The sequence below is a fragment of the Archocentrus centrarchus genome, chromosome 22 (genome assembly GCF_007364275.1).
Source record: "Archocentrus centrarchus isolate MPI-CPG fArcCen1 chromosome 22, fArcCen1, whole genome shotgun sequence".
Lineage (NCBI taxonomy): Eukaryota > Metazoa > Chordata > Actinopteri > Cichliformes > Cichlidae > Archocentrus > Archocentrus centrarchus.
This window is the reverse complement of record NC_044367.1, coordinates 5,987,949-6,132,127: the sequence shown is the minus strand read 5'-3', so window position 1 is coordinate 6,132,127 and position 144,179 is coordinate 5,987,949. Positions and strand designations below refer to the sequence as shown.

General features: G+C 40.0%; 1 protein-coding gene across 1 annotated transcript; it reads right to left on the bottom strand.

Moving 5' to 3' along the window:
• Nucleotides 1-78,274: 78,274 nt before the first annotated feature.
• prkd1 (protein kinase D1) lies at nt 78,275-140,171 on the bottom strand. The gene is made up of 21 exons (XM_030718949.1): nt 140,071-140,171; nt 122,367-122,505; nt 113,649-113,780; nt 113,366-113,535; nt 113,248-113,271; nt 112,610-112,820; nt 109,586-109,663; nt 105,859-106,060; nt 105,650-105,773; nt 104,431-104,508; nt 103,479-103,646; nt 99,175-99,286; nt 98,246-98,298; nt 93,607-93,679; nt 92,166-92,272; nt 88,838-88,999; nt 87,297-87,395; nt 84,435-84,595; nt 84,076-84,182; nt 79,943-80,028; nt 78,275-78,505 (listed from the first exon to the last, which is right to left on the bottom strand). Exons 2-21 carry the CDS (start codon nt 122,479-122,481, stop codon nt 78,275-78,277), a joined length of 2,493 nt encoding a protein of 830 aa, XP_030574809.1. The 5' UTR covers nt 122,482-122,505; nt 140,071-140,171.
• Between the last annotated feature and the right edge of the window lie 4,008 nt (nt 140,172-144,179).

The window sequence follows — 144,179 nt, the reverse complement described above, 5'->3', positions numbered from 1 at the left end:
TTTTAACGTTATTGTCAGTGAGAAATTTTTCATATTGCTCCAAGAAGGAAGGAGAATTTTTAATGAATACACTGATAATTGACAATATAGATCTTCCTCCATATTTCCATTTCAAATCTATTTATAAAGCACATTTACAGGAAAAAACAAACAAAATATCAGACATATGTTAAAAAAATAGAAAGCTATAATAACACAACTATGAAGACAGAATAAAGACCCATGATACAGAAGATTAATTATTTATAATAAAATAAACCTGGAATACTAAAATGGCAAGACATTTAAGAACAAGAAAAAGGATTTTTCTTAAACTTGTTGAGGGGGGAGGATTTATTGTAAGTGGGGGCTCCTGCTCAGATGTTCATGAAAAGACTCGAAATAACAGTGACGCATAAAGTGTCTCTGTGCTGGATCTGAACACCATTTTAAGGGCTTTTACCATGCAGCTACTACTTTTCCCTTGAAGTCCAAGAGAGAATAATTAAGTCTTTTTTTAATGGTTTAGGTGTTGAATTTTAGAATGCTTCATGTAAAAAAAAAAATAAATAAAAAATTTAAAAATCAGGCATGCTGGGAAGCTGATACAGCCTGGTTTTGTGTGACTCCTTGTTTCCCCAAATCTCCACAAAGGGATTTTTTTGGAGTTCCTGGCTCTGTTTCTGCACCACACATTTCAACACGAAGGCTCCGAACAGCTACAATAAAAGGAAACAGTTGACGTGATTATTCTGGTTCTCAGTGTTACACCTCAGCAGCAGCGAGCCGCCTGCGAGTTTGGATGCTGTTTGGAGCAGAAAGGCTCAGAGTGCGCCTACAGACGGGGGTGTAGGGCACAAATTCACACAAACACGTCTTCAATGAAACTCCACAGAGAACACAGATATTAACACAGTTGGCACAAGCTGCATTTTCCAATACAGCTGTCTCTGTGTGAGCCAAGTTTTTAGTGGGAGCCGTGTGTCCAACTGGCTGCTCAACAATAAACTCGTTGCCGTCAATCAGCCGATCTCTAACAAATGTCACCTTGTTTTCAGCTGCACACTCATACTATTTCTCTTCTGGGGGCTCTCACTGTCATTTTGCAGTTCTGAATTGCCACACTGCAGCAATAGCGAGCTTTGTTCTTTAAAGGACCATCTCGGTGTTTATTTTTGCACCATTATCCAAAGCCTTTTAGACTGACAAACTATTTTTTTCTGTTACCTTCCAGCCTGCTAGTGGAGTCCATTTATTTCAGTACGGTGTGACAATCAACATGCTGAAAGCTGAAACTCGTTTGTTATTTCTTTGCAAAACTTACGTGTGAATTAAATTGTGTCAAAGTCGAGATGCTCATTAAAGTTTTACAGCGGGGTGGGGTGGGGGGTGGGGGGTGGAAAGATTGCTAAACAGGTGTACTGGCCAAATGCAATGGCAGCAGTCACGTGGCTGCAAAACAACCACAGAGACACAAAAACGATGTCAAAAGAGTCAAAACAGCCTCAGAAGGCAAAGAACTGTGTAGTCACACAAAGTATAAGGGATATAAAATTACCAAAAAATAGACACAAAGTGACCAGAAAGAGATGCAAATAGAGCACAAAAGGTGTAAAATGTTCACGAAAGCACACAACATGACCAAAAGGAGACGACAAAAAGACTACAAAATGTCCGTGATGCAACCAAAATTACCAAAAAATTGAAAGTAAGATATCCACAAAAGGTGCAAAACGACCATGAAGAAACAAAAACTGACCAGGAAGATCTACAAAATGAGCACAAAAGGTGCAAAATGACCATGAATGAACACAAAATTACCAGACAAAAGGCTGAAACTAACTTCTAAAGGCTGTAACTAATGGGGATGACGTGGTTTTGCCCATAGAGCACTTTTAACCACTGAGCCATGGCCCCGTGATACGTGCAACATTTTTACATCGCTTGCCCAGAAAAGACACTTTCTATGCAGTTTATGTTACTCAATATTTTAAACTGTACAGTAATATTTTGTGTTTTTCAATTGTGTACTTCAGTTCATATTTTTACATCTCGTAGCACTGCATATGCACTTATAAAGCATAAAGATGATGTTGCACTGCAATCACTGCAAGACTGCAACTACAAGGTTATTCTGACATGAAGTAGTTTTATGTTGTTTATCATGGCACAATGTTTCATTGCAACACTTTGTGTTATAGTGCAGCGGCAGGTGCAGGAGCTTGTAGTCTCTTTGTTCTTCACTGAAACCAGTCAGAGGTCACCACAAAGACTTGTGTGTGTCAGAGGTGTGTGATTATACCCAGTCAGGGTCACACTGTCGCAGTTCCAAAGCTGGTTTGCCTAAAAACACAGAATCAAGATATTGTTTGCATTAGCTATGTTGGCAGCCTGTGACCATGTAACAGTTAGTTAAATGTGTTATGATTATAACTTACCAATATGACAATAGCGAGATCACACAAACATATTTTATGAAGGTGATGTCTTTACTTCTTCTAACTGCGACCCGAGCCATGTGTTGTTAGCTCTGCGATCCTCAGCTCTTTGTGATTTTTGCACTTTTCAGACTCGAAAGTGCAAAATTCTGGTCACGTGTTACTGTGCACATGTACACGTGACAGCTGACCATTCTGGTCACATGTACAGCCGTGTCATTTTACAACACAGCACCTCATCATTCTGATAAGCCAAAAAGACAAAAACAGCATCCTTCTCTTTATATTCCATTATCAAATTTGACTAGCATGAAAAACAGTCCCATAATGCATTGTGTTGGTGATGTCACAATCCTGAGCACTATGTCTTCATCCATAGAAAAGTGAGGAAGTTAGACATTCAGAAGAAGCTGCAGTCAGAAGATAGGAACCAATGAAAATCCCTCAGTATTTGGCAAAACTTGACATTGATCACAGTTAAAAAAAAAAAAAAAAAAAAAAAAAGAGAGAAATCTGCATCAGTTTTTGTACTAAACCCAGATCCCAGTCTTCTCTGGCTACTGTCACTTTTTGCCCACTTCCTTGTTAAATTCAAGCAGAAACTTTTCTTTATAAAATTCCCTCCTTCTACAATTTTCTTGCATGATATTTTCTTCCCCTCTCTTAACTTGTAGTGCAGTTCTGAGAATTTAACTGGCAGTTGTTGAACTCTCAGCCAAAATGATTGAAGTGTAAAGTGTGATGAGTGCTGGTGCAGTGCGCCTCTCTACATTTTGAAGGAAAAAAAAAATGTTGAGTCTTCCAACATCAAAAACTCCTTGAAAACTCATCAGTCTTTTCAAATCACTCGGCTTCTGCTGCATGAAATCAGTTTAATGAACTCTGAAGTCTGCTGACATCTTCTCTGCTAACGTTTGCTGCTTTTCCCTGCAAGAGAATCCCATAAGAGATGGGTTAGGAAAAAAAGGCTGAAGGTAGACGTGGGTTGGTACTCATGGTTAACAACTGTAGCGGGAATAAAAGAGAGACAGCAGCAGTTTTGAACTTTAAAGTTTTTTATTTTTTATGCCAATAACTGAAAACTCATCTCAGTTCAACAGGGCTGAGACATCCAAATGCAGATGTTTTATGTTCATACCAACTTTTGAGGTACATTGTCCTAAAGCCTGTTTGCTGTCAGGATACAGTGGTAAAAAAAATTTTTTATTCACATTTGTGTCTAAAATCAATTAAACTAAATTCTCAGCTCCAAATTGTGTGGCCTTCGTCTTTTCCTCCTGCCTGGAAGCTCCATATTTAACGTAATTTATCCAATTTATCCACTATCTCTCCTCTGCACATGTCCAAACCATCTCAGCCTCGCCTCTCTAACTTTGTCTCCAAACTTCTCAGCCTCAGCTGCCCCTGTGATACTCATTTGTAATTGTGTCCATCCTCATCCATCCTAATGACAATCTTAACATCTTCAACTCTGCAAACTCCAGCTCAGCCTCCTGTCTCTTTCTTAGTGCTACTGTCTTCAAACCATACAGTACCATACAGTACATCTCACTACTGTCTTGTAAATTTTCCTTTTCACTCTTGCTGCGATCCTTCTGTAACAAATCAGCCGGCCCACTCCACCCTGCCTGCACCCGCTTGCACTATTCGTTGCTTTGGATGGTTGAGACCAGGTATTTAAACTCATCTACCTTCACAATCTGTATTCCTTGCAAATTCACCTTTCCACCTGTCTCCCTCTCATTCACACACATGTATTCTCTCTTGCTTCTACTGACTTTCATTCCTCTTCTCTCCAGTGCATACCTCCACCTATCCGGGCTCTCTTCACCTGTTCCCTACTCGCTCTACAGATCACAGTGTCGTCTGCAAACATCAGTCCACAGAGAATCCTGCCTGACCTCATCTTTCAGCTTGTCCATCACCATGGCAAACAAGAAGGGGCGCCCTTTCCTGATGTAATCCCACCCCCACATTGAACCACCTGTGACTCCTACCGCACACTTAACCACCGTCTCACTGTCCTCATAAATGTCCAACTCCAACCTAAGAAACTTCTTGTCACTCTTGACTTCCCCATGCAGTACCACAGTTACTCTCTTGGCGCCCTGTCATGTCTTCTGTCGATTTTTTAAAGAGGTTTTTCCTGTATTAGGCCCAGCTCTTCTTGCCCTTATTAACAGCAGCCTGTCCGCTGGTGCGGTTCCTGATACTTTTAAGCATGCGACAGTGTTACCACTGATTAAAAAACCTGGACTGGATTCCACTGTGCTGACTAATTTTAGGCCAATTTCGAGGCTTCCATTTCTTTCTAAAATTCTGGAAAAGGTCGTGTATATCCAGGTGAAAGCCTTTTTAGGCATAAATGATATCCTTGAGGTCTTTCAGTCTGGCTTCAAGCCTCTTCATAGCACTGAGTCTGCCTTGCTAATGACATTTTCCTGGCGACAGATGCGGGTGACTGTGTGATTTTACTTCTTTTAGATCTGACAGCTGCTTTTGATACAGTGGACCACAATATTTTAATATCTCGTCTCGAGCAGTGTGTAGGTATTCAGGGCACAGTGCTAGAGTGGTTTAGGTCCTACTTGACCCAGAGAACTTTTACTGTCTGCTTAAATGATTTTAAATCTTCCTGTGCTCCTTTGTCGTGTGGGGTGCCCCAGGGTTCAATTCTTGGACCATTGCTCTATATTTGTTGCCCCTTTGTTCTATTTTCAGAAAGCATAAAATTGCTTTCCACTGTTACGCCGACGATACCCAGATTTACATGCCCCTAAAACACAGAGATGCAAACTCCATACAGACTTTGACAAAGAGTCTCGATGAAGTCAAAGCTTGGTTGGCTTTGAACTTCCTGCATTTTAATGAAAATAAGATGGAGGCGATCGTTTTTGGTTCGGGCGTCACTGGGGTGCCAACTTCTGTTGATCTGGGTCCTCTATCCCAGTATGTAAAACAATCTACACAAATCTACACAAATCTGGGAGTTAAGATAGATGAGAGTCTTAGGTTGGAGGGTCAGATTACTGCTGTGGTGAAATCCAGTTTCTTTCACCTGAGACAGCTCGCCAAGATTAAAACCATCTTGTCGAAAAATCATTTTCAAGCAGTAATCCACGCCTTTGTTACGTCCCGGCTGGATTACTGTAACTCTTTGTATATTGGCGTAAACCAGTCCTCATTGGCTCGTCTTCAGCTGGTCCAGAATGCTGCCGCACGGCTTTTGACTGGAACACGTAAGAGGGAGCACATTACCCCTGTTTTATCTTCATTGCACTGGTTGCCAGTTTATTTTAGAGTTCATTTTAAAATCCTTTTATTTGTTTTTAAGTCTTTAAATGGCCTTGCCCCATCGTACCTCTCTGAGTTACTGCATCTACACTCCACTTCCCGCTCGCTCAGATCAGCTGATAAACTGCTCTTGGACGTGCCTTTGCAGTGGTAGCCCCTAAACTATGGAGCTCGCTCCCATTGCATGTTAGACAGGCCTCTTCTCTGACAACTTTTAAAACCTCTCTTAAGACCCACTTATTTCACCTGGCTTTTGACCAGGTTTGAGATGCTGATCTTAGGTGTTGTGTATTGATTTTTTATTTTATTTCACCTAGTTATTTTATACTGTTTTATTATTTGATTCTTGATAAACTATGTATGTTATTGTTGCTTTTATCCTATGTTATTTTTATTTATTTATTTATTTTTATCTGCACTTCCCTTGTGTATTGTTGTCTTGTTTTCCTTGTTCAGCACTTTGGTCAGTGCTTGCTGTTTTTAAAGTGCTTTATAAATGGCTTGGCAAAGACAGTGCAACTCTTGACCTTCTCTATACTTCTCCATCAGCACCCTCAAAGCAAACATCGCATCTGTAGTGCTGTTTCTTGTTATGGAGCCATACTGCTGCTCATTGATTGTTACCTCTCTTCTTGAAGGAGCTTCTATAACTCTTTCTCATAGCTTCATGGTACTGTATGGCTCATCAGCTTTTTTCACCTGTATGCACTGTATGCACAATTCTGTACATCCTTGTTCTTGAACATCGGTACCAATATACTTCTATATTACTCAGGCATCCTCTCACTCTCTAAAATTGTATTGAACAGTCTGGTCAAAGAGGCTGCCACTTTTTTTTTATTTACACCACCACAATGGATTTTCAATCAAACAATCAAGATGCCAGTGAAGTGTAGACATTCAGATTTAAATCGGGCAGTTTAACAACAGTATTATATTAACTGTTTAAGAATAAGAGTCATTTTATTTTCAGAGGCTTAAAAATCCTTTGTAGTCAATGACTGCCTGAAGTCTAGAATCCATGGACAACACCAAATGTTGCATCTCCTCCCTTTAGATGCTCTGCCAGGCCTTTATTGTATCTGCCTTCAGTTGCTGCTCTTCCTGCAGTTTTGTCTTCAATGAGTGAAAATCATTCTCTCCTTGGTTGAAATCATACACTGACTTGGCCATTTAAAAAATATCTCATTTGTTTGCCTTTAGAAACTTTTAGTTTGCTTTTGCAGTGTCATTATGCCTTTGCAGTGTCATGCACTGTCCGAACAGTTTTATGGCGTTCTCTTTTCTTTTGTCTTCCCATCATTCTGGTACAAGATAATGCCGAAAATTGAACAGGGTCTTTTATATGTTTTCTGGCAAGTCTATTCTGACCATCCTGTCCTTGAGTGTAACCACGGGTATGTACAGTACCAGGCAAAAGTTTGGACACACTCACCCATTCATATGAAAAAGGACTTTCTGCTTGACTACAGAACTTATTGTTGGGGTCAAGGGTTTGGGGGCCATCATAGATGATTACTTAAACCTCTGAGAGTTAAGATAGTTGGATAGACCCCAAACCATGTTTTTACCATCGAAATCAGCGAGATTAAAGCTTCAGTTTTACTTTCCTCTGATCCGCTAGGGTCCGCTTGGATCAGACTGACGTGTTTCATCATCTGTCTGTAAGCAGAAATCGGTGTCCCTGACTGTTTTTCTGACCTGCTGAGAATTTACATTACAATACACCAACGATGAATGCACCCCAAGTGCAGGACTTGGGGACTATAACAGGAATGAGCACTCAGCTGTGGTATCTCCAGGTCTCCATGATTGAAAGGGTCCTGAGTCTGACCTCTAACTAAAATACTTTGCTGGTCTCTTACACACCCTTCCCTCACACAGGAAGTACCTGTAGAGCTGCAGTTTTACAACCAGCAACTCAGTAAGTGCCCAAGGTCCTCATTTAGGTCCTGAACACCTGCCACTCTCTAGAGGCTGATGAACGATGGGGTGACCAGCCAGGTGTCCAACACCTTTTCTTCCTCACTGGTGGGAGTTAACTTACTAAATTTTTTTAACTGGTAGTGTTTCGAAGAAGTGATTAAAAAGAGTTTAAGAACAAACTTTAAAAGAAAATATTGATATTACCCTGAAATTTAAACTCAAACTAAGCATTTTAAAATTGAAAAAAGCGAAGGAGAGGCGAGGTCACAGAAGGATGAGTAGAAGAGCACCTTGATGGAAGGAGTCAAGGAATGAGAGACAGGAGAGTGCTGCAATGAGGACAGGAAGAGGACAAGAAAAAGAAAGAGGAGGTTTCTCCATTTCATAGGAGTCTCAATCTGACACCATTTGGACCTCCTTTCACATCTTCTACCTTTCTCTTTTTGCACATTTCCTCTTCTTTCCCTTTTACCCTCCTTTTTGTGTTTATTGTACCACCTTCCTCCAACCTTCTCCTCTGTTTGCTTCTTTTCCTCTTTTCCTTTCTTTTCTCCTCCTATTTCCTTTACTTCTCTCTCCTCCTTTTACTTCTCCTCTAACGCTTGCCTTGGCTCTTTTTAAGGTTTCTTCCTCACTTCCTTGTAGCCTTATTGGGCCTCCTCTAGTTCTCCATCTCTTTTCTCACTTCCCACCTCTCACCTCCTGCTTCTTCCTCCTTATTTCCTTATTCGCCCTCCCCTACTCTTTGGCCCTCCTTGTTTCCTTCCTACCCTCCTCCTATTCCTCTCTTCTGTTTCCTCCTCTTTTATCCACTTTTCACCAGTTCCATATGTTTGTTGTTTCTCTCCTCATTTATGGTCTCCTGTTTCAGTCATCTCCTGCTTTTCCTCCCTAAATTATGCAGGTCTCCCACTGCCTCCTGTTCTCTCCTGCTCCTGGTTGGGGGTCTGTATTGTCCCCTCTTGGTGCTCTGTGGGAACAGCTCCTCTGTTTGTTGGCCAATAGGTCCAATTCAGCTGCTTTTTTTTTAGAAAGACCAGCACCACAAAAGCCAACGGGAAATGAGCCCCCCCCCCCCCCCCCCCCCCCCCCCAAACCTCACCCAACTGCCCATCAACACCCCCTTCCCCCGCCTCTCCCACTGAGGCCCTCTAAGTTTGTTTAAGAGATTGAGGGTCTAAAGAAAGAGACAGAAAGAGAGAGGGACGGAGAGAAAGCGTCCGCCCATTAAGGTAATTATATAGAGCCTGTGTTCCTGTGAGGGCCCTTAATTGATGTTAATATTTGTCTAATTGGGGGGATTGGGGAGAGGAGGAAGGGTGGTGGGGGTGGGGGTGGCAGAAAGAAGGAGGTGAAGGTCCTCGTCAAAAGGTCCCTCTTCCTCAAAGGACGGGGAGCACTTTTCAGTCTTCCTCACATCTCTCTCTTCTTTCTCTGTAGTTCACACCTTCCTACAATAGCTGTCACCTCCAGCTTTCTCACATTACCTTTTCTTACCCTCCTCCCATCCCGCCACACCACCACCACCCTCTACCCTTCCTCCACCAAGCCCCCCCCGCCCGTGATCGGCCTTGTAGGCTCTCACAGCTCGCACACCGACCTGATTAAACTGTGATGCTGCAGCTAAACAACAGGAAATGAAACAAATCGAACGGCCACATTAAGTTATGACAACTAAAGTTATATTTTCTCATGTGACTCAGAACTTTTGTTTCCGTAACAGTGTGTGATTCTGTCATTTTAAAGCCCTGCATTGACATTATTTTAATAGAAAATCTCATCTTTAGTGTTAGGCTGCAATAATAATTTTTAGCAGTTATTTTTAGCATTCCTATTTTTAATTTAAAAAAATCAAATAATTAAGAATGAAACAAAAAGGAGGCCAAAAATAATACAACAATTAATTTAAGTAATACAGTAAGATAACAAATAGAACAAAACAAAGCAACAAATAAAAATGAAAAAAAAAAAGAAATACACGCAAAAAAACACATGCATTTGTAAAGCAAAAGAGATATAAAGTAGCATATAACTGTAACACTCAAGCAAAACTTCTGTATTATTTATGAAAGTAATTTTTATGGAATGAATCTCCATCCATCCATTTTAATGCATTTATTAAGTTTGCAGACTTGAAGAACATTTCACAATAAAAATAATGATATCCAGTATTAGACATTAGTGTTAGAAATACTCAGCTGTCTCAGATCATGTTTACCTCGCTCACCGATTGGTGGAAGGAGGTTATGTTTTCACCGCGGTTTGGTGGTTTGTCTGTTAGCAAATATAAGTCAAAAAGCTTTGAACGAAAATTGTTGTGTAAATATTCCTCATGGACCCAAGAATATATGATTTGATTTTCAAGGTCAAAGGTCAAGGTCAGCAAAATTTTTTAGATAATTTACAAAATACCAATCTCATCTTTGTAAAAGTTTTAAAATTCATATCTCATAGATTTTTTTCATCTATTGTGAGGAAATTCGGTACTCAGGTAGAAACAATTACGGTTGATAATTCAATGACTTCTGATCCTACAGATCATGACAGAATACCTCGATTGGCTCCTCAGACAAGTACCTGCGGTTCCTCTTGTACTGAGCAGGATTACTATTGCAGCAACACATCATCAGTAGGGTAAAACTAACCTGTCTCACAACTGTCTAAACCCAGCTCATGTTCCCTGTTAGTGGGTGACTAATGCAACACTTGGTAAATTCTGCTTCACAATGATAGGAAGAGCTGACATTGAAGGATCAACAAGCGACATCACTATGAATGTTTGGCTGCTAAGAGCCAGTTATCCCTGCCGAAACTTTTCTGACACTCCCTACTGTGAGGCCTGTATTCATACTGAAAATCCAGATCAAGCAAGCTTTTGCTTCACATGAGGTTTCTGTCCTCCATGAGCTCCTTAGGACACCTACATTACAGTTTGACACTGTACCCAGAGCAGGTCACGCCGAGCGGGTGCCACTTACTTGACACCCACTTGCTTCATTGGGTAAATGAAAAAAACAATAAGAGACAAGAATAAATGATAAGTGCCCAACATGGGAGCCAGTTCAGCAGTGTTTTCAGTTAGTTTTGGATGAATTTTCTAGGTTTTTGGAGATATCTGTTTCTGACATTCACATCACAACATATCAGACAGCAGAGCTGGATGGAGTTTAATTTGTGCTGTTGAGTATTGACAAAAAACACACAAAAAATAAATAAAAAGAACTTGTTTTTACAAACTGAGACTTCATTTACCTGGATAATCCACAAAACACACCAGAGGCCAATTTCACAGGAACTACTTCCTACCAAAAAAAACTGTTGATTTTCAATGACACAGAAAAAACAGCCAAAAAGAAGCAACAGAAATGATTCACAATTGAAGTCCTGTTGGTTTCTAGTAAAACTTTAAAGTGGGCCTATTATTCCTTTTCTTATCTTATATATATATATATATATATATATATATATATATATATATATATATATATATATACTGTTGATGGACACGTGGTCAAAGTTTCATACAGTGTATATGTGGTTAATCCCAGTGAGCAAAAAGTTCAGGCTTCAGTCTGATCTAAATGCCTGGTTTCACACAGTTTTTTCTACTCCTCCATCTTTATGTCATTAGAATGAATATACCTGATATGGGCATCTTAGGGACATGGCCCTGATTGTAAGCAACCCCAACAAACCTTCTGTTTGGGAAGGGCAACCAATCACAAGAAAGTTAGTTTTAAGAGACAGAGATCCTCAGTTTGAGGATGAACTAAGGATCTGCACCAAGGCTCAGTATAATATATATAAGGATTATTTTGAACTGCGGAAAATGGAAATTGCTCAAAGACAGTCCAACAATAAAAATATGTAAATGGAAATTAGCATAACAGGTCTTTAATTTTTCATTTTCATTTTAAGATGAGGGTTTCCAGAAATAAATTTTGGTATATTAAAATCAAATAAAACATCACATTCTGTGCCTGCTGTTTAGTTTATAATGAAAAAAACCCCACACTTTTCTGCAAAAAGTTTCAAAAACAAACAAACAAATGTATAAATTAAACAATTAGCAGAAACTATGTCAGCCGGGCCTGTAAGTGTTTGGACTATTGTAATGGACCAACAAGCTGTTTAATTCCTGGTGAGACATCTTCCACAATAAATTAAGCAGATAAAAATAAGCGGAAGAGAATGGATGGATGGATGGATGGATGGATGGATGGATGGATGGATGGATGGATGGATGGATGGATGGATGGATGGATGAAGATGTGGAGTTGAACTTGGATTTGGTCACAGGAAGTCTCAATTTGAAGCCCAGAGAGATGCCAATGCCAGAGAAGTCATCATTAGGCTGGAAAACCAAAACAAACCTATGAGAGAGAACAAAAACTTCAAGAGTGGCCAAATCAACAATCTGACACATTCTTAAAGAGAAGAAGTGGACTGGCCAGCAGCATCAAAAGCCTGGAAGATCAGAGAAGTGGGTGATCGCACAATCCCTTCACAAACCCACAAGTCAAGAACACTCTTAAAGAGGCAGGCATATTATTGTCAAAGTCCATAACCAACAAATGCCTTCAGTACAGAGGGCTTACAACAATGTGAAAACCACTGATTATACTCAAGAACAGGAAGGCCAGATTAGACTCACCAGAAAACATGTAAAAGAGCGTGCCCAGTTTTCAAAATAAATAAACAATTATTTGGGCGGACAAAACCAAGATGAATTTGCACCAGAATGATGGGAAGGCAGAAGCATGGCGAATGCTGCAAACCTGATCGGACGATGCCCCACAGTGCAAATGCAAACCAAACGCTTTGAAGGGCAAATAAATGGGATGTCTAAGAGAACCTACAGAGTTCTGGCAAAAATATTCTGAAAGATGAAACCACATTTAACTTTTAATTGTTGAATAAGGAAGAGAAAGTATGGAGAAGGAGAGAAACAGCTCATGATCAGCCCATAATCTGTGAAATATACTGGTGAGAAAGTCATGGCATAGATGTGTATGGCTGCCAGTGGCTCCAATTCCTAAGTAATTAATGCAGTACTGTGTTTTAAACCACTTGAGATAAAGCTGAAAAGCTCATGTTTTTTCTTAAACATTTGATATGTTTTCTGTGACTAAATTATGGTTTCTAAGATTTGCAAATCATTACAGTCTGTGCTTTTTTTTATCCAGATCTCTCATGCATCATTGTGATTTTTTTTAAATGAATACTTCAGCAAACAGCTGTATACAACAGTCTGCAGTCAATAGGGTAGACAATAACAGAATATTCATTATACCACATTTAATAAAAATCTATGATATGTTGATAAATCTGCAGAGGTTGAAATCTCCTCATATTTCTCACCATAGTGTAGCCTACAGTTTATGGTTAAATAAAGTATTTTCTTCACCAGTATTTAAACATTTATCATAACTCTGGTATTTAAAAAAGTTCAAAAAAGCAAACTTAGTGGTTTTTCTAAAACTCTCTTTCCTCTCCTCAAACCTCCCCACCCTCAGGGCAAGCTTCATCTTCATCATCCTCTATCACATTTTCTTGCTCACAGTCTGCTGTTTACAGCTTAATCCTTTTTTTTTTTTTTTTAACCTTTTTAGTGATAAGCTACATCATGCTCAAGGCACAAATAATAATGTAACTATCTTGTTTAACTTTGTTAAAGTTTGAATAAATGTCCAATTTTTTTTTTGTGTTTATGAAACTATAACTCTAAAATTGCAGTACCTTGGTTGAGAAGGCCTGACAGCAGTGTGTAAACATGCATTAGATTTAATTAGGTTAGACAATGATATGGCACATAATATCATTTTTTTTTGTTAGTGTTCCTGTGATGTTTTCAAACACAAACGTTACAGATGTCATATACAGGCAGTCTAATGACCTCGCAGATATACTGGGTGATTTAGTAATATGTGAAAATGTATTACTTTACACCGGTATGCTGGTGTGCTGCATCCATCACCATATAAGTGACTACCTACAGTTCATTTTAAATCATTCTGGGATTTTAAATTACAATTTCAACAGCATGAAGTGCACTGGCTTCCTCAAAATGCTTTCCTTACTCCACTGCATGCTGGTTCAGAACCACTGGTCACATACAGTAAAGCTTAATGCTACTTGATGTCATTGTTGCTGAAAGTGCTATTGATACTGTTGTTGATGCTGAGTGCTATTGAAATTATTGCTTGGAATAACTTTTAGTTGCCGTTATATCAGCTCACACTGTGTTACATCATTTGTAGAGGGACCTGCTGCTACTTCACTCTCTCTGGCTGTTTCTGAAAGTAAGGGCCATGCGGCTCATTGTTTTTAAGCTGTGCTCAAACCAATTTAATTTTGATAGATATGCTGTCACATCTGACATTAGCTCACTGTCTTAAACTAAACCTGAGAGCTAAAAGATTTTTAGCCTGTTGTGCTCTGCTCACCTTACTTTTGAAAGAAACTTGTTAACAATTGACTTCCCTCAGTTTGCTTTCTCTCCCTCTCCTTTTACTCTTTTATTTCACGACACCACGATTTTTCTTTCTTGGGGAAAGACAGGATTCAAAGTGCACACGAGGAATCACCTCAAGAGAAGAAATTAGCTGCTGTAAAGGCTTCGAGGAGGCCTGGATTGAATAATTTTCTATCATTTGTAAGGGTGACAGTGCCATCAGAGAGCCTCCATTATTTTTCAAAAATCAAAGTTCAGTCACCCAGCCAAATTATTCAGACAGTTTCATTATGATACTGATTGCTTAGAAATAGAAAATGCAAACAAATACAAACTTTTCATTTCACCCTCAATAGCCAGTCCCATTTTCCCTCACTATGCTGCCCTTGAGCACCAGATTACAAAAAACACAACAAAAACAAACAATCCAGTGCAATTTAGATCAGATTAAAACAGAAACTGGGCTAATCTGACCCAATAGTACCTGTTCAGATATAAAGCAGCCCAAAGCAAGACACCAACTAATTCGAGTTACATCAGCCTGGACAAACCGAGCAAGTCAAGCTCAGAGTAGAGTGGGTGAGTCAAGATCAAATTACCCATCTAAAACAAATCAACCTGGTTTGGACCAAGCAACTCAAACCAGACTGAACAGGCCTAATCTAGACGAGTCCAACCCAAACCAAACCAAAACAACAGCCCGTTCTCCTGATCAGGGCCTCACGTACTGCAGTTTTCTTAGCTCATGGATGTGCTTTGTGTCAGTGACAGGTTAGAATTAATAATAGTCAAATGGGTTTCCCAATTTGTCATATACTCAGTGAGTGAGTGTTGGGTTTCAGTGTGCAGAGTTAACATTTTAACCCAAACCATGATCTTTTCCTAAATGTTTTTCATGTTTAAACCCAATCACTGAAGGTGAAAGTAAAAATAAGTGAAAACAAATTGTTAAATGTGAAAAACAGCATTTTGTTATTGCTCAGATTCAGGTTGCTCAGCAAGCCAGGTGGTACAGCCCCTTAATGAAGTTTGTGCTTAATTGCTGGCTTAGTTTTGGTGAGTGAAATTCTAGTATTTTATTTGTATGATTGATGCTGAAGTAACATCTTTGACCTCTGCCCAACTGTTTGGAACTATTTTTCAACCCTGCTGATGGTTATACTGTGTCAGTAACTTGCCAGGTCAGAAGAAACTAGACCAGTACTGTTCAGATCAAACCTGAACCAGACCAAACAGGTTTAACTCCGGACCAATGCAAACCGACCCACAACAAATCCGACCAATCCAAAGCAGTTCCAGACAGAATAAACTAGTCTAAATGGGACTAGTCTGGTGACAAACCTCAAAAAAAAAAAACTATAACATGAAAAACAACCAAAGTTCTGACAAACTAAACCACATGACAACAAACAAACACATTCATCTTCTTCCAAACAAACAAAGTAAGCTGAGTTGATCCAGATGAACTCGAGCTAACTGACAGCAGCCATTGTGCTGCGACGACATGCCGCTCTGACACAGACTGACAGCGATTGTTGGTTTGTGTAGGCCCTGATGATGATGAAGGTGAAGATGATGATGGTGGAGGGTGAAAGCCACCGCCAGCCTCCGCTGTTACTCTCCTGTCATCTCCACCACTGGCAACCGCCGCCAGGCCCTGCGCTAATTACCACTACATCTGTCTTTCTGTTTTTTCTCTTTCTCCTCTAGTTTCTCTGTTGTGTACTGAACAAATAGTTCACGCCACAGCACCCCTCCTCTGTCTCTCCTCTTTACCCCCTCTGACACCTCCCTGCGTCTCCTCACAGCTGGAGGCAGTGTCAGCACCACTCTATTGTGGATTTTATTTGCATGTTTTTGTGCATTGCATGTGTGTGTTGCGAACGAGTGTAAGAGACTGAGCATTTGGTATTAAACACTGGGGCATTTTTCTCTCTTCCCACATCTTCTCTGTATATATTTGTGTATGCTAATGAGGAATTTCTGTGCTGCCAGCCATAATGGAGCTGCTGGATAATAACCCTGCTAAACAAACCAACAAACCAATTATCTCCGCTCTTGTTTTTCCAAGCCCACTGTAATTACTGTATGCAGAAGAAAGAGGAGTTTGTTTTCACCGGCAAAGAAAGCTGAAGTGACCCAACATAAATCCTGAAAAATAATCAGATTTGATTTTTTTTTTTTCTATAGCCAAACTCATGGAGCAAAATCACCTCCGACCCTCGCGCACACCCTTCTCTCTTCAGTTCAAATTTGCCCATCATTCCCATGGAGGGGGCTGCAAGGATCGACAGACAGACAACGAGCCTGGCGTCAAAAAAAAAAGAAGAAAAAAGAAAAAAAATGACAGCGCGACAAATAACCTTCCTCGCTTTCTGCCCACAAAATCGACCAAAGACATAGAAAAAGACTCTAAACTATGTCCCGCGGCCAAATGAGACACCTGTCCAAACCTCTAAAGACCTTTTGTGTCTTTCACAGATTCTTTGCGCTGCGTTCTAATTGGCTGGCTGGACTATGTGTTAGCGTGCATGGCATGCCCGGCTGCCGAGAAGGTAAAATAGGCAGGCGGGGGAGCTGAATAGAAATCTGATTGTGTTGCTGTCAAGCGCTCCCACATGAACTCCCCTTTTCTTTCTCCACCCGGACAGAGAGGAGAAGTGTGAAGGGTGGGGGGGTGGGGGGTTAGAATGAAGAAGAGGAGGAGGAGGAGGGGGGAGATAGAGAAGAAGAAGAGGAAGGGTGAGAGAGAGAGAGGGAGTGAAAGAGACACACTTCATTTGTCATCCAGCGGCCTGATTGGAGTGGCAAAGCCAATTCACATCTCAAGTGGAGTTCCCATCACACAAACCCCCTATACCAAACCTCCACTGCTCCTCCTCCTCCTCATCCCCTGTATCCTGCCAATCAAGCGCAGCCTGTGCAAGTTGCCGGTGTTTCGAGCTGAGCGGTTCATCATCATGGATGGGAGCAGTAATGACTCTCTCTCTCAGAGGCTGTAATAGCTGCAGCTAATGGGGAAGGGTGGGAGGGAGATGGTGGAAGAGGGCTAGGGGGGTGAGGGTCATGGGGAAGGTTGGATGGATTGGACGGGGTGACTGGTGACTGCTGCTGCCATCACAGTGAGAAGCTCACACAACTTTTTTCTTTTATGCGTGATTTTTACTTAAGGTTTCACATCACTCTGCAAGTTCTCTGAAGCTAAAAGCATCTTGCAGCAGTATCTGATTTTAGGAAAATGCAGTTTTATGTATTTATGGACAAAGTCCCAAAACCATAGCTATTATTTGTCGAGTATCAAACAATATAGAAAGATTTAGATGCACGGCAAGGGAGCAAAGGGGTTAGGGGTTAGAGAAGCCTCAGTGCTCTACAAGTTTAATGTAACTGTTAACGCTTTCTGCTGGAGAGTTAATCAGCTGGCTACAAAAAGGTGTAAGACATTCACAATCAACTACAGAGAAACTCTGGAAATGCTAAATGGCACCCAGCAACAAGAGACATAAAAAAAAGCCACAAAAAACACAAATATAACATAAAGAGATGTAAAATTACCAATTTGAAAAAATAAAAGCATGGATACAAAACTGCACATGCCTGCATGACATTACACACATCATTTTATTTTAATATACAAGCTTTTAGATAGCAAAAATAACAAATGAATTAAATCAAATTCAAAAATGAAGGCTGAAGCTAATATTTTTTTTTTCAGTTACTGTGGAAGAAAATACTAAATAAATATGTTATTTTTAAGTCTCATTAATTTTGTAAAAACTGCTGCCATAGTTTCCAGGACAAATGAGGAAGAAAGGAAGAAAGTCCCTCTAGAAGCAAGCATTACCACTTCACCTTGTAACATATCTGAGCATTTATATGAGTAGTAATTTTGAAATGTCACCTAAAGTAACTTTAATTTCAATGGTTACTGGTTACTGACCCATTTCTCCACCCAGGCAGAGAGGACAAGTGTGCCACCCTGATTCTCCACCAATTGCTTATGTGTGAAAAGGCTTAATGTGAGTCCCGATAAACAGCTTCTTCTCTCACCTAAAGACAAATAAATGAAAAAAGTCTTTGGATACAACTTGAGGGAATTTTTCTTTCCTCCTGGATTTGTTTGTGACCTACCACAAATACATGTCTAAACATAACAGAAAGCAACGAAAGCATCTGTAATAGAAAAAAAAAAGTTTTTCTATATACATAACAGAAAACATTTTAGTTGTTTGGAAACGTAATTTTTAGGAGCCTACACGGTGTTTTTATTGTAATGTAGAAAAAAATGTGGTTCACTGACTATATTTTCAACAGGGCAACAATGGTGACACAAAAGATTAAGATATGCTGAGCTTTCTACACATGATACATGATAGTAGATGCATTCATTGCTGGTTTGAAGATTCGGGGCTATAAAGTGAGTTAAAGTGAGTTAACCTCCAGAGCAGGAGGACAGACAAGATTATTAACGTGTCTCAGAGTGCAAATTAAATTGTCTGAATTTCAGCAGCCTCTTTTGGATTTCTGTTCTCCTGTCTGTGTGGCTTCTCTGGAGATTTCACTTCACTTTTTGGCTTTTCCATCTCCCTCCAAACACTTTTTTGATATATCCTTTTTTTTAATATCATTTTGTCTTCCTCTCTGTCACCTCCTCTCCTCTTCTGTTTTCACTCCTAAATGATGCTGTCAGTCCCATACATGCGGCATCTGTGGATATGGCTGGATGAGTCATGTGCAGGGGTTTTTCTGCAGGTGGCTCACTCTGAACATAATCTGGCAAACAGTTTTTGTTGTTGTTGTTGTTGTTGTGTTTTCTGATGTGCATTTGTGTGGGTGGAAGTGTGAGTCTTTTCAGATGTTAGACACAGTATTTCTCATTTTTGTTGTTTGAGTCCCAGCAAAAAAAAAAACACTAATTTGAAATGATCTTCTCCTATTTTTTCTCTACAATAAGAAAGTGGTGAGGTATTATTTTTTTTTTAATTCATAATTTCTTCTAAACTCACACTAATCTCATAAACAAACTGGCAATATCAAGACATAGTGTCAACTTCTTGTTTTTTTCCCCCCAAAACACAACTTCAGTGCACAAAAAACAACTGAAACAGCGTGTTCCAACACTCACAGCTGCTGAATTATCCACACAATGAAACTAAAAGAAATACTGACTTTAATTCATTATGCAGCTTAAAAAACTTGTCAATTAAAACGATCAACATATTCAGCTTTAATAAGTACTGTGCCTTTATAGGGATTTTTTAAAAACTTTACTTCTGACTAATGTATATAAAATGCTATGAAAAAAGTATTTGTCCCCTTCCTAATTTCTTAGCTATTTACATATCCGACACACTTACAAGTTTCATATCATCAAACAAATTTAAATATTAGACAAAGACAACCTGATTAAATACAAAATGCAGTTTTTAAATGATGATTTCATTTATTAAGGGAAAAAAATATATATCCAAGCCTACCTGGGCTTATGTGAAAAACCCAAACCTAATAACTGGTTGTGCCACCCTTGGCAGCAAGAACTGCAATCAAGTGTTTGTCATAACTGGCAACGAGTCTTCGGAGGAATTTTGGCCCATTCTTCTTTTGTAGAATTGTTTTAATTCAGCCACATTAGAGGGTTTTCAAACTGATGGCCGGACTTTCTCCTTCAGGATTTTCTGGTAAAGAGTAGAATACACACTTCCATTGATTATGGCAAGTTGTTCAGGTCCTGAAGCAGCAAAGCAGCCCATCACACCACACCACCGCCATGTTTAACTGTTGCTATGATCTTTTTATGAAATGCCAAAAAGTTCAGCTTTGGCATTTTTTTTTGTCAAATGTGAGACGAGCCTGTGTGTTTTCACCTTGGAACTCTCCCATGGATGCTGTTTTTGCCCAGTCACTTTCTTAGTGCTGACACATGAACAGTGACCTTAATTGAAGCAAGTGAGGCCTGGAGATGACCTCCTAGATAAGTTGTTGATACAGTCTTGGAGTAATTTTGTTGGGTCAACCATTCCTGAGAAAGTTGATAAGTATTATGACTTTTCTACATTTGTGGATAATGGCTCTCAACATGGTTCACTGGAGTCCCAAATAAATGAAATTATCATTTAGAAACATTTATATTTATTCAGGTTATTTTTGGCCAAAATATAGCTTTTTGATGTTGTTCTGCGGAGTTTTTAGGGACTCTTTCAGCTATTTGGGTAACTTTGGATATTCTGGGTCAGAGGAGTCAAACATATGACCCATAGGCCAGAAGTAACTCACCAAATGGAGCACTGGGTGGTTTTGCAAAGTGTGACAATTGCAGAGCAGCATCTGATATTTTCAGTTCCTTTATGAATCCACTGCTATTTCTTTTGTGGTGGTACAAACATTACTACCCTGGAAAGGAAAGGAATGGAAAATTGAAAGCATTTCTAGACCTTGACAAGTTGTTTCAGTTATGGGTAAATACACAGGCTGTTGTGACTTAACACAAATATACTGGACAAGCTGCTTTTTTTTTTTTCTCTCTTTTGCCTTTGTTGAGTCACTGTGATTGGTACATTGCATAGACAGTAGATGGGCTGTGCAATGTGAAAAAACTGAGACATATTGCTGAAATTACATTAAAGTGTCCTATAAAAGTATTGTGCAAAGTTATAGATGAAATTCATGAAATTTATGAAATTCAAAACATTGTCAATGAGATTCTGGTCACATGAATACCATCACAACATCATCCCAGTGCAGTTGTTACAAAGGAGGAAATTATAAATACAGTGAGGAGGACCTGATCCTATTTACAGCCACTGCTGGAGCTTTAAATTTGGATCTCAGGTCTCTCAATATTTCTGTATTTTCGTAACAAACTGTAAATATGGAGTCTACGGGGACTGACTCATTTTTGCAGCCAACCTCAAGTGGCTGCTCTGAACTAGAGGTTTCAGCACTTCTGCATTGGCTGCTTTCTTTGCAGAGGTTCCAGAGGTTGCCACTTGGAAAAGCAACATGCTAGCAGCTTTAGGTCTATAAAGTGTTTATTAAAGCAACTTAGTAGACAGTAGCTGTGTGTGGGAGAGAACCATTAACTGGAAATATGTCTTTGCTACCTCATTTGATAGGAAACTTCTAATCAGCCTAAAGATGGCCAAACACAACTGTAACAGACCCACTTGTGTATGTGTTAAAGCTGAGATTCGTCCTTGAAGTTTTCTCCATAATGCTGCACTCACACAGGGGAGAGAGCGGCACAAACAAAATTGTTACAGCCTTGTGCAATGAGCTTGAAGTCTCGTTGCTTTTGAAATGGTTTCTTTGAAGAACCTGTCAGTTGATTTCTTCAAATTTGACTAGCGCATCAAGATGACGGTAAAACTGGAATAAGAACGAGTCAGTCTGCTAACAGTTAGCTACTAGCTGAGTCGAGGTCCCTACTGCAAAGAGACAGATACATTCTGCTCATCGGTTTAGACCGACTCTGACTCATTGTTGCCAATCTGTCTGCATTTATAAGTTACAAATAATTTTTTTGCAAACCTTTGCCAGTCTGACATTGATTGCAGTCAGTCCCAGTTGGACTGCAATTGGTTGCCTCCTGCCAGGCAACCTGTGCCCTGGGTGAGCGAAAGTGTTTGATCAGAGTGGTGCATGTTCAGTTAGTTACTGCAATTACATGCAAAAATAAATAATTAGATAAAAAATCAATACAATGGGAACAAATTCAGTGCAGTCACTGGGCAACCGCTGGTTTTTCGTGGTCAGGAGGTTGCTGTCTTATTTTCACGCTAGTGTGACTGAGCTGTAACATTTGCATGCTGAACCAACATATATTCTTTCTCCGGAGTCTTCCTTTACATTCATACTGTGGATTGTGTCAAAATCAGTTTGCATGTGTTTTACCAAAGGCCAGTCAGTTTGCACCATCACAGAACAGGCTCTACATGTCTGTTTAGAAGTTCTAGTTGTACTTCAGGACATTTTCTCTGAAGTTCCTTTGATGACTGAAGTGTTCTCAAAGCTGATGGTGAAACCAGATCTCACTGAAAACACCGCTCCATAACTGTAGGAAAGGCTTCCCTGTTAATGATAATATCTTTCTCTACCTGGGATTGAATCTAAAACTCAGCCAGTGTCTCTGCCTCGCTTGGCCCACACAGTACATGCAGAGGAAGTCTTAGCACTGAGTTAAAGCCTTTAAAGGATTACTCCACCTTATATTTAACGTGTTTAATCCTCCTCCGCGGGCCTACTAGCAGTCTGAACTCTGCCGAAGATCTGAACATCTTTCAGCTCCAACTGGCTCATCTTTCTCTTCAAAGCCTTGGGATGATCCAAAGGTCGCGACCTCTGACCTTTGCCAGAATCACCCCACTCCCACTTCCACTCCAGCACCTTATCCAGCTTAGACCCCTCAGTGGAAGTTCAAATGTCAAAGAAACATTGTTTGATTTCCTTCTTTCTTTAGTTTCTTACTTATTTGATGAAGAAACCTTTTTTTCTTATTTTGTCAAATTTTCACGTGTCTGCTTCCTTTCTCTTCTTTCTTTCCTCCATGACCTTTTTTTCTTTCTTTTTTCTTTTAGTCATTTTGTGCTATGTTTTAGCATTTCCCTTCCTTCCTTCCTTCCTTCCTTCCTTCCTTCCTTCCTTCCTTCCTTCCTTCCTTCCTTCCTTCCTTCCTTCCTATTGTTTCAGAACTTCATCCATTCATTTAAAACTTCACCTTTTCCATTATCTTGCTTCGTCTTCTTTCCTTTAGCTTAATTTAGCCTTTTCTCTTCACACTTTCTGTCCTTCCTGTTGTCCTTCTTTTGTTCATCTTTAAACTTTTTTCTTTCAGTTTGTTTTCCCTCCTTCCATTATTACCTAGTTTATATTCCTTCCTTACTTGGACTTCAGTCCTCTCCTTTTTCTAGCCTTTCTCTTTTTTCTAAATTAATTTTCTTTTTTACTTTCATTTCTCCTTCCTCTACTCTTCCTCTCTCCTTTGTTTTTATTCCATATTTCTTATAAGATCCCAAAAGTATTTCCTTCTTTTTTCAGCCTAACTTTGTCTTTCCTTTTTCTTCTGTTGTTTATTATTGTGTTTTCCTGTATTTTTCTCACTATTTGTTTTTACTGTCTAAACTCCTTTTGCTGTCCCTGAACTTCCCTTTTATCTGCTACCTTTGTGTATTTTCATGCCTCTCCTCTACTTTTAACCCACTTTGCCCACTTTCTCACATCCTTGCCTTCTTTTCAGACTTACGTTTGCTACTTGACTCTCTTACTTTTCTGCCTGTACCTCACTTTCCTTCCTTCCTCCTTGCAGATGCTGTGCATGTATTTCACTTCCTGTGGGACCTCTGTTCCTTCTGGAGCATTTGTATATTGTAGTTTTGGCACTTTTATTCTGAAGCCTCCACATTCACATAAATAACATCAAGAAAAATCAGCAGTTTCCAGGTTCTCTCCTCCTCGTCCTGCTTCATCCCTGACTCCTCTCTTCCTTTCTTCCTCCTGTTTCCCTGTCGGAGGAGAACTCGACTCCTCCACGGCTGTAATCACTTTACTACTGTTTTTGTTCACGGTAAGTGGACTAAATATTTGGATGCTCATAAGCAAAGCAGAATAATTGAACGTGTGATTTGTGGCAGCTGGCTCTGAGTCTATGGGCTTGTCTCAGCATAATGAAAACAGCTAGCGAGCCGTTGTAAACAAAAGCAACTTGTTATGTTGCAAACCCCTCGCTGTGCTTTGCTGTGTGTGGGAAACAACTAATTTTCTTGATGGCGTACTGTAATCATGGCGAAGCTTTACCACGCGCTGTGCTGAGTACTGCTGCGCTTATTAATACAGAGAGAGAGTCAGTCCACTCCTGGCAGAGCTACTATTACCGTAAACACTTTAAAGTGTGAAGAGAGAAAAAACAACACACCAACCTGAATTATTATAATTATTAGGTGAGTCCAAAGCGGCGGACTGGGCCGGCTGGAGGACCTGAGCCTATTTACAGCCACTGCTGGAACTTTAAATTTGGATTCCAGCACTGAGGAGTTGGCCTGTTATGAAAGTACTCACGCTTCTTAAAAATCACAGAATAATTATAATAATAAAAATAATTACAGTAATAATAATAACACAGGGGAACGAGTTCCTCTCCAGCCAACAAGCTTGTTGACTCAATAGGAAGCTCCGTGTCTCCTGTATGGTTCATGCCACAAAACCAGAATAATTAACTGGACAGTTTGAGTAAAGTAACCATAATAATCACAGAACATTTATAATTCCAGCATCGGCATCAGAGAATTGAATTGTCTCAGTTAAACTAACAAAAACAAAAGTTAGAAAAATATTAATAAAAGGATGACAAAACCTTATACTGGAAATTTAATATGGATTGTGAAGCTTCAAGCTTAATGTTTGAGCCGTTCCCATCTTAGTGTTTGGAAGCCAGATGTGACAAAATGGGGTGGATCTGACTGAGACACAAACACTATCACTGTGCACTCATTCAGACCGACAAGGTCGGTCCACCCTACTTCATCCTCCTGTTTTACTTTAATGGGGAGCATAAATTATAATGTACATTATGCTGTATTCAATGAGACCTAAAATTCATGGTTGAGACCATAAGGAAAGCCCAGATCATGTCAGCCAAACGTCAGTGTGTGCTAGTCTTCTGGCCATTAGTATCAATTCAAATGAAACAATACCTGCCAAAATCTCAAAGACAAGTAATTTGGTAACTTTTCAGAGGAGCGCCATACTGCAAAACCAAAATAATGGTGACAACCTGCCGCCAAATTTAACGTTAAATGAAACTCCGGCTAAATAAACCCAAACTTTATATTTTCTTGTCTTATTGGTTTATGATTTGGTGTTATTGATTCTACAGATGTAAAGTCTTTATTTGTATACTGATTTATACACTTAAACTGCAACACAAAAAACATTAATCACACCTTCTTTGAGGAGTTGTGGCAGTTATGTTGTGCTGTGGGTGGCATTTTCTAATATGATTTGGGTCCACTTGTCCCCTTACAGGAATGGTCTAAAATGTCAGCTCAATTAAACACCCACTGGAGATTTTGAACTGACATTCTAGACAGCTCAGAATGGTTGAATTGGGTGAATGGTATTCATGTCTCCAGAAGAGGTCCAGAGATTTGGAAAACAAATGCAAAGGTCTTGAAGCAGCACGTGGCGAGCCACCTCTTAACATCCAAAAGGTCACTGGCAAAGTCATAGGGTAAACAGGCATAGCTTCAGAAAGGAGAAGATTTCACCTCAAATGAAGACAAATTTCATTTCAAGTCAGTGTATTTTGCCCTCATAGTTATTAGGTATAAGATTTCATTTGGAGGTGCCAAAAATGTGAAAAATTACATATAAAGAGGTCGATGTTAATCTAACCCTAACGCTATGCCTTAAAAGCCCAAAGGTGACTGGATGGATGTTAAGAGATTAACATGGATTACTAAATTGGCCTACAGATAAGATACAAAGGCATCAGAGCAGTTAACTGAATTCAGTTTCAAATTTATCATGACAAAGTGCCACATTTGGGTCAAGACCTCACACTGAGAAAACTAATATTTCAATACAATTATATATATATATATATATATATATATATATATATATATATATATATATATATATATATATATATATATATATATATATATATATATATATATATATATATATATATATATATATATATATTCCACATCCTCTTCATTTAATCCTTGGAATTATATAGATAGCAGTATTGCATATGTCATAGTGGGGTGCCTAACCTGAGGACCCTTACTAGATGTACACCCTGGCTGGGATTCAAACCCCCGACCTCCTGTTGAAAAGACAGTAATGCCACTACACTATCCAGCTGCATACATGGATCCTGGACTGGCTAGAACTACACAAGATCAACAGGACTCTAAGAACCTTCATCAAGAACTCAATAGGAATGTAGAGAACAACCCTAGAGCCAATTTCAAGCATATTGCAAAAGTCACTATCAAGTGCGTGATTTACCAAAGAGATGCTCTGTCCCCACTGCTGTTCTGCATAGGTCTGAACCCCCTCAGCGAGATCATCAACAAGATTGCTATGAAATGGAGCAACCGTCAACCACCTCCTGTACATGGAGGACATCAAGCTGTATGCCAGGAGCGAACGAGACATTAATTCACTGATCCACGCCACACTGATCTACAGCAGTGACACTGAAATATCATTCAGACTGGAGAAGTGTAGTTGGATGGTAACAAAGAGAGGGAAGGTAGTCAGAACTGAGGGAATTGCACTACCACTGGTTGCAGACACTGAAGACAGCTACAAGTACCTTAGAATCCCACAGGCAAGTGAGAACCATGAAGAGGCTTCTAGGAAAGCTGCAACCACTACCTACAGAGAGTAAGGCAAGTCCTGAAGAGTCAGATGAATGGGAAGAACAAGGTCCAGGCTATCGACACCTACGCCCTGCCAGTTGTCAGATACCCTGCTGGGATAATAAGCTGGCCAAAGGAGGAAATAGTCTCCACTGATGTCAAGACAAGAAAGCTCCTTACCATGCATGGAGGGTTTCACACCAAATCCAGCACCCTGACTGTACACTAAGTGGAAGGAAGGAGGCTGAGGACTAGTGAGTGTTAGAACCACGATCCTGGATGAAACAAAGATCCATAAATACATGAAGAAGATGGCCACAGAGGATCATGTGCTTAGTGAGTACCTCAAGCAGCAGAAACCCGAGAAAGAAGAGGAGCAAGAACAGGAACCATCATGGAAGGACAGGCCTCTGCATGGCATGTACCACCAGCAGATAGAAGAAGTGGCTAATATAGAAAAATCCTACCAATGGCTGGACAAAGCTACACTGACAGCACAAAGGCACTAATCATGGCAGCACAAGAGCAAGCTCTGAGCACAAGATTGATAGACTGGAGTCTACCAAACAAGGCAAGACCCCAGGTGCAGGCTGTGCAGAGATGCCCCTGAGACAATCCAGCACATAACAGCAGGGTGCAAGATGCTAGCATACATGAAAATCCATAAGTAAGTGGCTGTGCCAAGTATGACCTGGAAGTCCCGAGGTCAAAATGGGATACGCCCCCAAGGGTGGTTGAGAATAACAGAGCTAAGATCCTGTGGGACTTCCAGTTACAGACAGACAAACTTGTGATGGCAAACCAACTGGACATCATAGTGGTGGAGAGTGTTAATTTTGTTGACGAAATATTTTCGTCATAGTTTTCGTCAACGACCCTTTTTTCCATGACGAAAACGAGAAGATTACTAAATTAAAAACCACCTAAAAGGATAAAAACGATGATGATTCGTCAAGACGACACCATTTTCTAAAGTGTAAATTAATTTTCTTGCGAAATTAATTTCGTCATCGTTTTTAATCGTTTTAATTTAGTTATCGTCTCGTTTTCGTCATGGAAAAAAGGGTCAGCAAAACCTATGACGGAAATATTTAGTCAACGAAATTAACACTGGTGGTGGACAAACAAAGGAAGAAAGCCATACTGATAGATGTTGCAATACCAAATGATGGCAACATCAGGAAGAAGGAACAGAAGAAGCTCGATAAATACCAAGGGCTCACAGAAGAGCTAGAAAGGATGTGGAAGGTGAAGGTAACAGTGGTCCCCGTGGTACCGTACATTATTAAGCACAATATGATAACTCCCTATAAGCAAGCACTTGGTGACAATGGGGAGGGAAAAAAAAAGATTTTCAACAGGAAGAAACCTCTGGGTGAACTGCCACGGCTGGTTGGGGTTGAGGGGAAAGAGAAGAGAGCAGTGTGAGACAGGACAGAAGGACATTGAGCAAGCATGTAGCAACTCAGAGGAGAAATAACTGCATTTTAACAGGAAAAAACAACAGTCACAGGCTGAGGGAGGGTGGCCATGTGCCTCGGTCAGTTGGAGAGATAGAAAAGATAAACTGTGAGAACAAACAAAAACAAACAATATACAGGCAAAAACCACTCAGAGGGAACCTCAATAGGGAACAAATACAAAAATATGATTCTGGTGATGTGCAAAATCAAAACCAATATTTATACCAGTGATTAGGCCAAAACACAACTGGTGAAAGCAAATGTATGTCTTTGAGCAATTACCCAATTACTCAACCAAATGTGTAAACAAATGACTACCATGATCTAAAAATAATCAAATAAAAATGAGATAAAACATTAATAGTGATATCAAATACATGAAAAAAAAAAATTAAATTAAATTAAATTTATTCTTTGTTTTCCTTTTACATTTATTTATTAATTTTCTTTCTTGTTTTTTTTGTTGCCCCCGGTCCAACTATAACACACACACACACACACACACACACACACACACACACACACACACACACACACACACACACTTGCACCTGTGGAGAGGTGAGAGACACAGACCTGAGGAGATTCAGAGAGGAGAGGAGGTGAGGGGAGTGCTGGTCAACCCCTGAGAGGGGTCAAAAGTCAGGGTTGGGAGTCAGAGGTCAAGAGGAAATCCTTTCTGCTGACAGAGAGCCAGTTATCATTCTCATCTAATGGAGTGGCCATCTGTCAATCAGGAAGAGATGGGAGGGGCCAACAGGTATCATTGGCCCCTGATGTAGCCTCTGCTGTCCCCTGAGGGAAAAAACCTTCTAGAAATATGACTCAGGGGTCCAAATGAGGTTGTGGGATTGTTTACGTTGTCCTTCTGTGGCCGACCCCAAATGATACAGATGAGTACAGAGAGTTTCATCAAGTTTCACTGACCTGAAGATGCCCTGCTGCTCTGATGATTCAACCTGAGCTACACACCAGCTGATTCTTCTCTATAAAACATCTGCAAATTGTTCCCTGGAGTTCAAGCAGATGCCTTCAAAGACCTTGTTTTGGCTCATCAACAGTTCAGACCTCAAAATATGCAGTCTACCATCATCTTCACCAAAGATGACAGAAAAGTTAGTGGTGGAGAATCTCTGATATTAGAACAATTAAATGATTCAAATTGCAGATATTAACTGATATTAAAGATACCAAAAGCTAGTATTCTTGCTCAGTTTGGTTTATCTAACATGACTTGAATCATTTAAAAAAAGACAGAGAGAAAGTCATCCATTGTTTACAAAGGTTGAAAGGTTCTCTGGTGGTTTAAGATGGGGCATGAAAAGTGACACAAAAAGCCTTTGTTTGGCCAGACATATAGTTTAGAATTGCAGTTCTATCTCTCTTCCACTAAGACTGACTTAGACCACCTGTAATGCTGTGATATGGCTGAAAGCTTGCAAGTGGGCTTTGGGCTGTTTTAGAAAATGAATTTGAATCAAGAAGAGTTTCTTGTAGTGCTCAGCAGAGCCCCAGATTCCAAAAAGCCAAAACTAGGTATATTTTATCCCCCTTTTTGCTGCCTGAACATTGGGGTTTTCCCCTGTGGAGGAGAGGTTGCTTCCCTTTGCCTTTAATTCAGGGAATGGGTGCTGACTGTTGTTTGTGCCCATGTGCCAATGACAGTTCAGCGTCCCCAGGGCTGGGGGGAGAGAAGCCTCAGCTTCTGTTCTCAGACTGTGAGCTGAACCTGGATAAGTGGTAAAAAATGGATGGATTGATGGATCAGTGGTCTCCATCTCTGTGTTTGGTTATTTACTGTTTTACTTTTGTAGTTCTTTGTCGGTTGTGTATAGCTTTACTTCTCTTGCCTTGTTACCCTGATTTAGTTTAGGTGTGTTTAGTTCCCGAGCTGTGTCTCATTCTCCATTAGCCTTCAGTGCATTGGAGTGTGTTTAAAGCCTCAGTTTGCCTTAGTTTTCTGTTGCATTATACTGTTTGTGTAGTGTATCTGCTGTTTGTATTGATGGACTATTTATGAGTAACAGGACAAATAATCAAAATGTCAGGTGACCGCTGGACCAGTGTCTTCAGTTATTGTTTAGCTCAATTTTACTTCTGTATCACAGCAACATTTATTTCAGGGCATGTTTTCTTCTTCTGGATATTATAGGAAGCCAATGAAGAGACAGAAATATGGGAAAATTATGAAAAAGAATACAAAGATGAAAATAAAGCTATCCCAAAGGGGAAAAAACAATCAAAGGAAATCAGGAGAAAAACCATTCACAAAACAACCAAGATAACATAATTAGCTATGAAAAGACACGCAGATACCCAGAACATCTACAAAAAATAATCAGTCCAAAGACATAATTGACACTTCCAAATTTGCTGTATGTGTGAGTGGGAATGGTTGTCTCTCTATGTTAACCCAACAATACTGGTGATCTATCCAGGGTGTACGCTGCCTCTGTGACTGCTGGGATAAGCTCCAGCCATGTGAAGCCTGAGGAAGGGCAATCAGCCCGAAACATAACTCACCTGTTCGAGGTAAATATATTGTTTTTCTAAGGAGCTCTTTAGAAGTGCGGACTTTATTTTCTGCTCTATTAGTGCTTTTTTGTCCCAGCACCCTTTTTTTACTCCTCTGGATGTGCGTGCTTTTCCTGGGTTTTGATAAGCTCCAGCCATACCATGACCCTGAGTTGGATAAGTAGGGGAAGGTGGATGGAAAAACATGAAACAACTACAGAAAAGCAGAACTACAAAAAACTCAAAACATTAACATTAAAATTGTGATGACGTGGCTTTACTTATATATACTGCTCAAAAAACAATTGAAGAACACTTTTAATCAGAGTATAGCATCAAGTCAATTAAACTTCTGTGATTTTGATCTGGTCAGTTAAGCATCAAAGGGGGTTGTTAATCAGTTTCTGCTGCTTTGTTGTTAATGAAATTAACAACAGAAGGCCGACAATGAGACAACCTCCAAAACAGGAATGGGTTTACAGGGGGAGGCACTTACATTTTTTCCCTCCTCATCTTTTCTGACTGTTTATTAGATCCCATTCCTACTAGACTGTTCAAAGAGGTCTTTACAATTATTGATGCTTCAATCTTAAAAATGATCAATCAGTCTTTATTAGTTGGCTATGTACCACAGGCCTTCAAGGTGGCTGTAATTAAACCACTACTTAAAAAGCCATCACTGACCCAGCTGTCTTAGCTAATTATAGGCCAATCTCCAACCTTCCTTTTCTCTCAAAGATTCTTGAAAGAGTAGTTGTAAAACAGCTAACTGATCATCTGCAGAGGAACGGTTTATTTGAAGAGTTTCAGTCAGGTTTCAGAATTTATCACAGTACAGAAACAGCATTAGTGAAGGTTACAAATGATCTTCTTACAGCCTCTGACAGTGGACTCATCTCTGAGCTTGTCCTGTTAGACCTCAGTGCAGCTTTTGATACTGTTGACCATAACATTTTATTACAAAGCTTACAGCATACCATAGGTATTAAAGGTACTGCGCTGCAGTGGTTTGAATCATATTTATCTAATACACTCCAGTTTGTTCATGTAAATGGGGAGTCTTCATCACAAACGAAGGTTACTTATGGAGTTCCACAGGGTTCTGTGCTAGAACCAATTGTATTTACATTATACATGCTTCCATTAGCATTGCATCAATTTTCATTGTTATGCAGATGATATGCATCTAAATACATTGTTAGTCATTAATACACTGCTCAAAAAAATAAAGGGAAAACTTAAACAACATAATATAACTCCAAGTAAATCAAACTTCTGTGAAATCAAACTGTCCACTTAGGAAGCAACACTGATTGACAATCAATTTCACATGCTGTTGTGCAAATGGAATAGACAACAGGTGGAAATTATTGGCAATTAGCAAGACACACTCAATAAAGGAGTGGTTCTGCAGGTGGAGACCACAGACCACTTCTCAGTACCTATGCTTTCTGGCTGATGTTTTGGTCACTTTTGAATATTGGTGGTGCTTTCACACTCGTGGTAGCATGAGACGGACTCTACAACCCACACAAGTGGCTCAGGTAGTGCAGCTTATGCAGGATGGCACATCAATGTGAGCTGTGGCAAGAAGGTTTGCTGTGTCTGTCAGCGTAGTGTCCAGAGGCTGGAGACTCTACCAGGAGACAGGCCAGTACGCCAGGAGACGTGGAGGAGGCCATTGGAGGGCAACAACCCAGCAGCAGGGCCGCTACCTCCGCCTTTGTCAAGGAGGAACACGAGGAGCACTGCCAGAGCCCTGCAAAATGACCTCCAGCAGGCCACAAATGTGCATGTGTGTGCACAAACGGTTAGAAACCAACTCCATGAGGATGGTATGAGGGCCCGATGTCCACAGATTGGGGTTGTGCTCACAGCCCAACACCATGCAGGACACTTGGCATTTGCCAGAGAACACCAGGATTGGCAAATTAGCCACTGGCGCCCTGTGCTCTTCACAGATGAAATCAGGTTCACACTGAGCACATGTGACAGAGTCTGGAGACACCGTGGAGAGTGATCTGCTGCCTGCAGCATTCTTCAGCATGACCGGTTTGGCAATGGGTCAGTAATGGTGTGGGGTGGCATTCCTTTGGAGGGCCGCACAGCCCTTCATGTGCTCGCCAGAGGTAGCATGACTGCCATTAGGTACCGAGATGAGATCCTCAGACCCCTTTTGAGACCATATGCTGGTGCGGTTGGCCCTGGGTTCCTCCTAATGCAGAACAATGCCAGACCTCATGTGGCTGGAGTGTGTCAGCAGTTCCTGCAAGATGAAGGCATTGAATCTATGGACTGGCCTGCCTGTTCCCCAGACCTGAATCTGATTGAGCACATCTGTGACATCATGTCTCGTTCCATCCACCAACGAGACATGTCTGGACAGTCTGTTGCACCACAGACTGTCCAGGAGTTGGTGGATGCTTTAGTCCAGGTCTGGGAGGAGATCCCTCAGGAGACCATCCGCCACCTCATCAGCAGCATGCCCAGGCATTGTAGAGAGGTCATACAGGCACGTGGAGGCCACACACAATACTGAGCCTCATTTTGACTTGTTTTAAGGACATTACACCAAAGTTGGATCAGCCTGTAGTGTGTTTTTCCACTTTAATTTTGTGTGTGACTCCAAATCCAGGCCTCCATTGGTTAATAAATTTGATTTCCCTTGATGATTTTTGTGTGATTTTGTTGTCAGCACATTCAGCTTTGTACAGAACAAAGTATTCAATGAGAATATTTCATTCATTCAGATCTAGGATGTGTTATTTGAGTATTCCCTTTATTTTTTTTTGAGCAGTGTATATTTTAATCACTAACAATGTATTTAGATGCAAATATATGCATCTAAATACATTGTTAGTCATTTAGTTTGAGTTTCTGAATGATACCATGAACATTAACAGCTCCTAAATAACTTGTTTGCACTTGATATAATAATTTATGCAGAAATTGTTAATCCATCATTAGTAAAGTATAAAAATGTTGTCATAAAATATGGTTTATATGAGCTTATTAAGAAAGACTAAATCATTTAAATTTATATACTAAGGAGGAATAACACTTTATAAATGAGGAATTAAGTATTAACTGAAACTTTGCTAATACTTAATATTGTGTAGTTATTATAAAGTGTTACAGGCCTCTTTGCGAGTAATATGCTCTGTATTTACCAAAATATCTCTGAATAAAGTAAAACTGCAGATGACCAGCCATTTACCTGATTCTCATGTGTGACAACAGAGCTGCACCCAAACAGCTGATCCACTGATCCACTGCCTGTGTGAAAGTGCTGGGGCTGAACACTTGGGGCTGTTTGTTGATGCACTATTGCACATTTAATCCACTGACCCTTCAATTATCTCGTAACACAATCTGTTCTCACCTGGGCTTGTGCCACCTCGGCCATCTAATACCAAACATTCCCACTGTCAGGCAGAGCCACACGGGACTCCCTGTAGACATTGTACCCCTCCTCCATCCTCATCCAGAACATCCCAGCAGTCCTTAGATTTAACACATGCAGTTAAGCCAGTCTTATGGCCACCTTGTCCCTATTTGATCCTGAAGCTCAGATGCATTTTGCAAAAGCTTCCAAAAGAGGTTTTCTGGCTCTAATGAGCAGATCATTTATTTAATAATAGCTTGTTCTGTCTGAGAGAATCCTCTCACTGGTTTTCTCAGAGCTCCGGGCCCTGCAGGGATTACAGAACCAGGGACTGTTGCGGTAGCGTGGGGCAAAACCAAAGTATGTCCCTGGGGAGAACAGCGTGACAGTGGGCGTAAGACCTGGAGGAAGAGGTGAAACATTGGGAAAAAATACTTGAAAATAAAATATTCATTAAATAAATGTGATAAATGTCCTGCTGTATAGGGTGATTTTTTTTTCCTTAACTACCAATGAACACATACTCAAGAGCTCAAGCAATCAGCCAATTAAGACAAACAGTCAACAGTTGAAAATTTTTAAATGTTGCAGCTTGTTCAGTTTTTTTCCGTGTGAAACAAAGAACCCAAACTAAAGTCTGCATCAGTGCAACAGTACAGGTGCACTTCTCAGAATCATATACAACAAATATGTAAAACTGGAAGCTGAAGTCTTGCTGTTGTCTATAAAAGGCTTTTATTTTTGTTATGATCTAATAAATGATTTGGACATTAAAACTCCAATGTGTTTACCTGTAAATCTGATATTTGGATTCCTCGAGGAAGTCTAGGAAGCATTTATTAACGTTTTAATCATTATTTTTTTCAACTTAATGGTAAAATGATTTGGTGAGTTTAAGTCCTTAAGTGTTGACAGGATGCCAAAATATAATTCAAAGTTTACTCATAAAGAAAATAAACTTCTGCTGAAACTCTTAAATTTCAATTTATTTCTACTCAGTGTTAAAGTTTTTGAGTATGCTTTTTCAGACTTTTACACTACACAAGTGGGATTTGGTGTTGGGAGTAACCTGCTGATGTCATCTGACTACTGTTTGACAGTAACATGTAATGCAGCTGTTTGATGCTGTATGCATAAAATTCAACTGAATGATGTAAATTCTCTTACAATGAAACTGGGTGTGCTGAATGAGACCAAAGTAGTACAGTTTACTTTTAGTATAATTTTCATAAACATGGGTAAGTCGACAGGGAGGTACTGAGAATGACTGTGGTTTTGTGTCATTTAATGTACTGACATTCCAGTGTGACAGTACTGTGGTTACAATTTTAATACTAAACCATCTGGAAAGCATTTGATTGTCAATAGCTTAATTTTTCTGCATGACATTTATCCCAAGCACACTCCCTATGCAGTAAAAGCATTCCTGGATAGAAAAAGACACAATGGAACACATCAGTCATGGACTGGCCTCCACAGAGCGCAGACCTCATCATTATTGGAGCAGTGTGGGATCATCTTGACAGAGAATGGAAAAAAAGGCAGCCAAAATCCAAGGAAGAGCTCTGGAAAGTCAAGAAGCATGGAGAACTATTTTTGAAGACCACTTATAGAAATTACAAGAAAACTCGTCTAATAGAGTTCAGGCTGTGTTGAAGAATAAACACTAAAGTCATACTAAATACTGACTTTCATATTCATTAGAATTGTGTAAAAAAAAAAAAAAAGAGCCTTAAATACTGTAATTCCATATATGTTTGCATCTGTTTCAATAAACCTCTGCACTTATTCCCCATTATTCTAGCAAAATATAAAGAAATGAGGGTGGCTAAAAAAAAACATTTGCACAGTGCTTTACCACAATGAAGCACTGAAAGAAACTTACCTTGGCATCCTGATTGGTTGACCCTTGCCCCCTGCTCCTCCCCTTGCTTTCCTCTTTCACATGAGTTTTACAACACAACTCCCACTTGTAGTTGAAGTCACTGATTTCAGAGGTTGTAATCAAAGAGTTTTGGTTGTAAATAGTAAAAAAAAAAAAACATATATTTTTTTCATTTGCAAGTTTGAAGCTCTCATTAGGCTGTTTTGATGTAAATCAATCTACACAAAAAAATACAAGGCTGGCTCCAAAAGTGAGTCAGCCTCATTAACTCCCATATTGAAATCTCCAAAATTATAGCATTAAATGTTTACTGCCTGGTACACAAAATGCTCCATGAATACATCCAACATTGATCCCAACTGTGTATGATTTTCTTCATATCTCATCTATCCTGATACTGGGGTTGGAGAACTGGTTGCTTTGATTGACAGGCATCCAACACAGTCAGCTGTATCCAATAGTTGAACCAGACTTCAACTCAGCTAAGTTGGTGCCTTTTACGGTATTTTTAATGCAATTACGTGACCTGCTGTGAGGTACAGCGTCTCCAAGAAGTTTGTGCCTCAGTATCGATTGGTTAAAATTTTGTTTGTTGTTTAGTAACAATTAGCACCGACCTGGTGAACATGTTGAATGTTTCAAGTAATGTGCACAAGCAATGCTCCTGCACACTGGGAACTCCCCTGTGTTGTACACCTAAAAAGATTAGATTAATGTAGTAGAAGGAAAAACACACAAGATAACTTATAAATGAGCTATAGTCTTATAATGATACAAACTTAATTTTGTCTTGTTAATATCACTGATTTAACCTTGGATCACTGACTCATCTATACACGAGTATCTTGAGAATGCTGGAAGGAACTGAGTTACTGTGTCTTATGGACTTTTCCTCTCTCTATCATCTTCATAATTCCTTCAGCACAAAGCCCCTCTGACCTTCACCTTCTCTAACTTGTGTTTACTCAGGTGAGCTACCTGGTGTTAGCTCTTCACCTTCACAATGCTGCTGCTTGAAAACATTTTAAGAGTGACAGGGCAAATGGTGAGTCTGGTTTCTGTGGTCAGAGTTCATCCGCATGTAATAACTGTTATTTGTATTATTAAGATGTCTGAATGTGAGATCTGCACAACAAAAAAAAACAAATATCCCCCACAAACACCAGGAGACCACAGCTTGACTCTCCTCTTGGATTGCTTTTACTTTTATTTTCAGTTTTTACTTATTTAGGTTTGGGCACCAAAAGCACTTCAGTGAAACTGTTTTGGTTAAAATACACCATTTGACAACATTAAACACAAGGCAGAAAGCTCTTTTTCTTAGTGCAGCAGTTAGTGATGACTTTCTACTTATCTAAAGGTACTGTGCCACATTTTCATGTGCAATTCTCACAGCTGCTGGAGATCACTTAACTTTAAATCATGACATTTAATCACTTTCTAGAAATGTGTCTTGAACACTAAATCTGCCTACTGGTCATGCTTCCCCTCCCAACTACAGTAAATCAGGCAAACATTGGTGTTGCAGCTGAATACAGAAGTCATGACTTCTATTTCTAGGACTGTAGTGTAAGTGTGCAGGACTTAAAATGAATGTGCAGGCTGTCAGAGAGCAGCAGCAGAGTTTTCTCTTGGTTTTCTGGCTGTTTGGATCCAAACAGGGCTGGCTGTGTGCTCAGGTTACAGCCGTTGTTCCTGCAGCAGAGTTCAGATTTCTGACAATCCTCCTCCTTCCTTTCTGCTAACCAGCCATTAGCTGATTGGAGGGCGTCACTGTGTAATAATATTCCGGCAAGACATCATCAGCGCAGGAGATACTGGTGGTGGTGTGGCGGGTATGGGGAGCTGTGCGGGAGGGGGTCCAGCTATCTCTCCATCCATCCAGCCATCCATCCATCCATCCATCATCCATCCAAATCAGTATTAATCAACACTCCTTGGTTCATTCTTCTTCATATCAAATTAGACAAATGATTACTGGCATTCAGGCGATGAGGACCGTCAGCGGCGAGGGGCAGCACCGCAATCAGCCCGCCGCTCGCTTCCTGGAGATCCTGCTGTAAAATCACTGTGTTTTTCTTTTCTTAACTAATCGTTTAATAAAAGTGACGAAGACTGGCAGACAGGGAATAAAAGAATTGCATGTTTCGAAGGGAATAAATGCCTCAAATCTGCACATCGCAAACCTGAAGCTGAGAGTATTTAGATCAGCAAAGATCGGCCCGGCCTGAAAATACTCATCATTCTGTTTTTCTTTTGTTTTGTTTTTTTTTATTCCATCTTCTCTCAATCAAGCTCTGCTCCAGAAGGGATAATTTCATTTCCACTGTAGTGTAAATACTGCAGGCTGACCTGGACACCACAGAAGAAGAAAGCAGAAAGTGGCTCACAGACATGTTTGGTTAAGTATATTTTATAGCAACATATTTTTGATCTGTCCATATTAACAACAGAAGCAAGCAGTATTAAACCTGAGATGAGTGAGGACCAGATAAAATATACTCAGTCTACTGGTGTCAAAACGCTGTTTGGAAACTACATGCTTATCATCATCAGCATCCACCTAAAATGTTGATACACTAAAAACTTGGATTGTTGAAATTCTATAGAGTACTGTCGTACTTTTGAATACACTTTTCTAGGAATAACCATTGATTTATTTTATATATTTTTATTTATATAATTGGGAATGGAGTAACATTTGTATAGTGCTTTTCTAGTATCACTGAACATTCACATCTACACCTATGGCCAGTGTAGAATCACCAGTTAATTTCTGTGGGACCTTGGGAGAAAACCAGGCCCGATTGAGCTCATAATCTTATTGCTTTGGAGCATATTTCTACCTTTTTGGCACATAGTGGTGCACACAGTTACCTTGGTGACCAATAATTAACTGTATTTTGTACATTTATATAGATCATACCTGTATAGACACAAATGAGTGTATGACCCTAAAGTGAGGGGCATACCAAGTCTTTACTTTTACAAAACTATTCAACTCTTACAGAAACATTCTCACATACCTAAATTGTCACCCTATTTGAAATTTGAAATTCATGCTGGAAAATAATGAATGTAAGATAATGCAATGTAATAGCAGTATTCAAAATATCTCTTTAGTCTCTTTAGTCTTTATACTTTTATGCCTTTAGTGTATGTTATTGTGTTTTAGGTTTACTCGTTTAAATGAAACGGTTGCAGCTGTAACAGTAGTAATTTCCCTTTGGGATCAATAAAGTATTCTGACTGACTGACTCTGATACCAGATAATGCATTCTATCCTAATAGTTTTTTTTTTTTAATAATCAAAGGGTTACAGATGTACTGCTCTCCAGACAACCCTCACTCAAAGGCTGCATTGCAATTGTGTTATTGTTGTTTTCATGGATAGAAGATAGTGCGGGTTGGAAAGAAGTAGAAAGTTATTTGTAATCTGTCATAGTTCAAACTGTTGATTCATTTGCGGACCTTTTCGTCTTCTCAAATTTCAGATTCCCATAAAGCGGCTGGTCGGACGGTTGGATGAAACCAGGATTTGTTGGTGTTTGTGACATTTTCTGCTCACATGGATCCTCGGTTCAGTCTGAGCCTCTCCATCAGCCGTGGGCGCCATGCTCCGCAGAGCGAAATAAACGCCTTCATTTTTTATTCAGGAAACAACTTTGATGAAATTTGCTTTACCCAGTGGTGCTTGAATCAAAGTGCAAATCAGGGACACTGAAAGCGGGCTGGAGGTCGGTGATGGAGATGATGGAAAAGACATCTGATCAAGAAAAATCAAAGTGTGGCTGCCTCGCCTCTCAGGAGGGGGAGAATCAATTCATCCTGGCTCCTGCAGCCTGATGATGATGATGATGATCTAAAAATACTCTTTTTGGTACAGAATAATCTGCATGTTTTGGCAGAAAGCCTCCATCAGTGTTACATGACAGACATGCAATTGATTTTAAATACCTTTTTTCTTAAAAAAAAAAAAAGGGCACTTTTTCTTGTCCCTCCTGTAGTTCTGCTCATTGAAATTATTTTAGTAACTTTAACAGAGAAAAAAGATCCCTCCATCATTTAGACACTGATTAACGACCCTTCATCTTATTTAGGATGAAGACCAAGGGGGTGTAGATGGGTGGGGGTGGTGGGGTGGGGTGGCATATGTGAGAAAAAGGAATATGAAATGGTGAATTTTTATTTTAATTAGCAACTGGTCTTTTTTTCATCACGCTAACAAAAGAGTTCGAAAGGAGGCAGAAATGTGTCTTTGTTTTTTCTCTTAGACACAACTGTTTGTCTCACCACTGACACACAATACTCAAACAGTACTCAAACAATACTCAAACAGTACTCAAAGAGTACTCAAAGAGTCCTCAAACAATACTCAAAAAATACTCAAACAATACTCAAAAAATACTCAAACAATACTCAAAACAGTACTCAAAGAGTCCTCAAACAATACTCAAAAAATACTAAAACAATACTCAAAACAGTACTCAAAGAGTCCTCGAACAATACTCAAAAAATACTCAAACAATACTTACATGCATTCCAGAAACAGTGCTAATTCTGTTCAGGAAAATAAAACTATATGTGTGTGTGTATTTTTTATTCTTCACAAGTAAACAATAATAATGATAACAGTGATAATGTGTATTTTATATTTTTCATTACTGAATAAAAGCTAGGAGCTAATGACCCCAGAGGCACTTTCTCCAGCTTTTTCTGGAAATTGCTTCAGTTGTTTTCTCTATTGTAAGTAATTAACTAGTGTTAATGCGTTACACAGGAGTCACATTACATCTGGATTTACCAAAGAAATTACACATTAATATAGTAATCCCGTTAACTGAACTTACTCAGCAGTTAATCAATTTGTTCATGTTATGTTTTCTAATATTCTGCATAAAAAGATGATAAAATTAGCCATCATTCTGACATTTTGTCTGAAAGAGCAAAATGTCAGAATGAAGTGGAAGTTTCTGAGGGGTGGAAAGCATATTTGTTTAAATGTACGGGCCAAAAGGACACAAATTTGATTGTGGAGTGGGAAATTCTTAAACACGTGTCAGGTGTTCTTGATTTTTTTTTTTTTAACATAAATGGTCACAAACTGGTGCATAAAAACACATAAAAGATTAATTATGAACATTTCTCACTCGCTGGTTGGCTTATGGGCACCAAGGTAAAAAAACACAAGTGTTAGTCATGGATAGCAGTGTTAATTCTGAAAGCAAATTTTGATTTAGTTTTAGTCATAATTTAGTCATCTGAATAGTTTTAGTTTTGGTCTAGTTATAGTCGACGAATTATCCTAAGAATATTGTCGACTAAATCTACAGTCAATTTAGTCGACTAAAATATAAAGGGTGTAAAATGTAAATGCTTTTTCTTCAGTTCCATTGAATTAGTCATTAGACACACTTACACAAAATTAAACATTTATTAAAAGTTATGGAATATTATTAAAAATATTAACATTAGTGTTTCACCTGCTTCCCACACACCTTATCATTAACACCACCTTACTGAGATAATACGAGCGTTTTACAGCAGGACACGCTCTGAAAGGTACAGGGCAGTGTGGTGGTGTGGTGATTTTCTCTAAACACAAATGCTAAACTGGGAAAAACACTTTACTCTGCAAACCCTGGTTTGTTGTTTAAGAATTGTTGTGTTTTTACCCGAGATAGTCGCCCCACATAGTTTACACATCGTTTTGTTTGTCACGGCATCAAAGGACAAATGTGTCCATACATCGGCTCTTCTCTTTTTCCCTGCTGATATTGTTTACATAACTTAGTTCTATTGGAAGAAAAGATAAATCACAGGCTAGTTTGTCCTTCCTGGGGTTAAGAGCAAATTTGCGCAACTGTGTGTTTGATTGGATGTTTTCCTAACTTCTCCTACCCTGTCACAAAATTAGATCAGTTCTGATTGGATTTCTTCCCCTCCAAGCATTTTCGTCTCGTTTTCATTCGCTGACAAAAGTGTCAGTTAATTTTGTTATCGTTTTTATCATTTTAGGTAGTTTTTATTTAGTTATCGTCTCGTTATTGTCATGAAAAAAAGGGTCGTTGACGAAAACTATGACGAAAATATTTCGTCAATGAAATTAACACTGATGGATAGTAAGAATAAGAATTTTCAAGTGTTGTTTTAGTTATAGTTAAGCTTAGGTTAGTACTGCACCTTCCCTTTGTACTACAGTAACCTTACTCCAGCCAAGCCACCAGAGGGGTTCCATCTCCTTTGTCACAAACCACCTCCAGAGGCTCCCTGGCACCTCCTCAGCCACCAGACGCATCTCATCAAACCCCGAGCTGGCCAACAGGTCACCACTGCCACTGGCCATCCCTTCGGCCCCCTCAATTACTTCAATTCTGCCACTGGATTCTCCCTCTGAGTCTTGCCCCATGCTCTAGGCGGCCCCCAGAACTATTTCGTCTTCCCTGTGCTGCCCCATGGGCAGGCAGACCACCAAAACTGTCTCCTCTTTGGACCTTGTGCTTCTTGTTTTTCGTTTGTTCCGTTCTGGTCCCTCCTTCTGGCCCCCCTCCATCAGGAGCTGGCTGTTTAAGGGGGTACCCAGCTTTTGAGTTTTGGACTTTCTATTTGTGGTTATTTAATAATTCTCTGTGATGTCTTGTTTGTGTAATGTCTATAATTACTTCATGTATTCCTTAGAATGCTTAGTTCTCAGTCTCTAGTTGCTTTAGTTTAATTCTTCTCCGAGTGTTCCACCCTCCTGTGTCAATTCCCTTATATTTAGTTCATTCATGCCTCTGTGTTACGTTTTGCTTCCTGTGTCTTTTCTTCTGTGATTAAGTTCACCTGTTTCTCGTCCTCCCCAGCTGTCTTCACTTCCCCTAAGCACCATTCTGTGTAGTTATTGTCTCACTCTCCCCATGTCCCATGTCAGAGCGTCAGTTTATGCTCCTGTTCTGCTTCCCAGTGTTCTCAAGTTCCAGTGCCTCCTTGTCCTGGTGTGTTTCTTAAGTCTGTGGATCTTTAAGTTTAGTTTTCAGTTCCCATTTGTACTTTATGTTTCACACTTCTAAGAACCGGCCATCAGCATCCATAAATGGCTTTCTTTGAGTTCAACCCTGTGTGCATTCACGTCCTGCACGTGGGTCCTCGCTCCTTTCATGCTCCTGAAGTGTCTTCAGAATGTGACTATTTTAATTCCAGTGAAGTTAACAAAAATATTTTTCTAAGTATTTTTAGGGTTGGAGAAAGTCAAATCCCCAAATCAAAGCATGTTTGCTATTTAGACCAGAGCAGTTCACTGTGAGGAGGAGTGAGGCCCAGTCTGAACCTGCTTCAGTCAGCTCCAATCAGCTGCTGCCTGATGGTTGTCAAAGCAGCTGGCTCAAAAGGTGTTTGAAGTGGGGAAACATGACAGTAAAGCTGCCCTAGCTTACTGCACTGACCAATCAGGTGCTGCCCCCACCACTGACATGTGACAGCGCTTATAGCTCCACCTGCTGCAACCAGAGGCCTGTCTAAGTGTCACAAGACTATTTAATCTGACCAAAAGAAAAAGAGAGAGAGAGAGAGAGACTGGAAAAAAGCAGACAGCATGAGACAGGAAAAGGAATGTTTCATGTGAACAGGGAGGAGAAGTGGAGGTCAGATCTAGTCCCAGAGTTCTGTGCTCAGCTTTTCATTTACATTTGCTTTGGCTCACTTACAGTAAGCCTTCATCATTATTACATTATCTACAACCCCAATTCCACTGAAGTTGGGATGTTGTGTAAAACAGAAATAAAAACAGAATATGATGATTTGCAAATCCTCTTCAACCTGTATTCAATTGAATACACAACAAAGATAAGATATTTAATGTTCAAACTGATAAACTTTATTGTTTTTTTGCAAATATTCACTCATTTTGAATTTGAGGCCTGCAACACGTTCCAAAAGACTTGAAACTGAGGCAACAAAAGACTGGGAAAGTTGAGGAATGCTCAAAAAACACCTGTTTGGAACATTCCACAGGTGAACAGGTAATTGGAAACAGGTGAGTGTCATGACTGGGTATAAAGGGAGCATCCCCGAAGGGCTCAGTCGTTCACAAGCAAGGATGGGGTGAGGTTCACCACTTTGTGAACAATTGCGTGAGCAAATTGTCCAACAGTTTCACACCATACAATTGCAAGGAATTTAGGGATTTCATCATCTACAGTCAATAATATTGTCAAAAGATTTTGAAAATCTGGAGAAATCTCTACAAGTAAGTGGCAAAGCCAAAAACCAACAGTGACTGGCCGTGACCTTCGACTGCACTGCATTAAAAACTGACATCATTCTGTAACGGATATTATCACATGGGCTCAGGAACACTTCAGAAAACCATTGTCAGTGAACACAGTTCATCGCTCCATCTACAAGTTAAAACTACCATGCAAAGCGAAAGCCATATATCAACAACACCCAGAAATGCCGGCTTCTCTGGGCCCGAGCTCATCTGAGATGGACTGACGCGAAGTGGGAAAGTGTCCTGTGGTCTGACAAGTCAACATTTCAAATTGACATCATGTCCTCCGGGCCAAAGAGGAAAAGGACTGTCTGGATTGTTATCAGTGCAAAGTTCAAAAGCCAGCATCTCTGATGGTATGGGGGTGTGCTAGTGCCCATGGCATGGGTAACTTGCACATCTGTGAAGGCACCATTAATGCTGAAAGGTACATACAGGTTTTGGAGCAACATATGCTGCCATCCAAGCAACGTCTTTTTCAGGCACGTTCCTGCTTATTTCAGCAAGACACTGCCAAGCTACATTCTGAAAGCGTATTACAACAGCGTGGCTTCATAGTAAAAGAGTATGGGTACTAGACTGGCCTGCCTGCAGTCCAGACCTGTCTCACATAGAAAATGTTTGGCGCATTATAAAGCGCAAAATACGACAACACAGACCTCGGACTGTTGAGCAACTGAAGTTGTACATCAAGCAAGAATGGGAAAGAATTCCACCTACAAAGCCTCAAAAATTAGTGTCCTCAGTTCCCAAATGCTTATTGAGTGTTGTTAAAAGAAAAGGCTCCAGCTCCCCCCGCCAGTGTTAATTTTGATAGCAAATTTTGATTTAGTTTTAGTCATAGTCTTTTGACAAAAATGTAATTTAGTTTTAGTCATAATTTAGTCATCTGAATAGTTTTAGTTTTAGTCTAGTTTTAGTCAACAAAATTATCGTAAGAATTAAGTCGACTAAATCTACGGTTGATTTAGTCGACTAAAATATAAAGGGTGTAAAATGTAAATGCTTTTTCTTCAGTTCCCTTGAATAAGTCATTATACACACTTACACAAAATTAAACATTTATTAAAAGTTGTGGATCTTCTGAACCGCTCTTTGTCTGGACCCTCACCCAGGACCAGTTTGCCATGGGAGACCCTGCCAGGGGGACAAGCCCCCAGACAACATAGCTCCTGGGATCACTGGGACACACAAACCCCTCCACCACGATAAGGTGGCGATTCACGGAGGAGGGGTTTGTGTGTCCCAGTGATCCCAGGAGCTATGTTGTCTGGGGGCTTGTCCCCCTGGCAGGGTCTCCCATGGCAAACTGGTCCTGGGTGAGGGTCCAGACAAAGAGCGGTTCAGAAGACCCTTATGAGGGAAAAAACAAGGGAACAGTTTACCCTGCCCGGGATAGGGTTACCGGGGCCCCACCCTGGAGCCAGGCCTGGGGAGGGAGCTCGAGGGAGAGCGTCTGGTGGCCAGGCATTAGCCCGTGGTGCTTGGCCGGGCGCAGCCCGAAGAGGTTACATGGGCCCGCCCTCCTGCAGGCCCACCACCCGCAGGAGGTGTCGTAGGGGTCGGGTGCAATGTGTGTCGGGCGGTGGCCGAGGGCGGAGGCCCTGGCGGACCGATCCCCGGCTATCGAAACTGGCTGTTGGGACATGGAATGTCACCTCTCTGGTGGGGAAGGAGCCTGAGCTAGTGCGTGAGGTTGAGAGATACCAGCTAGACATAGTTGGGCTCACCTCAACGCATGGCCTGGGCTCTGGAACCAGTCTCCTGGAGAAGGGCTGGACTCTGTTCCAGTCTGGAGTTGCCCTCGGTGAGAGGCGGCGAGCTGGGGTGGGTATTCTTGTATCCCCCCGGCTTGCTGCCTGTACGTCGGAGTTTTCACCGGTGGACGAGAGGGTAGTTTCCCTGCGCCTTCGGGCTGGGGAACGGGTCCTGACTGTTGTTTGCGCTTATGCGCCGAATGACAGTTCAGGGTACCCACCCTTTTTGGAGTTGCTGGGTGGGGTGCTGGAGAGTGCTCCATCTGGTGACTCCATAGTCTTGCTGGGAGACTTCAACGCTCACGTGGGCAATGACAGTGAGACCTGGAGGGGCGTGATTGGGAGGAACGGCCTGCCCGATCTGAACCCGAATGGTGTTTTGTTATTGGACTTCTGTGCAAACCACAGTTTGTCCATAACAAACACCGTGTTCGAACACAAGGATGTCCATAAGTGCACATGGCACCAGGACACCCTAGGTCGCAGGTCGATGATCGATTTTGTAATCGTATCATCAGATCTGCGGCCGTATGTTCTGGACACTCGGGTGAAGAGAGGAGCTGAGCTGTCAACTGATCACCACCTGGTGGTGAGTTGGATCAGGGGGCGGGGGAAGATGCTGGACAGACCTGGCACACCTAAACGTATTGTGAGGGTGCGCTGGGAACGCCTGGCAGAAGCCCCAGTCCGGGAGATCTTCAACTCCCACCTCCGGCAGAACTTCGACAGCATTCCGAGGGAGGCTGAGGACATTGAGTCCGAATGGACCATGTTCCGCACCTCCATTGTTGAGGCGGCTGCTCAGAGCTGTGGCTGCAAGGTGGTTGGTGCCTGTCGTGGTGGTAACCCCCGAACCAGATGGTGGTCACCGGAGGTGAAGGGAGCCATCAAGCTGAAGAAAGAGTCCTATCGGGCTTGGTTAGCCTGTGGGACTCCGGAGGCAGCTGACAGGTATCGACAGGCCAAGCGGAATGCAGCTCGGGTAGTGGCCAAAGCAAAAACTCGGGTGTGGGAGGAGTTCGGTGAGGCTATGGAAAAAGACTTTCGGACGGCATCGAAGCGATTCTGGCAAACCGTCAGGCGACTCAGGAGGGGAAAGCAGTGCTTCACTCACACTGTTTATAGTGCGGGGGGGGTGCTGCTGACTTCAACTGAGGCTATAGTCGGACGGTGGAAGGAATACTTCGAGGACCTTCTGAATCCCACTGACACGCCTTCTGTAGTGGAAGCAGAGTCTGGGGATGAGGGGGATGACTTGACCATCACTGGGGGTGAGGTCACTGAGGTAGTTAAACAACTCCTTGGTGGCAGAGCCCCTGGGGTGGACGAGATTCGCCCTGAGTTCCTGAAGGCTCTGGATGTTGTAGGGCTGTCTTGGTTGACACGCCTCTGCAACATCGCGTGGAGATCTGGGGCAGTGCCATTGGATTGGCAGACCGGGGTGGTGGTCCCCATCTTTAAGAAGGGAGACCGGAGGGTGTGCTCCAACTTTCGGGGGATCACACTCCTCAGCCTCCCCGGTAAGGTCTATGCCAGGGTGCTGGAAAGGAGGGTGCGTCCGTTAGTCGAACCTCGGATTCAGGAGGAACAATGCGGTTTTCGTCCTGGTCGTGGAACGCTGGACCAGCTCTTTATCCTCTCAAGGATATTCGAGTGTGCGTGGGAGTTTGCCCAACCAGTCTACATGTGCTTTGTGGACTTGGAGAAGGCATTCGACCGTGTTCCTCGGGGTGTTCTTTGGGAGGTTCTGCGGGAGTATGGGGTGTCTGGCCCATTGTTGCGGGCCATTCAGTCCTTGTACAACCACAGTGAGAGCTTGGTCCGTATAGCCGGTAATAAGTCGGATTTGTTTCCTGTGGGTGTTGGACTCCGTCAGGGCTGCCCTTTGTCACCGATTCTGTTCATAATTTTTATGGACAGAATTTCTAGGCGTAGCCAGGTGGCGGAAGGCTTCTTCCTTGGTGGCCTCAGAGTCACATCTCTGCTTTTTGCAGATGATGCGGTTCTGTTGGCTTCATCACGGGGGGGCCTCCAGCTCGCAGTGGAACGGTTCGCAGCCGAGTGTGAAGCGGCTGGCATGAGAATCAGCACCTCTAAGTCTGAGGCCATGGTCCTCAGCCGGAAAAGGGTGGAGTGCCATCTCCGGCTCAGGAACGAGTTCTTGCCTCAAATGGAGGAGTTTAAGTATCTCGGGGTCTTGTTCACGAGTGATGGGAGAAGGGAACGGGAGATCGACAGGCGGATCGGGGCTGCTTCTGCAGTGATGCGGACCGTCGTGGTGAAGAGGGAGCTTAGCGTAAAAGCGAGGCTCTCGATTTACCGGTCGATCTACGTTCCTACCCTCACCTATGGTCACGAGCTTTGGGTAGTGACCGAAAGAATAAGATCGCGAATACAAGCGGCAGAAATGAGTTTCCTTCGAAGGGTGGCTGGCCTCTCCCTTAGAGATAAGGTGAGGAGTGCGGCCATCCGGGAGGGGCTCGGAGTAGAGCCGCTGCTCCTCCACATCGAAAGGAGCCAGTTGAGGTGGCTCGGGCATCTGATTAGGATGCCTCCTGGCCGCCTCCTGGGTGAGGTGTTCCGGGCATGTCCCACCGGGAGGAGGCCCCGTGGTAGACCCAGGACACGCTGGAGAGATTGTGTATCTCGGCTGGCCTGGGACCGCCTTGGGGTCCCTCCGGAGGGGCTGGAGGAGGTGGCTGGGGAGAGGGAAGCTTGGGCTTCTCTGCTTAGGCTTCTGCCCCCGCGACCCGGCCCCGGATAAGCGGAAGAAAATGGATGGATGGATGGATAAAAGTTGTGGAATATTATTAATAATATTAACATTAGTGTTTCACCTGCTTCCCACACACCTGATCATTAACACCACCTTACTGAGACAATACGAGCGTTTTACAGCAGGACACGCTCTGAAAGGTACAGGGCAATGTTCAGGACTAAGATTAGGAAAGACTAATCCACCGCGCTGTGGAGATTTTCTCTAAACACAAACGTTAAACTAGGAAAAACACTTTACCCTGCATGACATTAAAATGCTCACCTTTGCACGGAGATCTGGGTGACTGGTTTGCAGATGTCGTTTAAGATTTGTCGTGTTTTTACCCGAGATAGTCGCCCCACATGGTTTACACATCGTTTTGTTTGTCACGGCATCAAAGGACAAATGTGTCCATACATAACGTGTAATGTCCTCATTTTATAAATCAGATAGTGGATCTGTATATGATGTGAACTTGTGTGTTTTTTATTTTGTGAAATGTCCTGCAAAACAAACTGAGGTACACTAACTTTGTGTTGTTCAAAGGTTGCATGAAAATACTGCCGTTTAGTGCAGGATAAACAGGTTAGCTTCTCACACTAACAGCTGTAAACAGCTGTTATAGGACCTGGACTGACACTAGAAACCAGTCTTAAATTAAGTTGCAACATGACCCAAAAGCTTGTCTCAAAAAACAAATGTGAAAGTAGTTCCAAACTCACACTGAAGGCTCAGTTTCTGTTTGCTACTATATGTATCCCAACTGACTTTGGGTGAGAAGTGGGTATGCCCTAGACAAGTTGACAGTCCATCACAGGCCTAACACACAGAGACAGAAAATCATTCACACTCACTTCCACACCTACAGCCAACTTAGATTTACCAGCTAATGTAATATGCATGTCTTTACAGTATGGGAGTACCCAGAGGAAACCTACACAGGCACAGGGAGAACATGACAACTCTACACAGAAAGATCCCAGCTGACAAAGAGCTTCAAACCCAGAGCTCTCTTGCTCTGAGGCAGTGGAGCCTATCCCAGCTGCCACAGAGCAAGAGGCAGGGTAAACCCTGTACAGATCACCAGCCTAACACAGAGAGACAGACAACCATTCACACCTATGGGTAATTTAGAATCATCAGTTAACCTAACCCTACTAACTGCATGTCTTTAAACCGTGGGAGGAAACCGGAGTACCCATAAAGAACCCACAGAGACACAAGGAGAACATGCAGACTACACACGGAAAGGCCCGGGCCAAGGTGGATTCAAACCCAGACCTCCTAGCTGTGAGGCAACAGTGCTAACCACTGCGCCACCATGCTGCCTTCTTTGGTCAGATCATAGGAGTGAATATTTCTGGAGGAATGAATATCAAATCTGGCTAGAACTCTGTTATATTTGTGTTCAGATTTTTAGATATTGGTTCTTTTGTACCAAGTTTACCAAGTTTGTTTTTTGTTTTGTTTTTCTTTTAGCTTTTGCTAAAAAAAAACAACAAACATTCTGACAGGACAGAGATTACACATGAAACTGTTAAACTGCCAGTCAAAATATGAATAAATTAACGTAATTTGCTCCTCTGTATTGACGCTTCATCTTTACTGACAGGAGCCAGAGACTAAGCAGTCACTGATTTGAAGCTTAAATGGCATTTAAACTCATTTGCATTCATTTTCATGTATGATTTGTCTTTCTGTTTATTTATATGTATAGATACAGCCAACTGATGTAAAACACATTGCCAGCTTCACATTATTTTCAGAATGACTGATAATCTGTAGTACACAGAAAAATGTAACAAATAAACGTATAATATTGTTTCTGGGATTTAGAAAATATTGATGGCAGCAGGGTTTTGGTGTAATTACAGTCGTATTTCCACCAAACACATTCTAATTGAGTAAGAATAGGAGGCTGGTGGAGTTTTAATGACTTGTTTTTCTTCAGACACTTTTCAAAGTCTAAATTTGCTTCTGAAATTACTTTTTTCCAACATAACTTTCAATTAAAGTGAGGAACACTGAAACACCCTGACATCAGCTTTGATTCCGCCTCCCCCAGAGATCATTGTCTCATCAGCTCATCCCTGAAATAGAACAACCTGAAAAACATCTCAACAACAAATTTTCACTGAACTCAGTTACACATATATGCATTTAAATTACTCTCAGAGGGAAGAGATTTGGCACTTTAAACCTTTTAGTTTTAGTTTTTTCTGTTGCAACGATACAGCAGTGTGTGTGTGTGTGTGTGTGTGTGTGTGTGTGTATGTGTGTGTGTGTTTTAAATTACAACTGCAGGAACTAAATAAAAATAGAGGTATATTGGCTTCACAACAATATTGACACATTATACGCCCGCGTTTTGTTTGTTCTGCGTCTGTTTGCTTAGACTTTATCCTACTGGCACATGGCTGTAAGCTTTACTGTTGTTTGCAATGTGACAACAAAAACAAAGTACCAAAGACAGCATATGCAATGTGCATGGAAGGCACAATAAGCTGGACAAATTCTCTGAGAACTAAGAAAATGTGCTTTAATGTTTCTTTTCTTACCTCCATTAGTATAGGACACACTGGACCCTCCTATATACTAAACAAATCCTTAATAATGTAATTGACAAGTGATGCAGATTGAGTAAATTACTGATGAATATTATGCCATAACTTGATTAAACAACCAAACAACAAAAACATGTTATGAACTTTCAGCAAACACTGAATGTTTTGCTACTTTTGTGAAATCTGCTTGCCAGGAAGTTGTTGCCATGTGTGAAGCACTTTGTAACATGGGTTTAATCTTAATGAATACACTGTTACACTAATATCAGATCTACTCACACCTTAATGATGGAGCAGTGATGTTGATAAGCCTATTATGGTTTTACACTTTTTTTTCTGCTTCTCTTTTTTTGGCCAGCTTTCTTTCCAGGCTTTGGCTTTTACTTTTAGCCTGGATTGTGTGTTTAACGTTTGTTTTCTATTTTATAAATTACATTGTGTTTCCACTAACATTCTGCTACACTTGTACATGTTTGTGATTCGTCATTTGTTGCAGACAGTCCCTTTTATGTGAATGCACTCACAGCTAATTTGGGAAATCTTAGTTTTGACATGTCAACAACCAACTCACCTTGGCTGTTTAACCTCATTGTCAGTTTTAGGGTTAGTAAAGCCAGATAAAGAACAGATATCCTGGGTATGTTGAACTGCACTAAAGACTCATATTTCAGGGGGGGTGGCACCATCCCATGCACCCTTCTAGACACACCCCTGAAGCCTACAACAAAGATCGACAGCTCAAAAAAAAAAAAAAAAAGTGATACAAAAGAGACACAAAAATATCAAATAAAAAACTCAATCTATTAAAAAAAATAATGGTGATAAGAAATCAGACCAAATGATTTAAAATACTTCAGATGGCCACAAAAACATACAGAATGGCTTCAAAAACTACACACTCACCTGTGCTCGCTTGTTCTGATTGTTGCAGTGTGTAACATATCCTGAGGCCCATTGTCTCACGATTCCTTGATTGTGATTGTACTTGTTGTGATGTAGGAAATCTTACTAGCTGATCCCAGAAAAGTCAACAGAAAGTTCAGGTCTTTATCTTCCTGCAGTCTCTCAATGAGTTGAGTCATTAAATTGGATCTAAAGTGCATTCTTGAGAAACCATTTGTATGAATGTTAATATTTCAATGTCACAAACACAGCGGTATTTAAATGTCAATATTAAGTGTTAAGTAGGTTTATATGATTCCTTCTCTCCACAAATGACCATACATTCCCGATCGCTATAGAAACAAAGGGCTGAAGAAGTGACTCTGGAAAAGCACCAGATCATCCTGGCAAAATAAAGAAATAAATAATGTCGCTGCTCTTTATGCAACTGGGGTTGAACAATCTGCGGTCATTTTACACACACACACACACACACACACACACACACACACACACACACACACACACACACACACACACACACACATACACACACACACACACACACACACACACACACACACACACACAAACACACTATGATGTATACAAAAGAGCAGTCAAGTGAGTCGTGGCTGTGGACAGATGGTCTTGTTTATTCTCCTCCGCTCTGTCGGTGATTCTCCTCTCAGGTCACATCCTCATCTCCATTTTCTGATTTTTCTCTGTAAAGGTCACAACAGAAGTTTCACTCTTTTCTATGTCATTTTTAATTTATTTTATTTTATTTTATTTTTTTTTTCAGAACCTCCCTCAGAAGTGCAAGTGATTTTCTATCCGTGAAATAAATTAATTCCATGGATATGGAACATATGGTCATCTGATCCACTGTCTATAGATCCAGTTTTCTGCAAGGGAAAAATGTTTCTATGGACATAGTAAGTACTGACTTGGCCTCAGAAGGTAATATTGCTGCGGTTTGAGCAGAACTCAGTTCTTTTAGGTGTCCACATAATCATCAACATCATCAGAAATTCTTGACCACTGTTCAATGCAATTTTTCTTCAGCTGCAAGATGTTTGAAGGTTTTCTTTCAAATCCTCTCATCACAGTTCAGCGAGGATTTGAATCTGGCATTTATAACTTGGCCCTCGTTTCCTCTTTCACGGTTCATTTGCTACAGTACTGTGTTTAGGATTATTGTCCTGTTGACACGCTCACTTTTACTTCCACTGCACCCTTCTGATAGATGTCCTCGTGTCATCTTCAAGCACTTTTACAATAAAGAATTGACAGTTGAATCAGTGACTGATGTTTTCATGCCAATGAAATCTGCATGCAGCACAGTGACAAAAACTACACTGTAAATGGCCGGGAGGTAACATTGTACTGTGTACCAGAGTGGGCCAGTCAGTGAACTGGACCTTGCAATAAATTAAGCAAATGGATGTGTGATACAAAATTTGATTGACAGCCTTATTCATTAATAAATACACATCGCCTATCTACCCTTCCAGTGTTCAAACGGCTGATCCTTTAGCTCAGAGTAAGAGGTCATGAGTTTGAGTCTCTCTCATGGTGAGTCCTTGTGCAATTATTTTTCAACCCAAATTCCATATATAGAATGGAGAGTCAGGTGACAGTTATTCAACATCAAAATGGTTTGTCCTAAAAGTCCTAACTTTAATCAAGTGGTCATATACAACCCCCACCATAATACAGAGTGTGGGGTATCAGTACTGTTGTAGTGTTTACCTGCGTGACACTGTATGTATATTCAGCTCTCAACAAGAGTGCTGGAAATTGAACAGAAATGCATTTCAGAAGTTTTGCTGATAACAGAAACCTGCCAGCCAAAGTCAGGAGCAACTATTTTCTGCAGCCACAGGTATGAGTTGAAAAAAAAATCCACAAAAATTATTTAGCTAATGAAAACTAGTTGCATATGAAGGTAATTCTCAGGAGAAAAGGTTACATTAGCCTTCTAATTCACCAGCAGACTTCTGATTGGTAGGGGGAGTGGAGTCACCCCGAGAGCCAAAGAGACAAAGACTGGTTTAATTCCCTTAGTGAACGCCGGAGCTGCATGAGAAACCAATCTGAGAGCTATTATCTTCCCTTCTCTCATCAAATTGGAAGCAGGTCTGATTTGGCCTTAATCGAGCTAATCTCCCCTGCTGCTCTTTCACAAAACTGGCTGCAGCTCAAATCATTTCCCTGCCTGACGAAGAGTATTGGTCATTTTCTTTTAGCACCAGGATCCTTATTAAGAGCCATCTCTAATTTTCTCTCTGTCTCACCGAGGGGTTCATGTGAGGAGGAGGAGGAGGAACAGGGACCGGGCGTCGGCACGGTGATTACAGTTACCTAGACGACAGTCCAGCAGTGCTCATGGCCGGGCAGGGTGATGGAGAGCAGAGGGAGAACTGAAATTGCATTCCATTAGTGCTAATACAAAGACATTAAGAGTCTGTCTGAAGCATGGCTGCTAACGATTACGGTCACTAATTCATCCAATCAGCTCGTGAGCAGACGCCTCATGAAGTCATAACGACCTCGCCGCCTCTCCTCGCTGGCTATTACCGTGTGATTGACAGCAGCCAATGCTTTGTTTTAAACTGAGCGAGACTGGAGAGAAAAGGCCAGAGCAGAAACATTACTGTCACACTGAAAAAGGACTTTTTCTATTTGATTGCTCCCCTGTATGGACGTTTCCTATAGAATAAATAAAATTGACATTTCATTACATAAAACACAAATTTTGTGTTCTGCTGTTCCTGCTGGTTTTTTTCCCAAATCAGTTTTAGACACAGTCCTTACTGGTTTAATAAACGCCCATTTCTAGTGGAAGTGGAAACAGTGTTCAGCGCACAAGTGTGTGGAATCAACCTCCAGACGATTCATAATACATAAGAAAGGTTCGCTGCTGTATTTTGAATGGTCCAGTGACATTTATTTTTATTTGCTCATTTCAATATGTACTTTGAGTTAGCCTCCCGTACTCCAGGGCTACAGTCAACCTAAGAAAATCTTTGACTACTGACATTGTACTTACACATCAGCCAGTTGAGTTATAGGTTTGGCCTAGATAGCCTAATGCTGCTAAAATGTGTGGCTCAGAATGTACCTGCTAGCCTTTTCAGCCTAAAGGAAATTCTAAATAGACAACAAAAGCTAGAACTTCTTTGTTAGCTGTCAGTTAGTTTGGAGCTGACCCCTTCTCTGTGCGAAGTTGCAAATGAGCGAGAGAAAAAGTAAAACAGCTGACAGCTAACTAAAAATTTAAATTCCTGCATGTCAGCTGTGTCTGGAAACTGGAATACAATCAAGCAACCAAAGCAACATGTGATTTACCTGTGACTTCATGCAGGAGGGGGCGGACACTGGCTACTGCTGCTAGCACTGCTAAAGTATGCTGCACATTTCAGTGACATTTAAAACATGCTTTGATAAATGAGGATCTCGATTCACAGTTTAATATAACTCCTTAAATATTTGCAATATTTGTTTGGTTTGGTGTTTAAGTTTCTCCATTAATTTGTGCTCAGTTTTGAATATTTTAGTGTATTCGGTCTATTAGAGTAGCCAATTAGTAATTTTTTTTCCTCCTTAAACAGCTAGTAAATTAGTCACCAGGACCATCTCTACTTCATAGACACATGTAGTGCTTCCGGTTTGCAAAAGAGACAAAGTCATTAAGAGATGATCATTTTAATCCACAGGAAGGATACTTTTACACTCTTTAGCATTTTTTTTTTTTTACATTTGTGATTCATTTTCATTTTCACTCATTTTTTGATTAGGTTTAGGCATCTTAATTTAACAGTCATGCTGGTGATGTTCACCTGCATGGACAAACATCACAAACAAAGTTTTAGTGTATATAAAGGAAAGTAAACCTTTAAAAGAAGGTGCTAAATGTGGCAAATATGGCATTTTTTTCTATCTAGCCAAACTTTTTGTGATAACGTTTTTCAGAGTTTTAGTCAAATTCAACTTATAGTCAGTCTGCTGGTGCCAATGGAAGCATGCAGAGTAATGAGCTGAATATGAAAAAAAAATAATAATAAATAAAAATAATAATAACTGTAACCAAAGCCTAACAATGGCAGCAGTGATCCTGGTTCTTAGGTATACAGCAACGATAATCAATGTCAGTCACTGTAATTCTCCACCCAGAATTGCTCACGGCTGTTGATTGAGTTGAGCCACGTTCATCTTTATCTACTAATGATTTGATCAGAGAGCAGTTTGCCATCATTGCTGTCTGCTTCACTGTCCTCTCTCTCTCTCTCTAGCTCTCTCTCTCACACACACACACACACACACACATTCTTACACACACAGATCTTTAGGTTTGCAGTGGAGTTGTTGTGGCCAGCAAACACTCTAAACGGTGTATTCAAAACTGGCAAACTCCTTTCAAAACCTCCCCCGGGAGCATAACAGCAGCACTGACACAAAATCGATCTGGCTGACAGAACATGAAAGAGTCTGGCTGAGAGTGAGAGGCCACATGTCAGTCTGACTCTGGAATTTTCTGCAGAAAGCACAAATAATCTGCTCAGGGATAGTTTGGACTGAAGAGGAAAACTTGGCTGACAGAAAATGACAATTTCAAAGTGTTCTGACATCCACTGGATCACACAGAGAGGAACTCAAAGCAGCATCAGGCCTCACTTTTAGCCACCGTTTTGTAGTCATAAACAGTCTGGTGTTGCTCCAGGATTTATTGCTGCTTTAAGTTAATTGTGGGCTGTGGCCCAAATCACATGGTCATAGGTAAAGAAAGACAGTAAAATAAAAAGATGGTTGCTTTTTAATCTTCTTCAATAGGGTTTCAATAAAAAATATGTTTCATGTTTTCAAATTTAATATTATTCTTTTTTATATTTAATAATAATACTATTATTAATATTATTTAGATATTCCAACAAGTTATTTTGTGGGTCCCATGTTGCCTTGTAGTGCCCTTTATTTTTAGAGGTTCTTGCATTAGTCACACAGGAAATATTTTGAGATTTCTTTTGTGTATTTCTTCAGGGTAGTAACGTGTATCACTACCCCGTAATTTATATCAAAACTTTCATCTGTTTTTGTTAAACAGACTTTATCTAATCAGGACCTGAAACTCGTGCTCCGTGGTGTATTTCTGTTGACTCATGATTCCTGCTTTGGTAGTGACGAGATACATAACAAGAAGAGTTAGAAATTAAAAGAATATGTATGGTAATATGAAGTAAAGACTTAAGTTAAGGACTCCCTCAGTCCCCACTGACTAAACAGTTGAAGTGGGAAGCCAAAGGCAGTGCACTGGCCAGTCAGCGCGACCAACTCTTCACTCCCATATTCCCTTTTGTATTACTGTCTATGCATGCTTAACCCCAAGGACTCTAAACCAATTGAAGGTTAGAATGGACTTTTTTTTTTTTTTTTGATTGGACTGAGATTCAGTATTGTGTTCATAGTTATCTAGATTTTAACCTGATTTTCAGAACCGTGCTTATGTCTTTGGAAAGCATTCGGATTTAGGATATGTCATTCAAATTATACCCCAGGGTCACGGAAGTAATTAAGACTAACAGAAACAAAGCCGAGTATTTTACCAATACATGCAAAATCTGTGCAGCTGGCAGGTTGTTGGCTACATTTCTGCAAATCCAGCTGTGGACAGAGGTCTCCTTAAAATCTGGGAGGGGAACAAAAGTGAGGGAAAGAGGGAAAAGAGGGTGTTTCTGTAGCCAGATGTGGATCCAAGAACTTCTTGAAGACATCTTTACCGTTATGAATTTGAATTTTTTTCATCATATCTTCAGAAACATATATTAATATATTTTTTTAAATGGCTAAATTTGAAGACATCATCTTGATGTTTGCAGGAAAATATAATAAACTAAGCTCAAAACTGTGCCATGTTTTTCGCTGCCTTGCTGGAGGTACAGTAGATAGTCTTGGATTGTTCTGGTTTCGGGAAGTTTTTTCCTTTTTATTTGTTTCAAATCTGAACGCTGTGCAAATGTAATTTTGCTGAAAATGTACAATCAAGTTGCAAATGTCACTCTGCTTCCCACATCTGTTTCACACACAAGTTCCCAGCTCCAACCTGAAAAGTCAACCATAACAAAACATTTTGTCCAGCTGGATGGGCTGAAGAAAATGGCTGGCTTGATGGATGGATGGATGGATGGATGGATCTCTCAATATTATGTGTTGCTCGCTTGTGGTGAAGACTGCCTGGAAACGTTATTAACGGGAAATAAAAGCACATGTGGAAATTAAACAAACTCAGCACTGTCTCACTTCCTTATGTATCCATGGGCTGGGGGAAGAGCTTTTCCTTTCGGCGTGCCCCAGCATGTCTTGTTCCTGTTTATTTTCTGTACGTGTATCAGGTCATTTTCTTTGTCTCTGTGCGTCCCCGTATCACTCAATAATGTCTCATCTCGATGAAACAATAAACATCTGAGCGGAGAAGCAGGCACTCCGAGAGGAAAAATGAGCCGATGGTGGGGTGATAATTGTGAGGCTCAGTTCATTTGTTTTTACTCTTCTGTTGTCTTTGCTTGCGCTGTGTGTAATCAACATGTGAGTGAGTATAGCGGACAGATGGATGGATGAGGGAAGGATGGAGGGATGGATAGAGTGAGGGAGGGTGTTCATGTTGTCTGGTCTCATTTTGTTTCCTAACAGACACAACTAAATCAATTTGACGTGGGAAAACTGTTGTATTTGTATGTCGTCACTGGGTGATGCTGCTGGTGCCAACAGAGAGAGGCTGAATGAAGGAGTTACTACGGCAACAAACCCATCATCCCTCCGTCTGCCAGATCGAGAGAGAGAGAGACAGAGAGAGAATAGACAAATACAAGAGGCTGGAGCTTCAGAGAGAGAGGGAAGTGAAAGACGCTGATCAGATGAAGAGGAGGGAGTGAATAAAAGAGTGAAAGATGAAGACAAAGAGACAGTGGAAGAGAGAAATTGTGCGAGACAGTAACGGAATAAAAAACAGAGAAATGAAGAGGCTGAAAGGTGCTGAAAACTGAGATAAAAAGCCTGAGATAGAACAGTTCTCTCCTGTTTTTCTCTTCCTTTGTATTGCAAATGTTTGTTACATATTTTGCAAGGACAAAAAAAACAATAAACAATAAAAGTGCTCTTGCAGCTAAGTTTGAAAATGTGTTTTAGTCCTTGGATTATTAAAAGCCACAAAGATGTGCAGAAGAAGCAGGGAAGATATTGAGCAGTTTGAGTGTCTCACGTTCATATTTGTTTGGATTTTAAGTTAGCTGTCTTGGATCTGAGAAGCATAATTTAATGGCCTCCATGTGGCTGTGAGTGAGGGTGATAAACCAGGTACACCCTGAGCATGATAGTTAGAAAATAAACATTCAAGTCATGAGGTTAGTATTGCAGATCCAGCTGAAACTAATGAAGCCTTTAAAGCAGTTTATGAAACAAAAATAAATACATAAAATACAGAGATTAACACAGACCCGCTGAAGCTGAATGCATGAATGGCTTCACTGTACTGTATGATTCAGGTGAAAACTGGAGGCATAAATATTAAAGATGTAATCGGAAGCACAATTAATAATGTGAAATTTGGAAATCTGGAGAAGGTCAGGACCTTTTCAACTGAAAAAATAAAAAAGTTAAAAAAGTATAAAATGAAGTTGTTCATATAAATGTGTTTTTTGTACAGTGTGATATTTGTGGGAATTGTTGTAGTGGGAGTGATTCAGCACAACGAGCTTTATCTTCGACCCAGTGGAGAAGCCCTGCACTGTGTGTGTGACTCCTGTGTGTGTGACTCCTGTGTATGTGACTCCTGTGTGTGTGACTCCTGTGTATGTGACTCCTGTGTATGTGACTCCTGTGTATGTGACTCCTGTGTGTGTGACTCCTGTGTATGTGACTCCTGTGTATGTGTATGTGTAGTGAGTCTCAGGACATGGGTGTATAGCACAGTTAAGTCTGTGGTTTTGTGGTTTCCAAACAAACTCATGAGCCAAAGTAAAGAGGTGACATTTTTGTGGCTGTTTCTCTGGATTTAAACTTTAGATTTGCCTCTTTTTGTCTGGTCAGTGTGCACCGGGCGTTGTTGAGATTTGCAAGGTGTGCACATTTTGTTTCCCATTAGACATTCAAAGCAGCATCATTTCTACTTCTTTTTTTTTTTAAATAGAAAAAAGATGAACCCTGAAACATGACGACATTATCCATAATATGGCCAAATTTGAACTATAAATGACCTGCAGATAACAGTCAGCTTATGTTGTAAAAATGTCTGGTTTTTTTTTTTTGTTTTGTTTTTTAAGGAAAACATTGACAAATTGTCTCATATTTTGTGTGCACATTTCATCACATTAGCTGTGTTTACAACATCCGAGTGCTCAGCTCAAGATGTTTCTTTAATAGAGTTTTTTTATTTATTTATCTGAATTCATTATTTTTTTAAATAACAGTCACAGTGGATGGTTAACGCTGGTTATGAATCCAGACCCTGAAATTAAACAAAGTGGGCAACTGTGTCAGACTCCCTGGGGGCCTCCACGCTCCGGGTTCACTGCTCGTCAGTTAGTTTTTGCAATTTGATTAATTGCAAACTAGTTGGGGAATTTGCATCTCTTAAACACTATATTAACTGGGGGTGTCCTGCACTATTGGTTGACCTGGTGACCTTGTGTTAGACTCAGATCTGCTTTTGTTTGATTTGTGCAGTACAAATTGCCATAAAGTAATGTCTTAATAGGACTAGTTTTCATGGGACTATTTTCAGCAGCGGATTCATCCACAATTGTTGCTTCACTGAGATGTATGCAGGATCTTGTGGGAAACAGCAGATCCAGTCATGCTGACAGTCAGTCAGGTTTATATCTGTGAATAATTGACTAGAAAATATAAAACCACACTAGAATAATTAATATTCATGTATTGTTTTAGCAATAGCGGATTTAAATGTACAACAAAACTCTGTTTGGCTTCTTCTGTCAGTGGGAGAAAGAGATAAAATAATACATTAAAAAAGAAGTAAGAGTATTAAAGATTGAAGGGAATGAAAAGAGAGTAATGAAGCGAGAAAACGACAGAGAGCGAGGGAGAGACATATGGTGGCTTGTGGTTTGCAGACTTTTCTGCCTGGCGGCGTTGAGCTGACAGCTCGCCGCACCGCTCCGAATAACATGAGAACACAACATGTAAAAATAGAAAGAAAAGGTAGAGACAATAGAACGAGGCAGGAGCGCCAAACTAAAAGCAGCAGCAGCAGCAAATGGAGATGAAAACAGAGCTGAAAGTGAGCGTACGTGCACGGCTGTGGGAGCAGAATGTGGTGTCAGCTGAACCAAGAAGGAAAATAAAAGAAAACACAACAAATGGATTAAATTAGGAATAAAGGCTCGAATCAAACACAGATTCATTTCAAACTAAAGACATGACAGATTGAGAGCATCTCAGGTTATGTTTTTACTCATAAATGTACTCTGAAAATATAATCTTTGAATAATTCACTGAAAAAACTGAATTAACAGGACTTTTTTTTTACTAGCTCAAACTGAAGGTAAAAATAAATAAAACATGAAGCAAAGACTTCAATGCTTACCAACATCTATTAAATTGTTTAAATAATAATAATAATAATAATAATAATAATAATAATAATAATAATAACAATAATAATACATTTATTAAATGTAAACCTTGTAAGCTGTTTTTGGGTGCCTTCAGACAAAAACTTAAAATAAAGACAAATAGAAAAACAAAATATAAATCAGATAAGCTATTAAAAAATTTTTGATGTTGCATATAAATGCACATATAAATAATGCTTATGTATATAAGGATTTATTATAAGAAGCAAGAATTTTATTATTTAAAAAAGTATTTTGCACACTAATTATAATTGTGGTGTGGCACTGATCCACGCTAAAATAATATAATATATAATATATTTTAATTTAAACAAAATCAAGAACAACAGCAAAAAAATAGAAAAAAAAAAGAAAACAAACACACAAAGAAAATTGTCCAGCTAATTTCTCCTAAAATATATTTTGTATTTTACTAAGATAAAAAAATTTAAACCCTGTCTTTGATACTGAAAATAATAAATAATCAACATGCATTTTTCTTTTGATTAACAAAGTCGTGCTCTGTGCTCAAACCTTCTCGTGGCTGCAGCTTTAATTTCCTGAGATGCATTAATTGTACATATAGAATCAGTGATGAGGCGTTTGCACAGGTTTCGTTCTCGTTTGGTCTCAGCTGGCAAATATTTAACAAAAGTCACAACACAAAGAATCTGGAGGTTCTTTTTTTTTTTTTTGTTATTTGTGCTGCAAGAAACTAAAGAAACAAATGGCTCAACAAACCAAATCTGAGACAGAAAAGAGAAGCAGAAAGGAAAGATAGAAAAATATACATGAGAAGTGTAAAGAATAAAAAAATGAAAAATAAAATTAGAAAAAATCCTGCTAAATTAAAATGAAAAAAACAAACCAAAATTTTGTACATTGGAAATGTACAATGTGATGTACTGTACAGGTTCATTTGATTTCCTAATACGTGTCTTACTGATAATAATAGTAATATTTTTGATCTCATTATCCAACTTATTTTTTGAATTATCAGGGTTTTTTGTTGTTTGTATATTTAAGCAGGAACCACTTCTCTAAGAATATGTGACTAAATGTTGGAGGTAAATTCTGATGTCACTATGAAGTATTCAGATCAGCCTCTAAAAAACCAGCATGTGAAACTATGATGACATATTTACAAAAACAAGTCAAACTACTCATTTTAACATCATTATGAGATTGTGATATTTTATTTTACAGTAATATTGCAGTCGTCGTTAGTATCATGTTCTCTTTATTTTTGACATTCTTTTCTGAATAGAAACTGTTTTCATTTTTTTAATTGTTTATAAAACAAAAGTATTATTTTCACCGAGAAGCAGAAAACATAACAAACATTAAGTGCAGAAGAAAAACAGAATTTTAAGTAAATACAATAACGCAAAGCAGTTTGAATCATGTCAAATCAGAAGATCAATAAACAAAGAATATTTTGTATATATGCAAAGTGAGCTGAAGCTGAAACACAACTTGTCTGGATCACAAAATCTCTGCATATCACACAAAATGTCACTTAATCTGGTTCAGTGTTGGGAATTAATGCTAACTACTACTACTACAACTACAACCGCAAGCACACACACACACACACACACACACACACACACACACACACACACACACACACACACACACACACACACACACACACACACACACACACTGTGTGAAGACAAAAGAGGATTCAGTTTTCCTGCAGCTGCTTTTACTCAACTCATTGACACACATGTAACAGCTTTCCCTCTGTGTGTGTGTGTGTGTGTGTGTGTGTGTGTGTGTGTGTGTGTGTGTGTGTGTGTGTGTGTGTGTGTGTGTGAGAGAGAGAGAGGGAGAGAAAATATGAAGCCTATCTATCAATGTGCGTTTTGCTGCATTAAAAAACATAAAACGAAAAAGAAGCTGAACAAACTGTGTGCTGTTTGGATTTCACTCGCTCGTTAAACCCTCGGGTCTCCCGCTCTGATTGTTGGTCATTTTCAAGTAAACTTTCAGAGTTGACAGATTTCAGCCTGATAATCGTCGTTTTTCTTTAATCGCTCGCAGAACCTCAAAAATAATTCAGTTTTTGTCTTAAACGCGCCTCCTCTCTCCCGCTCTCTCTCTGTCCCTGTGTTTTTTTAATTGGCATATAGGGAGGCTTGTTTGTTTTTGTTGTCTGCTGTTTCTTAAATGTGTGTGTTCGTGTTCATGTGGCCCCCAGTGTCCCAACAAGCACCGCGGTAGGTGTTGGGAGGCGCTTTCGGCGGCAACAACAAAACAACACAGAAAACACACAGGAATAGGCACAACAAAATACATAACAAACACACACACACACAGACACACACAGACAGACACACACACACACCACTCAGACACAAAACCTGTTAAAATACACGAAAGCATAAAAACACACACACACAAATGTGCACATCCTCATAGAAACACACAGAAAAACACATAAACAGTAAGTGGAGAGAGTGACACACACGTAGACATATACACACACATAGACACACACACACACTCCTGTTGCCTCTCATGGGGCGCCATCTTGTGGCAATACCAGAACCATCAGACACCTGCAGAATGATGCTTTTTGTGAAAATGATGAATAATGTCGCTTTTTTTATATTCTGTCAGCAAATGTGCAAATTGGAAAATACAAAATTAAAAAAGGAACATATTCATACTGTAATCAATAGACACCGAACGATTATCAGTCTCTACATATCAGAGACTGATACTGGTATTGATTGAAACAGAAGGATTCTGAACAATTTTTATTTTATGTCTATTGCATACATTATTATATTTGTTTTCATTTTTGTATTTATCTGGAGATTATTTACTTGATTAGTTGTTAAGTCTGTGAAACTGAAAGCTTGAAAAATACAAAAAAAAAAAAAATCTGACATTCAAAAATATATTGCTGTGTTCAAATAGATAATCAGTTTGTGAAAATATTTGAAAAAGAAAAACAAATTTTCATATTTAAGAAGCTGCAAAAAAAAAGAAAAGAGTTGGTTTAATTTGATTTTGTTTTTAAAATGCCCACTAAATATGTTCTAAAATATGTTACCAAAACCAATCATTGCTGTGAATATTGTCTCATTAAAAATAAAATTAGCTTTATGCATAATTTGACATGTCTTAGATAATTTAGCATGTTTTGTTGTGTTAGACAAATTGAATCTGAGTAACAGTAAAGTGTCATTTGTTGTAACAGTGTAACTGAGTTGTGTATAAAATTAAATACTTGTTCACGTTTGTAGGAAATGTAACAATAGTAACGACGCGCTGCTTCTCATACATACGTTCACTTCACGTCTTTATGCTGCTCCTTCTGTGAAGACTTTATGTTTATGGCTTTTCATCGTCCCATTCTTCTGAATGTCACAGCTCAGCAGCACTATGCGCTAACTTTCTTCAACCGTCTTTGGCTTCCAAATGAATTTATCAGAATTTGGTGTTCAAAAGTGACAGTAATGTTACTAAGCACAGTTTTGCAGATAATTCAATGATTCAGATCTGAATTGTGACAAAATTCCCTGTAAATGTCTAATAGCACAAAATTGTGAAGATATTTTATGTCCAACAGCTCAAAGGTCAAATTCACTTCATAATGTCATGCACAACAATTTTTTATTTTTTTATTTTCAGTGTTGTCACTCAGGCTGGCCTGTGGATATCTTTCATACATGCTCAGATCCTGAATTGGTGTTCACTTTGAAACTGGTGTGTGTTCCTGTGCTGTTGTTACTACAATATCAGAATCAGCTTTAATTGTCAAACATGTGAATCCATTTAAGGATTTTTTTTTTTTGTATTTGTCAAAGAACTTACACATAGACATGGAGCAGCAGAAGAGCAAAGCTTCATGAGGTCTGGTCACAACTCCAACCCGTCGACCTTCACCTCAGCTGAGAAACAACTCCCATTAATGTGTAAAAGAGGAGCAATGTATTTAAACTAAACTATATCTTGACTGGTTGGTTAAGTCATAAAGGTTGGCACTGGTTTTAATTTGTTTGCCATAATAGGTTACAACTGAATGTAAATGAGATTCAACCAGACAAATGTCCATGCTTGGGAAAGATATTTGTGTCTGTCTACATGAAATTTACCATTAAAAGCACACATGTCATTCATTACATTCAAAATCTGGTATCTTTGACCATTACTGCCTCTGCCAGTGAAAGTTTGATTTGCCGTCTGTATACAGGGTTGGTCAATAAAATAAGGAGGGATTTGCATGAAAATGAGATTAACTGAGATTAAATTTTGGCCAGACAATTGCAACTTGATGCAGAATTGGGCATTTCATATCATATCTTTGCAGCTACATACCAAGAAAAAGTGAGACTCTCTGCTGCTGGTCTCAACAAAACGATCCAGGGACTAAATTCATGCACAATGTGTTGAAAAGGTTTGAGTCTAGGCAAGAGGCATGCTCTTGTTGTGATTGTATTCTAGCAATAAAACCCACAAAAATAATGAATACTACGTTTAAAAGTGGTAAATTAGCAGCATGTGTAGTGGTACATATAGCACTAGAATGATCTTTTCATGTAGCATTTACAGTAGTGTTTTTATTACACCAGGAATTGCAGTGGCAGCAGTTGAACAGTTAAGTACTAATAGTTGGAGCAGTATAGGTATCAACAGGAAGTATGTACAGTATAGTATATTTACACTTGCAATAGCACCATAGTAGTTACAATATCTGTAATGGGACAGTAGTAACAGGACTCTGGCCTGGTTTGGCACCATCAACTGTTCCTAATGGTAGCAGTGGCACTAACAGTACTACTCCTGGTGCTGCTCTTCTCTACATTTTCACTGTGTTTCTACCTCAGGAAGTATAAAACAAGCTTATTGTTTTTGATTCCCATTTGAAAATTTATGTCCAAAGTAACAGTGACTTTCCTGCCGCGATCCTGTCGGGACTCCTGCCTCCTGGTTCCTCTTCTCTGTGTGAGATAGAGGGATTACTTGGTGTCAGTGTTGTTGACCCTCTCAACTTGTCTCTCTAAAAACCTGTTTCCGCCTCGTACCTCCTATGCCTCCCTGAGGCCTCTTTTCTGCCACCGGCCATTACCATCAAACTCAGAACACAGGGAAAAACCTGGGAGGCTTCAATACCTCTGCTGACAGGGCGATCTGCTCTGACATCCTGGTAGACTTAATCTAGAACATTATCAGTGTGGAAAAGGCAAAAAAGAACCATTTAGACCATTGTCTAAACATAATCAAAACTAAAAGCAATACTGGCAAATTATACACTGAAATATATACAAGGAAAAAATGTTCATAGATGGGGATCACATGTAAAAAGACACTGGGGTTTGCGGAAAACATTTTAGGTTCATTTCAGTATGAAAGATACTTTGGAAATTAGCTCAATATAAAACATTCTAGGGATGCAGACACATCATACCAGCATGGGAACTATGTTTCTGTCACTTACTGCAGCAAGTTCTGTCCACTTGACATTGTAGAAAATGTCAGACTAGACTCTGTGCTGCTTTTGAATGTTCTATAGTGAAAGAAATGTCCACACTAAGCAAATAACACTTCACACTTGAGAAGCTATCTAACAGTATCTTACCATTCTGAAGATGCAGGATTTGATCACAGCGGTGTCCTGTCTGGCTGCGGAGCCTTTAGTCTGTGACAGTTGCGGGTTTGGGCCTCCACAGAATGGACTTGTTCTGACACAACCAAGTGATGGCCATCAGACTGAATTCTAGAGAGTCTGAGCTCCATGCTGTGTTCCTTAGGTTTGACTGAGCAGTCATTTGGTGAGTCTATTGTATTGTTATTGAGAAGGCAGCTGTCATAGGAGGTCGTGGCTGTTCTGCAACAATGTTTAGGTAGGTGGTCAAAGTAACATCCACATTACTGCTTTGACTGAAGCAGCAAAGACTTTCAACAGTATTTACTTCATCTGTGACTTAAACGTTATGGCTGTTTAATTTATATGTACAGTCAATACAGGCTAGCAAGCAATCATTTAAAAACTTTCAGTATTCATTTTCTTGGGGATTAAATGTATAACTATTAAAGAGAAATGTTATTAAAACTGAACTGACAGACCTGATTAAAAATGTAATCTTCAAACTTGTGAATTATCATTTAATTTTTTTAATTATCCATTTTAAATGTAATTTTCTGAAATTGTAAACAAACCAAATTCTAATTATGTAATTTATTTCTTATTGATAATATTAATAAGAAATACTACTGTTACTGTTATTCTGATTACACTAGTAGTATTTTGGCATGTATTCAGCATGTATTTGTACACATATGTTCAAAGTTTTGCCTTTGAAGATTCTGCACAGTATCGTAGCTGTTCCAAGGACTGCACTCTTTCAGACAGACCTCTGATGTTGTGCCTGGAAACTGCTGGAGCTACTCTTCCAGCTTCGGAGTTAGAGCTCTTGGTGCTCCTATTACTGCTGCAACCACTTTGGACTTCACCGACCACATCTGTTCCAGCTGTTCCTTCAGCTCCTGGTGCTTCTCTTTTCTCTAATCCTTCTTCTTTCTGATGTTGCTGTTTGCTAGGATTACCACATCTATCACAGTTGTGGTGTTCTACTTGTTGACCGCCATCAGTGTGTTTGGTTGGTCGGCCAGCACCTGCTTGTCTATCTGAAACTTTAAGTCCTACAAGGCCTTAGCCCAGTTGTTCTCAAACACCTGGAGCTTTCTTCCTGTTAAAAAGGGAGTTTTTCCTTTCCCACCATTGGCAAGTGCTTGCTCATAGGGTGTCGCCTGATTTTGGGGGTTTCTGTATTATTGTATGGTCTTTACCTTACAATATAAAGCACCTTGAGGCACCTGATTGTGTTTTGGTGCTATATGAATAAAATTGAATTGAACTCGTAGAAACACATTGTTAGTGGGCTGTCGGAAGCAGTTAACACATTTGGATTTAAGTCAATAAGAAAAAAAAATTAAAACCCAACACATTAGCAAGATGATTTTAAAATATCTTTATTTGAACATGGTCTGAAAAATACTCTTTAAAGTTTCTGTAGATAGCAAACACTTTGTTAGCACTTCAGGCAGCAGACAGCAGAGGGGTGAAGCCATACAGTATCAAGAAACAGCTGAACATTCTGCACAGTGACAGACAGCTCAAAGCAAAACACATTCATTCTTCCTCTACTAATACATTTCATGTTTTCTGACTGACAGGCCAGGCTATACTTCTTCATTATATTTAAAATCACTACATCTCATCCATTATCCACTGCTGGTGAATATCAAAACCCTCAATGATTGTCCATAATATGAAAATAAGCTACTAAAGTAGATGTACTAAAAGAAAGCAATCTATGTAAAGTTAGGCAAAGGTGGTAAAAGTATATGCTTGTTTATTCTCACTGAGTTCGATGATGATGGATAGGGCTTTTATATCTGTGTGTGATATACAAAGCTGGAGCATGGCAATGTCTAGCTTAGCTTAGCAGATGCAAACAGCTAGCCTAGCTTCGTTGAGTGGCTAAAAAAATAACCACTTATCACATATGCTTCTTTTTTTTTTTTACTCCACAGAATTACTACAGTGTAGAGTGGTAATGCTTCTGATTTCAGGTATTATTCTCAAGGTGTCAGGTGAGTTGTGCTGAAGCCCTTGTTGTTCAAATATTTCCATGGAATTTAAACATATTATTTTTAGAAGTTACATGAAACACAAAAATATCACTGCCAATTTGTCTTAAGATAAATTTTAATTTCATCCCTTTTATTGGATGCTTCATGTTGTAGAACAGTGCCGCCCTAGCGTAGTTATATCTTCACATATTTGCAAGTCTTAGCACATGTAAAGAGATTATATAATTTAAACAGCTCAGAAAAAGAATTAAAAGAACACTTTACCATCACAATATGACACAAAGTCATTTAAATTTCAGGTATATCAGTCTGTCCAGTTTAGGAAGAATAAGCTGGTTTCACCTGCTTTGGTGCAAATCAAAGTGACAACAAGTGCACTGGAAAGCCAGCAGCAAGATCGCCCCCAAAAGGGTCAGCTGGTGGCCCAAGACCATTGCTCTCTTCTTATCCCTCCTGACTGATTTTTCTCCATTTCTGCTTTTTACTAGTGACCACACTGCTGGTAGCATGAGACAATACTTGCAGCCCATACAGGTTGCACAGTTCCTTCTCCACGGACCATATGCATGTGGTGTTTCAGAAGGGTTTTCTCCCAGTTTGTGGATGAAACACTAGTAAACTGGCCATTACACAAGAAGACCTGGAAAGGCCCATAGAAGGGCACCAAGCCAGCAGCAGGACTGGTTTCTAGTCTTCTAGGAAGAACAGGAAGAGCACTGCCAGAGCCCTACAAAACGACCTACTCATGGTTTCTGACCAACCGGTCAGGATCACACTTCATGATGTGTTCACAGTCCAGCACTATGCAGATTGATTAACATTTGCCAGAGAACACTAGAACTGGTAGGTCCACTACTAGCACTCAGTTGTTTTAACAGATGAGAGCAACTTCACACTGATCACATGTGACAGACATAAAACAACATTACGTTGCCTGCAACATCATCCAGCATGACCAGGTTGGCAATGATGGTCTGGAGAAGGATATCACTGGACAGTCACACAGACCTTCATATGTTAGCCAGTGGTACCCTGACTGCTGTTAAGAACGAAGGCACTGATGCCATTGACAGGCCCTTATGATCCCCAGACCTGATTCTAATAGAGAACCCCTGGGATGTTACTCATCAGTGCATCCGATGGCACCAAGTAGCACCGCAGGCTGTCCAGGTGCTCAGTGACACTCTGGATCCAGGTCTAGGGAGAGTTCACCCAGGACAACATCAACCGTCTCATCAGGAAAATGCCCAGATACTTTCAGGAGTGGACATGGGGGGCATAAACACTATTGAGCCACATTTTGATGCAAGTTATTCTGTGATTTCAATTTTAAACTTGGATTTTCCAGTGTTAATGACTTTGGTTTCCTCTGACTACTGTTGTCATTTTGCTCTTAACAAGTTCTCATGTTTGTAAATGAGAGCTGGTTCTCAAACATTTTAACTGGTAAAATAAAGGTTTTTTTTTAAAAAAAATCACACAATGTATATCAGTAAGAATTTTCCATTTGAATATTTCATTAATCAAAATCCAATGCGTGATTTAAGTGTTCCTTTAATTTATTTAAGCAGTGTAAAACTCCAGCAATACAGTGCAGGATTTTTGATTTTGTAACTTCCCAATAAAACATGTATGGCTGTTTGAGCATGTCTGCAAACAATTATAAAACAAGCACTTCAGTCAGTGCTTTATAACTCAGCCTTTTACAGAGAAACATACGAGACATTCACCATTTCAGCTCCAGTTGAAGCTGGAATGTCAATTTTAGAGGATACAGAAGTTTGATCTGTGAGAAAGAGGCACAAAGAAGATGAGGCCATTAAGTTTTGAGAGAAACAGCCCTTATGTTTAAGATCAATGGTAGTATCATAATATAAAATAACCCCTATACATACTGTTCTCCTTTGTTTCTGTATGGGACAGGTTAAAACATCAGCAGTTCAACTTTGCCTTGCTTATCGGTAAACAGCTGTCTTGCAGTGCATGGTAGGAGGCCTCTCCTGAACCATAACCTAAAGTTTGGGCAGAACTCAGCCCAATACACTACAACCCTTTAAAATCAACTTGCAGTAATTGCTGTTACAAAAAAGAATGATGAAGAGCAGTCACTTGATGTAACGTTCATATTAGAAACAATATATAGGCCAGGCTAAAAGTGAATAACAACAACCCTGTCGTGATGGTGGCGATGAGTTCACTACTCACCCAGGCTTCAGAGAGTGATTTGCACCAAGCAATCTTTAAAAGCTCAGATTTTGGTCAAAAGTTTGTAAAATGACTGAAGCTCAAGATAAAGTTGTGTGCTAGTTATGCATTCGAGAGTTATGCAGGAAAAACTCCCCCAACATGAGCATGAACCTGGTCTCCTGAACTGTCCCCAAACAGCTACGTTTGCACTCATACTTCACACACTTGCCATTCTGCTCAGGCTCTTTTCCACTTTTACCAGATAAGAAGGCTGTTCTTCACTTGACTTCAGAGGTGGAGGTCTGCTCTGACCTCTCCCCTTCAAGCTCTCTACCGTGTGCTCTGCAGACAGACACACGCAGGATGCGGCGATGCGACATCCTGCAGAAGATTCCTCATTAGCTGGTACCCAACCACAGCAGAGCATGTTAGCGCGGAGTGCTAACTTGGCTACCAAAGAGGACAAAGGTAATCCTGCTTTCCTGTGGGTCTGGACATCACTCCTCTGGATTCTAGAATCTTCTTACCTGATTTTGACTACTTTTCACTTCATCTTTATATTTCACCTTGAAAACTATTTACCTTGTTTGGTATCATTTGTTTGTTTTTTTTTTCTCCATTTTGACACACTGTTTAAAACATTGAGCCTAAACTCACACACAAATAATAAAATCTGAGTAGTAAAAAGTTACATTTTTTTTTACAGTGAAAACCATAAACATGTACATTAACCATGTTTTATAAGGTAAAATTAAAATATATCTTAAATTTCAAAAATGAATGTACAAATTTAGCAAACAACAAAGTTACTGTATATACAACTATTTACATTAAAATGCAGGCAATGCCTCAAGCATTTTTTGCACAAATATTTACAGAACCATCAGTTGTCACAATAAGACACAAATTATTTGTGCAACTTCAAAAAACACCTGTCCACCACAGATGATTTTGCTTGCAAGCACTTGCTGCCAGTGAATATCCAGTTTTTGTATATTTTGTATATGTACATCAGACTTGACGACAATATTTAGGCAAAAACATGGTGTCAATTATTTATCGTAAGCCTGGTTTTATGTGGTAAGTACAGTGCCAGTCAGAAGTTTGGACAAAACTTTTGACTCGGACAGTAGTTTGTCCACACTTTCAGAATCAGAATCAAATCAGAAAAACTTTATTGTCCATTGCAAAGCAGTGGAAATTTATCTTAAATGTGGCTCTCAACATATATACAATAAACAACATAAAACACACCATTCGACACAAGTTGAAACTGAGACTCAGCGAGGCAGAGTCCTGCTGCTATGTCATCTTAAATCTGTGATGTCACTGTGACGCGACTCCAGAGGGTTAAAGGACAGCAGCTGAAATGCTTCCTTACCTGGACCCAATCCATGGAACCCTATTCTGATCTCTCTGATCTGACTGAACCACAGACCATAAACCACCTGTGCACACCATAACTTCTCATGACATATGGCTACCAATATGTACTTTGAGGAAAACTCAATGTACATAAAAGTTGTTTCATCCATTTAATGCTGCTCTATGTAATGGTTTTGTTCCTGCCTTTTACACCTCTTGGTTTTGTTAGTTACACACACCCAGGGTCTTGGATGCTCACCTGGCGCTGTTATTGTAAATCACATCTTTTATTTGGCTTATGCATTCATGCTCATGGTGAGGAGATTTATTGATCCCACTGTGCATGCTCTTTGTTCTCTGTGACCACATGTTTAACCATGTTACAGAACCAGTTTCAAATCAATAGTCTAGTGTATTTTATGAGAATGGTTAAATCCAAATTAATACTGATTTGAGATCAGGATTAATTGTTTTATCAGTCTTCAGTTATTTCTTATGCACAAGGCTGATAAATACAATGGAAGCCCCGACAATAATGTTGGGGCTGCCCTTATGAGGCACAGTGATAATGACTTTAGGTAATAACCCATACACTTCTATTACAACAGACTCTGCTACCAATTAATTCAGTGCAGCGGCACACACCATGCAAAAGTGTCCTAAAGGAGTATTTATTTACTACAGATGCAGGAGGTTCTTTAACCTTTCAAAGTGGCAACGGCACCATTGCCAACTAACATCCAATTGTGTCAGGTGTACATTCTGATATCTCAGCTAACCAAGTGAATGCCAGGTAACCCAGAGCCACCTGCACTGATGGAGATGAAAAAGATCATGGATCTGGAGAAGGGGTCATTTATGCTACTGCACAAAGCAAGTTATTTGGATCCACGTTTCCTTTGCCTTGTTTACTAAGAGCGACAGAAATGGTAATTGAAGGTGGCTATACTGGAGAAAAGTAGGGAATGTGGCAGGGAGTGGAGGTCACGCGGAGATGAGCAAGCTGGTGAGAAAACTGCTTTAATAACTATGGGGGGTAGTTTTAAGAGACATGTGTTGCACTTTCCATGACTGGATTCATGCTCTGAACATGTCTTTTCCTCGGCTGGTATTATAGTTAATTAAAAGAGATGGGCAATGGAATCTTAACACATGGACTAACTTGTGTTTTTTGCAAAAACCATAAGCCTTTAAGCCTCAGGCTCGAGAGTGTTTCTGCACACAAGCATTTCTGGATAAATTGGTACTTGCCAAGTATTCTAACATATCATCTAAGAGATGCATCTACTCCAGTCTCACAACTGTGTAAGAACAACATGTGAGCTTTATTAAAATCCAAAAGAATTTCTTTTTTCATGTTTACTAGTAAGCAAGGCAGGAGTGGACAGTCAATGTTCAGACCATGAGACATTTATCTATGTGACCATAAACAGGCAGCAAGATGGAAACTAGCTTGTGTGCTAACTTGCAAGATGGAGCATTTTCTGAAAAGCTTACAGTGAAATCACGGCCTTGATGTTGTCCCATACAAAATCAGAAAAGCATGCATTTGGGCTCTAGATTGTCCTGAGACACTAGCATTTATACTGTTTATAGAAGTTAATACATAGCATCCAGATGGACCTCTAGTCAGACTGAAACTGGACACATCATGCTGTCTTATAGAGAGGAAAAGAAAGAAAACCACCGCGATACAAATGCATCAAAGTAATCATACATTTCTATTTGAATGACCTATTTGTGGCTCAAGTGTTAGGAGAAAGAAGAATACAAATACTGACACATTAAAACATTTACTTTGTTGTTTTTGGTATTTTACTGGCACCATGTTTTCAGCAACTGAGGATTTTCATTCCAAAATGCTACATATCCATTTTCAGAAAACATGGGCAAAATAAGCATCTCAAGTCTTAGTGAGTACTCACTTTATCACTGAGTACTCACATTTTATCTGTCACTGATTAATAATCTCTGGATATCTCTTTTTGGAATGAAACCTGGACTCATGACTTTTTACTGCTACAAAGGAAAATATTAGGGATTACAGTTCAGCTGTAGTTTGTGTTCAGTGAACAGTAGACATGCATCACCTTCAATAACTTTACATGACAAGCAAAAGAAAAGACTTTTGTCATGGATAAATAACAAAAATGTTGATGCCATTCAGTTTAGAACTGTAGTTTTTATTTTCATTACTGAATTGTATATATATATATATATATATATATATATAAACCAAAACCAAAATAAATAAATAATCCACCTTGGAGAATTTACAAAATAAATACTGCCTGGCTTTTGTCTGACAGCTATTATTTTACACACTTGGTAATTTTCACAATGATTTTCTTTGGATTTGTTTTGAAAGAAGCCATGGCTTATTTCCACATCTGCAAAGCCTTTAATAATCTGCAGGAATGATTATGTGACAAGCCCTAACTAGTAAGTTTCATGTTCTTATAATGTAAATTAAATATTAGTTTCTGGGTACCACTTATTTCCGATGTAGCATTTTCACTGATTCGCCATTGTTTATGATGAAAGTGTCTGCAACTTCTTAACAATTCATAATAATCTTTCTATTTTATAATTATAACTCAGAATCTCCTGTGTATGCACTCCTGTGTAAAAGCCTTGAGCCACCCTTCATTTCTTTATATTTTGCTTCCAAGGACCTAGGCTCTGTCATTTTTAAGGTGGTCTTGAGCAATAGTTCGCCAGGTTCTCTGAAGGTCTTTCAACGGTTTTATAGACACTGCCTACTTTTTCACTCATTTTCAGTCCAATTTTCAGAAGAATTTTTTGTTTGTTTGTTTGTTAAGCCATTTAATACTGACCTATGAATCATTTAAGCATAAAAAAAGGCACCTAACTAAAGGTGATTCAGAACAAGATAATCACTGAAAACTTGGCAAATCTTGTTCTGGTGCCCAGTGTTTCCTTAAGAAATCTGGGGAAACTGGACAAGTGGAGTGCAGAAGAAGTGACAGGCCTAAAAAACTATGTACAGCAGATGAGCAGCATCTGAAGGTAAAAAAAATAAATAAATAAATAAATCAGCAAAAACCTGACACAGGACCTGAGAGCTGCATCTGGCCTTCAGTTGATCCATGTACTGGACTCAATGGAAGGGGGGCTGTCAAAAGCCATTATTAAGGAATAGAATAGGGAGAAAATGGTGAGGTATGCCAAATAACACAAGGACTAGTCTAAAAATCAGTGGCAAAAGGTTTTCTGGAGTAATCAATCCCAATTTGAATGTTTAGGTTCAAATCGTCATCAATATGTCGACAGGAGCTCAGGAGAATGTCTGCAGCCATGTGTAAAACACGGTGGCATGATTTCGGGCTGCAGAGCAGCCTGTGGTGTTGAGGAGCTGATCAAAATTGATGGAATTATGACAAGTACCGTCAGATTTAATGCACCATGCATTACATTTGGCAGCAGCCTTATTTTTCAGACAATGATCCCAAACACACTGTAAATGTAGTAAAAGCATACCTGGATATAAAAAAAAAAAAAAAGCAAATAAATAAAAAAACGGGCAGCACGGTGAGGCAGTGGTTAGCACTGCTGCCTCACAATTAGAATACCATCTGCCCCTCTTCTGTGGAACCAGCTCCCACTTTGGTTTCCTGTTTTTTCCTGCCTATTTTTAAGATTAGGCTTAAAACTTTCCTTTATGATCAAGCTTATAGTTAGGGCTGGATCAGGTGAGCCTGAACCACCCCTTAGTTATGCTGCCATAGGCCTAGGCTGCTGGGGGGGTTCCCATAATGCACTGTTTCTTTTCATTCACCTTATTTACTTTGTTTATACTCCACTCTGCATGTAATCATTAATTGATATTAATCTCTGGCTCTCTTCCACAGCATGTCTTTTTTCTCTCCCCTCAGCCCAACCGGTCACAGCAGATTCCTGCCCCTCCCTGAGCCTGGTTCTGCTGGAGGTTTCTTCCTGTTAAAAGGGAGTTTTTCCTTCCCACTGTTGCCAAGTGCTGCTCATAGGGGGTAATTTTGACTGTTGCATTTTCTCTGTATTATTGTAGGGTCTTTACCCACAATACAAAGCACCTTGAGGCAACTGTTTGTTGGGATTTGGCGCTATATAAATAAAATTGAACTGAACTGTATTGAATTGAAGGCCTGGATTTGATTCCACCTTGGCCCAGGCCCCTCCCTCTCTCTCTGTGTGGAGTTTGCATGTTCTCCCCGTGTTTTCTCCGGGTACTCTGGTTTCTTCTCACAGTCCAAAGACACGCACTTACTGGGGTTAGGTTAATTGGAAACTCTAAATTGCCCATAGGTATGAATGAGAGCATGAATGTGAGTGTGGATGGTTGTCTGTTTCTCTGTGTTGGCCCTGCGACAGGCTGGCGACCTGTACAGGGTGTACCCTGCCTCTCGCCCTGTCAGCTGGGATAGGCGCCAGCCTCCCCGTGACCCTGAACAGGATAAGCGGAAGTGAATGGATGGATGGAATAAAAAAAAACACCATCAGTCATGGATTGGCCTCCCCAGACCCAGACCTCAACCTTATTGAAGCAGTGTGGGATCATCCTGAAGGCAGCAAAGAAGAATGTCCTTAAAGAAGCCTGGAGAACTCTTCCTGAAGACTAAATTACAACAAAGCTTGCCTGAGAGAGTTCAGGGTGTGCTGAAGAATAAAGGTGTTTTTGTCTTAGACACTGTGTTTTCATTTATTTTTGCACATTTCAATTAATTTCTGCACCTATTTCACATTCTCCCAGCAAAATATAAAGAAATGAGGAGTCTCTCAAGTGCCAGTACTGTAATTCAAAGCTCTGCAGGGAGAAATGGCATTCTTGTTTCGTAGTTACAAAGTAAGGATGGAGTAATGACGTTATTGTAGATGTATTTACTACATTTAAGAAGGATAAATGTGACAAAGGAAAAATATGAATGGGTGAGTGTGTGAATGTATATTTAATCATTTACTCATGATACTCTTGTATCATGTAAATTTGTTTCATTTTAAAATTAAAATCTCTTAATCACATATCATTAACAGATTCTTGTTTTCTGGGCTGGGATAATTTTATCAATGTGCTTCTTTATTTAATAGATTCATTATGAGCAAATGTTACATTTGTAAGTTGTGGGAATATTTCTTTGAAATTATGAAACAAAAGGCTTTTGCCATTACATAAATAGAATTACAATATCCTTACATTTCACAAAACAACAGTCTCTAATGATTTTAAAAGATGTGTACCTTGTAAAGGTGATAAATCTTTTGAGTTTACAGAGGGATTGAAAAAACTATGGGATGAATTAACACAAAATGGGGATCTTATGAATACAAAGTTGTTACTTTATAATTATGCAGTGACTTTAGAATTACAAACTAAAGTAGTTATAAGAGCCTTATCTTGCAAATACGAAACAAGTACTTCATAATTAGAGGATCCTGTATGATTCATGATTGTACAACGGGGATTTCATTATTTGTAAGTTTTCATTTTGTGCTTTCTTTCATTTTGTTATAGTCATCGTTTCTCATGGTGTTCAGAGAGAGAAAGTCGTCCCACTGCCTGGTTCTCATAGTTCACTCACCCTCTCACTGAGGGTCTCCAGCTCCTCCTCCTTCTCCTTGTAACGTTCCACCCCCTGTCCAACATCTCCACAGGGGGTGTTGGTTAGGTGCATGGGGTAGTCCAGGCCGCTGAGCTGGGCATGATGATGCCAGCGCAGGTCGTCACTCTCATGGGTGATGTAGCGCTCGTTTATCCGAGACTCAAGGTTTCTGAGATCCAGCCACATCTGGTAGTCCTGGTGGAGAGAATGAACACACCCTCAGCCTAATTAATTTAATAACACCATTGACTTGCATGCAGAAAAAAATAAATAAATAAAAAAGCACATAAGGTCTGCTTATTAGCCTCTTTCTGATGGTTTCCATGGACATTTCGGTGTATACAAAACTTACCTTTAAGAAGGCTACTTATGTTATTTAGCCTACAATTTCAGTTGTTAATTTTTCATAGCATACAACATAACGAAATGCTGTTTGTTTCAGGATTCAAATGCAGTGAAGAAATGTTGTGAACTTTTACATGAAATGAAAATAGGAAACATTTCAAAATCGAATACTCGGTGGCTGGTTGTATTTGCTCAATGTCTAGTTTTGTTTGAAAAATTGTTCCAAAATGCACGTTGTGGTGATGGTGACTGGCTTAATGTTCTGGTAACAGCGCCATCAGCTGGATGTCCTTTTTCAACATTTCCTTGGACTTTCCATCAAGGGAAAGTTTGAGGAGAACAATTGTTTGATATTATCCTATCGATTAGAGCAAAGTGAAATAAACAAAACATCCTGAGTTGTGTGAAGCTCACCAGGAAATCCCACCGCATATATGAGACTCAAACTGGTGATTTGTCTCTCTGGAGTCCATTTCTTAAGCTACTGAGCTACTGAGTGATCAACATAGATAAATCCTCACCATGGATTTATAATGCTAAGAATGTAGATTTATGTAAAAGGCATAAAAGTCTTGTATTTATTTAACTAAATTGTATTAATAGTAATAAGTAGTAGTCTACATACCTGGAATTGTGCCTCTGGTTTTTACCCCAGTCCAAAGTGAAAAACATGGCTTTCCAACAACAAAATGCCCGAATTTCACAAAACATTTGCTACATAGAGTTCAAAGGGTATAAGGTTATACGTGTTGTTCCCAACCTATCCAGTAAGTCAGTTTGGCGCTTCCTGCGTGCCAAACAATTCCTGTCAGAAGTCTAATTAGGTTGATATACCAGAATGAAATCCTCTTCAGTCCCACCTGCTAGCAGGATTACCCTTAATAGCTGTTAGACAACTCTTCCTGCAGAACCTGTGACCTGGATCTAAGCCCCACTCACTCTACCCACTAACAATAAAGTTTATTTAAACAAGATGGCTGAACTCCCCAATGTTAACAAAAAAATAAAACTACTTCAAAATGTTGTACAAGCACAGTACACAGGATTAATGAAAGCTATAAGAGTACATTGTAGCAGTAATGTGGGATAACACCAAAGTGAGTGACTGAAAGAAGCTAAAGGATGTGCTCAAGTCTGAACATTTTTACATCATTCAGTTGAGGCTTTGTTAAACTAAAATGTATTATTGATTGATGGTAGTGCTTCAGATTAGTATTAAACCTAACCCTGTTCCCATAGATCAAGTCAAAAATATCCCCAAATTGATTTTAATGGAGTTCTTCATACCTGCAACCAGGGATGGCTGAGTGTCTTGTCAACACTGTACCTCTTCCTCATCTTCACTTGCAGCAAGTTGTTGATCAGATCAATCGCTGCATGGAGGAATACAAGAATGTAGGAAAAGAAGAACTTAGGTTAAGCAGGGGCTGAATGGACAGGCAGAGTAGTAGGAGGAGGAGGATGTAGGGTTGAGGCCCACCCATGGTCAGGGGCCAGCCAGGGCTAATGAGCAAAGCTAACATGATGTTAACATTTCTTCAGGGGTCAGTGGTCTGAACAGCTCTGGGACCCAAAGGCCCCTCAGGTCTGCAGGGGCCTCCATCACTTGCTATTATGCACATGAATGGATTACCCCATGAATAGATTGACCCCCCCCCCCAAATCTCAGATCTAACTCTCATTCCACAAACCGCCTGGACTCTTCCAGTTCTCCAAGTTTCTTTATCTCACATGTCCACCAATCCTTAACTGCTCAGCAGCAGTGGTTCACTCCTGTTTCCCAGGCCTGTCACAAGACCACATAAATTACAAAATCCAAATTTCCTTTTAGCTGTAGGCCAAAGGATGACAATGTCAGTCTTCCTCGGTTTAACAGTGATTCCAAACTTCAATTTTTGCGTTGATATTTATCACAAAAAAAATCTGAATATGCAACTGTGAATATGTAATAAAAAATTGTTAATTCATTTTACTGTTGTTACAATATTTGGTAATATTTTTCCATTGGCTGTGGCATGACCAAATGACATCCCACCCACAGACATCGACATAGGATTTGGTCGATGGGCTCCTTTCATATATCATATCTGGCAGTTGTATTATTTCAGGATTTTTAAGACAAATCTACCTAATGCATAACTTTTGAAAAATGCTACCAAGTGGGCACAGGGTATTTGGTTCTTGTGTGGGCAAGGGGTTCAGAAGGTGGTGGAAATGTATTTATTTATTTAGCCTCTGCATACCACCATAGTGGGTTCTAAATCAAATTATCAAGATGTGAATAAAGTGAAGATGGTCAGCTTTAAATCAAGGGCTTTAACAAAAGTATTGCATTAATGGTTACATTAACTATTTGAATTCCCAAATATGAGGTCCAAAGAGATGCAGATGCATTTGAAGGAGGCCATCAGCTATAAAACCAAATAAATCTATCAGAGAGAAAAAAAGTGAAATTAAGGTGAACCAGAATGATGGTAAGATAAAAGCATGGAGAAGGAAAACAGTGTTGTGGCATGGTCACGTATGGCTGCCAGTGGATCTGGGTCAATAGTTTGTTTTTGGGTTTTTTTTTTTTTTGGTTTTTTTGATCATATTACTGCTGAAGTAGCATGATGAATTCTGAAGTGTACAGGACTGGATTCTCTCCTCAGATTCAGCTAAATGCTGCAAAACTCATCAGTAAAGGCCTGCTGCGCATCTCAAAGGAGCAAAGGCAGCATTTGGTGATGTCTATGGGGTTCTAGATTTCACTGACTGCAAAAGAGTTTTTATATTTAAAGCTATTTTAGTTTGTCCAAATTGTTGAGCCTTTGGGGGACTATATATAAAAATGGCTGCCATTCTGAAACAGTTCTTGCAATAGTTTTGTTAAACCCTTTTAATTAAAAACTTCAAGTCTGCATTCGATGATGGTGTACACAAAATTGCATAAACTGAGGCTAGGGGCAGTCTATGAACTGTAAAGTAAAGTTAGAAGGAAGCTCTTCACAGATCTTCATCATACAGCTTCATTTAATAGCACACGTAAGAGACAGATTTAGCTAATTTGTGGAGAGAGTGATGCAGGAAATACGTTTTTTTTCGTTTGTGCTAACTGTGCAATACAAATTGTTTGAAGCAAATGTAATATGCAATTCATCCAAGTAAACCATGGGGGGTGGTCTTGTTGTTGCCACTCCAATGCATCCATTGTCACTTTCATTTGCACCAAAGCATATGCTTCCTAACTGGGTAGATTGATATGCCTGAGGTTGCATTGACTTTGTGTTATCCTCTAATGCGCAAGTGTCCCCATGCATGAAACATCCTTACACCAGTGAGTGAACACAGTGCTTTTTGTCTTTTGTCATTCTTTTCTGTTTATAACAGAGTACACCAGTGTGCTACAACACCGTTAGGTCTTTTCTTTTAACATTTTCCTGTTCAGACGTAGCGCTGCATCATCATTACAAGCTGCAGATATTAAAAATGCAACTAGTGTTTGCTTCTGCTACTTTCGGCTGCTCTCGTGCCATAATCTTGTATACAATTTTTATATCAATTCTATTTTGTACTGTGTATGTACTTGTGTAATATCATATCAAACCTCAGTGTGCCTCAAGAACAACGTGGATTATCTGGGATGTGCAAGAAGTCTTTGTAAAGTCATTTAACACAGTCTTAACTGAGTCTCACGTCATGACAGTTAAATAATAGCACCTTCATAAATGAACGAGCACCCTGCGGCACTTTTATTAAGGTGTATAATTGTGACCAGACATTTAAGACTTCTTCATGAGGTACAAAAAACAAAGATATAAAGAATTATGCCCCATCAAAGGTTCAATGGCAGAACCTCAGAGGGTATCACTGCAGTGATGCGCCATTATACCTGTAAAAGTACAATGAAGTACTTTATTTCCTGGGAGTGGAAGACTACTTCTATATGATCATAAATACAGTACTTTCAAAACTTTAAATTCAATCCCTTTTTCCTTTCCATTTAAAAACTCGAATTGTGTTTGCTTGTGGGCAGAAGGGTCTTATTTAAAACTGATCTCTGGAAATGCACATTTCTTGGAGCACTTTAGAATTTATTCCCTGACATTTAATCCTCCTGTGGCCAACAGAAATGGATTGTATTTATTTCGAAGCGCAGCTCAAGTCATTCTGGCAGCGTGAGGAGGTGGAGGGAAGGTTAAGAGCACTTCGGGGATCCAGTTTAGGAGTGTGTGAGTCAGGCGGATTTAAATCTGTCTCATAGTCAACAGGACAATTCCAGCCAACACACACGACAGACGCATTTAGAGACAATGACGGCAACAACATGAGTCATGCAGCAGCAGAGAACGGCTTGAACTGATTTCAGGGATGTGTTGGAGTTTTTGTACTGCAACATGAAACACAATTACCTGTGCTGGTGTGTGAGCAAAAAAACAAACCAAAACCAAAAAAAAAACCCCAAACCCCCCCCACCATCCATTGATACAGGAAGGTGAAACAAGCTATTCAGCTTTGACCACACATATTTATGTTTGTTACAACACTGCAGCCAGTCTGGCAGACATGTATCTGCATCTTTATTATATTCAAGTTTTAGCCTTAGTGATGCCTCCGCTGGTTAGTGGGAGTCTACAGACTATAGACTGTATGTGAAAGATGGTCTGAGCCACCTTTACATCACCGACTGTTTTGTAAAGTTCTTGTTTTTGAAGCCTCAACACGGTCATTTTTGTAGGGCCGACCAGGCCCTTCCTTAAGCATACGCTGCTTTATAATCCTCCCGGATGCTCATGGGGGCCATAACTCGCGTGAGTGAAATTAGCTCCTGAGATCATAAATCCATCAGTGTTTGCGGAGGGCATGGTTAGAGGGAGCAGAGGGTTGTTTTCCCACAGACTTTTATAAAGTTTGAAACCAGGGGAGCTATCCCCTGCTGACTGAAAAAATGTAGTTTAAGGCTCAACAATTGCTCCACATTTCAGACCCCAAAGCTACGTTGTTCTTTAATATACCGTCTATGTTGTTGACCCTCTTTTGGAGCCAGTTCCAAGTGGCCACTCCAAGAACTTCATTTTTTTGGCACTTTGCCTTTGACTTTATTTTTCAGCCCACAAGATGGCTGCTTGAGGAATCCACTGTTGTTTCACTGCACAGTGGTTCACTATTTATTAACTAAAAGAAATCTAGCTCACTTTCAGAAATGAGCCTAATTTTTGTCTGGCATTGTGTTCTTGACTTATTTTTCTATATTATTTTATTTTATTGATGATGCGTGAATTTACTTGGCTGATATTTTTGCCAGTTAGTAGAGACATAATTTGTAGGAGTTGCATAAGTTTCCTTCATTTCCACACTTGTGTTCCCTTCTGATTAGATTTCTGTGGGTTAGCTTTAAGTCTTGCAGACCTCTGGTCTTGAGGCTCAGGGGCATAACGCACCTTCCTGGGAGACTTTCTTCCAAGGGTGAGGAGGGTACATGAAGGCTGCATTTTGGATCTGATCATTGATATCTTCATCTTCATTGAAAGGGAACGTCCCACTGAGACTGCAAAAACAGAAACATATCACTTTTTGAACCTGTGCCTTCACCAGCAACTGTAATTTCATGATTAGGGAAATGAATTAAAGTCAAGATAGTTTCTCTATAGATTTTATGTTGTGTTTACAAAAACAATTACAACTAAAAAAAGGAAAGTTAAAGAAACAACCCAGAGATAGTAAGAAGGAAGCAAAGAATGAGGTTTTAAACTAAAATCTACTGAGACTGTTACGTACACAGATATAGGTCTGATCCTACCTGACGTAGATGATGACTCCAACTGACCACATGTCCAGAGAGCGGTTGTAGCCTTTATTCCTCAGGACCTCAGGAGCGAGATACGCTGGTGTGCCGACCACCGACCGCCTGAACGACTTCTCACCAATGATTCGAGCAAAGCCAAAATCGCACAGCTTCACCTACAGCAGGAGTCACATGAATTAATGAAACACAAAATGAAGGTCCTGACTAAAATATGATCAGCAGTTTGCATTCACATCAACTTTAGTGCTTTTCTGAGGTTTAATTTGATATAAAAATAATTGATTTGTTATGTAGTTGTAAAAATGTCCAAAACAGTCAATAGAGACTTTCCAGCATCTTGGACAGGAATTTAATACTCTGTAACCACCTGATCTGACATAGTAGCCATCTAGTCAGACAGAAATATCATGCAGTCAGAACCTGGCGTTAGTGTTTAAATGGACACATGGATAGATTATGACTGTAACGAAGCTGCTAAAAGTGAAAAAAACTGTTGGCTGCTAGCTTCACTGGATGATTCACTCACACTGAGGAAGAAGATGGAAGTTATTATGGATGTATTGGCTCTGTTCAAGATTGCGATGAATCATTTCTCTTGTGCAGACCTTAAACATGAAATCTCAGATCCTTGTATAACTGGTGTGTAGAACTGTAGTTGTGTCTAACTGTAGTTGTTCCCTGGGCAGTCTCTCCATCCAGGGACATCAGAAAAATCATTAACTCGTTATTCAACAAGGACCCATATATGGTAACTTCAATGGACAAAATTGGCCTCCCCATGTCTCTCTGTGAGGTTGTAAAACCACATGGACTTAGCATTTTTTTTAATAGAAATAACACATTATAACTTAGGACAGTAACACTCAATAGTACACTAGATGTTGGCTCAGGTTTGTATAACATTATGCAGTTATCCAGTAGGAGGGTGACCCCATTTATAGACATTCTGAAGCAATAAACAGTGAAATGGGTGATTTTGCTCAGTTTTATCATCTTATACCTTAAATTGCATATATTAGTATTTATATTTACTGTGAACCTTATTACTGCTAAAAATTGATTTAGTAATTCACTATTTGTAGTAATTCAAAACTAAGTGGTACCACTAGTACTTTGACTTACTCTTTGACTAAAATTGTACCTAACAGTTATCCCAGTTCTTTATAATGACCTTTTTTATGTTTAGTATTATTATTATTATTGTCTAATATTTTTTGATTTAGTTGTCCAGCTGTATCTTTCTTGCACCCACAGACACAGAGTTTTGTGTTTTACATTATGTTGTGTGTCAGGTTGAGCAGGGGTTTGTAGTACTGTGTTTAGTGTCTATCCTCGGTCCTTGTGTTAAGTTCATGTGTCTTAGTCCTGGTCTTTGTGTTTAGTTACTTCCTGTTTTATTTTGGTGCATCTCTGGTCGTTGTGCGCTGTGTCTAGTTTTGCTTCCTGTGTTTGCCTCCCCTCTCCTGTTCAGTTCCTGAAATTATTTTGTACTTTGATTTTGAACTCCTAAAAAAAAAAAAAAACTCTCTTAACCTACAGTATCTGCCAATCTCAGGAGTCCTGCTAACCCTGCCTGCCACACGTCCACCACGACAGATATAAAGCTGATGGCAATTATCTCAACTGATTATGAGAAAGAAAAAAGAGGATTTTGATGAATGTCATATTGTTCTTTAAGGAACATTTTCATTATTTAATGACAGACTGCTGAAACGTAACCCATCTCTTCCAAACTGAGACAGATATTTGCATGTTGTTTTTTTCCTGATACTTCAGAGGAGCAGGCTGTGTAAATGATACACAGTAAGTATAACGTGAGGAATTCTGAGCCAAACAGCTGAGTGATGCATCATTAGAGTTGACAGTTAGTCTGTCTGACACTAACAGCTATTTCTAAAGACCGAACACTGAAGGAAGCTGCTAATAGTTACACTGACAGCTAATGGACTGTCCAACATTGTATGCTTGCATCCCCAAATACTGATATATGTGTGCGTTTGGTATTTTCTGTTTGTACCACTGCATAACTTTGTTCTTTCTGCAGCTTGGAGCTCCACAGACATCATTTTTTAATACTTTAATTTGCCAAGATATGCAATTAGAATTTTTAAACTACTTTACTTTACTTTTTCCGCAGATAATTCAAATCAAATTTGAAATAAGAAGAATCCACACAGAACTTTTAAGCATCTATATTAATGTTATGACATATGGTGACTGAGAATTTGAAGCATTTAAAAGATTATTTGCATAACACAATATTAGCTGAACTCAAGTACATGACTTGGGTGTAAACACAGTTGTAAGCAGAATATTTAAACATCTCACAAAGATCATCTTTAACCTTATCAAAAACATTTTGAGGAGGTTGCATTGACAGAGCAACTCTATGACTATTATATATTGTTGTGAAGCAGGAACACGCCAGCAGCTGGTGGGGATGTGGGGCTTGCTGTTTAAGACATTAGCTAAATAGTACAAATGTCCATCTCAGTCCTGCATACTATGTAAAATCATGATGGAAAAGATGAGTTTTGTGCCTTTCCCACCTGGCTTCAGCAAGTTGATCTGCGCTCCATTGATCTGATTGGTTAAAGTTTACCTATGATGACAAGTGACAGATAGCCCAGCCAATCAACTGAGTTCCTTTGAAACAGCCTCCCTTTTTCTAAGGTTTCTAGTGAAAACTTCCCAGGTTGTTTGTCACAAAGGCTCTGTTGCATTATTTGTAGACTACAACAGTGTGTTACATATGTGAGAGTGACTTCTCATTTTGAATCAAATTACTGCATGCATTTGAAAAATAGGTACCGTCCAAGAGTAACAAATACACACATAAACATACACACGCAGTACCTGAGGAAAGGAGTCTGCAGAAGCCAGCAGAACATTTTCAGGTTTCAGATCACAGTGGACAATGTTCTTGAAGTGGAGATGACGCAAAGCCACCAAGATCTGATAGTGAAACAGAAACACACAGGTTGCGTTTATTAATAATAATGTTGGACCTCTTGTCAAAGCATCAACACTGATGGCACAAGTCTGACAGTAAATTTATGCTAAGGGTAACACTAAAATACTGTGATCAGGCCATTCACAGAAATCTGTTAAATAAAAGTAAATTCTGCTCTGATGGTGATAGCAAATCTAAATTGCTGCAGACAGAAACCTTCTTTTGACAATAGTAAACTCTCTCTCTTTACGTATATATAACTGAGGTATGGTTAATGCTGTGTTTATAGGAGTATAGCATAAAACCTGACCTGTTATTCAGACTGTATGGATAACTACATCAATGAAATGGAAGCTTTGTACAGTTTTGTCTGTAAGTATATTAAATTAAACAACTGAGATGACATGTGAGGTGCGGGCTTTCAATGTTAATTCAAGGGATTTAACAAAAGTACAATAATAACTATTTAGGAATTAGAGACATTTGATACACAGTCCCCCATTCAAAGAGGCTCAAAATTAACTGGAGGCTCAAAAGTACAAACATAATTTTAAATATAAGAATTGTTTTTAACACTTGGATGAAACTCCTTTGCAGTCAGTGACTGCTTGAAGTTTACAACCCACGGATGCCAACAAATGCTGTGTTTTCTCCCTTGAGATGCTCTGCCAAGCCTTTACTGCAGCCATCTTCAGTTGCACTGTCCGACCGGCTCTGCAGCATTTGACTGAATCTGGGCAGACAGTACGGCTCTGTAGATTCAGAATTTATCCTGCTACTTCTATCAGCAGTAACATGATCAATAAACACCAGTGCTGTTCCTCCTAAATACTGTCACAGGGTTTTTCTTAACTGAGGCAAGAATTCTGTGATTATCCACTTTTCTTGTCTCACTCCTCTTCCGGGTGTTTTGGTGCTGCTGAGCTGGCACCGTGCATTCCTTCTTCTTAAGAAGGGACCACTTGAAAAGTTTTTTTCTATCTCTTTATTTTCTTTTCTCAGCCTGAAGATGGCCTCCATCACTTAAAGCATAGCAAAAGCAAGTTCAACATTTTAATCAACACCTTCCATCTGCTTAATTTGTCACAGAGTAATGAGGGAACAGGCTGCATGTGCCTTCTTACTTTCGAGCTTCTGAAAATGAGGGCTATGTATAAAAATGGCTGCATTTCCTAAACAATTATTGTGATACTTTTGTTTTGAATTAAAGCTGAAAGTCGGCACCTTAACCACGTCTGGATCATTTCAAAATCCACTTTGGCGAGGAACAGAGGCAAAACTACAAAAATTGTGTTATTGTCCAAAAAGTTATGGACCAAACTCTTTGTAGACAGCTTTATGGTGAAGACTTTGTGTTTCCAGTTAGGGAAAGACAGGGTGATGTTATAGTTAAAGTTAAATTTAGGGCTACGGTTGGGAGAAATTAATTCAGGCCAAGTATCACCTGTGTCACCAGGAACTTCGTGATCCTCTCAGGGAGTCGGCCTTTCTCACTGGACAGGATCATCTCCAGCATGTCTCCGTGAAGCTTCTCCATGACCACAAACACTCGCTCCGGAGTCTCGAACATACAGTCGAGGTTGACCACGCCTGGATGGTGCAGGCTCTGGAAGGACAAGAGAGAACAGTTTAGATGGTTTAAGAACACAAAGAAGCATAGTGTGGATAAGAATTGTCTGTGTTCCCATTGCATTTGTCCAGATTCCCGCAGAGACAGGCAGAGGGGATGGGAGGTCAGAAATATAAATATAGTATACTGTAAAGGCACCTGAGGTTATGGCACTAAGATTTACTGTGCACGAGGTCCTCGAGCTGATCTTCCAAGATGAAAAAAACAGACAGTGATTTGGAGGATGGTGTTTCAGAGCAGCGCGACAACATGGCAAAAAACTCTGATTATCACCCCTCTGATGAAGATGACTCCAATGCAGCAAGGGAGACGTTTATGTCCAAGACCCTCATGACTCCTTGCATGCAAAAGTGACACCATCTTCCATGCGTGGGTGCTTCAGCAGCAGTGGCAATGGCAGCACAGCAATCTAAGCCTGTCCCCGATCAACAAGTGACACAAGAAGCCAAAACAAGGAGACAGAAGGGAAAGAGATGCAACTTCTGCTCTGCAAGAAAGGACTGTGAAACAGGGACAACCTGCTTCAAATGTGGGGAAATACGTGTAATTCCCAAGGCCCACACATGCAAGGTTTCCCACCACTGCTTTGAACGCACAGACTACTTAGCAATACGTGGTTTATTATGTTTTGTGATCTAAGAGTAAATAAATGTTGAATGAATATTGATAATTAAGATGGTAGTTATGAGGATTTTTAATGACCTAGCAGTGAGGACAACGTTTAACTGTTGCAGTGGTTATAAATGGTTTTATAATAAATCCCAACAGGTCCAGAATGTTCTTGCAATTTTTACTTTCAGTAAAATAATATTTAAATCATTATGGCTGTTGTGTTGTTATGGCTTGGGGAAAAAAGAGGATATTGTGCGTGATATGTTGGATATTGTGTGATAGTAGATGTATTTCTCCAAAAAACAAGTGCTCTCCCTACTCTCTCTGGGGGGTATGCTGGGAAATATATTACTTGTACTTCCTGACCTTGCTCTCTGTGGAAAATTCCCACAAACCTGTTGACATCAACTATGTAACAAATTGTTTTTGACAAGTGTTTTATAGAGCAGTTTGTCAGTCCAGCGGCATTATAAATTGTGTTTAGCAAGCCAAAGCAAAAAAGTGGTGCTCAAAAGAGGAAGGACAAGAAGCAGGATTATCCTCTGCAGCTATAACAGCTTTAACTCTTCTGGGAAGGCTTTCCACAAGGTTCAGGAGTGTTTATGGGAATTTTTGACCATTCTTCCACAAGTGCATTTGTAAGGTCAGAAACTGATGTTGGACGAGAAGGCCTGGTTCACAGTCTCTGCTCTAATTCATCCCAAAGGTTTTCTATCAAGTTTAGGTCAGGACTCAACTTGACTGTGGAGGCCAGTCAAGTTCTTCCAAACCAAACTCACTCATCCATGTCTTTATGGACCTGCTTTGTGCACTGATGTCCAGTCATGTTGGAACAGGAAGGGGTCATCCTCAAACTGTTCCCACAAAGTTGGGAGTGTGAAAATGTCCAAAATGTCTTGGTGTGCTGAAGCATTAAGAGTTCCTTTCACTGGAACTAAGGAGCTGAGCCCAACTTCTGAAAAACAACCTCACACCATAATCCCCCCCTCCACCAAACTTTACACTTGGCACAATGCAGTCAGACAAGTACAGTTCCCCTGGCAACCACCAAACCCAGACTCATCCATCAGATTTCCAGATGGAGAAGCATGATTAGTTACTCCAGAGAACATGGCTCCACTACTCTAGAGTCCAGTGGCAGCGTGCTTTACACCACTGCATCCGTGGATTTGCATTGTGCTTGGTGTTGTAAGGCTTGGATGCAGCTACTCAGCCATGGAAACCCATTCATGAAGCTCTTTATGCACTGTTATTGAGCTAAGATTGTGAAGATTGGAAGTCTGTAGCAAATGACACTGCAGAAAGTTGGTGACATCTGTGAACTATGCACCTCAGCATCTGCTGACCCTGCTCACTTTGTGGCTGAGTTGCTGTCATTCCCAATTGCTTCCACTTTGTTACAATACCACTGTTGACTGTGGAATATTTAGTAGTGAGGAACTTTCACAACCGGCCTTGTTGCTCCTATCACGGTACCACGCTGGAATTCACTGAGCTCCTGAGAGCGAGCCATTCTTTCACAAATGTTGAAGCAGTCTGCATGCCTAGGTGCTTAGTTTATGCACGTGTCCACGGAAGTGATTGGAACACCTGAATTCAGGTGAGCTGGTCCACTGGAAATGATTGTTTAATGAGGAATTCTTTTAATGAGTGGGCTTCTTTGGTATGGTGACCCCATCCAGTCAGTCAGGACCTATGGTTAATGAGCTTCTCTCTTTTGTTCAATGCTTACAGATATTAGAGTTGTCTTCATATCACTTCAGCAAGGCTAAATCTGTTTTGGGCCTGTGGTAGCCTAGTTGAAGAAGATGGTGTGAAATTATACCAGTAGCTTAAATAAATGTGCCCATTCCCATGACCTCTGAGTGCAGCTGCTGTCCATGGTATTAATCAAAAGATGGAATGATGCTATTAACAGTACTGGTTATTGCTATATGATATTATTAGCCTCACAGCATAACAATTCTAAGTACCTCTTTAGTTCCTTATAGAGACTTATTATGAGGGAATTCTTTGGCCTGGATCAAAATCATGCTGTGAAGACATGAAATATGAATAGTATTTCAGAGCTAAAGCATTAAACGCGGGTCTCTCACTAAAATGAAGAATGTAGTACTCACTGTAGTTTGTTGTTAAAGATTCAATGCCTTATTTTTTTAAAGCATCCGCTCCTTGATTTTAATGGCTACAACAAACACTCAAATAAAATGCCAAATAAGGCAAATATGAACCACAAGGTAGCAGGAAGCAATTTCCTAAACAGCTCCAGTCTGCTGAGCAGCCGAGCAGAACAGATATCAGCTGAGGTGAACTGAAGTGTGTTTTATGTGCAGGTGTGTGTAGCAGCAGCGGCGGCAGAGCAGGAATATTTTCAGATGTCACACCCCTACAGTGTTGCCACGGTAATGAAGTCGTTCACAACAGGAAATTTCGCTCCCTGCCAACAGTCTCCTGAGCAGCGCCGATGCGTGCGTGTGTGTCTGTTTGTGTGTGCGTGTATATATGTGTGCGCATGTAAGTGTCTGTTTACCTGCAGGATGGCCACCTCGTTGCGCAGCTGACTCTCCTGTTTGGTGGGGAAGCGGAGTTTGTCGATGATTTTGATGGCAACGTCTCGGCCGGACTTCCTGTGCTTCCCTGTGTGGAATGAAACCCTGCGTCATATAAACACACTCAGCTGCCCTAGAATGCAGAGATAATTATTAAACTGCACCGCAGTAGCTTTAGTTATAATGGAAGAACCTAAATGTGAGAACTTGTTGGTTTTCATGGTTTTAAATACTGTAAATATTATGAGGTTCTGGACTATTGGTTTGAGAAACCAGATGTTATCTTCGCCTGCAGGACGCTGTAACTGGAGCTTTTCATTACCAACATAATCAATATTAAAATATTAGTTGCAGCGATACCAGATACCAGATACAGAATATACTGCATTATGATTGGTTTACTTTTTAGTAGCCTCAAAATGTAATTCCATACCTGTGACATGTGCATCTGCCTGCTGTTCTAAAATGATGGCACCTTTATTTAAGTGTAGGTAAACACAGCAAAAGTTAAGCCTCGGCTAAGGAGCTCTGAGCTTGTGTCAATAGTTTAACAGAAAAACAACCAAAAATTACTTTAATTAATTAATAAACAACACAAATTTTAATATTTTATTGTGTAATTTTTATGTGACATGGGACATCAGTAGGAAGAGGACAGAAGAATTAAATAATGTTAGTAGGCGAAGCTGGTTCCCAGCTGCAGTGGGAGCCAGATAATGAAAGCTGTAGTGATCACTGCTACAGAATCATGTCTGTATTCCACTGCTGCCTGTGGGCCTGGCAGTCACAGACATTCATATAGTCATCTTTCATCTTATCCTTTGCAGACAGCTGTTTCTCAGGATTATTACACTTTTTAAATGATATCATACCCTGCACGTGAAATCCCCAAATTCTTTGCGGTCGATAAACATGATTATTGAACAATTTGCCTGCACATGAGATCACATTCCAGCTTTACTGTAAGACCAAGAATCCTCATCCATGGTGGGATGTTGTTTGCCCCTTTCCAAACTTTTTCTGAAATGTGTTGCTGGCATCAACTTCAAAATGTGCTGATAGTTTTCACAGTTTCAACTATTGTGTTGTTTTTATACTATCTGAACTATATTCAATTACTTATGGGATTGTCCTATGAATCCTATTTCTATTTACATTTCATTTCATCGCTTTTATGAAAATAAAGATGTATTTATTTTATTAATTAAGGAGTAATAACATAACAGAAAATTAAAATGATCCAGTTTCTTGTCACTACTTGCCTAACTGATTTTTTTCCTCTAAATTATTACCATCCTTCCCTCTTTAGTTTTGGAGAGTCTCGTGCAAGAAGTATTAGAAATAGCAGACTCATTTTTTGCTTCTGAAAAAAGAAAACATCCATTATGTGTAATGATAGCATGCCTCAAATGTAGGTTTTACCTCCATACACGATGCCAAACTGTCCTGAGCCAAGAACCTCATCTGGGAAGATTTGATACACTGAGTTGATGTCCTGGAAAATATAACAGCACAGTCTGAGTAGCAATTCATAAATCATTAGATGGGGTCCAAGAATAGGGTCAAATGAAAATGAAATAAAAGACTGAGACCAGTTTAGGAAAGCCTGAACCCCCTGCTGAAAGATGGTGGATGCAGGGTGAAGCTGAAGTTCAGGATGTCCAAATTCATCAGCCCGTGGAGATAAATGAGGTAGTTGCATGGGCATGTCACCCTGGGGATGGTTATGCATTTGGCACTTTTAAGTTTAAGGGTTTATTCTTAGTCTGTACACAAATTGGTAGATTAGGGTTTTTTTCAAATGTATTTTTGTTATGTCTAGTGGTTGTCAACTGATAGCAAGAAAGCTCCTGGTTGGAAGTACCTGGTAGGCCGAAGCCTTCATGCACGTTTTCTCTGCGCATGCTCCGGTTCCCTCTGGGTACTCTGGCTTTCTTCCAAAGACATGCACTAAAGTCAGGTTAATTGGTCATTCTAAATTAGCCATAGGAGTATGTGGTCTCTGTCTGTGTGTCAGGCTGGTGATGGACTGGCGACCTGTCCAGGGTGTACTCTGTCTCTGACCCAAAGGCATCTGAGAAAATGTTTTACCCTAAGTTTGATACGCAGCTAAGAAAATGGACAGATGGATTTTAGTCAAATGTTGGCTAACATACAGAGCCGCTCTCTCTCTGTCATATTATTGGTCTAGGTAGCAGAACAAACACAGCCAGTATGATGTCACCCACTGGTGCTTTTACTGAGGTCCTCTTGTGCTAACATGACAAGTGGCTTTTTGAGGGACACTGTATGCTTAAATGATAATGACTTGTCAATCACAATACAAAATAGGTTCATCCTGAAACATGGTCTGGTTCAGGATCTTTTTGAGTATAATGGGGACCACAACTTACAAAAGAACATTGTGTTATAATAAAAAAGACACCTTGAAACTACTGATTGAGACCATATACTCATTACCCTCAGTATTTCCTGAGGTCATAGAACAAGTTAACTAAACACAAATACAACTGGATTTCTTTCTGAAACCTGGGAGTTGCCCCCCGCCACCTATTCGAAAGACTGCAAGTTGAAAGCACTTCCACACTGGTTTAAGGCCTGCCTCGCTCCACAGGACTTTAAGAAAGTAACTCATGCCTTTGTTAATTTTTGATTACATTACTGCAATCTTTGTACACTGACCTTGATCAATCTTTATTTTGTCACCTGCAGACCATAAAAATGCAGCAGTTCACCTTCTGGCAGGAAAGAAACAGTGTAATCACATCACACTGGTTTCCAGTCCATTTCAGGATCCTGTTTAAAATTGTATTAATTGCTCTTGAGAGTCTCAATGAATTGGTTCCACCTTATATAACAAAACTTTTACAGCTACAAACCGAGATCCAGGCTTAAAATAGAGGTGACAGAGCCTTGTTGGTGGCAACCTCTAATCTTTGGAACAACCTACCCTTCCACGTAAAGTTATCCAGTCACTCAGTGATTGTTAAAAACCTACTTATTCTTTATAGCTCAGCAGGATAGCCTGGCTTTTATTGCACAAGCACAGTTTTGACTATTTCAGTTATTGTCTTGATGATGTTTTATTGATGATAATTGTGTATTTTAGTGTATATTTACTGTTGATTTGGTGATATTTGGGATAACTTGTACAGCACTTTGGTCCACTGAGGTTGTTTTACATGTGCTGTAGAAATAAGCTTTGACTTGACTTACATTTTCAGACACACATATATAACAAACTGTAAAACATTTTCATGCACTCTTGGCTGTAAATCACAGATTTTCTCAGGTTTAAAGCTGATCAGAACTGCAAGTTTATGTAATTAAAGTTTCAGGTCACGGTTCAGTTCTTTGGGTGGAAAACTGCACTAGAAGAAGGCAAGGCAGACAGAAAGTGGGTTCAACAAAAAAGTGAATGCATCAATTCATCACCTGGCAGAGGAGATTTCAGGAAGGATTTTTTGGTACAGAGAGCCTACTGTGCACCTCTCTCAGTGTAACTATACAACGTCAGTGATCTGCCACAGCTTTGACACCAAAGCTGCAAAATATTTTCTCCTTCATTTGTCTGTAATTACGTCTCCTTTTTCTCCCCTGTTAGCTGACAGCCTAATATCACACCTCAAGCAAAGAGGACAGAAATACAATATTATAAACTTCCTCCCCCTTCCCTGAGCTCACTGCCTAATTACCATCGTCACCATGGAAACCGTTTGGCTGAGTGAGTAATCACAGTAATCTCCATTTGAGGTGTTTGAAGACGTGCTCACCTTGGAGACGGCGAGGTGCACGTCTGCATAGAAATGGGACTTGATGTTCTCTGCAGTTGCATTTACATGCAATGCGATGAATAGGAAAATGAATAGAATTTGTCGATATTTGAGCTTGAGCTAAATCTTTTTGATGTAAATGTGCAGTGTTTCAGGCACAGTGACATGCTCTGGGAATCTCTGAGACATGATCCAGGAGTCTTCAAACGCAAATTAAAATGAAAGTGACAAAAAAAGCAGAAAAAGAACTGGATGGAGGTGATTTGAATAGAAACAGGATGTTGTTGTGTCTGTCAGAGGATGAAGATGGGGATTCTGCTTTGGGGTATACAACATGTCCTGATCCAAACTGAAGCCAATCTGTAGTTTCATGAAAGAAAGCAAGACACTGATGTAACATCTAATCCAGGTTTGGGTCATATGGAGGTATGTATACCAACAAATCTCCAATATCAACACATGTCCAGGGAAACACACTGTATGACTCAACCTGCTGAGTGAAATTATGCATCTTGAAACAATACAATGTGCTGTTGTTATCTCAACTGAACTTTAAAAAAGTTTGATGGATCTGCTCCAGATTTCTCCTTCTGAGCAGATAATAAATATTTGTTATCATGACCGCCCACTAATAAGTCACTGATTTTGAAAGAGAGCAAAATCAAGTCTGCCAAAGCACTCTGAATGGCACAGGGACTCTGAATTGAAAATGTGCTTAACTCAAAATAAAATTTTGCGTGCTCCAGGCTTTTTGTGGGAGGCATGCTAATGTGTAGCATCCATAGACTATAAAACAAAGGTGTTGTTTCTGGGTTTGAAAAGCGAAGCTAGTGCAGAAGTGCCTTAAACTTGCAATGTTTTAATAGCCAGCAGTGAGCGAATGCTCTGGTTGCAAAAACACTTGAATAATAATAATAACACTTGTAAAAATGGCCCTTGGTTCAATAAAGACTTTCTTGATGACTTTATGTGCTCATCTGTAGTTTCATGCCAGTTTGAAGAAAACAGCAAGTACATTTTGTAAATTATGATCAATATTGAAGTCAGAAAAGAGAATTGTCGAGGGTACGCTCATTTGTTAACGACTTGACAATCGCAAGTCGTTAACCAATGACCATGCAGCATCCTCAGTTCACAGTCAGTTTCAAAACACCATAGTGAAAATGCTCAGGACAAGGCTTTTAATAACAGGACTTCACTAACCAGTGGATGACGTGGTAATAGATGTGCATGTCATTAGTTTTAGAGGCTCTTGGTACCTTGATGTTACGGCAGTTTATCTCCGTGTGTCTCAGAGAAATTTCATGACATTCCAACAAACAGTTTCAAGACACTTTATGAAAAACTAAACCTTAATCAACATCACAAAGGTTCTACAGAAAAAAAAAACATAGGATCAACAAATCCAGGACTCACCATCTGGGGACCATAAATTTCTTAATCAACTTGGTGAAAGTTTATGTAGTAGTTGTTGGTATATTTCAGTGAATATATAAATTAATCTTTAAATGCAGATGCTTAAAAAAATCCTGCAGGATGCATCATCTGAGGACCCTGAATGTCTGAATCAAATTTCAGGATAATTCAATGTGGCTCAAAGTAGTGGATAAATCAAACCTGTCTGTTCAAAATCCATCCATCCATCCATCCATCCATCCATCCATCCATCCATCCATCCATCCATCCATCCATCCATCCATCCATCCATCCATCCATCCATCCATCCATCCATCCATCCATCCATCCATCCATCAATCCATCCATCCATCCTTTAGATTTTCTGCAAGAAGAATGATAAATGGACTGGTTCTTATCTGGCGCTTTTCTACTGTACTTGAGCACTCAAAACACTATTTCTGCATCTAAGTGCTTTCCATCCAACATTGACACACACATTCACACTCCAATGAATACATTGGAGAGCAACTTGAGGTTCAGTATCTGGCCTAAGGATTCGTGGCCATCCAGGCTGGAGCAGCCAAGGATCAAACCACCAACCTTCTGATTAGTATATGACCTGCTCTACCTCCTGAGCTATGGCTACCCCAGAAGAAGAAGAAGCTACGTTCAGCTGCTGCCTTGTCACACGACAGCTCAGCATGTTTGATTTGGCAGAGTTATCCACCACATACCCTTCCTGACACATTTCCAAAGGGTATTTGGGTCGCTGGCTGGAATCAAACCAGCAACTTACCAAACAAATGTGTTAACCACTACACTGCGGAGCCAAAAGACTTTCTGCAAGAACGTTCCAAAAAATTTGTGTGTGTTTGCAATTTTTCTCTTACCACATTCTCCTGGATCTGGCAGTTTGAGACAGAAATACTGACTGAAACTTCCTCTGTTGATGAGAGACACAACCAAGATAACAATAATAATAATAATAATAATAATAATAATAATAATAATAATAATAATAATAATAATAATAATTATAAAAACAGCAAAAAGTGAATTAGGATCAAAGAAATCTGTAACACAGTCTTTTAATTCTACTGAGAAGTTATTTATTTGTTGATTTTTATCATCATCAGGACAGATTTAAGCAGACCCACATCTGTCTGTGGAGCAGAGATAATAAAAGCACGGCAAATGAATTTAGTAGTTTGTTTCCCACAGCATCTGTAAAAAGATACCAACTTGTTTATTCTAACTGATAAATTCAAACCAGCTAGAGATCCGCAAGTTGAGACACATTTCTTTAGTCATAAAAGGTACTACGACCACACTGAAGCGTTAGTCATGATCAGTTTGACGTCAGTGAAGGCCTAAAATATCTCTGATGGGTTCTGTGTGGGTGTTGTTGGCCCTGAATGGATCTGAGAGTCTGCAGGAGAATTCAGTAACAACATGGACACATAATACCTGAGCTGAAAGAAAACAGACATTTGAAATTGTGACTTATTTATTCTAAATTGTTTCTGGCTGTGAAAACTGTTCTTGCCTTTTATTAATGTTGGGAGAAAGGAAGAATAGTAAGAGTGAACGTAAGCTGTGATTACAGCTTCACTGGATTAAGTAAATAAACTGATTAATCAGTTAAGATGCTAAATGTTTGCAATGAAGTGTAACCATAACTGAGACTAAATGAAATGATACTGTTCTCCAAATAGAGGAAAACTAACATTTATTTTAACTCGCATTAGTTATCTTGTGAAAAAAATATATTAAAGAAAACTACCTAATACATGTAATATTAACATGCTGTTACACTTACTGTGTCCACTGCGGTGGGAACTGTGGCAAATTCCTGTAGAGACAGCTGGCATCAGCGCGTGCTGGATGGCCATTTCCCACATTCGAGCCACATCCTGCCCAACACCGCTGACCTGAAACCACAACACTGGTAATCACAGAGGAAGACTTTAAGGAAATTCTTGGAGCCTTGTTGTCCACATGAATGGGATTTCTCAGACAAGATGAAGCTGAAGTATTACTGCTGTGGCTGCAATAACCATCCTTGCTTTTGTTTTGATTTTATAAATCTGAGTTATATGGATTTTTCAATGCAGAGTTGAAAAGCTGAAAAAGGATTGTTTGGAGCAGTCTGAGCCTTGGCTCATAGGTGTTAATAGTACATACTGTACTCTGACCACTACATTTTTACAGAAATATCTTGACTTTCTACTCCCTACATTTTCATAGCAAATCCGCGTAATTATTTCACATCCCTGAGCACCTTCCCAGTGATTTGAACCGAAATGGAAAGAACAATAACATATAAATGACAACAGGGCATCAGCAGGGCTTATTGAACATGAAGAGATGAAAAAACAAAAAAGAACATATAATTTATGCATCACTGAAGGCGCTATACTGAGGGGTTAAAGTGGCCTGGAATACATTTATGGTACATATGACGATAAGTTGTGGTGACAGTATTTCAGCATTTGGCTAGCATTTATAACAGCGCCACAAATATCAGCAAAGACACAAACTGTTCCCATGCAGTTTGTCACACAGTTCAACTAAATGTGATTCAGTTAAATTTTATTTACATAGTACCAAATCACAACAGTCACCTCAAGGTGCTTTTCATTGTAAGGTAAAGACTCTACAATAATTACAGAAAACCCAGCAGTCAAAAGTGTGTCTGATAGCTAAAAGTACAGCTGCTTTATGACTTAGGGAAAGAAAAGAATGTGAGATAACTTCGCTCAGAGATGGAGAAAGACAGAACAGGAGAGGAGGAAGAGATTATTTTTAAAGGTAAAGACTGCTTAGTGTGGGGCGCCAGGGTGGCTCAGTGGGGTGCAGGCGGCCCGGGTTTGACCTGTGGCCCTTTCCTGCATGTGTCCCATATATCTCTCTCTCTTCACTGTGTACTATCTAAAAAGGCCAAAAAATATCCATCCATCCATTCTCTTCCACTTATCCTGTTCAGGGTCATGGGGGTGGAGCCTATCCCGGTCATAGGGCGAAAGGCAGGGTACACCCTGTACAGGTCACCAGCCTGTCACAGGGTTACCAAAAAATTATCCTTAAAAAAAGGACTGCTCAGTGACATTTAATCATTAGCTATTATTAATCTCTGTCTCTCTTCTACAGCGTGTCTTTTGTCCTGTCTCTCTCCCCTCAGCCCCAACCAGTTGCGCCAGATGACTGCCCCTCCCTGAGCCTGGTTCTGCTGGAGGTTTCTTCCTGTTAAAAGGGAGTTTTTCCTTCCCACTGTCACCAAATGCTTGCTCATAGGGGGTCATTTTTAGTGTTGGGTTTTCTCTGTAATTATTTTAGGGTCTTTACCTACAATATAAAGCACCTTGAGGTGCACGTTTGTTGTGATTTGGCGCTATATACAGTGGCTTGCAAAAGTATTCATACCCCTTGAACTTTTCCATATTTTGTCACATTACAACCACAAACATAAATATATTTCACTGGAATTTAATGTGAAAGACCAACACAAAGTGGTATACAATTGTGAAGTGGAAAGAAAATTATACATGATTCAAAACATTTTTTACAAATAAAAAACTGAAAAGTGCGGTGTGCAAAAGTATTGAGCCCCCCTGAGTCAATACTCTGTGGAACCACCTTTTGCTGCAATTACAGCTGCAAGTCTTTTAGGGTATGTCTCCACCAGCTTTGCACATCTAGTGACTGAAATTTTTGCCCATTCTTCTTTGCAAAACAGCTCAAGCTCAGTCAGATTAGATGGAGAGCGTTTGTGAACAGCAGTTTTCAGATCTTGCCACAAATTCTTGATTGGGTTTAGGTCTGGACTTTGACTGAGCCGTTCTAACACGTTTTGTTTTAAACCATTCCATTGTAGCCCTGGCTTTATGTTTAAGGTCGTTGTCCTGCTGGAATTTGAACCTCCGCCCCAGTCTCAAGTCTTTCGCAGACTCCAACAGGTTTTCTTCCTGTATTTGGCTCCATCCATCTTCCCATCAACTCTGACCAGCTTCCCTGTCCCTGCTGAAGAGAAGCAGCCCCAGAGCATGATGCTGTCACCACCATATTTGACAGTGTGGATGGTGTGTTCAGAGTGATGTGCAGTGTTAATTCCCCACCACACACAGCATTTTGCATTTTGGCCAAAAAGTTCAATTTTGGTCTCATCTGACCAAAGCACCTTGTTCCACATGTTTGCTGTGTCCCCAACATGGCTTCTGGCAAACTGCAAACGGGACTTTGATGGTTTTCTTTTAACAATGGCTTTTTCTTGCCACTCTTCCATAAAGACCACATTTGTGCAGTGCACGACTAATAGTTGTCCTGTGGACAGATTCCACTACCTGAGCTGTGGATCTCTGCATTTCGTCCAGAGTCACCATGGACCGCTTGACTGCATCTCTGATCAGTGCTCTCCTTGTTCGGCCTGTAAGTTTAGGTGGACGGCCTTGTCTTTGTAGGTTTACAGTTGTGCCATACTCTTTCCATTTCCGGATGATGGATTGAACAGTGCTCTGTGAGATGTTCAAAGCGTGGGAAATCTTTTTATAGCCTAAGCCTGCTTTAAACTTCTCCACAACCTTATTCCTGACCTGTCTGCTGTGTTCTTTAGACTTCATGATGCTGTTTACTCCCCAATATTCTCTTAACCAACCTCTGAGGCCGTCACGGAGCAGCTGTATTTGTACTGAGATTAGATTACACACAGGTGGACTCTTTTTAGTCATTAGCAGTCATCAGGCAACTTCTGAATGCAGTTGTTGCACTCAGAGAAAAGGGGGCTGAATACTTTTGCACACCGCACTTTTCAGTTTTTTATTTGTAAAAAATGTTTTGAATCATGTATAATTTTCTTTCCACGTCACAATTGTATACCACTTTGTGTTGGTCTTTCACATTAAATTCCAGTGAAATATATTTATGGTTGTAATGTGACAAAATATGGAAAACTTCAAGGGGTATGAATACTTTTGCAAGCCACTGTATATATGAATTGAATTGAATTTGATAAACTTGAAATTTGAATCTTACATGCAATGACCTCATTCATTTTAGAGTTTTTTTCAAATCAGATATTGGATTTGTACATGATGTGAAGCTATGTTTTTTATATTGTGAAATGTCTTGCAAAACAAATTGAAGTATACTAATTTTGTGTTATTCAAAGGTTGCAGGAAAATACTACGCAGTTTAGTGTATGCTAAACAGGTTAGCTTGCAGTACTGTGATGAAGTTTACTGTAATAACAGTAATTACTGCAGAGTGGCGGTGGTGTTCATGGTCAGTGTTATGTTACATTAAAAGTCGCAGACATGAATTTGAATATAAGCTAAATTCACTCAGTGAATTCCACATTTATACTAGCTTTATATTGTTTAGGGAAGGAGCAGTATCACGCTGATTACAGCCTGTACACAAAGAAAAGCTACTGGAGCTCACAATAGAAATGATTGTGATTTGTTTGTGAGCGTTTCTTTTCCCCACGCCACACCAATACAACGGATCAAGTTTCCCATGCACTCCGAATCCCACTTTAACCCCTGACTGTACTAATTTTTCTGTTTAGATGTAGAGACAAAGTCACCCGTCTACAATGTAGGCAGCTGCACATACAGTAGATCTAATTTTTTTTATTACCCTTTGTTTTTCTCATCTTGTGCTCTACATAACAAATGTTCACGTTGAATCAATTCTTTGAAATTTAGCTTAAAAATTTTGAATTCCTGTGTATTAATATTGATTATATTACATTAATTAATGTAATATAGGCACGGTTCACTTTCCTCTGAACAAAATAGAAAAACAGAAGAACAGAAATTCCTTCCTTTTTACTTTCTTTGAGTTTTTTAGTTTTATACTTTGAGTACATTTCAGAAGCTAAACTTTATCACTTTTACTCGAGTAAAGAAGTTGTATCAGTACTTCAGCTTTTACAAGAGTATTTCTTAACACAAGTATCTGTACTTCTGCTTAAGTGAAGAATGTTTGTACTTTTGCCACCTCTGATCTACCTAAGTTAAGGCTTTGTTCAAAAACATTTCTTCTTAATGTAGCAAAATGATGCTAATCTCACTATGAGTTTAGATAAGCTATCGTACATCATATCAGATAAAAACTTGATCTCACCAGAATGCTGCTGCCTGTCACAGATGATTCGGGTCTCTGCAGGTTCTCCCCAACGTAATAAACCAGTGATGCTGTCGCGATCTCAAAGCAGTGAGGATTGGCTCCATCGTGAAGCAGAGAGAAATTCTGAGCAGGCTCCAGAGACAAGATTTCAGACAGAGGGATTTCCTGCAGAGAGGATGAAGTAAAGGGATCTTGGTGAAATACAGTTCACAGTATCAGCACAGGTACACTGTAGATTATGTATTTCCTGAATCTGTGGGGGGAGTGGGGGTGGGGGGGGTGGGGGGGGGGGTGGGGGGTTGTATTGCAAGTAATTTTTTACATTCTCAGCTCTGATTGGAGAGATGCTTTCTCTCCATCATCCATACCATTAAGACTGTCGCTTTCTTTTATGTCTTTTAATATAATTAAATCTCTGAGTTTGGGATGGATATCTGGATTAACCTGCTCAGCACAACCCAAGTCCTACAGAGACTAGAATACACCCTGGGATAATAAGATATACACAGTTTTCTCCTGCTATACAAAGTCCAGAATGATTAGGCCACATCATATCTTAAAGACCTCACAGTACATGTACCAATAGAGCACTTTGCTCTCAGACTGCAGTTTCCTAAAGTAGAATGGGAAAATCAGGCCCCTCTCCTGTAGAACCAGCAGACTTAAGATTTGGCCTAAAACATTATCTTTGTATAAAGGTGATAGATAAGGTGGGATCAGTTCTTTACTATTGTAAGGTCTTTACATTATGAGACAGAGATAAGTATTATGGTGCACTGGAGCTATAGAAATAAAATGGAATTGTATTGAATTAGAAAGACTCCTGTCTGAAATGTGTAAACTCCCTCTATCATCAAGTATCAGATTAAAGTATCTTTTAAAGGCAGGCATACAGTACCTGCAGTGATGACTTACTGTAAAAGAAACTGCTGAAAGGTGGTGGTCTTACCTTGTAGTATTTACTTCCTGTGTCATTCTGAAACAGCGTAATGCATTTACTGTCCAGCCTCCAGTAATGTCTTTTCCTCTGAAACATTGCAAAGGAGAAGAAGAAGAAAAAATTATGGGAATAACACATGGGAAAGAAAGAGAAATTAAGGAGCAAAGACACGTGTTCAGAGATGGAAAACACTGGAGGAAGGAAAAGAGAACGAGTATGAAGCTAATAAACAGTGATAGCCTGTAAATTCCTCTCAACTTGTTTTAACTGTCACACAGCTGAAAGTTTCAGTAGTAACACATCTTCAGACCACAAGTGGCCGTTTTCTCAGAAATAATAAATAATAATTTGAGTTTAGCGTTTAAATTTTGTTTTCGATTACATAAAGACTGTCTTTAGTGTTTAGGCTTCTTTTCATTTAAATCTGCATTATAAAGCAGCTAGTTTTACTTGCAGAAAATGTCAAAGAAATAGTGAGAAATAATAAGTGTGCTGCACTTTAAACACATTCTTAATAAAAGCAAGACCAAAGTATTTGAAGTGTATGTGTAGTTTATAATAATGTGCCAAACAAAGTTGGCAGCAGCACTTTGATTACAGCAGTGAAATAAGTGCAGTGATGTCAGTGACAGCAGGTCAGCCGAGTCCAGCGCGCTCTAACCTCTTTCTGACTCCTGATCCAACAACATCACACATGCATACTTTGCTTGTTCTTGAATTGTGAGAGTAAACTGTGGTGTTCCACATGGTTCAGCTCCTTTTTTTAAAAAAATTATGAATCTAAATTGTACCTTGTTTGAATAATTAGGAAGAATTTAACAACTACATTAATCCTTCCCAGGGTGCTGATTGACTAATTACAGGGGTTACATTTTAACTGAGAAGCCACTGATTCATGTCATAAAGACATGAATCAGTGAACTTAAAGGAGTAGATGGCAAAATGGAGACTGAGGCAAAGTGTGATAACTTTAAGAAAAAACATGAACAAACTATATTTCTGGTAATTTATATGGACTCCCATCATTATAAAAGGGAAGTAATGAAATATGTCAAAATAGAAAACAACACATTGTAGTTTAACCAGCGGGCAGCTTACACTGTGGAGGTATTTCATTACCTTCCAGCAGCTCCCTGAGGGCTCTACCTGTTTGCTTTATGGAAAACAACACCCACTACACAAATGTATGGAGGTACACAGACAGGCACACACATAAAAAGAGATGTACCAGAGTGTCCTTGCTGGTGAAGTGGACCATCCAGCCCTCTTTCATCACATTGCTGCTCTTTCTCTTTGTGTGTTTGACAGACTGGACGACTCGCATCAAAGGAATGTTGTTACTGGTGGAGGGGCTGCAAGGGGCGGGACAAAGCACAGCCTCAGGCACTTGTCTCAGTACTCTGTAATCTTCTTTGTGTGTAATTGTTATGTGAGTACCTGATGGCACGGTTGGACTCATCCAGGTCGGGGTCGTGCATGTCACAGAGATCGCCGGACCCTACCTCCAGCATCAGACCACCATCTGATGTCAGCACTTCATCCATGTCATCCAGCAGGCTGCCCCTTCTGTCAATGTCATGGTCATCAAGGCAACCCTCCACCATGAGGGCATCTGACTCTGCCCCTGGGCTCAGGAGCTCTATGCAACCACAAAAAAAAAAAAAAAACTTTGTTTTTGTTCCTGTAATTCTGAATGAAAAAAGTGGACTGTACTTTTTTTTGGTAAAGATGAACAACATGGCATATACAGTGCTATGAAAAAGTATTCTCCCCTTCCTGAATTCTTACTTTTTGCATATTTGTAACATTTAAATGATTCAGATACTCAAACAGATTTTTATATCAGATAAAGGCAATGCAGTACTTAAATGATGATTTCATTTATTAACGGAATAAAGCTATTAAACCTTGCCTGACCCTATATGAAAACATAAATCTGGTTGTGCCATGCTTGGCAGGAAGAACTGCGATTAAGCGTTTGTGATAACTGGCAATGAGTCTTTCACATCCCTCTGGAAGAATTTTGGCCGACTCTTCCTTGCATAATCATTTTAATTCAGCCACACTTGATGGTTTTTCGGAATGAGCGACCTGTTTAAGGTCATGCCAAAGCATCTTAATTGAATTTACTACATCTGGACTTTGACTAGGCCACTCCAGAACCTTATTTTTATTTTTTTTGCAATTCAGAGATGGACCTGCTGGTGTGTTTTGAATCATTGTTCTGCTGCATAACACAAGTGAGGTTTAGCTTCAGGGCACAAACTGATCAGGACATCAGGATTTTCTAGTAGAGGGCAGAATTCATGGTTCCACCGATTCCAGGATGTTGTCTAGGTCCTGAAACAGCAAAGCAGCCCCAGGCCATCACACTACCACCACCATGCTCCACTGTTGGTATGATGTTCTTTGTATGAAATGCTGCTTTAGTTTTATGCCAAATTTAGTGGAACACAAAAAATCCAAAAAAATCAACTTTTGTCTTTCCAGTCCACTGAAGGCTTTCCCAAAAATCTTAGGGATCATCAAGATGTTTTCTGGCAAATATGAGGCAAGTTTTTGTCTGCTTTTTGGCCAGCAGTGGCTAGACAATAGTGTAGATAGGAAGAAAAATGGTGTAGGTGTCATCTTGAAGAGTAAGTGAATAGTGTTGTGGAGGTGAAGACAATGTCAGTCAGGACCATGAGTTTGAAACTAGAAATGTGATGCTGAATGCTGTCAGTGAATTTGCCCCAGAGGTTGGACGTGAGAAGAGAAAGAGGAATTCTGGAGTAAATTGGATGAAGTGGCAACTGGAGCAGACTTCAGTGGACATGTTGGCAATGGGGTGGTGATGAGATGTTGGGTAGGTGTGGTGGAAAGAAATCATTGCTAAAGAGGCTGGCTGTTCACAGAGCTCTGTGTCCAAGCACATTAATAGAGAGGCAAAGGGAAGACAAAGATGTGGTAGAAAAAAGTGTACAAGCAATAGGGAGAATGGCATTCTGGAGAGGATTGTGAAACAAAACCCATTCAAAAATGTGGGGGAGATTCACAAAGAGTGGACTGCAGCTGGAGTCAGTGCTTCAAGAACCACCACACACAGACGTATGCAGACGTGGGTTTCAGCTGTCGCAGTCCTCGTGTCAAGCCACTCTTGAACAAGAGACAGCGTTAGAAGCGTCTTGTCTGGGCTAAAGACAAAAAGGACTGGACTGCTGCTGAGTGCTCCAAAGTTATGTTCTCTGATCAAAGTCAAGTTTGCATTTCCTTTGGAAATCAAGGTCCCAGAGTCTGGAGGAAGAGAGGAGAGGCACAGAATCCACGTTGGCTGAGGTCCAGAGTAAAGTTTCCACAGTCAGTGATGGTTTGGGGAGCCATGTCATCTGCTGGTGTTGGTCCACCTTGTTTTCTGAGGTCCAAGGTCAACGCAGCCGTCTACCAGGAAGTTTTAGAGCACTTCATGCTTCCTGCTGCTGACCAACTTTATGGAGATGCAGATTTCATTTTCTAACAGGACTTGGCACCTGCACACAGTGCCAAAGCTCCCAGTACCTGCTTTAAGGACCATGGTATCCCTGTTCTTAATTGGCCAGCAAACTCACCTGACCTTAACTCCATAGAAAATCTATGGGCTATTGTGAAGAGGAAGATGTGATTATGCCAGACCCAACAATTCAGAAGAGCTGAAAGCCACTATCAGAGCAACCTGGGCTTTCATAACACCTGAGCAGTGCCACAGACTGATCGACTCCATGCCACGCTGCAATGCTGCAGTAATCCAGGCAAAAGGAGCCCCAACTAAGTATTGAGTGCTGTACATGTTCATACTTTTCAGTTGGAAATTTCTAAAAATCCCTTTTTTGTATTGGTATTCTAATTTTCTGAGATGAATCTGGGGTTTTCATTAGTTGTCAGTTATAATTATCAAAATTAAAAGAAATAAACATTTGAAATATATCAGTCTGTGTGTAATGAATGAATATAATATAGAAGTTTCACTTTTTGAATGGCATTACTGATTACTGATCCTAATTTTATGACCAGCACCTGTATACTATATGGATCTGAAGGAGAAGGGAGACTGCAAGATGGTGTGTCAGGGGAGAATGTAGTTAGTCAGCATCAGATGGTAGTCTGTAGGATGACTTTGGACATCAAACAGAGGAAGTGAGTGAAAGCAGAAACAAGGATTAAATGGTGGAAGATGAAGAACGAATATGACACAGAGTTCAGTAAGGATTTCAAACAGGCTCTGGGTGGTAGGGAAGAGTTGCCAGATGACTGAGAAAGTACAGTGGTGGTGGTAAGTGGTGAAGGAAACTACCAAGAAGGTGTTTGGTGTATCCTCTGGACAGATCCCGCTCTTGTTTGCGATGGTGATGACAGGTTGACAGATGAAGTTAGGTGGGAGTCTCCATGGACTATAATGTTTGCAGATGGCATTGTGACCTGTAGCAAGAGTAGGAAGCAAGTGGAAGAGAGCTTGGAGAGGTGGAGGTATGCTTTGGATAGAAGAGGAATGAAAGCAGTAGAAGTAAGACAAAATACATGTGTGTGAACGAGAGGGGGACAGGTGTTACAGTGAAGCTGCAAGGAACAGAGGGAGTGAAGGTACAATTAAAATACCTGGGGTCAACCATCCAAAGCAGGGGACAGTGCAGAAGAGAGATGAAGAAGAGAGTCCCTACAGGATGGAGTGGGTGGAGGTGAATTACTTTTTCACATAGGGCCAGGTAGGTTTTGGATTGCAGTTTTTTCATTAATAAATGAAATTACAATTTAATTTATTATAATTTTGTATTTGCTTGGGTTAACTTTGTCTAATCCGAAAATGTATTTGCTCTGAAGCATGTCTGACAAAAAAGCTAAAAAAAAAAAATGAAATCAGGAAAAGGACTAATATTTTTTCACAGTATTCTACATTATTTCCAAATATGGATCATGGCATTTTAATTTCTTCTTGGGTTTATTTGTTTGGGAAAACTATTCAGGGGAAATGTAGAAATGTGGAAAGGCATCACCCACTCCAACCATATTTTCCTTTTTTTTTTTTTTCAGTCTCAGACCTGATTGGAAAGTTAAATTTTAGCTTATGATTGGTTTTATGAAAGTAGTGATGGTTAAAAGAAGGATTTGTGTTGGTACAGCACAGAAACAAAGATGTTTGTGTATTGGAACATACCTCCATTTTTCGAAACTTCTCCCAGGCAGTTGTTTGGCACTTTTTGAGCACATCGTTTATGACAATTGAATTTGCAGTCTGAGATAGAAACAAGGAAGAGGAAAATCAGGCTGAGGAAGAGGCTTTGACATCAGCTCCACAGTAACCAATTAAACTCTTAATGCAGAGGAAGCTCTTATGGTACAGTTAAAACTCTAAAACAGCTAAGTTAGTACATCCTAAAATCTGTCTTTAGTTATTCTTTGCAACCTCACAAAATATTTTTCAGTCTTCTCTTTGATCAAACCAGCGGTGCGGTCATCTACCAGGTTGTTCACGTCTGTGAAGCTGTTAATGGTTTCTCTTAAGCATCTTCATTCTGGAGAGGTCGTAGTAAACAAAATATCCAGCACAGAAAATAAAGAGGTCTTGGTTTTTGGTCCTTCCTCCATTTAATCTTGAAAACATGAAATACTATATCTAGTACCCCAATATTTATCAGACTTGTATCATCATTAGTTGTATTTCCACATCTGGAATTATCCTCATCAGCAACTGAAATTTTCCAAGTTTGCCATCAGCAGAGCTTCTGGCAGCAATCTTTTTCTTTCAGGTTGTCCAGTTTTTGAATTCAACTTGTCTTCCAGGTCTCTCTTTATCAGGCTGAACTGACCTGCATTTAGATGTTTCCAGCAAGTCAACATCCAATGTTAACAAACTGGCAGATGAATATGCAGATGAGGAAGTTCAACACAATTCAAGGTGACTAATTATGTTTCTTCAGATAGACTGAAAACAAGCCTCTAACAAGAGTCATGTGAAAATAATTTTTTCAAAAGCTGCGGTGAGATAGGTCTTTTGTTCTTGACATCTGCTGTTTTTATAATATACACATAAACGGAGACTGAACCTGATTGAAATAAGCTCTCTAATGCTTATTACAGTTATAGAGTACAAATCCCGCTGGCACTAGTTTCGGATCCTGGATGTCAGTTATCAAAACTCTAGACACAAAACTCAATTCAATTCAATTCAATTCAATTCAGTTCAGTTCAGTTCAGTTCAATTTATTTATGTATCACAAAATTACCACGGTCACCTCAAGGTGCTTTATATTAGATAAAGATCCTACAATAATACAGAGAAAACCCAACAATCAGAAAACCCCCTATGAGAAAGCACTTGGCGACAGTGGGAAGGAAAAGGTACTTTTAACAAGAAGAAACCTCCAGCAGAACCAGTCTCAGGGAGGGGCAGCCATCTGCCACGACCAGTTGGGGATGAGTGGAGGGAGACACAGCTGATGATCAAAATGCACATTTTACTCATCTGTAATCTTGTCCATTTGGGTCACTCCAAATGAACATTAACATCTTCTACTGACTTTCATTTCTCTTCTCTCCTTTGTATCTTTCCATCTCTCCAGGCTCTCTTCCACCTGCTCTGTACTCTCACTACAGATCACAATGCCATCTGCAGAAATCATAATCCACAAAGACTCCTGCCTGACCTCATCTGTCAGCCTGGCCATCACCATCACAAACAAGAAGGGGCTCTGAGCCAATCCCTGATGTAATCTCACCCCCATCTTGAACCCAACTGTCACTCCTACTGCACACCTCACCACTGCCCCGCTGTTTTCATACATGTCCTACACCAGCCTCACATACTTCTCTGCCACTCCTGACTTCCCCACGCAGTACCACAGTTCCTCTCTTGGCATCTTATCATTTGCTTTCTCTAGATCAACAAAGACATAGTGTAACTCCTTTTTACCTTCTCCATACTTCTCCATCTCCAATCACCAATCTCTCCCGCCTGTGGGCACTCCCTACCACTTCATCCAACTTACTTCAGAATTCCTCTTTCTCTTCTGACATCCAACCTGTGGGTTTATACACACGGACAACATCCACCCTTTGATTTCTAGTTTCAAACTTGTGATCCTGACACTCTCTTCACCGCTACAATACTATTCACATAGTCTTCCTGCAAGATTACCCCTACTCCATTTCTCTTCCTAGCTACACCATAGAACAGCTTGATTCCACCTCCAATCCCTCTGGTCTTGCTTTCCTTCCACCTGGTGCCCTGCATACACAATATATCTACCTTTTTCTCTTTTTGGATCATATCATCCAACTCTCTCCCTTTACCAGATACAGTCCCTACATTTAGAGTCCCTACTCTCACCTCCACACGTCTGCCTTTCCTTTGCTCTTCCTGCCTCCTAACATGCCTTCTCCCTCACCTCTTCGATTGTCTTTGGCAAAGAGTAGCACAATTTCCACTGGCACCCTGTTGGGCCCCAACCAATCCAGTATGGAAATCCCATTATTTATAATGTTTGATTTGGCCAAGTTTTTGCACTGAATGGCCTTCCTGATGCAACCCTCCCTGTTTATCCAGGTTTGAGACAGGCACTAGAAGTAAACTGGCTTGTAGCCAGAATTCAGTTTACTGGAACAAAAGTCTCTTTTCCACTAGTACCTACTTGACTCGACTCTACTCACTTTTGTTCATTTCCTATTACAGTTGAGTACTGCTTCAGCAAGGCAGCCTGAACATCCAGTGATGTCATTTGTATGCAACAAAAACGCAATGACTGTGTTGGTTATTGTGCAGCCATTACCCTCCTTGCTGGGTTTCAAAAATGATTCTTGTGAAGGAGTCACTCTAATGATTCATCTAGTGACATTACTGCCTGGCCAGTCAGTGGCATGCATTCTGCTGATGTCACCTTTTCAGATATTTGGTACTACAAAACTAATGGTTGTATAAACAGTCAAACAGGGAAACTATTCTAAAGAAATACCTCAGTGATTCTGAAAGTGCAGAGTTTCTATCAGTGTAAAATGCAGTGTTTTGAAAGGTGGACAAATATAAATATAGATATAGAATAGATATAGAATTTAAAAATGTTTCTTTTAAAAATATTACTGGCATGCAGTATATTCAAGATTAAACTATTTTTGTTATTGCTAAGATAGCAATAAATTTTATGGTGGAGAAAATGTCCAAGAAGTCCTCGAGGTCCTTGCTCACCTTTGCACTGCAAGCCCTGTCTGAAGAGGCCTTTGAGCAGCTTCTTGCAGTGCTGGCAGACAGTAGGCCGGGTGTAAGAGTGAATCAGGAACGTGTGGGGAACTTTGACTTTTGACAGTAAGATCTTGTCAAGCTCAATGGGACGGCCGACATATGATTGCGAGCTGGAACGCCGCTCTCTACCGGGAAAGTAATCTAACTGGTTCTTCTGCTGTCAGGAAAAAGAAGCAAAACATTTTTAATTTTCCAATATTTTGTAGTTAATGCCTGCTGACCTGCAAAAGTGTTGGATAAACTAGTGCTTAATAGCACTCCTTTTCTATGGTAAGTCACACAACCCACACTTAAAATGATCTGTTACAGCAGCAGAATTTAATTAGCTTGGCTTCTTTGTCATCTTCCCTGCAAACACTATATGATTCATATATAAAGGAGGATAAATAGCCCTGTAGAGCATACAGGTGGATGCTTTGGTGGTGAGGGGGTTGAAAAAGGAGCAGCAGTACTGACAAGTCTGGGAGACAGATTTCTCTTAAGCTCTGAATTTTACTTTAAATAAAATTGAAACATCTCATAGAATTCTACGCTGTTATCATGCAATAAATAAAATGTGAACCTTTTTACTTGGTAGGACTTACCTCCATGCTAGGACTGACTGGAGACTGGACAGTAAAAAAGAACAACAAAAAAAAGTTATTGTAACATTTCCGATAAATGTTGTTTTCCTCACCCACAGATCTATGTTTTTGTACTGACCAATAAAGCATCATCAGTGTAGTGAGGAGGTGACGGCTCGGCAGAGAGGGGACGACCAATATTGATTATCCCGCCTGTCAGTGAGACATTGGATGGACGCCGCCTCCTCACCCCGGTGCAATTGTTGGGGATCTTAAAGGCACAGCGCTTGTGATAGTTCAGACCACAACCTGGAGAAAGAGACAGCCTCTCCTCTTAAACTTTTTTATCTTATCCACAACGTTCCCACAACTTTACCTTATGGGAGCAATGTTTGCACCTTATAAGCGCTAGACCTTCTTACCTTCACATTTAAGTCCTTGGCGTACAAGTCCCCACAGCATTTCCCCACAGTGGTCGCAGAAGGCTGGAGCTCGGTATGAATGGACGAACAGGCAGTGTGGACGGATCTGGAAGTCCTCTACCGTGGCTGAAGCTGAAAAAAATTGTAAGATATAAATGAATTCCACCTACAAGATTTTCCCCTGTCAAGTAAGCCTGTATATCTCATTGAGGCACTTAACAAGGCTGAAGTTGCAGTTATTAAAAATTGAGAAAAGTTTTAGTTGTCAGTACAGTGGGAAGTACAGAAGTGTCAGCTGAAATGTAAATCTAAAGTACAAGCAGTGAAATGAGATGAAATGTGTGAACACTTAAATCTTTAGGACAGCTGTGGCTCAGGAGGGAGAGCGGGTTGTTCACTAATCAGCAGATCAGTGGTTTAGTCCCTGCCCCCTCCACTGCCCACATGCCAAAGTGTCTTTGGGCAAGCTGCTGAACCTAAAATTGCCCCTTTTAGGGGTAGCATGTTACCAATTAATGCATGAGTAGACTAATTTCAATAACCATATTACAAAAGTTTTTCAAATATCTGCAGTACAATAGAACATATATATATATATATATATATATATATATATATATATATATATATATATATATATATATATATATATATATAAAATGTGGACGTTGCTCTTTTTCTGCACACTCATGCATGGACAGAGCGAAGCACCCAGAGTGATGTTAAGGCTGAGTATGTGCCCACCCCATCTAAGAACCCAGGGCCTGATCTTTAAAGCTGGGTTTCAGCTTTGCTGTTGGCTTTGTGTTCATACTTAACACTGAAAGAAAGCTCTTGTGTGTCCTCATTAGGATAAAGCTTTGGTTTGGTGTGTGCGACTGTAGCCTAAGGTTTCTATTGTCACCTGGTGATTATATGACAGAGCATTTCAGGCCATGTTATGAAGTAACATAAAAGTAATGTAATGAGTTGCTTCCTCAATGGATCAATTAACATAATGCATTCCTTTTTTTTTTTAAAAAAAAGTACATTCATCTTTTTTTGAGTAATGACTCCTGATCAGCATGTGAGTGTGTGTGTGCTTGTTAATTAAATTTGCATTAGTGAAGAATAAAGAAGAAAATCTGATATATTTCTAAAACAAGATGCCAAGTCATCGTTAAATTTGAGGGACTATAAGCACAAAAATGCCGTCGATGGTATCAGCTCAGGTAGCAGTTAGTTGCAGTTCATATTGGTACTAAACTTCAAACTTCAGAGAATGAAATGGAAGCACTCAAGAAAATGAGGTGCCAGCTCAAACTGAAATAAAGTGTCATTTCATTTTAGTGCTGAACTCTGTCAGTGGAGAATAAAGGTCAAAAGTATGAAGGAATTTTAAGTGCTTAAATATTGCTTATTTTACTGTGTATTAGCTGAAGGAAGTTCAAGTGGCAGTTAAAAAAGACCTGCAGAAAAAATCTGCAGATTCAGTAACAAAGGTGTTGAGTCACTTGGAAATGAGGCATTAAATGTAAAACTTAAAGCAGTTGTGGAGAAGTGTAGCGTGAATGCGCTGAAATGAATGGAGTTCAAGGATAACTGCTTGAAGAAACTGAAATGTTAGTGGCTGTGTCCGTTTGGGAAAGTATAAAATAAAATATAAAATTGGACTGTATGCCCTTAAATCACCTGAAATATATTTCCATGTGTCAGCTATGAAGTTTCATGTTGAACAGAAAGTGTCAGTTTGATTGCAGCTCGGTGCTTACACTGAAATGTCAGCGTAAACACCGAGAGGAGCTGAAATGTGTTACAATGAAAGTTATAATACACACATGAAAAGTACTGTTGTCTGCTCAAGCGTCAGCAGAAGCAGTGAAAGCAGCTGAAGTGACACATAAAGGAAAAGTGTGTACTGTTCTTCAACATACTTCTTAAAGTATTTGATGATGCATTTGCATACTTAATACTGTATTTTACTGTAATCATCTTTATGGAGGGCTTTTATTTTTTATAAAATTATGTTCTGTAATTCACTGTAAGGGTTGAACGCAGTTAAAGCTTAGAAACCTTATTTCTTGCATAATATAAATGAGTCATTCTACAAGTCAGTAAATTAATGAGGCCTTTTTCAAAAAATTCAGTTTTCAGATTTGAGAAGTGTCCAGACAGTTGCTGAAATGTTCTAAGAAGCGTTATGAGATATTTTGCCACTTAAAAGCCTCAAACTGAAAAAGAAAACTAATAATACGCCAACAAAACAACAGTCCAGTACATTAGATTTTCTATCGCCACTGGCAAACCAATCTGTGGCACTATCTTTTCTCCATATTTTCCGGTCTTTCTTCATGCTTTTAATTTTATTTCAGAGATGAGTAACTGCTGATCTGGGGTGGCTGGGCTGTTGGCCACAGCCGCCATCTGAGCCCAAATATCCTCCAGCTGTTTTGACAAAAACCCAGTTGGGTGTGCAGACAGTGCCGGGAACCCCTGCTGTGAGACTCATAATGCCAAACACAGAATCAACTTGCTATTTTTATAATATTGCACGAAAACAGTGGCAATGTGAATGGAGTTTCTAGTGGTGGGAGCGACTGCCTCTGCAGCTTTACATAGAAAGTTTTTCCATAGAAAGCTCTAAAAGCTCACTTCATACTACAGTGAACAGTTGGCAGCAAACTGCTGACACACATTTAGAACTGGCATACAAAAAAAAAATGTAACTAAAAGAGAGTGAATGTTACACTTAGGCATTCAAACATGGTTGGTCTGTAAATGCTGAACCTATGAATAGGCAACTGTTGCCAACCAACTCAACATATGAACTAGAAAAACTGTGAATGTAATATTTACAACTTGTTCTTGCTGATTTATTGGATTAAACATGGGAGAAAATAAACCTCCAAATAACCCAAAATCAGTTTTTAAGATACTGAAATAAAGATGAACCAGAAACATTTACTACTTATAAATATATTTTTTTTAACTTTAAAGTTAACTTGGCTTACAGTAAGAATCCTACCTGAGTTTTCTTTTTTTTTTTGACATATGACAGTTTATTAGTCTGTGCATTTTTAGTCTTTAGAGCAGATACATTATATTACTATTAGTGCTCCATATTTCTGAAGTTTGTTTCATGGTACCAGATTATCAATGAAAAAAACTGATGAAATCCTCTTACTGTAAATAACTCATAAGATTTTTTTTTTTCCAGATTTGTGAAATTATTTTGTTTAATTATAATAATTCAGTGTGTTGTTGTGTTGCGATAACAGGTATTGTGGTTACTTGTGTAGTAAACCCAAACTAATCAGTTTTCTAATCTGTGCTCTATTAGTTGTAATAAAATCTGTGCAAATTGGACTTGGCAGCAAATCAGGACCAAGAAATAAATCTTCTATGTTTTTTTTCTGTATCACTAAAACTTGCAAACACAGTGCATACATCCTGCACTACGGTAACTGCAAGGCTTTGTCCAGTGGGATTAAAAACAGAGTTCCACATATTTGGATGTGTCATGTATTCTGTTAGCTGAGACTTCATCACTCTCAGAGAAACTCTGACCATGATCTTCTCCATAGAGGTTGTGCAGCATAAGTTACTATAGAGATCTAAATTAAAAGAGCGTCACATCTGAGACACTAAAAACTTTAGGATAAACATGCCACACTAACCCATTAGTCGTGTTTTGTAACACATCTATAGGGAAGCTGACAGATCCCTTAACATTTGCAAATTGTCAATATGGAAATCCACCGCTTAAAAAAAAAAAAGAACAATTAAAGGAACACTTTGAAAACACATCAGATCTCAATAGGAAAATATCATGGTGGATATTTATACTGATATGGACTGGGTAATGTGTTTGGAATGAAGGGATGCCACACTGTTTGATGGAAATGAAAATGATCAACCTACAGAGGGCTGAATTCAAAGACACCCTGAAAATCAGAGTGAAAAAAAATATGCAGCAGGCTAGTTCACTTTGCTATATTTTATTGCAGCGGCTGAAAATGTATTTGTATGCATGCATGCCTGACAACATCAGGGCGTGCTCCTAATGAGATGACAGATGGCATCCTGGGGGAACTCCTTCCAGATCTGGACCAGGATATTGCTGAGCTCCTGGACAGTCTGAGGTACAACCTGGCGGTATCAGATTGACCAGTAATATCCCAGAGGTGTTCCTTTGGATTTAGGTCAGTCAGTGGTATCAATTCAGGAGCTCCCTACACGTTCTCGCCACACAAGGCCAGGCATTTTTGTGCATCAGGAGGAACCCAGGACCCACTGCACCAGCGTAGGGTCTGACAGTGGGTCCAAGGATTTTATCCTGATACCTAAGAGCAGTCAAGGTGCTGCTGCCTAGCCTGTAGAGATCTGTGTGTCCCTCCAGAGATGTGGCATCCCAGACCATCACCCTACCCATCACCAACCCGGTCGTGCTAAATGATGTTACAGGCAGCATAACGTTCTCCATGGCCTTTCCAGACCCTTTCATGTCTGGGAACCTGCTCTCATCTGTGAAAAGCACAGCTGCTATTCTATGGCAAATATCAACCAGACTCCATGGTGCTGGGCAGTGAGTCCAGGCCCCACCAGAGGACAACAGACCCTCAGGCTACCCTCATGAAGTCTGTTTCTGATTGTTTGGTCAGAGACATTCATACCAGTAGCACTCTGGCAGTACTCATCGTGTTCTTCTTTTCACAAAGGAGCAGATACTGGTCCTGCTGATGGGTTAAGGACCTTCCCTGTCCAGCTCTCCTAGAGTAACGGCCTGTCTCCTGGAATCCCTCCATGCTCATGAGATTGTGCTGGGGGAGACACAGAAAACCTTCTGGCAATGGATATGTATTAAGATGAGAAAAGATGAAAAGGGAAAAATGTGAGTGGCCTCCACCTGTAAAACAAGTCCTGTTTAGGGGTAGTTTCATTGTTGCCCCTCTAGTGCACCTGTTGTTAACTTCATTAACACCAAAGCAACTGAAACTGATTAAAAACCCCCTCTGCTACTTAACTGAAGTTTAATTGACTTGAAGCTATAATCTGATAAAAGAATTTAATTTAATTAATTTAATTTAATTATTATTTTTTTTGTACTTACATTTTAAATCTCTGCCTTTTCTCCCCATTTATTTCACCTTGTTGAAAATCATTATTGCTGCAGTGAGAACTTTTGCTGGTCAGTCAGTGGAACAGTGTTGCTTATCGAGATGTTTTTGTGTAACAGTGGAGCTAAAAGGAATAATTAATATCAGGTTCTGATACACACATAGCTGTTAGTAGATACTTGGAGCTCCACATGGGATTTGTTGAAAAAAAGGAAAAAGAGAAAAATACAAAATATATTTAACTAGCCGGAGATGGAGCAAGAGAGAAGAGGGGAGGGAGATAAACAGAACAACAGAGACAAAGAGTAATGAATGGGTTGTTAGTGGGTATTTTGTAAATGTTTTGGAGGTAGGAGAGGCTCTTAGCGGGCACAGATGGACTGAATGTTTTTTAAGTTGGCCAGCAGGCTTGGCAAGGCAGGATGGGTAGTTTATGGGACACAGTTTTCGGTCCCTTTCTTTCCTTTCCTGTCTTCTCTCTCTGCATGCATTTCTGAATCTCGCTCGCCTTTTCGTTTTTTGTTTACACACACACACACACACGCACACACACACACACACACACACACACACACACACACACACACACACTCGGCCTGTGTTGCGGTCCTCCAGTAGAATACAGCTCTGATTAGACATTCTGCGGCAGGAAATTACCTCCATTTATTCAAATTATTGTTTATGGCTTTTGTTTGGAGGGCCAACATACGTTTGGAAGTGTGAACGAGCTCCCAAACTGTTATTATATGCTTCAGAAAATGACTTATGTGCATGTGTGTGCGTGCATTTGTGTATTTGTGTGAGGGTTTCCTAGGTAGCCCTTGTTTGGATATAAATGCCCGTGTTTATGGCTGTGTGGTGGAATTAGGAGTGCTCGCTGCTAACTTGTTATCCCACAACTAGAAAACAAACACTGCAGGGGAAGAAAGTGTAGATCAGCGGTGGTGGAATAACCAGGTGTGGCACGCTAAGTTTACTTTTATGTGTTAGCTTTCATATCTCAACAGATACTATATACATCAAAATATGCAAAAACACATTTTTAATCATGGTTCTGCTGATAAATTTACTGTTTTCAGTCATTAGGTTTTTTTTACATTTTGTCTTTCTATTTTAGAGTAGCTCCTACAAAACATCAACGGTCCAAGTCCACCTAATTCATTTTTCACAGTGGCCAGCACGGAGACGTGGTGGTTAGCACTGTTGCCTCACAGGAAGAAGGTCCTAGGTTCAAATCCTTTCTGTGTAGTTTGCATGTTCTTCATGGGTTTGCATCGGTTTGCTCCGGTTTCCTCCCAAGGTCTAAAGACGTGTTCTTAGATTTATAGGTGATTCTAAATTGCTCATAGGTGTGAGTGTGAATGGTTGATAGCCCTGTGACAGGCTGATGACCCGTACAGGGTGTACTCTGCCTCTCACCCTGTGACAGCGGGGATAGGCTCCAGCCCCTCCGTGACCCTGAAAAGGATAAGTAGATGGATTTCTAACAAAGGATGAAATCCACAAATGTTGACAGCACACCAAAGAGTGGAGACTGAGGAGGGAAAAAAGTCCCAGCATTTTGTTGGTTTCTATCAAGGCTGGCACATGTAAAACACCGACACACAAATATTAGGTAATTAACACATAATGCGCCACACACAACCCTAAATGCTGCCAATGTTGTCTGACTTTTTTTCTCACTAGTTCTGCATTTGGCGACGGTCAGTGTCACTACTGGTAGCATGAGGTGATACCTGGACCCTACAGAGGTTGCACAGGTAGCCCAACTCCTCCAGGATGGCACATCTATACGTGCCATCGCCAGAATGTTTGCTGTGTCTCCCAGCACAGTCTCAAGAGCATGGACGAGATTCCAGGAGACAGGCAGTTACTCTAGGAGAGCTGGACGAGGTTATAAAAGGTCCTTAACCCATCAGCAGGACCAGCATCTCCTCTTTTGTGCAAGGAGGTGCAGGATGAGCACTGCCAGAGCTACAAAATGACCTCCAGCAGCCACTGGTGTGAATGTCTCTGACCAAACAATCAGAAACAGACTTGATGATGGTGGCCTGAGAGCAAAATGTCCTCTGGTGGGGCCTGTACTTACTGCCTGGCACCGTGGAGCCGATTGGCATTTGCCATAGAATACCAGAATTACCACGTCCACCACCGGCACCCTGTGCTTTTCACAGATGAGCGCTGAGCACATGTGACAGACGTGAAAGAGTGTGGAGAAGCCGTGGAGAACGTTATGCTGCCTGTAACAATACAATTTAAATAAGCTAAACACTTAAGTTGGCCCCATTGTTTTTGTTTCAGCTACCACTACAACTTCCTTAGATCTTTAAAAATAATGCGTAACATTGAATTGTAATAGTATTTTAACAGATCGTCCATCTTCTCCAGTTCTCTTAAACTCCTTTTAGTAATGACACAATTCAGCTTTTGCACACATTTGACTTACTTTTGCTTCTTTTTCAGTTATCTTTAGAAACTTGAGTATTAATTGTGATAGAACACATGATTTGTGAGAACTATTAAAATTGTATTGAAATATTAAAAATGTATTAAAATGGTACACACAGAGAAAAATGTAAACATGCTAATTAAAACAAACAGATGCAAATGCAGACAAATAATATGCAAATTTCCACACATGCTACACTCGATGGTGAAAGAGAGGCAGGAAAATAGGGAGAAGCAGCTGACAGGTCATTAGCGTAGCATCGTGTGAACACCTGAGTCCTGAGCTGGATGACAGCCAGAAAGACAAGCCTAATAGAGGAGTCTCCAAATCATCATTACACACATCTGGACATTTTTCAGTGAGTTTCAGGCAGACAGGTTAAGTTAACAGTACATGCTGTTTTTTGCTATTTTTCTAACCTGATTAAACAATTGACCAGTGAGCCTGTGCCTGCATTTATCACACTTCTTTTTTTTTAGTAATTATTTAAATAATAATTAATTCATCATTTGTAGACTGTAAGAAAACTTTATAACAAGCCAAAGTTTTTAATAAGGAAAATAAGTGATGAGGTGTGTGTGTGTGTGTGTGTGTGTGTGTGTGTGTGTGTGTGTGTGTGTGTGTGTGTGTGTGTGTGTGTGTGTGTGTGTGTGTGTGTGTTTGCTGGTATTACATTTTGGGTACATAATACCCATGTTTCCATGTGGGGGACAAAAAGACCTCCCCAAAGAATTTAGAGCTGTGGTCTTGGTTACAGTTACACTGAGTACGATTAAAGTGTTGGGAAAAAGGTAAATCGAGTTAGGTTAATGTTATGGTAACGTAGGTTTAGGTTATAAAGAGGTTGGCTTATGGGGTTAGAATGGCTTTCAGTTATGAATATGACTAGACTGATGACTAGAATATGGATAAGCTTAGAATGACATTAATCCATGTAAAGGTCCTGATTCTCCAACTCTGTCTCTGCTGGAGAAACAGCAAAACATCAGTCCTTCATTTGGTGTCCAACATCACCTCCACATACCACTTCCACTCTCACCAGGATAGAAATGCTTCATTGTAGAATAAAGGTGAATATAATTTTGTGTTGATCTGTGTTGATCCTTCAGGATCTAGGCCATGAGCTTGGACGTGTATTAATGGCCCGACATTAGCACCCCTCCCTGCTTTCACCTGACAGTATGGCCTCCACCAAGTCTCCGTCCTGGATCTGAGAAGCAGAGCGCAGCAGCTGCAGCACGTTGTCTGACGTCTGGTCATGACGAAACAGCAGGATCTTCTCGTACATCCCATAGAAACCGCACTCTGGTAACTGACAGAGACAGAGAGGCACTTTATCTCAGCAAAATCTGTGTAATTTTAAAAAAAACATTATTTTAGTTATGACTATATTCAATTTTCATTACGTTTCATTTCAGTTTTATTTATATAGCGCCAAATCACAGCAGTTGCCTCAAGGTGTTTAGTTTTATGGTCGTTATACAAGTGTTTGTGGATTGTGCATCTCTTTATAACAGTTTTGAGCAATTTTGTGGTCATTGTGTGTCTGTGTGTGTTTTTATGACAATTTTCCGTCATTTTTGGTGTCGTCGTGGTCATTTAGGTGGTTGTTTTGTGTCTCTGTAGGAGCTTTTCCTTCTCTGCCAAATCACCTCCTTTCTGCTAAGCAAACCTTTATGTGAATCGTGACAATGTCATCAATTGACTGCTCTGCAAATAATAACATTTTACACATTATTTATCATTAATGTGCTTCATGTGTTTTTTTTTAATTCCTGTTTATGGTGAGACTCTATTAAAGAAGACTTTTAAAATAATGTGAACTTGTCTTTTTACTGCGATCACATCAAAGTAAATTTAAATTTGAGAGAACTGATGACACGAGACAGAAAAAGCGAGCTGTGATCTCTACCAGCAGATTTATAATAGACTGAGATTATCAAAAATAGATTAACAATGACATAGTAAATTTACAAACTGTCTCAAAGATATTCATGTTCTTAGTTGTATTATAATGATACTATAATTGTACAACAAATACCTGAAGCATTGCCTGCTTTTAACGTAAATAGATATTTATAACTTTGATGTCTGCTAAATTTGCACCTATGTTTTTTAAAATTATGACATATTTATATTTCAAGCTATAAAAATAGCACGTTAAACACATTTGTGGTTTTCACAGTAAAAGTTAAAACTTTTTTCTACTTGGATGGTTTTTGTGACTTTAGCTCCAATGTGTTAAAAAAACAAACAAAAAAAAAAAAACTGTACAGTCACACATGTGAGGTTCTGCTGAAAAAAATGATACCAAACATCGGGCGTTAAACAGTTTTCCAACTGGATTCATATTCGGTACACAGTGGGTGAAGGGCCAAGAACTAGTGCCAAATCGAACATCATCTGGATCTAGTCCAGATTCTCGATTTGCAGGCTGCTTAAATTTAACCTGGGAAACTCCATTTAAAAGATATTTGTGGCCAGATCTCAGCTGAAATATGACACGTCATCCTCATTTGTTGCAGTGAGAAGCATATCACTATTGGCCGTGGACATGTGAGACTTCAACAGGATATAATCTGGATACGAGAATATATGACAACTTTTGATTCTCTATCAATCTGATCACTAACTTCCCCTGTTATCACCCACCAGAAAAAATTGCATATTTCTCATTATATAAAAAATGAAACCATCCATCCATCTATCCATTCATTCATTCTCTTCTTATCAGATGCCTGAACCACCTCATCTGACTCCTTTCAATGTGGAGGAGCAGCAGCTCTACTTTGAGCCCCTCCCCAATGGCTACACTCCTCACTCTATCTCTAAGGGAGAGGCCAGCCACCCTTCTGAGGAAGCTCATTTCTGCTGCTTGTATTCGCGATCTCATTCTTCCTGTCACCATCCAAAGCTCATGACCCTAGGTGAGGGTAGGGACGTAGATTTACCAGTAAATCAACAGCTTCGCTAAGAGACAGAGATAAAACTTTTGCAAAAATATGAAAATGGCCATAAAAAGAAAGTTATTTTAGTTCAACTTTTAAAACCTTGGAAAATTATGGGCATTCAAAATAGGACCTATGTATTATCTCAGTGATTCAGCGTTTAAAGAGCGATATGTTTGTGAGACGGAAACGTTCAAATCAGCTAAAATATGTGCGAGGCGAGGTTTGTTGTTCCCATTTTGTATTTATTTGTCCACATGAGACAAAAGCATGATCCATCCATTAATCAACAATAACCTCTCTCTTATTCTGAAAGTTTAGTTGCTGCTAACCAGCTAGCTCTTTTCCATGGTTCCCTCCTGGCAGGCTGGTCAGGTTGCTTTTGTGGTGATCAACAAACAAACAAACAAATAAAACCTAAGAGACAGAAGAATACAAAACTTGGAGCTTTGATAAACTAGCAAACCAAATTCAAAGTTAATAAGATGGAAATCAATGCAAAGAAATACCAAATGAACACAATTAAGAGAAAAAAAAGCAAAGAGAGACTAAATGACTGTAAAGAGACATAAAGGTATGACTAAGAGATGCAAAGCAACCACAGAGAAACTCACAATAAACTGAAATAGATGTGAAACACAACTCTGTCTATGTCAGACTTTGGTTCTTCTGTGGTGGGTGGGGGGCAATTCACAGGTCTGTGCCGAGGGACTCTCTGTCTCATAATCACTGGCTACAGAAGAGGATAACACTGCAGGAGAAGTTTCATTGGAGTTGCTCAAAGTGTTGAAGTTGCCAAAGTGCTAAAAGACTTCAAGCTTCAACTCTACGTGGAGTTGTCACTTTAAAAACTCAAACACAAGATTAATTGCTCAAACTAGTCCTCACAAAGACAGCTGTATGGGCGCAAACACACAAACACTGCCAAGTGTAACCACAGGAAGTTAAAGGTGCAGTTCACTGTTATGTTAAAGATCGATGAGGCACCGCAGAAAGGAGCAACACATTGACCAGCTGCAGAGTACCACTGAGATTGTTATCGACCACAAAAACACACACACTTTCCCAGCAGAAACAAGACACGTACACACACACACAAACCATCAAATACATGAAAACAGACAGAAATCATTTTATTTATTTTTGGAATTGTGCGCCAGAATTGAAGGTGTTAATGGATGAATGTTCACATCTCAGTCAAATACTCAGGTGGAAAGGTGTGTTCCACAAGAGAAATCAAAGACTAATAAAGAACTCACATATTAACTGTGCCATAGGTCTAAATTCAGAATGGCAACATATATTTATTCTACATATATGATTAAGAGGATATTATTTGTTTTGTTTTTTTTCAAACATCAGAAATATGACAGTGGATGCTCAAATAAACAAGTATGAAATTATGAGTTCAGTATAAGACTGCTCTAAATGCTCTTTTTTTTCTACTCTTGGATCTGCATGATGTCAAAAATTGAAGATTTCTATATCAAGGAAAGGGTTTTTTTTTTTTGGTGTGAGTGGATGATATGAAGCTCTACAGCCTGACCTGACCTCCTAATACTGGAGCTCCTCCCTACTTCTCTTTCTGGCTCCTTCGTGGTAATAAACCTGTCTGTGTACGCACAATATCAGAAGAGAAGCACAAATACTGTATTTGTGCATTTTTTGTGTCGCTTTGTGTGTGCAGCTGTCATAATTAGGTTTACCACAAAAGAATCAGCAATGGTAGAACTCATGATTCATATTTATATTTTGGAAGTGAAAATAAAGTCTCACAATTGAAGAACAAAGACCTGCTCCTCTCAGAGGCACTATTGCCCCACTAAGTAACGTTAGTGTTTCTTTCTTTCTTTCTTTCTTTGTTGTCTTTTCTAAATAAATCCTGTGCTTGGGACCAATGCATTTATTAAAAATACTGGTGGAAGTGAGTCCCCTGTATACCCCCGAAATTTCCCATTTGAGTACAGAGAACTCATTGTCATGTCCACAAAAGAGTCTGAAATGGACATCAGCAATACTCAGGCACTGGTGTTTAAATGAGGCTCAATTTATAGACTGTGTCAAAACAATCTCCCCGCACCATTACAGCAGCAGCAGCAGCAGCAGCAGCGGTCTGAATTAATGCAAAAAAATAAAGATAAAAAAATAGCTGTTTCTGTCTCCATAGCTGGTGGATTTCAAGGACAGCTGGAGGAGAAAGAAGGATGAGGAGAGGAAATAGTGAGAAAAGAAGCCGAAAATGAGGTACAAAAAATAGGAACATAATACAACAAAAAAAGTGGAGACGCTTTATCATACTGCCCTTCACCTGCCTTTCGATCAGCACGCTCACATCATTATGTGTGTGTGGTGTCACCATAGCAGCGGTGTCGCTCTTGTTGTCATGGCAACAGGAATTCAGGGCCGATTCCTTTCCATCTCCTTCGTCTCTCTTTATCCAACTCAGTCCAGTTCAAGACTTCCTGTACTGAACATACTGTTGAATTACCGCATTGTGGAGACTGGAGAACTGACTCACTGTTCTCTGAATGTCCTGTTGCCCAGCATATATCTCTGAAGCAAAATGAATTTTCTTATCAAAGTGAGAGCACCTCACAAATACAGAAAAGGTCCTGATGTCACTTCCTCTATATGTTCCCTTGTGATTTTCCCCACATTCTTAAAACATTCTTAAAGTTTTCTAAGATACCTCTTTATCCTTCCAGACCCCAAACTATACTCTCTATTATTGTTCTAATTTGCCATTTATTCCTTATTATGCTTATCAATTTCTGTTCCATTTTTATCACTGCTATTAAGAACACTTATTTATTGGGGTATTTGGGGTATGTATTTTGAGTACCACTCACTATTAGTGTGGGTACAGGCACTCTGACAGTAAAGGACACATTCACAGATTCTGAAATAGATTGTGGTGTTTGTAAAACTACTATTTGTACATTATGTTCAAGTAGAAAAAATGCACATTTGACAGTGGATTAAGCATAGCACAGAAGCTGCATTTTGTATAAAAGAACTAATGCATTTAGTGTTTTGATTTTATATGATATGGGCTCACCACCTGCAGGAGGCATCTTTGGGGCCGGGTGAAGTGTGTGTCAGATGACTGTCAAGGGTGGAGGCTGGCTATTGGGACATGCATCATCACCTCTCCGGTGGGGACGAGCCTCAGTTGGTGCATGAGGTTGAGCAATACCGGCTAGATATAGTCGGGCTTAGCTCAATGCACGGCAGAACCAGATGGTGGACAACGAAGGTAAAGGTAGCTGTCAAGCTGAAAAAGGAGTCCTATCAGCTTGTTTAGCTTGTGGGACTCCGGAGGCATCTGAGAGGTACTGGCAGGCCAAGCAGAGTGCAACTCTGGCAGTAGCTGAAGCAAAAACACGGGTGTGGGAGGAGTTGAATGAATTAGACTTTCAGTCGGCCTTGAAGCGATTCTGGCAAAGAGTATTCTACTCACATGGTGTATAGTGCAGGTGTGGCGCTTCTGACTTCAGATGAGGATATATTCGGGCAGTGGAAGGAATACTGAGGATCTCCTCAAGCCCACTGACATACCCTCTGTACAGGAAGCAGAATCTGGGGACAAGGGGGGTGACTCGCCCATCACTTGGGGTGAGGCCACTGACCTATGACCTGACGTGCACCTCTCAAGAAATGTAACTACACAGGTCAACGCAGCCCCCAAGGAATGTGATTACGGCGTAGGGTTCAGAGGGGATTTCTGGTTACGTGCAGTAGCCCTGCAGAGACCTGATGCAGAAGCATAATCCAGGCCTTAGAGATAGGGTGAGAAGTTTAGTCATTCAGGAGGGACTCAGAGTAGAGGAGCCCCCTAATCCTAAGCCAGCTGAAGGTGGTTTGGGCATCTGATCAGGATGCCTTCTGGGTGCCTCCTGCGCAAGGTGTTCTAGGCATGTCCTACTGGGAGGAGGCCCTGGGGTAGGCCCAGGACACGCTGGAGAGGTTGCATCTTTTGGCTGACCTGAGAATGTCTCAATGCCCTGGAGCAGATGGCTGGGGAGAGGACTGTCTGGATTTCTCTGCTTAGGCTGCTGCCTCAGATAAGCAGTAGAAAATGGATGGATGCATAGATTTAATCAGATAAAAATGAATTGTTTTGTGATGAAATAACAAACAAAAACTATGGTATTTTCTTGTAGAAGGTAACATTAAAACATTTATTTTGCTCTAGAAGAATTTCTCTGTGATCTTGAAGGTATTAGGCTTGTATCAGCCTAAAATGTGGAAAATATTAATCTGTATTACATCATTACTATCAGCTTATTATCCCCTTGATGTCACCATATTGCAATTTTTAATTCAAATATTGTATAGATATTACACTGGTCCAAGGTTATTATACTGTTACCAAGATAATATTTTACTATTACTAAACAGACTTGCCTCAGCGGTGCATTTAGAGCTTCGCCCATTAGTACCCTTTGTTTCTGAACCCTTAATAGGCTGTTATCAAAACTTCCATCTAATATTGCTGTACCATTTTTAATGCCAAGTTATTACTTTGTAATTACATGGTATTTGCTTAATTATTGCATCTTTATTATCAGTTCCTCCAATATTGAAATCTTTTTACTAAAACTGTAATATGAAGTGTAATAACAAAGTACAAAAATATTATTCATTCTAACAGCATGTCATTATTTCACTAGATCACACAGCTAAACTGTCACTTTTAAACAAACATTTCTAATTTATTTATTTATTTTTGATTAGTTAATGTGTTCTATATCACTCAAAGAAACTTATGGTGACAAAAAAAAAAGTCCATAACTGTCCTTAAGTAGTTCTGTAATTCTGTAAAGTGACTGTATGGCATAACTGATTATATAACATAACTAAACAAAACATGCTTTAATTCTATAAAATTCACAATGTCCTGGGATATTTTTTTTTTTAAAAAGATGCATTGTAATAACGAGCGAAAGAAACTGAGATGAAAATGCAAGTTTTACTTTTTTTTTAAGGCACCATCTTATAAAAACATGACTTTTCCTTGTAACTAAAAGTAAAAACTGCTGTTCTCTCAGCATATATTGTTTTGTCCTTTTAGGCCTTGATTAAATGGCTCACCTTTCATGCTTGCATGATTCTTAAATGGCATTTTCTTTTTTTTTTGCATTTTTTAAATTTATTTCATGTTTTTCTAAGTTTAGTTTTGTATTTTATTGTATCCTGAAATGTATCAGTATCTTTACCACTATGTGCACAGTCAGTCGCTTACAAGGCACTTTGAATAATTCAAGTTGTATTCCCTGACTTTTTTTTTTTTGATGAGTGATTTGTCCCTGTGGTGTATCAGCTCTTGTCAGTTCATTTTCTTGAGAATGAGACGATGAGAAGATTCAGAATGGAATGCTACAATGTTTTCTTAGCCATTAACCATGTTAATGGCTAATGGCAGACTTAAACAGTTTAGTCCAGCATGTACTAAATTAAAATAGTGCAGACACTCTGATGTATCTCATCACAAAAAGCACAGGGATGATCGTGACATTAAGTTTCTAAGGGCCTGCTGTCACTGAGCCATCACTAATATTATTTAGTTCATCTGTGGTGGTGCTGGTAGGAAACAAGTGTGCTGCGAAATGAGTCCATTGAGCCTGATACTGGATTTTTAACATGAACACAGCAGTCCACCCTTATAACATAATGAGGGTAAGAGTGGGCTGTCACTGTGAAGACAGGACATGCAGCATGATCTACTTTTTAGATGTGTGTGTACTTGTTTTAGTTGTAAGAACCTGAATCTGTATAGGGGGCTCAACTTCAAAGCAAGCACCCACTGTGGATAATGTGCCTAGACACAATCGGGCGTTTATAAAAATTAAAGTCCCTGTAAAAGTGAATAAAAGGTGCACTCAGCTCCTTAAAAGGCAACGAAGACTGCTGTCCTCACATCAATATCATTTCAAGTTCAACTTCTAAGTTAACAGTCAAAATAAAATGTAAGAAACCATTATTAGTTAGGGATAAGAAAGAAAGAAGAAAGAAAGAAAGAAAGAAAGAAAGAAAGAAAGAAAGAAAGAAAGAAGAAAGAAAGAAAGAAAGAAAGAAAGAAGAAAAGAAAGAAAGAAAGATGACAAGAAGGAGGAATAAAGAGGCATGAATGGATTAAAAAAATGAGATGAAAGAGAGAGCAAGAGGGAGGACAATGGGATGGACAGAAAACACACACATCTGTTCATCTTCTGCCTCATTCAAAGAGTGTGTGTGTTTCATAATGGCCCTCAGAAGGACACTTCACAGCTGCAATCATCATCAGTTGCCAGGCAACAAGGAGAAATCACTACTGACAGAAACACAGCACACCCAGCTTCACTATTATTGTTACAGAGTGGCAGAGGTGTGTGTGTGTGTGTGTGTCGGGGGTGGGGGGGTGGGGGTGTTGCATGGCAAGAAAACCACACAAAATCACTTTTAAGCTGTGCAGACTGTGGAGCTGTTCTGAAGCTAATATGAAAACTTATGTCATCAACACACTGCCCAGTTTAGGAATGTTTCACCTTAGCCCTCACATGGCACTGCAGTGATCAGGTGTTCCACTTCATTTGGTACTTTCCCATTTATTGAGATGATATCCCACATTTTGTTTGCTTTACAAAAGCCTGCACTGCAGGACATGCACTGTTCTTAATCCTGGCTTTAACCCAGTGGATATGAAGAAAACAAGGCCGTGTGCAGGTTAAACTGTCTTTTACTGCCAGTGCTTTGGCCAGTGAGGAAAAAGCTACCAAAAAGTCACAAAGAAAAAAAATAGCAACAATAAATACTGAGAAGCAATTCTCAAAGAAGCAATTCTCAAAGAGCTTTTTGCCCTTTTTGTCTATTTTTCCAGTGTTACACAAGAAAAATACAACATGAAGTATGTTTGATACACATAGTTGGTTCAAAATTGTTACAATTGTCAGGTGTGGCTCAAAAGACGTGCACATCTATGGATGCATCCCCACTGAAACCCAAAGATGATGAACCAGACAAAACAGCAGCTGAAATATCATTTACCAGCAGTTTTTGATTATTGGGATCAAAAAATGAATTGTAATACTGTAAGAAGGCAATCCCATGGGACCAGGGGAGAAAAAAAAAGCTGCTTAATTTCACCATTTATTGTATTTACTTAGCAAGATAGTTGGAAAAGATGTATTCAAAAAATATATGTTTCATTTGCAACATTCACTGTCAGTGTGGTAAGCTGTACAGACTATAGTGAGTTTTTGCTTTTAGGTTAGAAATGGTGTTGCTAGCTATGTAAATATAGCTTTGATTCATGTGTCTCTGCAATTAGTGCTAAATATCCATTAAAGTTAATGAATTAGGTTAATGAGGAACATGTTACATTTCAAAAAAAATCAACACTTTATTAATGGATTGCCTTAGTTTTGAAACCTATTGAATTTTTCTGTCTTCTGCAGGTTCCCTCAGAGACCGCACTGAGCCCACCAACGAGCTGTGTGAGGAGCCCTTCAAACTAACATCATTCTCAGATAACTGAACCAGAGCGCATGAACCTGACATCAGATTTGCAACCTGACCCTAACTCTACCCTGAGTATTGCTGATGTCACCTGGTATAAGTTGAGTGCTCCAAAAACACCCATTCAGCAACTTTAAAATGGAGAAAAGCAATCTTACAATCAAAACGACCCCCCTATGAGCAGCATTTGGTGACAGTGGGAAGGAAAAACTCCCTTTTAACAGGAAGAAACCTCCAGCAGAACCAGGCTCAGGGAGGGGCAGCCATCTGCCACAACCGGTTGGGGCTGAGGGGAGCGAGACAGGACAAAAGACATGCTGTGGAAGAGAGCCAGAGATTAATAATAACTAATCGTTAAATACAGAGTGAAGTACAAACAGAGTAAAAAGAGGTGAATAAGAAGAAACACTCAGTGCATCATGGGAACCCCCAGTACTATTAAAGACTAGCGTTGGGGTAAAAAATAAAGCAATGTATTCTACATTACCCGCTACTTTTTTAAAAAGTAATGCAATAAATCAATTAAATACTTGCAAAAGGAAGTAATTTGTTATCCTACTCGTTACCTTACTTTCATATTACTTTGTAAGATAAACTGAAACACATAACCAGTTACAGCTCTACACACCAACACCAAAGCAATTGGCACAGTGACTGCACTAAGCATGTGCAGGTAGAAATGGAAGCTACAACGCCACAAGCCTGACTGCTCATCACTGCTTTTGCTACCTGCTGATGTGGATCAGGCTCTGGCAGCTGGGCTGGAGCCGGCATACGCTCAGCTATCACATCACTCTGGGTTCTTGGCTAGATTTGTGTTTGCAAAGAGTCAAAGTTGTTTTAGCAGCACAATGCAGCTGTTTCTGTCCTGGAGGCAGTTTGTACTTCAGCAATAAACTCTTGTCCTTTTATGCAATAAAAATAAAACCATTATCTCTACTCCTGAAAAACTGTAGACTGCTCCGCCCTTTTCCTCCTCCCTCCACAGGAACTTAAATAACTGAATATAGTGCAAATGTGCAGGAAGAAAAAAAGCATGTTTGTATATTGGGTTTTTTTCCCCCCCTTTCTATCCGCCTGTCATGCGGAAAACTGAAGAACCTTTGTTTTAACTGTAATGTAATTACTGAATTTAGCACAGTAACCTGTTACATTTGAAGTAATGTGATTACAGTAACACGTTAACTTGTTACTTTGAAACACGTTTCACTCAACACGGCTAACGGCCCAGTGACATCTCTACCCCGTCCTTTTAGTAAAACCATTCATAAAACAAATAAATCAGTGAACCTTAATTGCAGGAATATTGATATTGAAGGGCTTGATGTCTCACAGTGTAGCTTTTTGGAGTGGATGTTGGTTTGACTTGAATTTTGAGAAAGAGAAAAACCAATAAACTCCAGCAACATCATTGTTATTTGTGGAAATGAGAGAGAGAAAAAAAACAAGCCTGCATTCATAAACTCCTCTGAGATTTCTCTCTGCTTGCCTATGTGAGAAATAGGACATCTATCACATTCATAAGGACATTGACACTGTCTGTGTGTGTGTCAGTGTGGTTTAATTATGAGTGCTCGGTAACAGCTTTTCAGTTCAATTCAGTTCATAAACCAAAAGCCAGGAAAACAGAAAAACCCCTGCAGAGCGAGTGAACAAAGGCAGAATTAATCATGTTTCCAACGAGAAACAAGCCACAGAATGAGTCACCACACTAACACTCCTTTCCAGACTCACATACTGTAAGCTTTACACATAGAGGGAAAAACTGCTAAACACACTGCATGCCATCAGAGAAATGTTGTGTGTTCATGTGTTAGTCTGTTCTGCAGTAAAGGCTTGCAGCTGCACCTCAAATCTCCTGTTAAAAGAAACGGATGAAGAACACTGTACTGAATGTCTGAAACCACGTTTGAGAGGATGGATGCATCTGAGTGCATTATTTGGACATCTGAAACAGCTGGTTTAAAATGGTTTGTTTGTCAGTGACATAGAAATTTTCCAAGAGGTGAAAGTTCTTTGGGTATATTGGATTTTGTTGTTTGGTCTGTTGGTGGAAACATCTCGTGAAAAACTCCATCCTGATTTTGTCACATAACATAATGTTTGTGATTTATTAAACCAGTCAGCATTACTGAGCACTGCAAGCATCACCGTGGGAGCTCCTGGACCAGGAATTCATCTAGTATACATAAGTGGACCAAGTTTCTCAAAAGGGTCCTGTTTCTGAGGCAAACTATACTGTAAAACAAGTAGACTGGTGAAGGTGTGAGAAGTGACATGGCAACAATATCCCCCTTCCTACTATGCAATGAACCCTTAAAATCTGTAATCACGTATCTTCCTGCTTTCCTGGTGTTTGGCTGCTATTCTATTCTTTACATCACTTCTACTTCCCCACGCTTTCAAACTCAATGCTGACATCATTACTCTAGGCCAATCATTTTCTTGCTCACCTTCTCCGAGCCAATCAGCCTCCATTCTACCTGCTTTCAATCACAATGCTCTTCTGTCATTCTGCATTTCAGACTGTCATTTGTGCAATGGTGTCTACTTTTGTTTCATTTCTCGTGCTATCACTTACCTTTTAATCATGTCTGATTCTGCTAGTCACATGCTCGAAGCTATCCCTCATCAAGAATAGTCATCAAACTCCTAGCCTGTGTCCCATTCTATGAGAAGGAGCTCCCCCATTGCATCCCGTCAACAGTACTCCTCTCTGCACCTTCTTGCTGAAAGTAACAACAATCCAGCACCCATGCAGAGCAATTGTGAGTGCTGTGAGTGTGAGTGCAGACATGACTCAGTCCGGGCTGCAAGTCAGTCCAGCTCCTCAACAAGTCCCCATTCCTGCTGTCTCCGCTCCTTCTAAAACAATCAGTCCTAGGTGCAAGAGAACCAGGAAGTCTGCTGGATCAGATTCGCTTCCTCAGGAAAAGCGTAAAGCTCCATGAAACCTGGGTTCTCCTCACCCGTCTTACCAGCAACATGGATGTGGTGGAGTCACTCCAGGCTGTTATGTCTACTCTACAATCCATTGATGCTCCCCTGCAAGTGGTGGAGAACCCAAACTGCACAGTCAACTTTGATCTCTCCCACTGAGCCTGCTATGCTTCCTGGGCCTTCTGTCACTGCCTTTGCCGCCCTATCCTAAAAGCAGTTTACTCTGGCATCCCTCTCTCATTCCTCAGGCTGCCGATGTCTCTCCAACATTAATTTAATTTGTATCCTGTTGTCATCCATCAAATGTGATAAGAAGGTTGCTTCTAATACTAACTTAGCAGATGTTCTCAAGTCATCCGATCCACTCCTGTCTTGAGATCGGTCAATCACTGTGTTTCTGGTCACCTTTGGCATTTATTGAGACATCATTTGCTCAATTTATCCAGAGCGCAGGCAAGAGTTATGTGCTTATTTAGCACTGAGAGGGGATCTCAATCTCAAATTAAAAAAAGTTTTATCAGTACCGCGGAGCTCTCTCCAGTAAATCTGCCCTCTGCATTTCTCAATTCAACACTCATTAATTGGTCAGTTCTAGACACTGAACTGCTCATCCTGTAAGTAGGAGGCCAGTATGCTATCACCTGTTCCACCTGATATGCCTTAGACTGCCTTTTGAATCTTCAGCTCCGATCAGTAAGCTAATTTGCTATAACTTTAATGAAAATGTTTTCACTTACCCCCGCTGTAACTTCCTCCACATATGCAGTGACTGCAGAGAGGTGCATCCTAAAACTCCTGTTATTGTGCATGTCTTGGCAAATCAGCTGGCTCATCATCCTGTGTTTGTGGATCATTTATTAACTGGTCTGTCCCAACGATTTGGTGTTGTTTCTCCTTTAAACAGATCATTGGCCTGCAAAAACCTACAGCCAGCAATGAAATAGCAAGTTCTGGCGTCTCAGCTCCTGAGTGAGAAAAAGGTTATTTTATAGGTCCTTTCACATCATCTCCTTTCCAGCTGTTCTGAACAAGCATCACAACTCACAAATACTCAGAATACTCTGCTCCGCCTTCAAGTCCAGTTTCTAGCATCAACTGCATGATTGTATAACTGTATGAAGCCATTTTCACTTCACTACACCTCTGTCGATGATGCCATTGGGGTGATTAAGTTAGCTGGCCCTGGTCCATATCTCTGAAAATACCACATCACTGACACATTCAAAATCATCCCCATTCAGCCATCTCAGTGGCATCTTTTCAGCATCAAGTGGGATTCAAATTTTTTCTCTGCAGTTAGATTAACATTGAGGTGTAAAAGCAGTCCAGTCATTTTCAACTTAGTCTCTGAAGCTCTCTGCTGGATTCTGCTGAATAAAGTTAAGCTCCCAGCTGTCCTTCACCTCTTGGATGATTTTCTTCTTGTTGATCCTCCACTCAAGAATTCCGGCTCATCTTTCTCCAAATTAAAATCCTTGTTCTGTCATTTAGATATCCCCCTTTCTCTCGGTCCTTCTATTAGCTTAGAGTTTTTAGGCATAACTCTCGATAGCTGCGTTATGAAAGCATTGCAAAAATGCAGCGCGTCCATGAAATCCCTCAGTCATTTTTCTCTGTCACTTCTATCACTAAGCACCAGCTGCTATCCCTGCTCGGTCACCTAACTTTTGCTATGGGCATCATCCCCCAAGGCTGCGGCTTCTTCTCTCCCTTTGATGTAGCTTCCTCAGTGCCAGATCTGCTCAGTTCGGTCTCATTAGATGAGGGCTGTCACTTTAAGGTTTAATGTTCTGTTCCTCACTGCTGGATAACTGGAATGGAGTATCTTTTTTCTATGGTGACATTATACTTTCTTCCAACTGTCTCCAGTTCTTCACTGATGCAGAACCATCTATAGGTTTTGGGGGGTATTATCAGGGCATGGTTTGCAGGCAGCTGGTCACCTGAGCTTTGAGTTTTGCTTCAATCTTTTGCCCGTTTTGAAATATATCTAATTGTCCTGGCATGCTACATTTGGGGTCAGAATTGGTGGTGTAAACACATCTGTGTTATCTGACAGTGAAACCACGGTCAGCATCATTCAAAAAGGCCACTCTTCTCCCCCTGTCATAAGGCTTTTCATCAGACACCTCGCTTGGCTCTCTGTCTTTAACAATTTCCTTCTCACCGCTTGTCACGTTCCAGGTCACAAGAACACCTCACCGATTCATTGTCTCGTTTCAACTTTGAGGCTTTGAAGATCCGGCACCAAGACACCTGTCCGAACCCTTCGGTCGGTTCTCTTCTGGCCCCCAACGGCCTTCGATCGTCAGTGCCTGCTCTCTGTCTTCTCGCTTGCGACCTCTGTCAACTTTCAGCCTTATGCAGGCTCTCTGTTCTTGGTACTGGCCTCCGACAGCTCTGGAGCCTTTATCACAGGTTCACTCTTCTTTTTTCTGGCCTCCATGGTCTTCCAGCCTCATCGCACATTCTGTTTTTTTATCTCCTTAACTCTGTCAACCCTCACATCTTTGTTGCAGGCTCATTCCTCTTCTCACCATTATTTGTTTCAGTCCAAGTAATTTCTTTATTCTGTGGGTTATGCTGCCACTAACATTCAGTTTTATATTCTATAGAATCAAAGTTCCCTGCCACAGCAAGATTGCTCTTATGTATTTATTTACTTAATTTTTGGGGGGGCTGTCCTAATTCTATCACCATTGGGATCCTGTTCTGCTATCATGGGTTATGGGAGTCTAATCCCCAAATAGCTTAATTGAATTTCGTATCTCAATAAATCATGTTCAATTCTTCCAAATGATCTCTCCTTATTGAAATGAAGCTCATGTGTAAGATCTGCTTTCCCGGATGTTCGGCTGCTAGTCCATTCTTTACATCACTTCCACTTTCCCACGCTGTCAAACTCAATGCTGACATCACTGCTCTAGTCCAATCATTTTCTTGCCCGCCTTCTCAGAGCCAATCAGCCTCCATTGTGCCTTTCAAACTTTCATTTGTGCAACCTGGCTCCTCCCCATCTCTGTCCCAGACTCTTTTTACCCCGGTCACTCAGAGCCCCATCCAAGCCTCCATCGTCATCTTCACCACCACTAGTGTCTGGACTCTGTGTCTTGCACAGTTCTTCCTAATGATCTCTCCTCCCTGAATTATAATAGTGAGTGGTATTAGATTTTGAGCACGAGAGTTGAACTATATGTTTTTGATTATCAAAATTTGAGTGGCGTCTTTATTGTTACCTTGCCAGAACTCTGGCTCTAAAACATGGCTGGAGACTCTCTGGTTTTTATTTAATTAACGTTCCTCAGAGTTGGAACATTAACAAGGCTTTACAAATGGCAGTGAGCATTTTTTGGCTGCACTATTCCACATGGGCACACTGATATTTAACCGATGTGTGCTGGGCTAAACGTCTCCAGATGTTTTTGGTTGAAAAACAGTAGCAATCACTTAACTACTACTTTAAAGAGCCTGGCCTATGAGAATGTTTTGACACCATTAAAACACCAGCAGGTGAAGGGATAACATATCACCTCTTTACAATGCAATGTTCTGCTGGGAAAAGTTTAAGTGGGCAGGTCCAATAAAATTAGTGCATACAGTAATAACATTAAAAAGAAATACGTGTATTTTTCTTTGATATTTCTTATACATGTTGATTGTATCAGTTTTTCCACATTCATTGAGTTAAGTAGCACTTTCTAAGTATGCACTCGTGTATATTACATACAACTTAGACATTAGTGAATCTCTAAAAGTTTCAAAACCATCACATATAGGACATTTTAAAACTAAACAGCACTATTTTTTTTTTTACTTCTCTCTGACTCAAACAACTTGTCAAGATCTAGAAATACGTGTAATTTTATATACATTTTCAGTTCCTCATAGTAATGCTGGTGGTCATGGTCTGGGCAGGCTGGGTGTTTCTTTTTCTTCTCCTATGACTTGTTTTTTTAGTTCTTTTTCTCCATACAGGCGGAGTGGTGGGAAGATGCTTCCCTGATGTTCCCCTTGAGCATGGCCCTCTCTCTGCCTTCCACACCTGTTCTGAATCACCTCATCATCCAGGGTATTTAGTGACTTGAAGATCTCTGCCAGACTGTTGCACCTCCCACAGTGTTCCCTGCATTCCCAAGGAGTTCCACTCCAGCCCCACTCACCTGCCTGCCCACTCTCCTCCATCACTCATCTGCTTGCTGGATACCTGCCTGCCAACCTGGAACCCGCCACAAGATTCATGTTTCTCTAAACACAAGACTCTTCAGACTCTTGGCCAGGAATATCACCCTCACTCCTCTTCTGCAGAATCTCCACCTGTGTTCTGATAACCAGTTTCCCTTCCAAGTCACTTTCCACTCCCCAAAACTATCCGGCAACGTGATCAATAAACCTTTGAGAACTGTCGTCTCTGAGTTGAATCTGTCTTTTGAGTCCGAACTCTGTGTAATTATGACAGCTGGCATCACTACGCCAGAATAGCAATGCAATTTATTTAAGAAATTAATTATTGATGACTTCTCTGTAATTTTCACTTTGCAAAGTCATCCAGTGGCTGGTTTGTACACTTTGGTAGGCCCAAGTGGGACCAAGGCAGTATGTTTGACACCCCCAGTAAAAACAGCATTAACCCTTGATTTTAAACCTTCTCCCCATCTCTGGTCTGATGTTTCTTGGCCAGTCCATTCATCCTGACCTCCCCCCTGAAGCAGCTGTATGACACCTGACTTCCTCCTTCATTCTCATCATGATTGCACTGTCTACTAGACGGCGTGGGATTTTCTGATGGTCACACAGCTAATAGTTGACCTAAAATGTAACTATAGAGATTATTGTTAAAACCAGCTGCACAAAACAAATCCTACACCAAAAAAAAACCCGAAATGAAATATCAAGATTATATTTTGACAGTGAAATAAAAGTAGAAAATGTGTAGATCATTAATTCACAAGTGTTTTACTTTTTTTACTTAAGAAAATCAGATCAAAGCCTGCTGAAAAAATTCAAGCTGTTGAATTATGAACTGTAGATCAAATTAGTTTTATATACTAGTGCAGTGTCTGCTGCCTTTAACCAAGGCATAAGCAAAGGCAGATATCACACTCAATGGAGTTTATTTTTTTTTGTTTTTTTTTAATCCTGAAATCTACAGCGGGTCACAGAGGAGTGTGACATCATCTGTGAGATCACAAGACCCCAAAATAAGACACCCACTCACAAATTCAAACTCCTCACTGCACTTCCTTCAGTCCATAACAAAGCACTTTGCAAGTTTGAGGTAGATCAGATGCATAGAACAGGCAGACAGAGACAGATAGAAATTCCTAAATTTATCAGTGAGATGATATCTGTGGGTTATGGTCCAAATTTAATGAACTGCTCCTTTAATGCATTTTAAACCTCAGAAAGATTGATGTCACCACTGTAACCTCTGTACGTTATGAACACTGTCAGGTCTTAGAGGGATTCAGAACTTGGTTTAAACTCTTGGTTACCTTTTGGTCCACGATGGAGCACGCCACCTCCCGGACCTGACTGAGGCTGAGCTCCGCAGCGTCCAGCAGCACGGGCTCCCGGCTCAGACCGATCTGGATGTGAAGGAGATCACACCACCACCTCCTCCTCCTCCTACACCACCACCACCACCTCCCCCGCGCCGGTGTTGGTGTTGTTTGTGCCCCTGAGACGGAGAGGGCTGGGCGCACGGATCAGCGGAGGCGCACTCATATGAGCCTTTTACCACCCGGGTTCTAACCTCTGCCAAGAAACAATTAGGCACGACGACGAGAAATGACTGCACGGGGTGAATGAACAGGGAAATTGACGACAGGTCCAGGTGGAGCAGCCAGAGGAGGGATTTAAACCGTGGAGAGGTGCGGGATGGCTCGACGCACGGAACTCCCAAAGCGTCAGAAAAGTGCAAAAGGACAAAAAGAGTTTCCGTCAGAAAAGACGACTGATTAACTAAAAGAAAACTAACTGAAAAGGGAGAGGGAGCCGCGAGAAGACAAACAGCGGCGGGTGTGAACACAGAAGCAATTAGAAGAGCCATAATGACTACATGACTGGACCAGAGAGCAGCGTGGAAACCGGTGATGCGGGTGACAGAGCCACGGACGTCAACAGTGGCTGGAGAGGAGGAGGAGGGGAGTAAAGGAAAGGAGAGGAGAGAGGGAAATGTCCTATACTGAGGGATGATGGATGAGTGACGGATGGAGAGGTTTAGGCTTCAGAAGCTGATGTAACTGTCTTAAAAGAGTGCGCTGTGTTCCTATATGTAAATCCAGATCTTTGTAGATTTTTATCCAAATCCAAATGATCCATCGGTGATTTTCATCTGCTTTCCCAGTAATTAGTACCCGATTTATTTTTAGCTGCTTAATAATACTATCTTTGCTTTAATAATTATTTTAATATTTTTATTTTTGTATATGCATAGGCTAAAACTAGTGACACAGGTAAATTACCTTTGAGATGTCAGTGGCAAGGATTATTTTAATATGGACATATTGAAAAAATGGGGGGCGTAGATTATCCACTTCAAAACTTAAAATGAGAAATGTATATGCTCTGGATTGCTGCACACATCTTTGATTTGCTCAATAATTCATACACATCTAATCATTAGTTTTCTCACTGTATTAGAGACAACCTACTAAAGTCTTGGAAGGGGGCATTGATCCAGCATTTGAACATCTTGTGTCCATTTGACTTTAGTAAAGTGCTTTACAGTGTGGAGGCAGCATCACACAGGTTGCAACCATCCCCACGTTGGTTTCCCCCCATTTTAGGTGTTTTAGTTCAGGTAAGGGTCGGGCCATTGGGTTATTGTTTGGTGTTGCCATTTTATTGCAGACCCATTAATACCCAGTTATGTTTAGATGGCTTTTTCCCATTAGTGGATTAATCGTGTAAATTTTTAATGTGGCTGAAAACATGGGTCAAGCAGTTGACTCGGGGTCAGAGTGTTTATGCAGATGCTTTTCTGGTTTGCAGTGCATAAAAAAACAGAGTGGGCTTGGGTCGGGTTCATTTGACGTGGTGGCTGTAGCAGCACTGGAATTTGCAATAAAGTTAATCTGTTTTTATGTTAACAGAATTTTGTGTAAGTCTTGTCACTGATTTTTATTTTTATTTTTTTATTCATGACTGCAAGAACCTTTATTTGTTAATCCAAAACTAGTGGAATAAAACATGAAAAAAAATGACGTACAAAATTATATTTCATGTTAATGGCAGCCAGTCTGCAGAGACTGAAGAGAATGAATGATGAAACAATTTAAAAATGGACTTGGTGATAAACAAAGGAAGGAAGGACAACTTGCTTGCAGTGTGTGTTTCTTCACAGATCATGTTTTTAAAAACTTGTTTCTAGTCTGTTTTTAGTTTTTGACACAAGATAAATCCAAAAGGCGACAAAGACAACACAAAAGCGGACACAAAGAACCTGACAGACGGAGAGGTGAACTGACAACTTTGAGCCGATTGGTGATAATTCATTCTCAGCAGTCATGCTAGCTTGCTAGCTAACTAACAGCCTGAGCTTTTTGTCAGGCATTAACATCACGTGTTTTGGCATCTGGTGGTTATCCATGCTAAATTGTTTTAAATTTGGAGAAAAAAATGTATAATGATTTCTGGCAAGTGTGCAAATTCTTTCATTTCATTTGCGACACCACTACGCTGCAGAAATGTATGCACTATGCAAATAAATACTTAGGATACTTCCATGTAGAAAGGTTATGTATTCTACTGCAAAGTATTTGAGACAAAGAGAGACAACAAACCACAGAAGAACATGAAAACAGGGTAAAGGACACCTAGAAGTTAAAAAAGCAAAAGTTAATGTCATAGCTGAGCATGACAGTAATGACTGTAGAAACAAAATCATTACTCTTTAGACTCTTTAGCTCTTTACAAAGCCTCTCCTACAATAAGCAAATCTGCCTGCCGCAGGTATGAAACCTGTCTGAAAACATGCCCACTGAACCACTGCTACATCCTGTTAGGAATTGTACTGGAATCTGACTATAGGATGCCTTCATTTTTTGGAGCAAATGCAGGTAGTGATGCTTATGATAGTTCAGCTACTGAATGCTGTTAGTAATTGATCCAGTGGGAATTCTATTGTGATATTTGAAAATAGATATCTCTGTAAGGCAGGGACTGATTGGCTCAAAGAAATAGGCACAAATATGTCTGGATTCAATTTTTATTAACTTGAAGCTCATAGATATATGTAATAAGTTGATGACAGTACACAAACTTGCCTGTGTCTCATGTTGTACAGTGCACCTGTTGCATCTGCAGCGTGATAATGTTCTGGCGGCTCAGTGCAGACTGAGAGTGAAGGGTACTGGTTGCTAGGAGACTCGCGCATATATATACACAAAGACACACTTCAGCCAGCCCTCCTACGCTTCAACCTTGCCTCCATTTAGTCCCATTTATTACCAAAGATGATGCCAGAATTGTGGCATATGGTATGTGTGTACTTGTGTGTCCATCTTTGTGAGGACTGATTTGAGTTTCTGACCATGAGGCGGAGGATATTTTTGGAGAACGAGAACATCCCGGTCCTCACTTGACGACAGAGGTTCAAAAGGCTGGGTGAGAGTTCAAGCTGAGTTTGGGGATTAGGTTTAGGTTAGAGCTGGGGTTTTAAAGTTGAGCTTTGCGAAAAGAGGCATTGTACAAATGTGTGAGTCCAGAGAGAGGCAGAGTTGTAGCAAACAGCCAACAGGGTCACAGCAACTAAATATAATTAATATTAACTTGTAAAAAAAATTCAGTGGTGGATGGAGAGTGTATTAAATAAAACACCAAAGCCACATTCACACAAGAATTTGCCTATAGAGGAGTCGGTGTGATTTCAAGATTATCTGCCCTGGCCAATGATTTTTTATCCCCTCCCAGCAATAATAATCTCGCTCACCCACTGACAGGTGGAGGGAGGTTATGTTTTTGGTCACGCTGGTCTGTCTGACTGTTAGCAGGATAACTCAGAAAATTATGAATGGGTTTCAATGAAAACTTCTGGAGTTGTTGGGTGTGGTACAAGGAACAGTTGATAACATTTGGTGGCGATCTGGATCACGATCTGGATCCAGGATTTGTAAAAGTGTTCTTTACCATTTGAGACAGACACAATAGTCACATCTTTGTGTCTAAACTTATGAGGTTAAGTCAGATTCCTCTAAAAAGATTTAGGGTTCAGCGTGACCATGAATTCTGTCATACAGCAAAGTTTGTTCATGATCAATGGAGGATTATGGATCTAATGATTCAGAGGATTCATGGTATTTCCGTTCCCAAACGCCTCCTAAACGGGTAAATCAATCTGGATGAAACTCACAATATAAAGTGCCTACAGTACCAGGATTATCAGCATCTATATAGTTTTGGGAATCATTTTTATAGCACTTACACTCTTATATATATTAACTGACCTCAAACTGAATGACGACACTATGTGTGCATTCCCGCATGTCTGTGAATTGTCCTCTTACAGTAAAATGATATATATTAACAAACAGCAACTTTATGTCTGTTATGTCCACCCTCTACGCTGTTGCTAAAGAATTTTTAGTGCAGAGGCACTTTG

What these genes read in the sequence shown, in the direction of transcription:
- prkd1 (XM_030718949.1), bottom strand. Translation starts at nt 122,481, where the DNA reads ATGTACGAGAAGATCCTGCTGTTTCGTCATGACCAGACGTCAGACAAC. An exon ending in CAGGAAGTAAATACTACAAG is followed by an intron (nt 103,647 to 104,430) that starts GTAAGACCACCA and finishes TCCTCTCTGCAG; the next exon opens with GAAATCCCTCTGTCTGAAAT. An exon ending in TGACAGGCAGCAGCATTCTG is followed by an intron (nt 99,287 to 103,478) that starts GTGAGATCAAGT and finishes TTGTGGTTTCAG; the next exon opens with GTCAGCGGTGTTGGGCAGGA.